This window comes from Camponotus vicinus, unplaced genomic scaffold (assembly GCF_025532165.1).
Source record: "Camponotus vicinus isolate PSW18456_S1 unplaced genomic scaffold, iyCamVici1.0 SCAF_7, whole genome shotgun sequence".
Classification (NCBI taxonomy): domain Eukaryota; kingdom Metazoa; phylum Arthropoda; class Insecta; order Hymenoptera; family Formicidae; genus Camponotus; species Camponotus vicinus.
In genome coordinates, this window is record NW_028141979.1 from 8,343,717 (window position 1) to 8,470,723 (window position 127,007).

A 127,007-nucleotide genomic window follows, 5' to 3' on the forward strand; every position below is an offset into this window, starting at 1 on the left:
TAGAAGAAAAAAGTATTTGTGAAGAAAAATGGAAAATAAAAAAACTCATTTTATCGTAAAATTTGACACTTACTATTCCATAAATTGATTCATGCTTGCAATAAATTAGAAGATAAACATTAAAAAAATAATATAATATTTAAAACTAATATTAATATAATATTTAAAAATAATATATTAATATTAATATTTAAAAATAATATATTAATAAAATTAATATAATATTTAAATATAATATTTTTATGAAAAGCCTTTGCAGTTGTAGAACCCGAAATTATATATATTATTGAATAATTTTGTCGAGCCAATAAGCATTAAAAGACAATCAACAAAGACATAACCACAAATAGAAAGTCTGTTCGTAAAGTTTGTTCTGTAATAAAATACTTCACGTGCAATATATTTGTAATATTAACATTTTACAAATTTTCTTTTGGCAATATTCTACGCGTGAAATATTAATGAAATTCATATAGATATAAGATAGGGTGTAAATAATTAAAATTATTATAAAATTTGAGTAATGTTTTTAGAGAAATTATTACAATAAGCTTCTACTTAAATACATTGGTAAATAAAAATTGGTAAATAATTATAAAATTTGAGTAATTAGAGAATTTGAGTTTTTAGAGAAATTATTACAAAAAGCTTCTACTTAAATACATTGGTAAATAAAAATTTTTATCTCTATTCTTCCGCATGAGAAAATCATAAAACAATAATAGAACAATAATAGAATAGTGGAATTTTACAGGAAACTCGTTGAACGAGCATGTAATGATCTGGAAGCCTTTCGCGTCGAGTGACATGACCTCGCGGCGTATACCGTTCTCCAAAAACACCCGGTAGATTTCTGCAAACCTAGCGCGGAGGCGCGAATAGAACTCGCACGCATACACGCGTCTATGCAACGTGCGTTCGTGGTGCGCGCGCAATTGGCGCGAGATAAACCGAGAGAAAGAGGGAAGAAAGAGAGAAGAGGATTGAGAAAAGACGAGCGGGAGAAGAAACGAGCGTGCACGCATGCATACTCGCGCGTGCACGCACGCACGCACGCAGACGCGCGCGAAGAGGCTGCGAAAACCGGCGTGCGAAAAGCGGCCAATCGCGAGCAAGGGTGGGAGTCGGTGGGGTCACCCACGTGGTCCGCGAGCGGCCAATCGGCGCGCCAATCGCCGGCGTATCTCGAGTCGGTTTCCCGCTCGGCGCGCTGCGTTTGTATTCGCGCGCGAGAGAGAAAGAGAAGGATAGAGAGAGATGGAAGCACAAGAGTGCACGCGTGAGCGACGAATTCGCGAATGAAAGAGAGAGAGAGAGAGAACGAGAGGGCTAGCTGGAAAGAGAGGAAGAGAGACGAGTTTGCATCGAGTCTCGATTCCTCTCCCCTTCCTCGTCTTCTGCGAGGCAAAGGGGTGAAAGAGGGGCACGATGTGCCGAACGAGAGAGCCCCTTAGAATCCCGTCGCGTTGCGGTCTAGCCAAAGAGAGGAGAGCCTGTAGAAGGAAGGTGCGTCGTTGTCGCCGAAAGAGAAAGAGAGAGAGAGACACAGAGGGGAGGGGGACAATTTCTTGGACACGCCGCGAGTCGCCGCGAGGAAGAGAGAGAGAGAGACGATCCTGGCGAACGCGCGCGTCCCTTAAAACTCGGAGCAATCGGGGCGAGCCATTTCTGCGAGGACACGCCGGCCGGTCTCCATCGTCGTCGTCGGTTTCTGCGATCGAGCTGCTGACGGACAGCCACCGGAAGCGCGTCAGATTCGCGCAACAGCGCCGCGTTTGCGAGGCAGACGAAAAACGAAAGAGAGAGAGAAAGAGAGAGAGAGAAAGAGAGAGAGAGAGAGACCGCACGCACAGTCGTCGCCTACCCGCGGATCGAGCGGCTCGCAGTCGGCCAGTCGAGGCGTGAGGAAGCTAGCAGCGGAAAACAAAAGAAGGTGCCACCAAGAGAGCCCAAGTCGAGGATCGATCTCGTCGTCGTCGCAAGTCATCCAAGAAGAACCTCGTGTGCTTCCTCGCCCCATTTATCTCCGCGTTTTTTGTGTGCGCGCGATCCGCGATCGATCTCGCCGTGTCCTGTGTCGTCCATCTGGGAGCCCCGTCGCCAGGATCCATCCGCCGCGATCCATCATCGCTCCTCGGCCGCGGATAGATAAACCTCGTCTCGTCCTGCGGGAAGGAAGAAGAAGGAAACAGCGGATCTCGCCCTCGCGATTCATAACCCGACCCCCGTCATCCCACTCATCATCATCATCATCATCGTCCTCCTCTCGCTCGCGTCCGCGCGCGCTCTCTCTCTCTTTCCCGCGCCGGGTCCACGTAGTCCAGACGGTGGCCCCCGTGTCTACGACGAGGTCAGTACTCGGAGCCGGGCGCACGCGCACCGTCGTCCATCCAGGCCCGTCATCGAGGCACCGATACGCACGTGACCGCGCTCGGTGGAAGCCGGCATCATAGCGTCGAGAAGCGATCAGCCAGCCACCATGTCCAAGCTCTACGTGGGCAATCTGCCGTCAGATTGCAACGAGAGCGCCCTGAGGCAGCTCTTCCAGGAGCACAGCCTGGCCTGCACCACGATCCTGGTGAAGCGCGGCGGCTACGCCTTCGTCGACTGCGCCGATCAGTCCACGGCCGATCGGGCGATCGACAAGCTGAACGGTGAGTCGTTGCTTATGAGCTGAATCAAGCCTCTTGATGCTTTTATAATGCTTTTTATCGTTGCTTTTCATCCCGACAACGACGACGACGACGACAAGGATGAAGAGAGGCGGGAGAAGAAGATCCTGGAGGAACGAGCGCTTGCTTCGCTGATCACTTGTATGCTAATAAAACGCTTTTAACGCTTTGCCACCTACGCTACTGCTCTCTCCCAAGCTTATGCCAGTTGTTGTTGAGCTTGCAAGAACCTTTCCCATAGATATAAGTAGCCAATGCGAGAATTGTAGACGGAGATAAAGATTCTAATCACATTCCTGAGGAATGTTTGCTTTAGATTATCCTTAATATTTTTTTATTATTATTTTCTCACTCTTATCTAATCATCTGCTGTTTATACAAGATCTTGTTATATCTAACAATCTTGCCTGATACTCGTCTGCTTTGCATTCGCGTTAAAATGTGACAGAGTGAATAATTGCATTGAAAATGAACCTTCATCTCCGAGCTTTGCTTAAACCGCTTCTTGCTAGATTGTAAGAACGTCGAGTGGACGTAAAGATTTGCGTACGGCATGTTTCTGAATCGCTAGAGCGAGTATTTTGTTGAGAAGCGACGAAATATCTCTCGAAAGATTCTCCTCGAAATGTCACGTTGCGTTTGTCACATCGATAGTTGACCGCCCGTTGTTTTTTTTTCCTTTCTCCTCTCGATAAACGCAAGCTTTGACGTGAAATTGGATGACGTTCGCGAGAGACGCCTCTTCCGGTTTGCATAAAATAATGACTCGATGGAACAACGAAACTGTCAAATTATCAATATTATCAATATTCAATATTATCAATTATCAATGTTATCAATTGTCAATATTATCTAAGATACCTCGTGTGTGTTTGAAATAATTCAGCTCTAGTTGTGATGATAAAAATATATTAATTTATTAGATAAAAAAGTATATTTAAATAATTGCAGAATTCTAGTTGCTCAGGTAAAAGTATTATAAAAATATTATATTAAATCATCCAAGTGTGATATAAATTATTCGGCGCATAAACAATTGAGAATGAAACATTGAAATGACACTTGACAGCTGTTTGTAAAAATAGCCTCTCATCGAATTGATTTTTATTAGCAATGCAAAATTTAATTCCCTCAGTGTTACAATTTTACAAAACACTTATATACAATATTTTCATCTCTATAATTTTCTATAAAAAAATTTATAATAATACAACAGACTTTATACACACACATATAAATGTATAAATGTAATTAATGCAAAATACTTGCAATTAAAATGGCTTACGCGTTCGATCATACTGATAATAATAAAATAAGATAAAATAAAATAGACAAATAATGTATTTATTCGATATTGTGTTTGAACTTTTTCAGTTTCGATTAAGTTGTCAGATTAAGAGAGACGCAAGTTGAATGAGAAATTAGGATGTCCCAAAATCGCGCAGATACGCGCATAATTAACGTTATATCTCGAGCCTTATCGCACTTCCTAGGCTCGAGAATTCGATTCAGTGTGCGAGTGAGATTACGATTATTTTGCGAGAATCTCCGATTTAGACTTTCGTCGAAAAAAAAACGGCCTCTTGTTCGGTGTTTACGATGAAATTCATTCTAACCTTGCCATGTGTATTTCGGGAAGGTCCACTATACATCGATAAAATACGCGACGATATCTTATCTCATTTCGAAACCTACCGGGAAATCAAATTGCAATTATCAGCGATAACATTGTTTCAAAAGTCGCTGGAAACACAAACGTTTCGAAAGAAAATGTACGATAACTGTGGAACATCCGGTGATTCAAGGATGCCAAAGACATGGAATAATCTCGTTATAAGATTACAGATATTTTTGGAAGAATTTTTTTCTTCTTTATGTATATTTTTTCTTCGGCTTTAACTTGGGGTCTAGTCGAGGTCTATTGAAAGGAGCGTCTCGCCGAGTTTCCCGGAAACGAGAGGCACTTCCGTTCGCTCGACTCGCGCGGAAAACTCATCCACGAGACGGAGGCGCTAAAAATGACGATAAAATGGCGCCAGCCTCGACAAGATCGCGTCTGTGTGCGATAAGCTGCTGATAATGACGCGAGTCGTGCCGTCGTCTCGATCGCCTCGATTACGAGGCTCTGGCTTCTTCCCGCCAAAACCAAGCACGCCGAATTTTCGAGGAATTTGACGCGGACGATAAAAAAGATGGTCCTTGCCAGGAGCAAAATACTCGAACGGACACCCGCCGACAAGTTTCTCTTCTCATAAATTTCTCACAAATTTCCAACAATTGCTCCTCAGCAGGCAATTTCCCTCCATCTGTCTTCTAACAATACTAGGATGCTAGTTGCATACCTAAAGAAAGAGATTTTGCTAAAAATATGCGAGCTTGAAAAAATCCTAACTTAAATCTTTGTCTTTGGGTCTTCGAAGTGTCTTGCTTTTTACTTCTGCGAATTTTCAAAAGAGATCAGGAGACACTGAAAGTGTAAGAACGAATTTTCAAATTGGTCAAGTCAACTTTTTGGAAAGAGACTTTAACTCTTGTCCAGCGAAGTGCTTCTCTACGCATATGACGCGCGCAAAAATCATCAGCCAAATGGAACTTAACTACGCGTGACGAGACGTTAGGCGGCTGAACGCGTTAATCGTTAGATTGTCGACAATAACATTAGTCGGGGCTGCTACTCTACCAATCTCGCATTCGTTTGAATCTTAAACACGACACGTATATCGTATAACTCGATATATAAAACGCTCGTCGAGAATCATTGAAGAAAAAAGAACCCAAAGTTCCAGCGAGAAACTCTTACACTCTTCTGCTTATCCGAAATATTATCGAGAAATCCATCCATAAAACGGTAAAAATAAATATAAGCAGAAGAAAGAGCAGATATTTCCCCCCTAAAGAATTTTTAATCTCAAAGAGAAAAAATTAAATAGACATCGTACAGCTCGCGCTTCATATTTCGTTAACTCGATAACCTAATTTCCTAACCTAACCTAATTTCTATCTAAAAACACTGCCGACTTATCCCGTCGATCGTGAGAATTTCGAGCCGACACCACGAGAGGAGTCACGCCCGCCGACTAGTAGTAATCGGTCTCCCGAAGAGAAGAAATGTGGTCAAGGTCGCGAATGGCGGCGAGCGCGCGCGCGCGCCCATTTGACGTATGAAGCTCCCGCCGTCCTCCCCCGCTCTCCCCTCCTCTCTGCCGCCTCCGCCGTCGCCGCCATCGTCGTCTTCTCCGAGGTTGAAATTTACATCGCGAATAGCCGCCGACCTCATCTCCTCCGCCTCGTCGCCGCCGAAAAATCGACTAGTCGCGACTACTCGTCACGTTCCGCGGCCATGCCTCTCTCTCTCTCTCTCTCTCTCTCTCTCTCTATCTATCTCTTTCTCTCTCTCTCTCTCTCTCTCTCGGCGGTATTCGGCTCGTAAATTCCATTGACGACTGTCCATAAACGTAAAACGTCGATGCACGCGCGTCTCACTCTTAAACTTCTTCGGACGCTCTCGAGATTCGATTCGGAAACACGTGCTTTTTCGAAACCAACACCTTGTATACTTGACGTAGGATCATAGGAAGAACGGGAGATTATTATTCTTCGATCAATTATAATTATTATTGCCCGACAAAATTTTGGATACGACATTTATTCGCGATTATGAAACGCTTTTATAATATCGTGGAATTTTTATTCAAGGATTCCTTTATATTTTTCTTAATTCCGGCAATAAAACGATCTTGAAGAGTAATTATTAGAATTTTAAAAATATTATATATGTATAATCTATTATATAATTATTATTATTAATATAGTTGTTTTATATTTTTTAAATTTAATTTTAATTTAATTTTATACTTTATATATTTTTTTAATTATAAGGATTATATATGACGTGGAAAGTTTTGTTTCGAAATTAAATTAAATATGTTTTATTAAGGTCTCTGATCCTCAAATTTCTTGTATTTTAATTATAATACCGTTAGGACTTTTGGTCCTTAAAATAAATATTTCTTGTCTTGATTACGATTAATATGACATTCATGATTAAATATGGCGTCTGCTGCGGTCTATTTTAAATTTAGCGCGTCGAGTTACATTTCAAGGGAAAAAAAATGTAGAGAAAATTTCCCCAGAGAAAGTCTCCTCTTAAAATGTCTCCCATATACGTAATTGTATTCTCTTGGCCGATATATCGAGCGAGCGCGAAAGGGCTGCTTAGAAGTGAGCTACAGGAAGGAGAGCCAGGACCCCGAGCCTCTCTCTCTCTCTCTCTCTCTCTCTCTCTCTCTCTCTCTGGAGCGAACGCTTCCTCTCCCCCTACGTTTCGTTAGCAATACGGTCGTTGCTTCTGCAGCGTAAGGGCCGATCCTCGGATACAATGCCGCGCGAGGAACGTTAGCGACGAGCCGAGGCTAGAACTAGTTTGGTGGGTTGTTGAGTTAGGTTTTAGAAGAGAACTCTGCCAAAGAGCCAAGAGCGCGCGGTTCGTCTAATCGGGCTTTAGGCGGCTCGCACTGTCTAGCGAACGAGCGAGCCCTGTGTTCGCATCGTTTTAGAGCAGTCGCCAGTACCGGAACAAAGTATCCAGCTACCTGGGATTCGTATTTTGTTAGTGCCCGCGTCATTCTATCGATATCTGGTATTTTATTCTAAAAAGATGCCGTAAAAAAATTAATTCTTTTCGGATTCTTTGAAGAATAATTATAATTATATGACATTAAAATAATGAGAACATTATTTTTATATCAGAATTTTTATATCAGATTCGTATTTAATCATCTAAGAAATTTTACGTTTAAATAAACATATTGAAAAATCTGATAGGTATTTTTAGATTTGTAGATTAGTAGATTTTCAATGATATAATTTACAAATTCCCACAATAGACTCATATTTAATCATATAAATATATTTAATCATATTAATCAAATTTATTTTGAGGACTAAAAATCTTAATAATAATATAATTAAGATACAACAACTTTGAGTCTCAAAAAGTCTAACACAACATATTTAATTTTGAAACAAAACTTTCAATATATCATATATAATAATTATAATTAAAAATGCAAAATAATCATATTAATATATTAGAAATAATTATTATATTATAAATAATTATATTAATTCTAATAAATTCTAAATTATATATATTCAAAATATCTTTTCTCTCAAAACTAATAATTATTCTTCAAAATTATTTATGATAAATTTTTATAGCAGTATATATAAATAAATTATTGCGCTTTTTGTATATATATATCTCGATATTGTTTATAATTTACTACTCGAAAATATTTAATATCTCAAGCAACGGAAATCCGTTATTCTTCCTTCGAATCTCTTTTTTCCTGCAACGTACGAAAACATTTTCGAGGATTTTCTCAAAAGATTTTTCCCAAATTGTACGCCGGCCGCAGGCCACGCCATAAAGCTATGTCGTGGCCTGCATGTGCGTGCACAGCATGCGTCTTCCTCTTTCACAGCCGGCGTTCGTGCACGCCATTCTGCTCAGCACGATCCCGAAGCCGAGCCGAAAGTCGGAGCCAGAGACGCCAACAGGAAGCTGCCACATTCTTCCATTCTCGCCGCCTCCTCTAGCACTTTCTTCTTTCCTTGTAGCACGCTGGCTTGCGCCGAATCGATCAACCGTTATCTTCTAAAACCCTCGAGATTTGTCATTTATCGGGAGTAGGCACGAGACTCAAAAATATTCAAAGCTCAAATAATCCCAAGGGTACTAGATAACTGTTTGTTCACAAGATAACTATTTATTCTAAATTTATTCGGAAATTTTTCTCCTTTGATCCTTGCGAGCAATAAAAGAAACCTTTTTTTTTGAGATTTTATAGTTGGTTTTAGATATTTCTCAAGAGAGGCAAAATTATCTTCTCTTTTAGGATTTTAGGTAAATATTTCTTAAGGGACCTTAAGCTTATTTCCAAATAATATATAATATTCTCCACTCTGTCATAAATATTTTTCTATTTAAATTCTTACATTGAATGTTTATTTAATATAATATGTTTATGAATGAACATATTATATTATATTTATTGGAAAAAATTATAAATTCAGTTTTAAACAATTTAAAAATTTCTATATCTGTAATTAAGCAAGAATATATATTATATAATACAATTAAATATAATTATATTTAATTGTATTATATAATATATATTCTTGCTTAATTACAGATATAGAAATTTTTAAATTGTTCAAAACTGAATTTATAATTAAATAATTTATATTAAATTTAATATATATAACATATAATTTAATATTTATATAATTATATACACCGTATATACACATAATAATTATAGTATAAAATACACATGCATATCTCTTTCTATTCCGATACTATGTAATGCGAGAATTTGCATCCACCGATGTAGAGCTAGAGCGAGCAGATGCTCCTAGGAATACATTATTCACATCCGAAACTGCCTGCGTGCTCGATATACTTCTTTTTTAAACGTCTTGAAGAGGCGTCCCATTTGCTCGAGATGTTTCACGTTTCCTTTTCTCTCTCCCGAAATACAGTTTAAACGGCCGTCCGATCACTTCAGACGTGCACGTTACAATTTTTTCACGCCCTTCTCATAAAAGTTGGAAGGTTAGAAAAAATATAATAAATATAAAGAGCGTTTGAAAGAAAATTATAAAAATTATTCCCTAAAAAAATATTCCGTAAAGTAAAAAAAAAGAATCTATTCGTTCGAACGAGTCGCTCATTTTCGCGCGTCTTTCTTCGAAGCTACGTCGATTGAGACGGATCGCGTCGCGCCGATCTGTTTGTACCCGTGTCCCGCGCTTAATTTTCGAAAAAAAAATTTCGCGCAAAAAGCCCCGCATGATTCCCGGTAACCCGGGTACTTTGTAATTCGACGCACCTCGAAAGCAGGAGGAAGGCTCGGCAAAAAAAGGTGCAATGACTCGGTATTATTTCTCTCGCACCTTTCCCTCTTGCCTCCCCCTCCCCCCGGACGTTGGTCCTCAAGTTGGTCCGAATAAACATGTCCGCGCGCGCAATTTCTTCCTTCTTTTTGCAATCGCTGCCCCGGCCCCGGCTTGATTTGTCGCGTGCCCGCCGCTCGGGGGGACCACCTGCCCCCGAAAAAAGTTACCTGTTAACAGTACACCAGGTAACCGACACTGATGGGACCTTACGATTCGCCTCTCCTCCTCGCACAGGCCCCGGGCGGCCGGGCAATTCTCGGGCCTGCCAATCCTCGATGCTCTTTCCGCGACATGAGCCGAGAAAGAGAGAGACGAGGACAGGAGAGGGAAAGAGAGACAGAGACGGAGGGAGAGAGAAAGCGTTAATTATTATAATGGTTTTCCAGCGGACGACGAACGCGATCATTATTATCAACCGTTATAATCCACCGCACCTGATTGATGCGTATCATTTATATTATATACCCGGAGAGGTATGAAAATTCCTCCTCAAGCTCGGCGCTTTTTTCAGCTCCGCCTAAATGCCACGTATTTAGATGATTAGCGTTAAAATATTCTCCTTTTTCTGCGTGATTTGATTTTTTTCTTCTCGAGAAATTCAATCTCCCTCCTCGTTTTATCTTCTTGAATGAACGAAATTCAAGCGAGGCGGATATTTTGCGACGATCGTCTCGGCTCTTTTAATTTCAGACGCTTCTCGGGTTCGCGAAAAACCTTACCTTGCTTATCGCGTTCCTCGAACAAGACTTTGCCCCGTGTCCATTATTTCTACAGCCATTCGCGTTTTCGTATCGAGGTCCGAAGCAACCGAGCTGTCATCTGGAACTGTCCCGCGATATCGACTGTAATATTAACTAATGCCAGTCAATTATATCACTGATGTTGAATAGAGCTGTCGTACTTGTTGCTCCTCGTGTGCGATCCCAAATGGCGATATATTTCTGTAAACTCTCTGAATCACGTTCTCGGCACGTCTTTATATCGTGCTCCGATATAATGCTCCGGAAACGCGTAATATATACGAAAGGCACTTCGAGATCGTTGAACGATATTAACTTTCCACGTCGAGGAATTTGTTGGAAAAGAAAGAGCGGTATTTTTTATTTAATTAAATTTTTTATTTAATTTTATTTAATTATTCAGCAGAGAGTTATACACTATAGCGTCTCGGAATTAAAGAAACGGAGCAGAATCGACGCGAGGAGGGTTTGAAAGAAACGCCGATGCGTTTGTGAAGAGGAAGGAAGTCGCTATCTTTAGCGCCACGAAGAGAGACCGCAGTAATATATGTGTGTCTCTCTCTCTCTCTCTTTCTTTCTCTGTCTTTACTCGTCTTCTTCTTCATGATTTTCTAGCAAATTACAAAGCGATTTTGCTTGACGAGAACCGCGCGGAAGCCGATAGAGAATTATTATCGATTATTATTGATTATTATTTAGCAGCGTCTTAAGTTTGTCTTCGGTTAAAGAAAGGTTTACGAGAAAATTGCAATAAATACGCTCGCTTTCTCTCTTCAGAAACTCGCGCTCCAGATGTTCGATCTCAACAGTTCGCTCTCTATTTGTCGCCCTCAACCTCCCGTTCTTATCGCATTTATTTTAGGAACTTGCTCGCGATTACTTTATGGAAATTTAGCTTTAACCTCGGAGTATCGCTTGTTGCGTTAAGCTCGAGCGACACGTTGCGTTTGCATAATCTAGATATGACTCGCACCGAAATAAATAAATATCTTCAGGATTTTCTCTTCCTTTTTATTATCTTAAAATTTGTCTCGTTTAATGCACACTTCCGACGTTCTAATCTCCTCTCGTTATCTTCAGAAGTAATTCTATTTATTTATTTTTTTTTTTACGTATCTTGTTATATTTTCTGCTTTTACCTCTTATCACATTTTTTATTTCTTGGAAAACTTTTTCTTAAAATATACATTTCTCTCGCGCTCTCTCTCTTTCTCTCTCTTTGGAAAGAGGACACATCTTTGTCTATCGTGACCTCCATCCAGCTCTGCTCGGAGAGACACGTGTTTGTTTTAGATACCCGGCCATTGACTTCTCGACAAACAGCGCGCCGGAATTTTCGACATAACGAAAGCGCCTCAAGTCGCTTCTCGTCTGCTCCGTGTGTTTCTATTCGTCATTTGTACGGTCCACATTTGTGGCGTCCGATTCCGCGAGTTTTAAGTAAGAGAAGAGACTTTTCAATGAAGCGAGTTTCATTGAACCTCGCCCTCCCAATCTGCTTTTTCGGTAACGCTCTGAATTTTATATACACGATATCAGTTGCTTGATATCAGTGAAATTAAACAGTATATTTATCAATCGAAAATAAATAATTTTAGAAAAAGGCATTTTATTTTAAATAAAAATTAGTTATTTGAAATAATTTATTAATTTAAATAATTTTAAAATTTATTAGTTATTTTAAATTAGTTATTTTATATAAAAATTAAATCAAAATTGACATAAGAACCACAATTTTGATTTAATTTTGATTTAAAATTCCTAAAGATAAAATAATCATTTTTAATTATCATAAAACAAAAAATATTAAATAAGAAAATATTTCAACATTTTGAATAATTTTTCTCAATAAAATTTATTATTATTATTATTTATTTATATATTATGAATGCGGAAGAAAGGATTCCTTTAGTGCAAAAAATAGTTTGTCATATTATCAGTAAATAAATAATTGAAAAATTCCTCGTAAAAGAATAAATTATTTCTAAAAATAGCTAGAATGTGCAATTTTACCCGATCCAATAAATCGAAGAAAACAAGGTGTCTTTGTATCAATTTAATCAGAAACAGATCTAAAAAAGTTTTCTATTTTTCATGGTTATTAACTATTTATTAATTTTATTATTATAGCACACATTATGTCATTTAATTATGTTTATACCATTTTTCTTATTCCCTCAATAATTCAATTGCACTATTTATTTTGGATACATAAATATAAGTAGCGTAAAAAATAATGTGTCAAATAGTCAATGTAAGAGAATTTTAAACATGAGCCGAGAATGTGTGAATTTCGTCCAAGTGTCGTCGCGAATTTCGAACGAGGTTTTGCGAAATTATTAAGAAATCGAGATAGCATTCCGGCCATTTCGAATGTCCCGTTAACTCTTAATTGCCGCTCATCGACGACAAAATCAGTCGATTAGCATTCAGAGTAGTCTCAATGAATTCGGAGCGAACAGATTTGTAAAATTGAGACTAGGAATCCAGCCAGCATTTTCTTTTTTTACCCTCCTCAAATAAATGTTTTCCTGCAAAATTTGAGATCTATTGTTTTTTTTTTAATTTAAAAATGTCGAGAGAAATTTCCGACACATTAGACTTTCTTCAAAGCGCTAAGAAAGACGAAGCGATCTTTGAGAAAATAAGTGTACAAAGAAAAAAAGAGATCTCGTTGCTTGATTGACCCTAATTGTGCAGACATCAGTTTGACAGAAATTTCATTTAAGATTTAATGGCCGCGGTATTGAAAGGCATTGAAAGACCGCGATAAATGATAAGACTTACGAGAAGGTTAAGGGCGAAGGAAAAAGAAGGAGAGAGAAAGAGAAAAAGGCGGAGAACCGGCCCACGTGCGCGTAATTGTCAGGTACACGCGGAGGAAACCCAAGTCTTTCGACAGGTGTCAATGAACCGGTCAACGACGTATCCATCGTCGAGGATAAGCGACGAAGAGGTGGCGATCGAGCCTCGAAGTGGAGGGGGAGAATGAAAAAGAAAAAAAAAAAGAAAAATACGAGCGAAGCTCGCGCGTTCGCACCTGCCTGTCGGTTGTACGAGCCGAACTTACGGTGATTTTGTAGCTCGCGAGCAGGCGAACGTGTCACCGAATACGCTTCCAAAAAGACCCAATTTTCTGCAAAAGAGAGAGAGAGAGAGAGAGAGAGAGAGAGAGAGAGAGAAAGAAAGAAAATTAAAACGTTCGAGGCTGAAATAGATAAAAAATGCAAAATATAAAAGAGACTTATAAGACTCTTTCTTCAAAGGGGAAAAAATAACGTAAAAGAATTGTAAACAAATTATGTATATAGAAATTAATTATAACAGAAATTAATTAGATAGAAAATTAAATATTTTAAATAAATCTTTTACATAAAATGTTGTGAAGAACACATTTATTAGTAATCTCTATAAAAACATATAATTATATAAATTATATAAATTATATATAAATTATTATAATATAAATTATTTAATAATAAAGCATATATATAAAAAAATATAATAAACTTATGACATATAAGAATATAAAGTATGAAAAAATTATATATTTAATAGATTTGCAAGAGAGAAATGCCGATCGATGTTTCAGTCGTCTATAACAGACGTTCATTCATATTGCAAAGGCTAAAGGGAAACTTGCATGCATAATCAAAGCTACGCTGGTCCTTCACGTGTATTTTGTGATTTCACGGAAAGAGGAAGAGGAGGAGAGTAAGAATTATCTCCCGTGACCGATTTGTATTCGGGAAAATTACGATTTCAGAAAATCTACGAGTCTCGAGCGTAAAATGGACCCTTCCCCACTGTGAACCGAGGAAATCGTAGTAATTAGACATGCTCGTTCTTTCCCAAAAATATATCTTATTCAAATAGAAAGGATATATAAAAGTCACAATAATTGCCGCATATTTTATTATAGTGCATAATTATTATACATGTAATATATTATTATATATAAATTATATTATTATAATATAACTTTATTATTATATTTGTATTATTATAATATAAACTTTATTATTATATTTATATTATTATAATATAAAATATATATAATATATAATTATATAATATATAATATATAAATCATGCTAATCTTATATTATATATAGCATTATTTCGGAGTGACTTGCGCATTTCTAAATGTCAAATCAAAAATACGCTTTTGTATAATATTATTTTCCTTTTTTTGCAATTTACTTGAAATATATAATTATTGATCGCAACAGGCTATAAATTTAGAATGCTAGAATAAATAATATATACGTATTGAAAATTCTCACAGAAGAAAAAAAAGAATGAAATAAATATTTCAAATATTTAGAATTATAAATGACATTTAATTGACACGTATATATTTTACATCCTTATTGATTCGTTCCTATTTCCGTTCACATACATTATTTCACGTTTATATCGCGTTTATATTAAATAGGAAATTTCATCTCGCTATTAATTTATTAATACGAGATTCTAAAAAAGAAAAAAAACCCTCTAAAAAAACCTTACAAAGGTAAAAAAATACGCCAAGTAAAAAATATACTACCTTGTATGCAACAAAATGTTTAATAAAGAAGTCCTTAAAAATAATTTACAGTAAATTTCCTCACAAAATCATTTTTTCAAAAACAAAACAAATAATTTTCCTAAAAAAATATTACAATATAAAATATCAAAATTAAATATGAAATCAATAATATTATTATTAGCCAAGTACTTAAGAGCAATTTGTAAATTTTGTAAATTTGACATAATATTTGACATGAAATCAATTTCTCCCTAAGAAATTAAAACGCATTTTATATTAATACGAGATTCTAAAAAGGGAAAATACAACGAGGACAATTTTCTTTAGCATGATTATGATATCGATGATGAAAGCAAAAACGATTTGAGTCTCGATCGTCTCGAATCGAACGTGAGTCACGTAGACTTTATCGAATCGTAACTCAATCCCCAGTTAACGATAAGAAAACGAGCACTTCGTGCCCTAAGAAACACACGAAAATAAGAATTATAGAGGGTTCGGGAAGAATAATCGACAAAAATCAAACGACACGATTTATGTAAATTTTTTTCGAATCATGCGTGATGTTTATATTATGTCCCGGTAATTTATTATATAATCGATACGATACGCTCGGTATATCGCCTCCGAAGGAATCTTAGATAAAATATTTGCGAAAGATAACGCGATTCCCAATTTTATAATCATTAAAACAACGATAACGAAGCGAATCTGAATAATAATAATCTCGAACTCGTATTAAAAAAATATAAATGAAAGCGTCAGCCACCATAATCATGGAAAATCATTGCGTAACCTCGTATCTCGCAGATAAGCGTTGAAAATTTCGCGGTATTCGTTACTCGCCTGATTCGAGATCGAAGATACGTAACTTGGCGTCGTCGTAATCCGCGATAAAGATCGAGGAATCGATTTATCTCGCGCTCACGAATCATCGCAGTATCGAGAGGCGATGCTGAGTGTGAGTGGGAAATTCCTCCATTCCTCTCTATCTCTCTCTCTCTCTCTCTCTCTCTCTCTCTCTCTCTCTCTCTCTCTCTCTCTCTCTCTTGGATGCGAGGGAGGAGGACGCCGTCGAGAAAAATTACATCGGCGCACCGCCATTAATCTCCGAACGAGCGGATATTATTTTAATTCTCAAGTCTCTCGGGCCTCAAGTCTCTTCCCAGAAACGCCGGCCTTTGTCCCAGCCGGCTGGCTAGAAAGAAAAGTGACCGAGTGATTTAATCTACGAACGAGCGCAGCGCGACCCTGGACCTCTCTCTCGCTCTGTGCGCTCTTCCTCCACTCCTCTCCTCTTCCCGTCTCGTCCCCTCGTCACGAGATTCGTTTTTGCTTGCCGAATTTGCGACGGTGGCCACCGCGTGTTCGCAGCCGCTTCTCGGGAAAAGTCGCGAGATACGAGAGCTTTCTCTCTGGGTTATTAAGGATCTTTCCAGGATGTACGCGATGTGTGTCGGGGAATATTGCTCGGTGATAAAGTTTAAATTTTTTTTTTTTATTAATCAACTTTTCTCCTTCATTCTTTACGCAGTTCGGCCGTGAAACGTATACGCGGTCCGGCCCGAATCTCTGAACTTTGTACGCCGTTCACAGATACGCATAATGGCCGTTATCTCTGCTCCTCCGCGCCAGTTTTCATCGACAAACGCGCTTTGAAAGTCGCGAGCGGATCTGGAGGAAAATAAAATAAATAATTTGATTCTAATTTTTAAATTATTTATAATAAAATAAATAATGTAATTCTAATTTTAAAATAATTTATAGTAAAATAAATAATGTAATTCTAATTTTAAAGTAATTTAAAATGAAATGAATAATTTTATTTCATTTTTAAAATAATTTAAAATATAACAAATTATTTAATTCTAAAAATGCGCATTAATTCCCGATATTTGATAAAAAATATTAAAATTATTATTTTCTTAATTATTCCACTGTCATTTGTGACAATAAATGTAGATGCAATTAATGGAATAATTAAGAAAATGATAATTTCAATATTTTTTTACTTTATTAAGAAATTGTTCTACTTTTGTGACACAAAAGAAATTTTATAAATATATATAAAATTTTTCTGAAAAAAATTATTTCTGTTCATAAAATTAGAGGCAAAAATGTAACACTTGAAATTATTACTCACTTTGAGTAAATACAATAAAACTCCAATATACGAACTTTAATATCCAAATAAAATCAAACGTTAAATTTTAATACGTGATATGTAACAACATGTGATAAAGTTTCTTTTTATTTCCTCGAAATGAAGAGCTAAAAATAGCATAAAGACGATTACGAGAATCTGGCACAAACGATGATTGGATTACGATCGACGGAACGTTTTGTTTTTATTTTTCTCGAATGCAATGCATTCTAGTTCCATCAAGGAGTAACGTGTCGTTTCCGATCAATGCAATTCGCAATATGGCAAGCATCGATGCAGTGTTCTTCGTGTTACGGCGTGATTTATCGCATGATGCAACACCGCTTTTAATTTCGTCGAAACTAATCGTTTACAAAAGTATCATCCTCGATTGTCGCACTTTGAATGATACTTTAGCATCATTCGATTAGAAAAGTGCATGGCGTAAAAAGTGACTTATATTAATCGGACTTTCCTTCCCTGTTTTAAGAGCAACTTTTCACGAGGGATACGCGACATCCAAACATTAAACATTCGGAAAAATTATTGTAATTTAAATATTGGATATTATTGTTCTTAGCTTCACATATTTTTGGTAAAAAAATTAAAACATATAATTTAAAATAAAATAAATAATTTAATTCGAATTTTAAAATAATTTATAATAAAATAAATAATGTAATTTTAATTTTAAAATAATTTAAAATAAAATGAATAATTTAATTTTAATTTTAAAATAATTTACAATAAAATAATAATGTAATTCCAATAATTTAATTTTAATTTTAAAATAATTTACAATAACATAATAGTGTAATTCCAATTTTAAAATAATTTAAAATAAAATGAATAATTTTATTTCATTTCTAAAATAATTTAAAATAAAACAAATTATTTAATTCTAATTTTTTTCTTCTTAAATATCAAAATAATTTTATGTACTTGGATCTTTCATTTAACGAATTATACAATTCTTAGGAATTTTTGTTAATAGCATCTTTTTTTAATTTCAGATATTTAATATCGATTATTATCCCTCTTATAATTCAAAAAAGCATAATTAAATATAACTGATTTTAACTGATTTTATATAACTGATTTTAATTGATTTTATATAACTGATTTTAACTGATTCAGCTTCATTGTAAACACTTAAAAAAAGGCATGAAGAGATCGGCCAAGGAAAAATCAGATTTTGTTTCCAATTTAAACGACATAATTAAGACAACGTCGAATCGTGCGCTAATAATTCAATACATTGAGCGTGAAACCGGAGTATCCGAAACATATAAGTTCGATAATGCTTTCGCTGCTCGTGTGAGCCGGATGCAGCTCGTTTTTGATCGATAGAACCAAGGACGACCCGTCGTCAGGTCGCACGTTTAGAACATCCTAAGTTCGCTTCGAGCGCGCTAGAGATTCGTTCAACTCTTTTTCTTCAACGACTAAATTCATTCGAGAATCTCCCAATTTTTTATGATCCTTTATTTACACGTATTTCCAAATTACGTGCTGTTGACCAATACAACATCAAGTAATTAATGAATTACCTCTTGATTCATATTCCATCCTATATCATAATCAGCGGATTGGAATATAAAAATTTATGTATTGCAATGAATCATATGTTATATATGTAATCTTGAATGAGATAAGAAAAAAATAAAAAACGTGGAGGGGTGCAACCCTACATGCTACGGAAGAGGAAGTAATTAGTCGAAAGCAGAATATAATTGGCTTAGTAGACCACAGCGTATCCATGTATTTCACGTTTCATATCAAACATATAAATGCCAGCTTACGTTTATTCGGATACAACTATTCTCGTCCCAACTAACGGACAGAAGGTTCCTAACATGAATAATGTAATTTTTAAAAAATGAGCGATTAAGTCACAAATTGAAAATATTAGGAGCAATCGAAAATAATATTTAAATATCTCGACAATTATTTTGACAGATTGTTGCGCTTCGAGTTAAACAGCCATAAAAATTCATTTAATGAGGTAACTGAAGACTTACACACATATGCGTATAATATACACACACATATATATACAGGGTGTCCCAGACTTAACAAATCAGCACATATATACAAGGTGTCCCAGACTTAACGAGTCAACCGTTAATGGTAGATTCCTGAGATCATTTGGAAACGAAAATCTTAATACCAAAATGATGAGGAAGATGTAGTGTCGGCGCTACAAAAGATTAAAGATTGCCAATCGGCGCGTTACGTTCTCCTGTTCAGCGACATAGCGCATCAAGAAGCTCGCGTAAGGCGCGATAATATCGATATCAATAGAAGGATCAATATAAAATAAAAAGTATGATTCTGCAGTGAGCGCGATTGTGTCTTCGATGCGATAATAGTCGGTAGTTTGAACATTTTTTATGAAGTCTTCCACAACATTTTGGTATTAGAATTTTCGTCTCCAAATGATCTCGGGAATCTGCTATTAACGGCTGATTCGTTAAATCTGGAACACCCTGTATATAAATATATAATTCATTAGTATTATATACAACGGAGTGGAGGATCGTTCCGGAGTAATTAGTCCTGCTGTCGAGGACGAAGCTTCTCGCGTTTGGCGCGCTTTCTCGCCGGATTCCCAGTCAGGACCTATCTTAACGTGCGTGGGCCCGGCTCGCTTCATTCGGCAAACTAACCTACCCGTCTAAGTAATCCATTGTGCTTCTCGTGCTCTCTTTGTGTGGCCGCTCTCACGCCGAGGGATCGGCCAAAGAGAGAAAGAGAGAGAGGGCGAGAGAGAGAGAGAGGGAGGAAGGAAAAGATAAAGAGTGAGAGAGAAGGCGCGAGGATGCGGGGGATAGAGAGGAAGAAGGCGGGATTGAAGAAACGAGAAAGAGGAGGCCACAAGGCCAACCGAGTCCTAAACGATTCCTGTTGCCTTACGTTTTTACCGCGACGAGATCAACGTCGGATTGACTAACTGGTACAGTTTTATTTAACCCGAGATCATTCGTCGAGAGGAGACACGAACTCGCGATATTCTCTTCTCAAACCCAAACTTCAACTTTTCGAAGCATAATAGATGATTAATTAATTTTAAGAAGTTAATTACAATTTTAACTCGAGCTTTTTTATCACCTTTTATACAATTTTAATTAAAATCCTTTTTATCAATATTTTTTAGTCATACAAATAGCAACATTTCAATTCTGCGACTCAGTTCTTTTTTTTTTAATTTAATAATGATAATGATAATCTAAAAAAAATAAATGTAATAATGATGATAATAATATATAATAATAAATAATTAAAAAAAAAAAAAATAATACACAAAAAATGAACAGATTTAAGAGCAAAATTATTCGCAAATAATGCCAATAAGAACTTGGGTAAAATAATGCAATAAATGCAGGCCATGTGTATCTTTTTTTTTTACCAAAATCTGCCATTGTAGCTCGTAGATGTTTCGACTGTATCTCTGATGACTTTTGTTGCACTAAAAGGGAAGAGCTTCACCGATATTCCTCACCGATAGCGACACATGGCCTCGGTAAGATATATTACCTGGAATCACGCGACCGCACAATCGTACAAAACCTCATCCTCGAATAATCCTCGTTTCGAATCGCGTCTCCGCGTCTCGATCTTAAAGGCTACCTTCGACTTAATTGCTCTATTCCTTCTCGCCGTCGTCTTTTTTTACATCAATTATCGCACCGACATGTCCGTCTGTCCCGTAGCTTTACGAGTGGTCAAACAATGCGTCGATTCTTCCAAATATCTCCTTTCAAGGCTTCACAAAGTGAAGATAACATTTGAAAAGGGAAAGGTACTTTTATGGTAGAAAGAATTGAAATGTAAAGATTTTTAGACGATAAATTCATGGTGCTTTTTTTTTAGAAACTATGGTTCGTTACAAGATAATTTAGGAAAACTTATTTAGGAACATTTTTGGAAAACTTCGAATAAAATAAACCTATAAAAACTGATAATTCGGAAATACTAATAACTAGGTATTTTATTGATGCGAATAAACAATATCAAGCGTAATATTGTCGAAAATAATTTTATGAAAATTGTATTGCAAGAATCGGAATTTTCGTGCAGAAATTATATTTATATAGTTTCATGTATTATAATAATATTTTTATTTCGAGAAATTTTGTATTTTCGAGAAAATATATTATATTATCTAAAAATCTGTCAGTGAATTCTATTTATGAATATTCAAAGCTTCTCTCTCATTTAAAAATATTCCCGATATAAGTATTTTAAGAAGATAATAGTTTAAGCAAATTTTTGCTTTTAAATATTTTAAATATTCACGCGTGTTTTATAAAAAGAAACCTCAAAATTATTTATATAAAATCTATTATTTATATAAAAGAATCTGTATAAAATCTATTATTATATAAGATCTAAAAAAATCTCATTTAAAATCTAAAAAAAAATCTCGTTTATTTAAAATATAAAATCTATTATTTATATAAAAAATCTTTATAAAATCTATATAAAATCTTACTTAAAATCTATTTTAATTTATGAAACATTTCTCAATATTAATCAGTTAATTCAGAATGATTATTTTTTTATTTGCAAGCACATCGAGACGTCTCGAGTGAGAAACAAATCACCTTAATAGAGCGAAAATCATATTAACGGCTATTTTTAGAAACGAGGAAAAATTTCAAAATTTCCTATCGTATCTTCGAAAGTAAATCGTCATTTCCGTTCTTCCCGCGTTTTCCCGATACAACGCCGTTCTTATCAATTCGAGACCTCAGAACTCTTCGTGTGAGTCACGGATCGCAAAAGGTGGATTTCCGTGAGACTGAGGAGGCAGCGAGCGGTAACCCAATAGTAATTTATGTACCTAACCGTGCCAACCGCCGTGTCCACGGCATCGGTATTCAACATCGACCTAAACAGAGAGAGAGAATGCGCAACAGGAACCTGTTCTCATTCCCATTCCCATTCTAGTTCCCGAGGCGCACAGCGCTACCCAAATATTTCATTACTTACCCGTGGCAGCCGATGTACTTTGGATTCTCTTCGCCTCTTTTTGCCTAAGATACCTTCTTGCCTCTTCCTCAACATTGTCGATATCGTGTTATCACGATGACGTCCGCGATTTGCGTGCAGCAAATATATATTGAATCGTAAAAATATTTAAATATTGAGGATATATCGCTATTTAATATCGAAAATTACTAAAAAAATTCTTTTCCTTTTTCAAGAAGGTAAAGCCAATTTGGAATAGGACTGGTGATTAGATTCGAAGGCTTCGATATTAAAATTTTTAAAGATCGAAATTTCAAAGTTTCGAAGCTTTGAAGGTTATATCACCGCGATAAATATACATTTATAAAATTATATGATAAAATCTGATAAAACGTTGTAATTACGTTGCTAAATTAAAAAATGTCTAAAAATGTTTTAATAATTTTTAATAATTTCTTAATAATTTTTTAATAACTTATTTTTTAAATAATTTTGTGCGTACATATATTAATTAATTTTCACTTTTATTTACAATATTTTCAACATTTCTTACATGAATTTGCAAGAATATATTTTTCGAAGCTGCGAAATTATCAAAAATAACAGCCCTAATTTTTTTATTTGGAAGTGAGATGAATGAAAAACGGGAAGTTAGTCACGTAGAGACGAGCGACTACCAGAAGCAGCTTCACGCCCCGTATCGCCATCAGACAAGATAGGAAACCGCTAACGTTGCACATCGGATGCCCCGTCAGTCGGGATTCACATCCGTCGACCGAGCAATATCTCTCTCTCTCTCTCTCTCCCTCGAGTATTAAGAATCGTTTGCCCTGAAAATAACCGACAAATAAGAAACGGTGCTTAATAGCTGTTATTTAATATCATGGTTACGTCGTGCCCCCTTGTTTGTCATTCTACACCCATGTTTTCGACTGTAGACATAACATTGTCATCCCCGGCGATGTTTTAGAAAAATGTCGCCTCGCGCATATTATTGACAGATTTGATAAATGGGTTCGATTTGGCGCGCGAAAAAAAAGTGACGGTAAAAATTGAGAAACTCTTTTTTATATTTCGAGAAATATTCATTTTCGACATTTAACTTCGTATATTTTTGAAAAAAACTTTTTTCATACGTGCACGTTTTTATAAATTATTTTCTTTTTATTTAAAAAAATAATCCAACATGACCGATCTCGCATTTGAAAAAAAAAAATCTAGCAAGTTCCAAAATTTTTAACAAGCCTCGAAAAATTTATCTTCGCGCATCTCCCGAGACAAGGTAGAACGCGTAAAAAAATCTAAAGCGTCAGGAACTTCGTTCCGTACTTCAGAGGGCTCGTTCGCTCGCAAGGTACGAGGGCGATAAGGAAGGTTGAAAAAAAAAGAGGAAAAGAAAGAGAAAACGAATGAATATATATTAGGTAGGTTGCGCGGCATTTCTACTACATCCGCATAGAGAGAAAGAGAGAGAGAGAGACAGAGCCCAAGTTCGCCGCTAGTTCATTCTAATCTAACCCAACCCTAACCGGCAAGAGGAGGACGAAAAAGAAGAAGAAGCGGGCTCACCTACCTGGCGGCCCCGCTCGTTGTAGGGAAAAAAAGGGCTGGCGGAGAAGCAGGAGGAGGGGAGGTATAGGGCAAGAGGGTGAAGGGAGGGCGCGCACTCTAAGGAGACCTTGAAGGCTGCTGGCCGGGTGCCCAGGTCTAGTGCTGACCCACTATAAAGGCACTTGCCATCCTCCTCATTCGTCAAGATGTGCCGCTAACAACCTCTCCCTCGGGAGTGGAGCGCCTGCTAACCTACTACTACCACTCTCCTGGCCCCCCCTTCTCTCTTTCTCTCTCTTCCTCTTTGTGCTCACCGCATTTGTACAATACATACACCGGCTCGCGAGGCTCGACTCCGAAACCCGCTTTCAGACCCCGGACCACGCGAGCTCTACGGGGGCCCCCGCGCCCCCCTTCTCGCTTTCCCCCTCGCCCTCCCTTCGCTCCTTCTTTCACTCGTCATCATCTTCTCGTATCCCCCGTGCTCGCTCGCTGCCTTCGCGATCTCGTTTTCACTCCCTCCTCGTCTCTCAGTATCCTTCCCCCGCTTCTCTCTCCCCGTCTTTTTTTCTTCTCTCTGCCCTTTTCCAAATACACTCTGCCTTCGTCACTCGCCCCTTCTCTATGTTCATAGTGTTTCTCATTCCTATCTTAGTCTCTTCAGCTGATACTCTCTTTCTTCATCTCGCTTTTTCCTCGCTTTTTCTCCCTCCTTCTCTCTTCTACTCTCTTGCACCTACTCTATTAACACGCGCGCAGGAAAAAAGAGGGAGAAAGAGAGAATGTATACATGTGTGTGTGTTTATGTACGCGTGTATTTTGGAGGGAGTAGTACCATCTAGCATAGCAACTGCTGTTTCTGCATTTCTTCGCAACGCGCCCCATACAAGATGCCGGTATATTTTAAGCGTATAACGGGTGTCCCGTTGCCCGAAACGAGGAGCGCCGGAGTTTTCCCGGAAGTTCGCGAAGATTGTTGAAAAAAATCCTCCGTACGCCTAATCAATTCACTCAGATATTGAAATATGCATCATAAGTTCTTCGGATCAAAACATTCGAAGAAATAAATTTACACACGAAATATATGTAAAAAAAATATTTACTATCTTTCCAGAAATTTTGATCAGGTAAAATGTCGTGTCATTAAAAGAATAATCAATATACTGAGTCGACACGCTATTTATATTTTTTTTTTTTTTTGAGAATTGAACTCTAGAAAAACTTAACAAGAGCTATACTAATAAATTTTAATAAATTTTTTTAATAATAATTTCACATATCTAATAATATATTTCATCTAGTAAATATCTTCAAGTGAAAAGTAACACAAGATCCAAGGAATATAATATCGCATTTAACATTGCAACATTCTTAATTTAGAGATTTGAATATCGACAACTCTATAAAACCTGTGATAAATAATCTATCAATGCTCTATCAATTACATGTGATTCAGGTGTGTCACCAATATTTTATTTCTCCTCCGTCAAAAGTAGAAATAAAAATTCCCATTTTATTATCCTCTCTATTATTATTGTAATTAGTGTTGTTATTATTGTCGCCGATCACTTTGTAGCATCGTCAAGCCCCGCGTTGGCCAGCTTTTATGATGACAAAGTTAACCCCGCCAGTGCAATCTCGTCCCATCTTCACGGCACGTGAAATCGGGCGTAAAATACGCGGCGTATTTAACGCGGCATAAGAATCGAATTAAAGCCTCGTCAGGAGATCCTGGTATCCTGGCTCTCTCTCTCTCTCTCTCTTTCTTTTTCTCTCGCCTACCTCCGAATTGGCTTTCGCATGAAACCTGTTGGCTACGCGGTCTCTCGAGCACACTCGTCTCTAGATAGGTACACTTACGAATATTATTACTGCTGGTCAAATCTGACGAGGGGAGAGACCTGACGCGAAACATACTAAGTAGCTATTTAGATGCTACTCCTCTTTTTCCTCCCGTCCATCCATCTCTCTTTATCTATCACGCTGACGAGAGGGAGAGGGACACGCGAACGCGCCATTTTTCTGCTACCTCATTCTCCTTGTTCCATTTCATATTCGTACTTTTGATTCATTCGCATTCCCAAGCCAGCTCGTCCAGCCGCGTTGTACGTATACATATTTCATTGCGTACATGTGGATGTGCATGTGTATTGAGCGCAGCAGCTAATAAACTCTAGTTCCACTCGATCCACGCTCTTGTACCGCAAAAAAAATCTAATCTTTATTTACAACTAGTAAAATTTCATTTCGAAAGGACAACGCGTTTAAAATTGGGATAGCTCATCTATTTACTTAAACCGGAATTTGTTAGTTTGTGATTAAAAAATACGTTTTATTAGATACAATCTAATAAAAAATCTAATGTCAAGTACTTGTAATTTTAAAAATATCTTTGTATATCTTACATATCGCTCTTATAGTCTGATCAATTAATCCTTACACTATATTGCTACTTTTGGCACCTTTAAAGTGCACAAAGGGATTATTTTTGTTCGAGTAAAAATATTCAAAAAAATTTGAAAAAATTCATACGCCTTCTTTGATCCTTTTAAATAAGTCTAGAGTAATAAATTTGCAAAATAATTTGCTCCAATATATTTTTTACAAATGTATGAAAAGCGAAATGCTCAGGTACATCGCTATCATTGATAGGATTAAAAAAGAATTCGGAGAATAAGGATTAATTAATTGCTTATAAACAAATCGTATTCGAAAAAGGGGAATCATACGAAGAATAAGGATTAATTAATTGCTTATAAACAAATCGTATTCGAAAAAGGGGAATTATACGAAGAATAAGGATTAATTAATTGCTTATAAACAAATCGTATTCGAAAAAGGGGAATTATAATTATGGATAATTAACGATGCAATTATACAATTAATCGATGCTACGAGGACGTGAATGCCAAGAGGGACGGGGGAAACGATCGGTTCGATTTTGACGAGACAATTGAAATCGCAAGAGGTCCAACATGCCTGACGTTCCTCAAGAGATCCCACTTAACGAGCGCTTACGAAGTCGAACGGCCGCTCGAATGCGCGAGAATGATTCGCGAATTCTATTCTGCTCGCGATTCGCGCGGCCAAGAACCGGTCATGAGAAATTAGATGGGCTTGACCGGTAAACGACACCTGGCACGTAAGAAACGAAAGGAAATACGTGTGCGCTCTCCCCCCCCTCTCTCTCTCTCTCTCTCTCTCTCTCTCTCTTTCTGCCTCTATTTCTCTGCCAACTATCTCTTCCCCGTCTCCATCTTTGTCGCGAGCGTCCAAAATGTCCGACGGTTCACATAACCTTTTGATCCTGATTAGAATATGAGTGAGGTCGTAGCCGGCGATATAGCTTTTCGGTCGGCTCGATTCTCCGGCGATTTTTGCGCCGTTAGGTATCGCACACGTGCGATACCGGAACCCGGAAGCGGCCGGCGCGGAACCGGTGCGGCGTCCGGCCAGCGTGCTTTTCCATGGGAAAAGCCTCCTCGTCCTCCGTCTTTCGTCTCCCCCGGGGTCAGAGGTCGCGGCTCAAACAGGTTGTACGCTGACCCAATGATCCAATTCTCTGCCGTTCGACTCGAGACACGCATGAGAAAATTGCGGCGAAAATATTTCCGCGGTCCCCATCTCCCGGAACCTTCATGCGCGACAAAAATGTAGTTGGAGAATTGAAAACAAGATGGGACATATCTTCATTGCGATATAATGAAGCAGCGTTGCATGGAAATTGAAAATCCAATCGTTATAAATTTAAATTAAAACAGAATTATTAGATAACAAGATTCAGAAAAAAACATTGTTTTCTGAATAGTCTTAGAGAGAATAAAAATAATATTATAATTAATATTATTAAAATAATATTAGAATTAATATTAATAAAAATTAATATTATAATAAAAAATAATATTAATATTATTAAGATAGGTATTGACAAGTTGACAAGTGTTTGCGAAGAAGAAATTACTTCGGAAAATTTTAATAATAAGATTATTCGTAATCTTTGCACACAATAAGAAGAATAAAATCACAGATATTATTATTAATATTCGCTGTGCGTGAGGAATTATTTCGTGCCATTCTATTCATACCATTACAAAGAAACTAAACCGTTAACCTTTCTCGATTTGGCTCCTAGTGCATGAATAGGCGAAAAGGTACACACTGCGTTACAATGTAACAAGGGTCCGGTCCGCGAGATTGGTATAATCGCTCTATTTATCGGTCACCGTGTTTGTTACTCGAATTTCCCGCACCACTTTAAAGGCGCGCCTAAAAACTTGATCCTTGGTTTTTTTTCGTTGCAGGATATACCTATCTCGGATCCTCGCTCGTCGTAGAACCGTCCGTAGCCAGTTCAGCGAAGAAACGGTAAGTCAGAAAAATTTCTTTCTTAAAAAAGCATGCGGAGAAAAAAGAGAAAGCATGGCTTTTGAGTGATATTATAATAGATTTGAACACAAAAGATACAAGATCTGATTTTTCAGGATATTTCCACAATTTTTTTTTGCAGAAAAAAAATAGAAAATAATAATCACATCGCATACAATTACTCTGCCGATTAAATTGAAATTAAATTAAAATTAAAATTAAGGCGATCGATAATATGAGCCGTTCACAGGTTGACTCCATTTCAAAAAATTCAAAAAATAAGCTTATCATATATTTCTATGGATATCACGAGAGGAATGAAAATTTCTTGTCTATTTCTTTATAAATTCGCGAATGAAAATTATTATGGTAGATTACTACTATTTTATTTTATTTCATCAATGCTTCTTGTTCGCTCCCCTCTCTCTCTCTCTCTCTTTTAAAAATCCGCTGATGGCACGAATTTGCGTGTGGCAACGAAAAATTTGGATCGCGTGCGCTTTGACGAGTGTGATACGTATCGTTGCTTGCACTCGGTCGAATTAATAAAGTCGCTAAATCGCCGGCCACTTAACTGATGACCGTAAATTTCGCGCGATTTTATTTCGGAATAATACTCGATCTCCTTGCGTTCTCGCTAATATGCATGCTCTCGCATTTGATTTAATTTCATTTATCTCTCTCTCTCTCTCTCTTTTTTCTTCCTTTTGCGCGCACGAAACTTCAAAAGGTTCGTTAACCCCGGGGCCTCGTCGCATCGGCCCGATCGCAAGAGAGATTCGGGCAGGCGCGCGTAATACCGCGCGTAACAAGGTGCATAATTGGCCGCACGCGAATAAATGCGAGAGAGTTTCGACTCTCGAGCGTGAGCGAACGTGCCCTGGCAAAAATCCCCGTGGATTAAATCGCCCGCAGTGGAACTCATTCCGCGCCGCGTGCGTCATCTTTGCTCGAGTCCGATCGGGAGACTCGCTCTCGTAGATTTGTTTCTTTTATTCGAAATTTTCTCGAAGAGAGAGAGAGAGAGAGAGAGAGAGAGAGAGGGATGGCGAGGAGAGAGAAAGATATATCAAATGTAACTGTGTCTTGCTTCCTTAGAGCCTTTTAATATCATTAGTGTCTAAATTGATTGTCGATCGGCAAGGATTGAAAAAAAGGAAAAGCCTTCTTTAACAAAGGCAAATATTTGGAGGAATTTTTAATGGAATTTTTTTCTGTTTTAATCAAATATATAAATTCCTATATAGATATAAGGAATTTGACAGTTAAAATACACGTTGCAAAAGTTTCCAAATAATTTTCCAAGTAATTATAAATATTTGGAAGATTATTTAGAGATTTTTGCAAAGTGTATTTTAATTGTCAAAATCATTATATTTATACAGGAATTTATATCTTTCAGCAAAATAGAAAAAATTCTATGTAATTAATATCTAATTTACTATTGAAATAGAGTTTAAAGATCTTTCGTCATCACATATTGAAGATTATGAACCCTCGAAGTTGATAATTTTTTAATCAAGCGATTAAAATCCATGTGTGTGCGCCAGCTTTTCCTAGCATTGTGTGCTCGTGTTATTATATTATGCATGAGAAAAAAAGAAAAATATATAAATATTATATAAATATTATATAAATATTATATAAATATTATATAAAAATATTATATAAATTGGAGCAATATTTATATACATTTCACTTGTTCTCTCTTTACATGCTCACGTATACACGGATCGATGGTACGTATCTTCTATTGTAAATAGCAGCAGGATTTCACGTGCATCGGGCTGATAACGTCGAGTAGTGATATCACATCGTCCATTATTATAAAACAGTTAGCGTTTTCATGTGTCATGAATGACGAGTTTTCACATTTTATGAGATAAATTGCTTGTTAATAGGTCAATAATTATCAATATAATCCGTTTGCGTTCTTTTCTATTGAATATCTTGTAGGATAATTTGTATCATTTTTATATATTTTATAAAATTTATAATATATAGTATATAATATGTCAATAATATAATTGAAAACATATAATAAAATTTACTATATTTAATATATAATTTATATACAAACATATTTATAATTAATTTATAAATATGAAATTAAAGCACTATATATCTAGATTTTAGGATTTAAAAAATTTGGATATAACTGCTGTGAACGCAAAAATCCATAATATTATTTTTTTTTCAATCCGATTAAACTCTGTATAATTCATTTCCCCTAAATTATCGAGAGGCAACTTTATTAAACTATCTAAATAAAAAAAAATTTTCCACTTACTTATACCTCTTTTTTCTTCACACAAGAGTAGAACGACACTCGTAAAAATTTCTCGAGAAAATCTGCAAAATAACGCTGCAGAAACGCTCCTTCCCTCTCGATAAATAAATAAAGACACCGGAAGGAATATTAACCCAAATACTCGAGAGGCGCGACACGTTTTTGCTTTGGCCAAGTTTGGGAGCCTCTGCAGCAGCCTCTTTCCCGAGACGGCGGGCGATTCGGGAATAAGAAAAAAAAAAAAAAAAAATGTGGCACCTGCCTCCGCAGGCTGCGCTCTCTCGCTCGTGCCACAACTGCAATCTGTTATTTCACCATCCTCTCCTCTCTCTTTCCGTTTCTCTCTCGATCCCGTTTCTCTCTCTTCATCCCTTGCGCGCCGCCAGCCTCCTCCCCCTCCCCCTCCCCCTCCCCCCGTCCGGCTTAAAACGGTCTTATCGATGCCTCGGAAACGTGCCGTCGCATGAGGCGAGGATTCGGCCAGATTCAATATACCCGACTGAAGATAATGCCAATTAAAGAAAGGAAACCAAGCGCGGATGATGAATAGCCGAACGTAATGGACAATGTGTGTATCTAGCTCTGTCAGGGGGGGGGGAACGTTACACCTTTTCTCATGTATTTATTAATGGGAACGAGAGAGATTATTCCTTTTGTACCTTCTGTCTGAAAGAAAGCGAAGGATATATTTATCTTTGCAATTAAAAATATTTTAAGTTAATTATATTGTTGGATTTTAATGTAGATTACTAGGCTTAGGCTCTTGACGTGGTATTCGAGCAGAAAAGATAATCATTATTTTCCTTTCGTCAATCAAAAAGTGACAGGAGCGATTAAAAATTATCTTAAAACGCGAGTGCAATATTTTATCTTACATTTACATGTCAGGTTACTTCTACCTCTAGTAAGGATCAATGTTTCCTGTTATCTGGATAGAAATATGCAGTGATCATCTATATAAAAATAATTGCTTCGTTTTGTTTTTAAACTTAAATTATTAAAATATATATTGTTATCTTAAATAAAAAGAGAAGTGCCATTTTTGTCAAGTTATCTTTTTTTGTTAAAATTTATTTATTGATGTAAATTAAACTACTTGAACATTATTTAATAAAATAATATTTAACTAATTTAATTTATTATTAATTTAATAAAATAATGTTCAACTAGTTTAACTTATTATTAACTTAATAAAATAATATTCACCTAATTTAAAATTTAGATCGATATACTTTTACGGTTTTAAATGTCACATTTATATACAAAATATTAAATTTTTAAAAATATCCGTTTCTTAAATATTTAAATTCTTAAAAATCCGATTCTTAAACATCCGTTATTTTGCTTTAACAGGATCTATCTATTTGCAAGGATAGTAAATATATGTATTAATCGCGATAGATGGACCATGGACAGAAATCGTCTGCGAAACGAACGTTTAAAAAATTCTAGCTTTTAGGAAATTCTACCTTTAAAAAAAACTTAATATATAAATATAATTAAATACAAACTTAATAAAAATCTAATCAAATAAATATAAATGTATGCGAGCATGTGTATCGCTTGAAAAATTATTCCCTCTGGATATCTAAATAAAACGTCTTAATAATGTCACTTTTCACCCAGATAAATTTGAGGCGGAACCCCACATCGCGCTTTTATCCAAGATATATTTACATGCATTTAATCTCATCCGCATCTAGATGACTTCGAGATTATCCGAGAGCGGAACACCGGCTCTATAACGACTATAGATGCGCACGAGTGTAAATTAAAGGAGCATCGCGTCCCGTCTCGAGGATCTCGGCCGCCTCGAATCTCAATATGAAAAGCGGAGATAACGCAACGATCTTCTGCACGATCGCTCGCTTTCGGGAGAATCGCATGTTTATACCTACCTACCTACCCACCGGCGCCGTGAGAGATCGTTGCCCGAGAATGGAGCTTCCTCGCGAGAGGAAGATGCGAAAGTGTATATGTGTGTGTGCGTGTGTGTGTGTGTGTGTATGTGTGTATAAGTAGTAGCGGCAGTTTATTATATACTCCCTATAATGAAAAAGGGGAAACGGGGGGAAAGGGGGGGAGAGGGAAACGGGTATCACTTCCGAGTCGTCTTGCGCGCGTAAGGAACCGCCGAGGAACACGCGGCTTCCAGCGGCGAGGCTCGCACGCTTTTCGTTCCTCCGATGTTTAGGAGCCGATGCATGGCTAAACATTCATTTCCATATAAGCCGATATGTTTCAAATGTAAAGCGACATTCGCGCGCGCGCGCGAAAGGAACGGGGCGGCGAGGGGGAGGGGGAGGGGTAGGGCCCGCGAACTGGTACAAGCGGGGAAACTAGTTTGAGCCCGCGGGTTGTCTCCCGTCGACCCTCCTCGGGGCCCCGAGACCCTCGACAATGCCCTCCATGGGATCCACCATGCTCCCGATTCCACTTTAACTGGCTCCGGCCTGCCATACACACACATACGTACACCGGTCTCCTCTTTCCCTCTCTCTCTCCTCTTCTACGCCCGTAAGTAGCCCCCGCGAGTGTGAGAACCGATCGGACTGCCTGAAGCTCGCGGACCTTCAACCCCTTCGCGCGCTGAATTTAATCGAGTACGATCGGATTTATTTATTCGTGTCTTATTCCTGCGTTAGATTCTTAATTGCCTCGATAAATTATAATAAGAGATAAATATGTATCGCGAGAATATCGTAGACGTGCCCCGTCCCTCTTTCATGGCGCGTAATCACGCGAATATTGAATTGATCGAGTAACGAACGATCGTGTTATTCTTCATTATTTTAGTCTCGTTATACTTTAGTATCAATTAAAATTTTAAATGGCTTACTTAAGAGAATTATTATAGCGTTTGATTAATTCTAGTATTTTATTCTAGTATTTAAATTAATATTTTTGCAATTATTACATCCAATCGGGGGTGAAAGATTAAATCGTGATAAAATTAAATAAAATTCAAATCGTCAAATTAAGCATCTTTTTTCAATCATCAAATTATTAGATTCCAAATCAAATTTAATATAATTATATATTCAATTTAATATAATTTATACTGGGATCAATTTGGTTGATCGATATTCGCTCGATAAAATAATTCGAAAATAATTCGTTTCTCCTCGACATTTCGATCCTCAAAATTCTCGCGTCAACACGAGACGGTTTCTCCGAAATTCGTGCGCTTGCGGCCTGTCGACACATGCGTATCGTGCGCATTGACAACCGCACGTTACGATTCCTCATGTCATCGGCACGTGGTGCCAATCGTTTCACGTATCATTCGCGCATATGTCGAACGAATTGTCTGTCTCGCGAAACCGCAAGACTCGCCGCGAACAGGCACGCTCGATGCCTTGCGGCGCATCCACAATGCAAGCACGTGCAATGTGCATTTATCACGTGCGCGTTCACGTCATTCCATTCACCGCGTCAGACAGTGGCCGACCGAATGACAGCTTGGAAATACTGACGAAACTATCAGTCGACACTGGACGAATTCACTTTTATCTCTCTCTTCTTATTAATTAAATCTCACTTTTATCAGAATTACCGCATTTTTGTTTAGCTTATTTTTGTTGCTTTTACAGGAAATATTGTAGATCGTTGGTTTATGTGTAAGATATCCCAAAATCGTTGAACGTTCTTTTAACAGCAGATTTTCTAGCCAATTTGAAATTAATTTTTTCCTATCATGTTTCTTTGCAATAATAAAAAAAAAATAAATAAATAGGCTTCGAAATTATTAGAATTATTCTAAAATAAATTTCATCTGAAATTAATTGAATAGTATATTCTTTTTCTAAGTAAAAAAAAATGCCCGGTGATTTCGAAACACTCTGTACAGCGCTAGAGAAAATTATACACACACATACGTATGTATATATACAGGGTGTCCCAGACTTAACGAATCAGCCGTTAATAGCAGATTCCTGAGATAATTTGGAGACGAAAATCTTAATACCAAAATGTTGAGAAAGACGTAGTTTCGGCGCTACAAAAGATTAAAGATTATTTTTGCTCGTAATGTCAAAATTATTAATCCCCATTCACATGTGTCGATAATTCATCTTGAACAAGTGGCAAGTTCACCCCAAAGAACATTGCACCGAGCGCTTTAAAGGAGTCATTCGAGCATGTACCGGTCGTTACATAGAGGTACGATTGTGAAAGCACGCTTGCGGCGCCGCTTGCATTTCCGCATAACATCGGACGGGGTGCGGACGTGCGCGCGCGCGCACTCGACTGCACTTTTCTCATTTGCATGACAAGGCCGCGCTGCACCTCGCGACGTATGAGGTCGGCAGGTTGTACGATATGCGTACATATGCATACGTACATACGCCAGAGGGGGGAGATGAGGAAAGGGGAGTAGCCGGGCCCCCTGCAGCCGCGGCCGGTGCAGTCGGGTAAGTCCCCGAATGCACTTTGCTCGTTGACGTCGCCTGCAACTGCAACTGCGACATCGTTCGAATGGACTCGTGCCTGTAAATTCGATCGTGAGCACGTGAAATAAAAAGAGCGCGAGGAAGTGGAGGAGGAGGGAGAGCACGAGACGACACCTCTCGCCCTCTTTACGATGCATCTCGGTCGATTTCTCTCCTCTTCCTTCGCCCTTTTCCTCCCTCCTCTCCCTCCCCCGCCCCTCCATGTCTCTCCCTCTTTCCCGAGGAGTGAATCGTTGCACTCGGCGCGTGCCGACCTCGTGCCCCCTCCCGCCTGCTGTACCCCCTCCCTCGCCTCGTGCATTTAATTCCGCCGCTTCTCTCTCCTCGTCTCTCTTCACCCCTTTCGACTCACCCCATCTCCTCGCCCGTCGATTCTAAATGCATCCTACATGCACTTGTTGCGCCCAACGAACGCACCCGGCTCTCTCGCTAATCTTTCCTCCTTTATCATCGCAAGTTTCTCGATCACTTCGGCATCTCTAACCTCATCCGCCGATATTGCTACTGTTTTCAATTATTTCTCATCGCGTTTATTTATTTATCTTTCTTTTATCTTGAGAAATTTAATAAAATTGTTTCTTCTTTTTTTATGTAATGTATCGTGCTGCGAGAGGATATTGATGATATTGTCAAAATCGCAGTCACATATAAAAAAAAAACATTTAAAAAGAACATTTTTTTAGCTTTGGGAAATAAAGTAATTTTTTAAAAAAATTTATAGGCTATTATATTTATTAGAATAAACATAGATATATACAATTTATTGTTTTAGATTATATGCTAAAAAATCTATCTATATGACCTTACATAAGTTAGATGTGTATTTATCTAAATGCAATTTTTTTATTGCATTTTTAAAGATATATTTTACATGTTTTTCTATAAGAAAATAACGACCAGACAAATTTATTACCTACTTGTATCTATCTATAATACACAGTTACGCATACTTTCATATTATTAATGTATTAATTATTATTATTAATTGAAATATTAAAAGTTTTAAAAATGTTTCTTTAATTCCTTATTTTTAATTTTTTCACATATGACACTTAGCAATTAAGCAAATAATTCGGGGATATAACTGAAATCATGAGAATACGTTATAGACTGTAATTAATCTATGAAATAATTTAAATATATGTGATAATAAATATAAATAAATGAATTTATCTATAAAAAATGAATTTATTTATATATTTATACATATAAAATTAATGAGATCAGTCTGTCCTTTTTAGCAGATTATTTGCGTACAAAAATCCTTACAAGAAACCATCTCTAAATTTTAGAAACTTTTCCGCGAAATTTTCCGATGAAGCTTAGCAACAATAACGAAATTTGCATTCGTAGATTCTTCCCTCTACTATAGAACCTCTACTATAAAAGTGTCTTCCCTTGTATGTATTATTTATTATTATTAATTGAAATATTAAAAGTTTTAAAAATGTTTCTTTCTTATTTTTCTTATTTTTAATTTTTTCACATATGACACTTAGCAACTAAGCAAATAATTCGGGAGTACAACTGAAATCATGAGAATACGTTATAGACTATAACTAATCTATGAAATAATTTAAATATATGTGATAATAAATAAATAAATGAATTTATTTATAATAAATGAATTTATTTATAACAAATGAATTTATTTATAATAAATGAATTTATTTATATATTTATACAAATATATTTATACATATAAAATTAATGAAATCACACACTCTGTCCTCTTTAGCAGATTATTTGCGTACAAAAATCCTTACAAGAAACCATCTCTGAATTTTAGAAACTTTTCCGCGAGATTTTCCGATGAAGCTTAGCAATAATAACGAAATTTGCATTCGTAGATTCTTCCCTCTACCGTAGAACAATAAAAGCGTCTTCCCTTGTCTCTCTTTCTCTCTCAAGGCGCAACAGATTCGCGCAAAGTGCAACGGCGATGCGATAAAATGATAGGCACGCCCGGTAGGATATTTCCTTCCGACATGTTTGCTCAGAATATATCTTCCAACGAGCCTCGAGGGACGTCGGAGAGGTTCCCTTCCGACGAGAGGAGGAGTCCTCCCGATGCAGGAGGATAGAGCACCCTGTTCCGAGAGAGGTGCAGCTGCGTCCACGTGCGCTTTTTTTTCGCCACGTCAGCGACAACATCCGTGACGTTTAACGAATCGCCAATTACGCGCGTAATTAGTCAGGATTTCGATTTTCGGATTGATGGATCCGAAGGAGGATACGCGTGCAAACGACACGCATGCGATGCTCGATTTATGCTAACGACGACAAACCTCGGAGGATATCGCGCGTTATCTTTATCTACATCGGGAATATTGAATTACATTAGCCGTTGCTTTTAACGGCATATTTTATAGCCACCTCGTAATTGCTTTTTGTCTCGGTCAGATATCGTGTCAGTGATACTCTCTCGACAAATAAGCGCTTTAAATATAATTCGGAGCACCTGTGGAATCCGTGTTTGCTCAGTTGCGGCGAAATTTGTTTACCTCGGTCCTTCTCTCTCTTTCTTTCGATACTTATTTTTTTTATAAAGATGATACTGGAGCACCTTTTATCGCTAAACGTATTTTTTTTTACTTGAGAAACACTCGGGTATTATTATTAAAAATTAATTAACGATACGGCGATGGTAGCGAAGTCGCAAGAGAGCGCGAAATGAAAGTCTGAAGTCTACGTGGGGGCGTCTTTAAGCCTTATAACGCGTCTTTAAGCCTTATCCCGGCAGTTTCGATCGGAATTACCGATTGGATGCTGCGGGGCACAATGTAATTTGCGCTCTTAAGTAACACGGCGAAAACGCGATTACCGTCACTGAGACCCAAGTGAAGCGAAGCCTGAAGATTTGCGCTCAAGTCTCGTCCCTTAATGATTCTTTTGCCCTGCAGTAACGAGCCTGGGCGAGTCTGCAATTTTGCATTAATAGCCGGAATAAGGTGTAAACGAGGCGCATCGTTCGCGCCGACTCATTGAATCCAATGCAAATGTATTACTTGTGAGAAAGAGGGCAAAAAAATTTTCTGTCGAATTTAATAGATTTCGGGCAAAATATATAAAATCATGTCAAAGTATAAATACAATTTTATTAAATTAAATCGAATAAAAAAGTGTCATATTATATGAAATATTACTAAATTAAAATCTCGAGATATTTGTATAACATCACTATTATGCAAATATATTACTTGTGAGAGAAAGAAGATAAAAAAAAATTTCTGTCGAATTTAATAGATTTCGGGCAAAATATATAAAATCATGTCAAAGTATAAATACAATTTTATTAAATTAAATTGAATAAAAAAAAGTGTCATATTATATGAAATATTACTAAATTAAAATCTCGAGATATTTGTATAACATCACTATTGTGCAAATATATTACTTGTGAAAGAAAGAAGATAAAAAAAAATTTCTGTCGGATTTAATAGATTTCGGGCAAAATATATAAAATCACGTCAAAATAGAAATTTTACAATTTTATTAACTTAAGTTATCAAAAAAATGTCATATCATGTGAAATATATTATTAAATTAAAATCTGAAAATATATTTGTGTCACATCATATATTAAATATTGCATTACAAAGTAATTTTTTTATTTTGTAAATTTGCCATTTTTAAAGAAATTTAATAAATTACATATAAAATAAAATTATATCAATTATTATTTCAAAAATCTTGGAGTTTTATTAAATTATATTATCAAAAAAATTACTATATATAAATATAATTAGATATTGTTAAAGTTAAAATTAAAACATCAAAATATTCGTATAATATCGCAAAAAATCTAATTATTATATTATCAGATAATTTTCGTGTAAAGTTTATTATCTTCGTTAAATTTGCTCCAGCCTGAAACAATATTAAATCCAATAAAACTTTAATGAACAATAAAAAAAGGAAATAAAATGTGGCAAATAAGAGCGAAAGCATCGCGTAAAAAGATTCTTCGTAAGATTAGAAGTCAAATTTTTCACGAAATTAAAAATCATTTTCAAATCAAAAAAAAAAATCGTTTGATCTGAAAATATTGCGAGCAGATGAATTTCCTCTTTCTTTTTCTTTAAACCTTGATTCGCCGCAGGCTTGTATGCGCCAGGCGTCTTACGCTTTAAATCTCTTTTGTTTGGAAATACCTGGGCGATGACCACGCGCAATTCCCTTTATTAATAATTAATAACAGCGCGTACCCCCTCTCCGAGAGAAAGAGAGAGAGAGAGAGAGGGAAGAGCCGCGAAGGACGGCGAAAATCTTAATTACAGATTCGCCGCGTTGCATAATGCGCTGCACGTCGTGACGTCGGCTGTTTTTTTCTCCCGTCTTATCTTACCGAGAAGAAGCGGAGGCGGTTACCCTCCGCTTATCGATCTCTTATCGGGGCCCCGGATCGGGCCCCGTGTCCGGTCACGGGTGGACGCCGGATTTCATGGATACGCGTGGTCCGCAGGTGTAAAAGGGCCCCGGCTTAATTATTCCGAAATAAAGGCACGCTGACGTGCAATAATTGTCACGCGTCGCCCCCTCACCCCTTCCTACCCCTTCTTCCTTAAGCCGCCTTTCGTCAGATGCCCTCGCGAATCCCGATTGTTCCGCTTTGACGCGATCGTAAAATCGTGTCGATGATGCGATCTCCTCGAATTTAAATCCCGCCGTGGAATATCGAAGAATGTCACGTTATTACGATAATTACACCGGATGTAATATTTTTACGTCGAAACTATGTTACACTCCCGAACGCTCTTAATCTAAAAGAGATCTGGAGCTTCTGTAAATTATTTACGCGGCATTAAAAAACTTATTTACTTACAAATATCGTCGTACTCTTGATCGAAATAAATTCTTAATTATTTTCTAATTACGTCTGCCATTTTCTAATTATTTTCCAATTAATAAAATAATCGAGTTTACAAGTTTCGCATTTATAACGGTAATTTTTTCAATGAAATTTACGAATCTTTACATGATTTGCGACTCTCTCACAATTTCACTTAATGAAATATTTATGTAAAGTAGAGAAAAAAAAATAGCGACAATTTCTCATTCATACATACATGTAAAATCATTCTTATATTTATCTTTATATCTCAAAAATCATCAGAGACGATTAAAAATTACTCTGTATCTCTCTTAATGTCTATGAAACCAAGAAAATCTGTTTATGCAAATTTTAATATAGGTATAACTCTGTCCGGACCATCATTACCTTTAAAGGTGACCGCTTTAATCGCGACCATAAGTACTCGTATTCGCGCGAGCGAAAGCGAAAACTCGCGCGAGATCAAACAGGATTCCCTCTTCCCTGGCGCGTGCTCGAGGGCGATTTTAACGGTGATACCTCTTAATTGCCGTGACCGGCGTAAAGGGACCGTCCGGACGACGGAGGAGGCCCCGGGAGTATCACGGAAGAGACGACAACGCGACGCGACGGCGGTTGCACCTGGTCGAGCGACCTGGCCGAGAGAGAGATCCGTATCTCGAGAACCGACGTGGTTATTATTAATTCTCTCGTTTTTTAATTCCATCCCTCCTCCCGCCCCCTCTTTCTTTCCCTCTCTCTCTCTCTCTCTCTCTCTCTCTCTCGTCATCGTCGTCGCGATTAATATGCACGTCGCGAGAGGTTTGGTTAATTGAAGAAGCGAGCGAGGGCTTTTTTCTCCTTTCCTATCGCGAAATTCAGCCTGACTCGGCAACTTCTGTCCTCGCGGCTCATCGGTTCCATATTTATTTAGCTGAATTATATCGCTACGTATATTATGTACATTATATTACACATATTTGGCGGAAACGCACCTCGCAGGATTGAGGGGAGGAAAGTCGTTGTTTACGATAAACTCACTCGTGAATTATTAATAATAATATAATTAACAATTATTATATTTACAATTATTAATTAATGCTATAATTTTCTACCCTTGCTTCATATTTATCTGTTCATGCATCTGCTCGTAATTTAAAATAAGTATTTTTGACCAATTATTATTTAAAGCGATTATTCTCTAATTCGAATAAAAATCTGTAAAAATTAATGCTACATAAATACTATATAATACTATATAAATGTTATATAAATGTTATATAAAATGTTATATAAATGTTATATAAATGCTATATTAAAATTAATGCTATATTAATATTAACTAATTAATGCTATATTTATATAAACATATGTAGTATATTTATGATTATTCATATTTTTAATTGCTATTCGTATAAATGTTACGTTTTCCTCGCAATTTAAAGGGTATCTATGCGTGAAGCAGTGAGAAAAATATCGCGGAAAATGCGACTAGCCTCATCCTTCAGCTCTAACCTCATCCCTCATCCTTTTGTATCCTACAGAATGTCTTTTCCTGCTTGCAGGAATAGCGGCACCGCCCTACCAGAATCTCCAGTCGACCAGGTCGGCAACAGATGGAGGTGAGTGATTTCTCTTCCCTTTCTCTCCCGCTCGACTTATCTTTCTTCCTCCACCTTTCCTCGCCTCTCGTCACATTTGTGTAGAAAAAAAATGCGAAAACAATTCAACACGTAGAAAATAACAACGATTATATCGCTGGAACGATGATAACAAGCGTTCCTTTTGGGACAAAATTAACTGTCAAAGTAAAAAGAATGTACGTTATTCAATAGCCTTAAAGAGATTAATAACTTAAAGGCGAGCGGTTCTTATAATTAATTTTAAGAGTACGGATTAATTTCAATTAAACCGCGCTTTAAGGCAGATTTTCAATTGACGACTCATGTGAAAAAATATTTTCTTAATCTAAAATATTAAAAAATTGTGGGAGAACGTAAAGTGTTCGTTTGAAAATTTTCACCAAGTGCAAAGCAATAATATTAAGTATTAATCAAGCGAAATAAACCGACTCGAATCAAATACGAGAAGTCGCATTGAAAAGTAGGACTGAGCCTCGAGGTTTGCTAGAATGGCCTGAATGAAGGTGCCTTCCCTGAGAAGCCATCCTTCGGTCCTATCTCCCAGTGCGAAAATTCTCCAAGGGTGCGTGGTAGCTATTGATTCCGGAGGCTGTTGCCGCTCTTACGCATCCTCTCTCTTCCTCCTCCCACCCCCTTTCTTCCCCCTGCTACAAGCATCTCTCTCGTTGCCTCCTCTCCTCGTCGTGTCTCTCCCTCGTCCTTCTAACAGCTCTGTCTCTTCCGTCTCCCGCGCTGTTTCTCTTCCGCGAACCTGAAGTGTCCAGGTCGCTTCTACCCCGAAGGGGTTAAAACTACCCGCACAATTTCCGCGTTCCAATTATTAAAGTACGCTATCGCAAAATCACTATTCTGGAGACGGCGTCAAATCCTACCGGAAATTCAATCACCGAGCTTGAGTGGGATTAATTCCGAAAGCGGAACCATATCGAGAATTTTGCATTCACGATGTCAAGATGAAAGCAATATGATTCGCTAAATAAGCGTTATCAATATTTGGCATTATAATATTAAATCGTGTGCACGTGAAAAGCAATTGACCGTCGAAACCTTGCCTCAAACCTTTAAGGAAAATTTTAGAGGAACTTTCTACAATACTTTTTACATACATTCCAGCGCAGCAGGGTCGAAATTGACTGTCGAAATGCCTCAAACCTTTAGAGAAAATTTTAAAGAAACTTTTTAGAATATTTTTTACATACATTCCAGTGCAGCAGGGTCTCTTCACAAAAGATACTCTAAAGATTGACATTCCTATAGTTTGAAAGCAATCAGTGTAAAAAAAAATTCTTGAAAATTTGAAAACCTTCTTAAACTCCAACGTACTTATTTAACAAATTATTTGCACCGTTAATGAGAATAATTACACGAAATAATAAATGCATTTGTAAAAAGATCACACTTGTCGAGCTTTTCATTAAAGCTTAATAAAAGATTTCCACAAAATGGATCCCTGCAATTTCTTGATGTCCTTGATTACTTCGCTCGAAAAACAATTATCTATCATCACATCATATTTTTCCGAAAAAAAATGACTAAATGAATGCAATCGAATATTTTAAAATCCGAGAGAAATAAGGAAAATAATTGAACGAAGGACGCGCACGCGTTTCCCTTTCGTTTATATCGGCCGGACGATCGGCCTTGAGCGGTCCTATCGAAATCGAAGAGTCCTGCCGAAGGCCAGCCGGGAGTCCATTAATTTTTATGCGCCCGGAAACCATTTGCCGATCCCACGCGCACTTGGGCCACATGATAGCGGCATTTACGAACCATGTAACTATTAATTATCCTTAAACGTTACCTGAACCTACCCCAACCGCGTTCAAATTACCACCGGGGAACAAAGGAGCCGATGATGCATTTCCCGGTAAGCGACGCCAAAGAGAAACTTCACTCGCGACGTCATCCACGTGTCCGCTCTCTCAATCTTATTCCCTCCGATTTCGCGCAAACGATCGACGCAATTTGCATTATATGATTAAATGTGATTACATTTAATATCACACGGAGAGGGGATTTTCGTGGTACAATTTTCTAAAGTGAAGCTAAAACGGAAAGAAGTTCCGCAAAAACGGCGGAAGACACTTATTTTCTGGGAAGGGAGCCGTCGTAGATTCACGCTCGACCGAGAGGATAATCGATTGGCCGTTCAACGGAATTAGTCGATCGGGACAAGGTGATCGATAATATACGGTACAGACGTATATACGCTCGCCGACACGTTGATACAGAGACTCATGGAACAAGGGAGAGAAAGGATGCTAAGAATATATCCTCGTTTTGCGTTTCTCCGTTTCCCTTCTTTAAACAAAATCTCGGAGAGACTCGGATCCGATTCATCTTCTGATGGAACGCACATAATAATATCGATAAAATATTGTCCAGTGTTATATTTATTGTATAGGTTAATGCAATTTGAAAGACAAAAGATTAATAATGAAAAGATAAATTAAAGATAAAATATTTTTTAAAATATGAAAGAGGAAGATTATATCTGTCTTTTTAATGCAAATCAAATTTTAGCTGTCAAATTATTTTATACAATTATTATAAATAATTTTAAGAAATGTCCGATTACATTGTATAAAATAATTAATACAAAATTACACAATAAGTAATAGAAATATTACACATTTCTCTACAATTACATTTTATTATATATATTTATTATGTAATTTATATTTAGTATTTATATGAAATATTTTTTGCATATATGTAAAGAGTTAAAGGAGTTTTGTTTCAATTAAAATTAAATATATTGTTAAGATTCTTAATTCTTGATTCTCTAAAGAAATTTGTCATGTTCATCAACATGAAATATTAATAGGAGATGAAAGTTTAATTAAAAACTTATTAAAAAAAGTTAAGATATTTTTATTCATAAATTAAATTATATATAATTAATTTTTCGTAAAGATAAAGATTTTGTAGAACAAACTTTAATAATGGAGAAAAGCGAAAAAAGTAAATAGAATATTGATGGAATTGTTATATTGTTTGAAGGATATTCATATAAATTTAAAATATTACTAAATATTAATTTATTAAAATGAAGAATACAATTGTTTTCTTGAAATTTATATCTATAAATAAATAAGTTTGAAAAATTAAATTTTTTAAAGTAAATAGTAAATAAAGATATATTAAGAAAAAATAATGTATGAATCAAGTATGATTAATTTATCATTTCAAGTATGATTAATAAGATGACCGAGTCAAGTGGAATCTACTGTAGGAAAGTTTCAAATTGAATCACTAAGAACTCAGATATTAGATATTTTTCTCTTTATTATATTTAATCAAACTTAAAGATTTTTCACGACACTGAATATGAATCTAATGTCAAAATCGACGAAATTAATAAAAAAATATAATTTTATTAATCGTTAAATTAAATTTACCATGTTCAATTTATCAATTTTGATGAAACATCAAATTCAACGACTTGTAAAAGAAGTTTTAAATTTGAATAAATATGATTGAAAAATATTTGAAAAATTCTCAATAGCTTACTAATGATTTTCTCTCAATAGAATCCATATTCATAATTATCTTAATTATAATTAATAATAAATTCATTGAAAATTTTGATAAGAGATATTTAATTTCGAGCGCAACAAAATTTTTTTTACATATCAATAATACGTATCATAGCTCTACAACACTCTATAAAATATAATTAAAATAGCAAGCCTTTTTTGCAGTTTTGTCCGCAAATTTATGGTAGAGCAATTTTGAAAACTGGAATTGCATCTGGCGTAAAAAAAATTCGAAAATTCTCTTTTTTGTGTTTCTTTTTCTTGAACTGCATATTAAGAGAAAAGAAAACAATATTGTCAAAAGTTACGATTTATATTGCACCCGTTTTTGCTGGACCATCTCGCTGCAATAAAGACTTGCAAATCTACGACGCACTTTTTCCACGACGTGGTCTCATTATCGCGAGAAGGAGACGGAAGGTATTCGAAGAGATTAAGCATAGGAAGTAACAAAATACGCTCGTTTCGGGCGCGTCACGCGCTACTGTGAATGATAAATCTACTTCAAGGATAACACCCTCGTCATTGGCGGAGATAATGACCGGCGGATCGGCAGGAACGACAGGAATAGTGCAGCCATATACCTGCGGGCGCGCGAACAAAAGAGAGGACCGAGAATCCGTCCTTTCCTCTACCTGGACGAACAAAGAGAGACCCCGTAACGGAATCAACCCTCGGCGACCCTTCCACGGTAATCCCGGTTCTCGCCGAGAGCCGATTTCGAAACCGTGCGCCGATCTACCATCTCTGGGTCGCCCGACTGTAGTTTGCCGCTAACAGCAGTTTCGGCATTAATGAGTCGAACATCCATTTCGTGGAGAACAATGGATGACAGTGCTTCACGAGTCACCCGGTATAGGACCGCGCGACACGACCCCCTGCCGGTTTGATCGGCCAAGAACCCTTCAGCGCGGCCGACGATCAAAGAAGCGCAATATTATGTGTTCCCCGAGTAGATTCGGCAAATCAAAATTCAAATTGCTCCGACGGAAAGGGAGGTCGTCGATTCGGGCGAGAAGGAGAAACGATGAAGCAGGAGCTTCGATTTTCGAAAAAGCGTTGAACCGGTCGGAGGACTGATGTCGTAACTTGTGGACGCTCTAAAATTGCTTCAAAATGATAAAAATGCAACGCAATAATTCATTTCAATTTATTCATTTTCAAAAAAGGGAACTTTACGACCCTTCGAAGAGGAAAAATAAAATTCTTTTATATTTCAAGTTTCGAATCACTCGTGATTCTTGAAGAGGACAAAAGTTTCCCCTGTTCTTAGAAAACTTTCAAGTCGAATTTTCGACATTTATCACGAACACGAATTGCGACAATTCATGTTCGACGAACAATCGAGAAACTTTTACCCCCAAAAACCGTGTCGAAGACTGTCGTTTGACGGACGCGATAAGCGATCGTTGAATGAGCGGTTGACGTTTTATTGTTGAGAGCGACTCTTAATGGCATAGTACGATGTATGCCTAATCTTAGTACCTACCAGTGTCCACCGAGCGGCGCCTCCGCTCACGGTCAATGACGCGGTCTTTTGGCATCTACGCATTATCCGGCATGACGCGTATCGACCCCGATTACTCTCCGACAGACCCATATCGCCTCGTCCTTGGCGCCAAAAGACGCGTGCGACGCGAGAATTTACATACAAAATTCCCAACGAAATTAAAAGCAAACTTCATCAGGTAAACAGGAAAAAATCGATAAAATTCAAATTTTAAATAACTTAAAATAAAAGACACTTGAAATACAAATCCTCGAAAAATTCCAATGTATCCTCGCGAAACACTCCCCGCCTCCTTTAACAAAAAAAAACAAATAGTCGAAAGAGAAAATTCGAGAAGAGAGAAATATACGAAAATATACCCGCGCTTTTCCGCGGAGAGAACCCTCGAGAAAGTGTATCCTTCCTTCGCGCACGCGTCGTAAGCCGCCTCCTCAACGCGAGCCGCGCGCATGCGCGGTGGAGGCGCGCGGAGTGGGGGATCCCCGGCGCTTGGTGGGGGAACCGGCGCGGCGAGTGGTGAGGGTAGACTGGGCGCGGCCTACGACGGCATCGCGCGCACAGCGCGTGTTATAAAAATAATATCAGTGTACCTAGCGCGCCTTCTCGCTGAGATATCCTCGATAGCCGATATCGCTGCTCTGGACGTGCGGACCTTCGCCTCCCCCATCCCCTGGCCCCCTCGTTGCACGCGCGATACATCGGAAAGAGCAGAGCCTCCGCCGATCGAAGCGATTCGCGATCGAATCTAGTTTTCGGACGAGAGGTTAGGGGGGTATATCCTCAAGTAACGACGCCACGGCGCCATTGACAGCGCGGACACCTGAGCCGGATGTCAGACACCGGAATAACGATGTCACTCGTATCGGTGTAACTGGTGGTACCGCGAGTTTGACAGGCTGTCCATCTCCCCCTCTCTCTCCCTCCCCGCGATTGATCCACGTGTTAGGAGGCATAGGAACGCGCCTGTATGTGTGCTCGCCGATAAAGCCCGTCGATTCCAACGACGACGAGGACGTCCATCATAGCCGAGTCCGGTGATTAGACAACGCGTACTCGGAATCGTTCCGGAATCGTCCCGGCGAGCGAGCCAATCGCGTTCGGGCCGGTCTACTCCGCTCGGTTGGTAAAAAAGCCGCGAGCTGCTCCGATACGTCGAGGGGAATTCCTACGTCGCGGCCCGGAGCGTTGGGAGAAAGGGAGAGAGGAAGAGAGAGAGACGGAGGGAGAAAGAGCGATATACGGATAGGGAGGGAGGGTAGCCACCTAGAGAGAGAAAGACGCAGGAAGCGGACGCGCGGAGAAAGGAGACGGAGGGAGAGGCAGATAGAGAAGCCCGAAGGGTAGGGGAGGGGAGGCGACTCGCTAGAAAGCTAGGTATCGGGAGGCGACGGGGAAAGCTAGAGCTCTTCACCACCCGCACGAGTTTCCCTTCGACAGTCGTCCGAAGCGACACGCGGCGTCTTTTCTTCCTTCTCCGAGTGCGAGTGGACTAGTCGTAGCCAGTAGACGGTTGTAGCTCGTCGTCATAGTCTATCCCTCGTCGTCGATTTGCTTTGGAAAATCGTCATCACCTCGTGACGTGTAATCGTTGGTGTCGTCATAGAAGGAGGGAGCGGCGTGCTCGAAGGAGGGAGCAAAACGCGGGACGGAAGAGAACCAAAGAGAGAAGAGAAAGAGAGAGAGAGAGTGCGAGGAAGTGCGTGCGTCGTAATAGACGAGAGAGAGAGAGAGAGAGGAGAGTCTTGAGACGTCTTGAGAGATCTCGTCTGCAACATTCCGGGATATCGTTGGGTCGCCTCGACATTGATGAACGTGTCGCTCCGGGACGAGGGCGAGAAAGTGTACCCCTTTTTACCGCTCGTCTTCCCTCCTCCTCTCTCCGCCCCGGTGATGCGAGAGCTCAGCCAGTGTTTTTAGTGCCAGTGTTTAAAGTCTACCTCAAGAGAGTCGGCGGCTTGCGATAAAGCAGTTTAAGAAGAATTATTTAACGGAGAGAGAGAGAGAGAGAGAGAAAGAGAGAGAAATTAATACGTATATATATATTTATATAAATTAAATATATATATTAGAAGAAGAGAGAGAGAGAAGAGGAGCTACAGAGTGAGCCTTTACGTTTTGTGCGCGAGTTCTACCTACAAGAGAGCAAAGTTATTAACGTAAACATGTCTCTGGATAAGTTCGCGGAAGGCGGGATGCTGCAGAAGGAGATGGAGCGTCTGGAGATCGAGGAGAAGAACGGCGATAGTCAAAGGTAAAGACAAAAAAAAATTACTAAGCGTTATCTCTCTCTTACATCCAATATATCTCACGGATTATTGAGCTATTTACTCTATAGAATTATCGTCGATATGTTTCTCCGCGTGTCAGAAAGTATCTTAAATGTCAAAAAGTTCAACGATAAATTCGATTTCAAAAATTAAATGCGGAATTTGAAGTTATACGTTGATGACTGAATTTTTTGCACATTAGAAAAATATTATTAAAGGAGATGATTGAAAAAATATATTGTTTTCTCGTTTCACGAAAATTTGTATAAGGGTAAAATAAAAAATAAACGAGAGAACGCGCTTTAGAGAACTGATAAGGTTCGATGAAGAGAGAGAGAGAAAGAATGGAACAGAGAGAGAAATGATTAGTTTGATGCAATATTATTTTCCCGAACTCAATATTTTCGATCCGACTCCTCGATACGATTTAGACACATCGCAAAATAAATATCAACAACTTGGAGAACTTGTGAGAAGTAGGCAACAACAAACGATGTGCGAGCGAGGTCATTCAAAAGTAATCGACTCTCGTTTGTAAGCGACTCGATATAATTTCGCGCGCGATTTATTTCATTATTATTTAATGTACATATATTTATAATTTTATATTTATAAAATTTATATTTATATTTATAAAATATTTGGCTGGAGTCGCAAATTTCAGCGGGGATCTCGAGAGAGAAACGCGAGGCTCCCTTAATAACGCGGGAAGCCTCGATTGGCCTGAAGTGAGCGCGAGAAGGATTACATTCCGTATCTCCGCGATCGATCGAGGCTAGATATCTCCAATTTGTCGATTGCGTCACGCGCGATTGTTTGCGAATTCAAATTTTTTTCCTTTTTTTTTTAAGCCGTCTGCGATTATGTAATAAATACAGCGCGCGAGCGAGCGATTTCCGGATGTCGTTTACTTCCGCTCTCGGCGCATCTCAAGCCTCCAATCCTCCTTTAGCACTTTTTATAAAAGAACGTGTATGATATTTTTAAGTTTAAAAATACACAGCAAATGATTCTCGTGTTTACTTGATTGCATCGACAGAATGATTTATATCGAACAAATCTGCGCGAAACAAGATGTATTCCTCCGATAAATTATTTTTCAATAAATAGCTGATATTTTTCTAGCGTGTACAAAAAATTCAAAATATTATCGGCGTATAATTTCTCTATATATTTTCAAATTTTATATTTAATTTTTTACTGAATTTATTAACATTAATATTAATTTTTTTATACTAAACTTATTAATATTAATATTAATTTTTTTACTGAATTTATTAATATTAATATTAATGTAAATTTTTTGAATTATTGAATTTTTAAAATTTTCAATATTATTTAATTTTTTTAAATCATCAATATTAATATTAATTTTTTGAATTTTGTAAATTTGTAGATTGCGTCATTTTTACATTGTTGATATATGACTGTTGGATGAGAAAGGGATCGATGAAGAATCGATTAAAATTCGTCTCGAATTTACCTGACTCTTTACGCGTCGCGTGTCAAATATAATGGCAGTCGGCGATGTAAGAAGCGATATTGCGATTCCGTCTCGATCGAGCGACACCTAATCTCACGGCCAGCGAGAATTACATACGCAGAGTCAACAACCTCCTCGATAAATATCGCCGATAACGTAAATCAAATTACGCACGCACGCGTGCGCGCGCGCGCGCGCAGGCGCGTCGTTCCTGCTCATTACGCACAATTCGCATGTGCGTTACGCGACGGCGATTGCGCGCTCTCTCTCGTCTCACCGATCTCTCAGCTTGGAAAAATAACGAGAGATCGCGTCCAGATGTCGTTATCAAGCAATGGCGTCGGACGAATGATTAAAAATCGTCGAGGAATTTTCGTGAGAGAATGATAAGACGTTAATTAAGGAAACATGTCCGGATAGCGTTGATTGAAATAAGTCCTTCCTCGGTTATTAGTAACTTTGACGAAGGGTTGGGTCAGGGGCCGAAAATTTCGGTTAGGTCTTTGGACAAGTTGCAGTGACTCATCGCGTTCAGTCACCGAATATTAAGCGGTCATTCGTAGTCCATTTACGAGAATTTGTACGAATGTGTCACTTGGTTCGATAAGATTACAAGACGGTTCGATCGTTGATTTCTATTCGGGAAGAGATCCCTCAAGAATGTCCCCTAAAGTCTTGCCGACACTGTAACAACGCGATAGTGCTTTTCGTTCGCTCGATTTTTGTCATAACGAAAAGGTTAATAGCTTCCAATAGAGAGTGGCCAATGTCGTTCCATCACTCGGAGATAAGAGATTGAATGCCTCGTACGATGATCTTTTCTTCATAATCACAGGCAAGGATTGATTGCGAATATGTTTCTTATTTTTTCGTCACATCGTATTTTCTAACATATCTCTCGAAATAAATAACATATAAAAAAAAATTAAAACCGCTACAACGCAACTGACAAATGCGCCGAGATAAAGTAGTAATTTGATTTTTATTTTTTATCTTTGTTTCATTATTGTTTTTTTGTACATTATTTTAATATTATTTTTATTTTATTTATTTTTATTTTATTTATATTATTTATTTTATTCTTTTAATATTATTTATTTTATTTATATTATTTTTTGATATTATTTATTTCAAATTTAAGTGCTTATAATTATAATTTGACGTGCAAAGAAAGAAATCAAATTGAGATTTCGTTATCAAGATATTTGATTAGAGACTTTATGTAATTAATTTAAATATAATTAGCTTTTTGATATTTTTTGAATAGAGAAATTTGATCGTGAAAATTTCTAAGGACACGATCGATGAAAAGGAGACAATTCTAATTCTGATCCTTGACGAGAGCCAGTTTCCTCGTTGCCTAAAGTCGGCCCTGATCTCAATGTTGCGCGTGGCATGATTTCATGGTCGTTCCTGAAACGGTGTCGCCATCGGCATTGATGGACGTCACACGGATGGGAAACTCTTTTCGACATAGAATTTATCGTGTACGCACAATATTTACTCATCAGAATTCTTTGATCGTGGAAAAATCGAACAGACACCGACCGAAAAATTGTGTAAAAGTAAATTGAGAAGAGTTAACTCTGCGCCTGACGCTTTGAAATATCCTTTCGAGAAGAAATTTGTCGAGAGAAACGCGGAAGCGTTACGTGTATCTCTTTATTTTATGATTCTTTTCGCTTAAAAAATTCCATTTTCGAAGAAGGAAATAAAGAATTTTAAATTAAAATAACTAAAAGAAATTTAGTAAAAGAATTTTAAATTTAATGTCACGCAAAAATTACTCTCCTCACAAACTTTGAACTTTGAAATCTTCTACGATAATTTTTAAGAATTTTTAAATATATTCAGTATATAAAATAAATAGATTTTTGTATGCTTTTTATAGGATAAGAAAGTATCAAGATAAAAAGGATCAAAATTTTGTTACGGCAAGAAAATATTGAAACCTCTTTACATATGTGCAATTCGATCTCGTCGTATTTGCGATGGTAAAAATGTACCGAAAATGGCGGCGACGGTGCGAGGGTGACATATCGCGTACGTGACTTCAAGAATGACACCCCGTAAAACAAAAAACGCAGCGTGACTCATTCGAGAAGGTGGGATAATAGAGAGCAAGGTCCGGGCAAGACTTTCTCCCGCTATAAATATAACGGAGTACACTCACGCATTTACATTTATGTGTCGTATCCTAAAATCGTCGACCTTAATTTTAGTAACGCTTATTCCGTTGGCCAATTTAGAGAATCAATTTTTACACTGAAGAAAAAAAATTGCGAACTTGACTGAATATTTTCAACTAATTATTATTTTTTTAATTGAAATGAATTTAAGTATTTAAGTGTCATGGATTTAATATGTCATATTTAATTTAAATGCTTAAATATTTCATTTAAAAAATAATAATTAATTGAAAATATTTAGTCAGGTTTACAATTTTTTATTTTCAGTGTGTACCTCGTAAAAAATATTACTAAATCGTATCGATTAAAAATAAGGAATGTATTTTTTAAATTTATGAAGAGAAGAAATTCGCTAATTTTATTATCTAAAATTCCATCTATTAACCGTGAAAAATGTAAGCCATTGGAATGGGACTGTTTTTATATAAAGTATAATGAAAAGTGAAGCTTAAAAATTCATAAAGTTAAGAGAAATAAAAGAGAAGATGCATATGTAACGATGAATCCTGGCGACGCCCACGCGTCAGGTACACGTTTGTGGATGCATTAAGGGATCAGAAATAGTGCAGCGCAGCGCGTACCCTGCAAAGCCGCTTAAAAATAACACGGGAAAATAGTACCATATACGTACGGTTCGTTATGTGCGACAAAGTCGGCACCGGAAACCGGCGATAAATAAATGGGCGGCAAAAGCGAGGGCGAGAGAAACGTATTAGCGCTCTCTATCCGGAAAAACAGGGCTCAGCGTCAGTTTTCATAAGGAATACGCGTCGAAAATATCGAAAATATAAAAGATAAAATTAATATGTAAATCGGTTGGAAAATAAAGTGTCAAATGACAGCTTGAAAAATGATTATTACAACGAAATTCGCAAGAAAACTAGTTAGCATCTTCGCGAGGAAATTTCACGAATCCCATGAAAAAAAGACCGTCGCGATGATTGAAAAAAATAATAAAGTGTGAAAAATAATCGCGATAAAAAAATCGAGGGAGAGAGAAAAGCAGCTCGATGTGATTCTGGCAAAGTCGGAGCGATCGAGGCTGTGAAAGATTCGTCTTTTGAGATTTACTCGTCACATGTGGACGAGGGAAATTCGCTTCCCGCGTAACCGATGGAGAAAATGGAGCGCTAACCTGACGTGGCGCGAAATTTGTCTCGGCTGCTGCGTAATATTTTTCTAAGCATGCCTGCTTACGTAATTTTCCATTACGTAAACGCGTGACGACACTCGCGCACACAATTATACGTCGAGAATTCTTTCATTTCACAAGAAAGCGCGCGCGCGCGTGCGATTAAACTCGCGATTCGCGTTCTTTCAGATCGAGAAAAATAATCATATGGTCAAATATATCGCAGCGAGGGGGGAGTTCAAACAAATTCGACGTGTTACGATTCCGTATTCATTTGCCGACGATAGCTAGTGATGCGCCGATGACATTACGATAAATAAATACGGGTGTAAAAATAGAAAGGGTATTTCGCGATGATAAGATGTATAAAATTAGATATATATAATTAAGATAGACATTTAAAAAATTTATTAATTTAAATCGACTAGGTTATTTTTTTTTCAAAGGATCAAAAAAATTTTAATTAAATTAACACAATATACGTAAATGGTCCAAATGATAAATCAATAATAATATTAAGGAAGGCTTATTTAAGACCAAGAAAAGCGCAGATGGTATTACGTGATATACAGGGTGTTCTAAAAAGGTATGTCAAAAATTTAAGGAGATATTCCTCACACCTGAAGGATGAAAAAATGGACATAGGTGGATTATATGGACATAGGTGCGGAAATGCTTATTTCAGGAGTTATGTTGAAAATACTGTTAGCTGTATTACTTACACAAGGAAAAATTTAGGATTAATTATTGTAGACGACAATCGTTTAATTAGGCTTATTTACATTTGGTTTTAATGTGACCTTGAGTATGTTACAATAAATGTTGAAAATGTTCACCATTTTCCTGAATACAAGCAGTGACACGTCGACGCATCGATTCACGGACACCTTCAAAAATGCCACCAGTGCGTGATATTCAAGATCTTCGTGACCGTATCACTGCAGGTTACGAGACAATCCGCTGTATGCCAGGCATTTTTGAACGTGTGCGTGGGACACGTTCAGGAAAATGGTGAACATTTTCAACATTTATTGTAACATACTCAAGGTCACATTAAAACCAAATGTAAATAAGTCTAATTAAACGATTGTCGTCTACAATAATTAATCCTAAATTTTTCCTTGTGTAAGTAATACAGCTAACAGTATTTTCAACATAACTCCTGAAATAAGCATTTCCGCACCTATGTCCATATAACATTTTTTCATCCTTCAGGTGTGAGGAATATCTCTTTAAATTTTTGACATACCTTTTTAGAACACCCTGTATAAATCTATAATTAATATAAATTGCGTGATATATAAATCTATAATTTTTTATTTTTTTTTAATTTATTAATTTAAGTCGATCTACAAAATTTTATCATATATGAAAAATATGGAATATGAAGAAAAGAAGTTATTTCCGCTTTCTTTCGTGCACCTTTCGCATTAAGGTAGGAGAAATTTGCGAAGAATCAAGTCAGATTTGATTGATTTCATTAAATGCGGAAAATTAAAGGAGTGTCTGTATTTTTTTTCCATCTTTCCCGTCAATTATATAAATTAGTCACAAAGTCATACGATGTGGTGCGCTTCCAGCCAAAACTTTCCACATGAAGCGACCCCGCTCTCGTCTCCTCTCGTCTCCTTCACTTCTAAATCTCCTAATAGCGATCGTCATCATCGCCTCGCACGCATACTACGTACTGCGTGCCAGTATTACCGCTCTCTTTGTATCAAACAAACGAAACATGGCTCCGGGCATGGATCGTAATCAACGCTAAATGCGCATCGAAAATGATAGATTTTCGCAAGAAAAAAATAAAAATTCCTGCTAAAATAAGTGTCTAATTGAATAGGAAAAAAAGTTAATTATCTGTTCTAATTTTACGAAATATTATAACGCAAAGAAGAGAGTAAAAATGTGAGAAATGGCGGAATCATCACGAGACGAAACCTTAATAAAGCAAACGCAACGCGGTCGAAATTCGCGAGTTTTGATTCGAAGCCGTCGAAAATTTAGAAAAATATTCTACATTTTTTATCAGATTCGAACGCGTTATATTCTCGATCTTAAAAAAAAAAAAATTAAAAAATGTATGAAATGAGATTCAATGTTTCTTCGGCGAGGCTGCCATTTTCTTTGAAAAAAAAATATATAAAAATACAGCGGGTGAGTCGCACGATACGACTTGGAGCGTGCGATCGCGGCGCCATGTATCTCATTTTATAACGACAAACAATTCACGACGAATAACTATAATAAACTTAAGTGGCGGAGAAGAGCCGGGACCGCGAATTCGTGGCACGAGAGAGAGAGAGAGAGAGAGAGAGAGAGAGAGAGAGAGAGAGAGAGAGACGCTGCGTAGCGGAACAAAACGTGCGTGACTTAAAATTTGAAACTGACAGCGTGCGTGTGTCCGGACGTATGCGAGACGGTTCGACGTGTGTTCGTAAAATAACAATTCGCGAATAATAATAACGCAAATGGCGAAGAACCCGCGCGGGGGAGAATTCCGAGAAATTGAAACGATCCCACCCAACACAAAATATTGCAGCAACATGAAATATTGCTGCAATGTTGTAATATTGCTGCAATGTTGTAATATTGCTGTAATATTGCTGCAACATTGCTGCAATGTTGTAATATTGCTGCAATATTGCTGCAATATTCTGTATTTGCTGGGAATCTAAGGCCGAGGGGCCTTCTTGCTGTATTTTGGCAACGAGGTAACTACGTTCGAGCTGCCATTTTCTGTTAACGCAGCGCGAGGATAGAGCTGACAGTCAATTTATAGCATCTCTTAATCACGAAAAAGAGAGGGAGAGGGAACCCATACAGCACAAAAACCATTGTTGTTACATTGCAGCAATATTGCAGCAACATTGTAATATTGCTGCAATGTAACAACAATGTTCTGTGCTGTATGGGAATAAGATGCGCGATAGATGAAGCTAAGGATGCTTAGAGCGCGAAGAATGACAGATTGGAAAGAGAAGAGGTCATATTTTAGTGGAATATTTTGTTATTAATTTTCGTCGATATTATACGATATATACGGTGATGAGATACGATGGAATACGTGTCACGTGTCACGCGTGTCGGCCAGATAGAGCGTCTCTACGTGGCGTTGTTCGTGGCTCTATCTTCCAGTGAAAACGCGCATCGCTCCTTTTTTCGCGTCGGTAACACAGATATCTACGAGAAAAAGAGAAAGAAAGAGAGAACGCATGCATTGTCATCGCGGGAAATCCTTTTTCCACGTGTCCCAGCGATTCAGAACGACCGAAGATATTTGATTGACTCTTCTTCCTTAACATTAAAGTCCAGTCACGTTCAGAGAATCCATTTTGCATAAGATACTAAAATCTGTGTCTAATAATGCATATAGAGTATCGTTCGAATATTGCAAAATTCAGTAGAAGAAATAAAAGTTTTTTTAAATTTTCAGTTTTCGAACGCTAAGCGTCTCGGTTATTCCAAGGCTTAAATGAAAAAATTCTGTCAACGTAAAATCTACTCTTGATTAAGAAAAATCAATCTAGAAAAATATCTGCTATTTATCCATTTGAAGCTTTTATGCACATTTACCAAAGAATAAGAACAATTTCAAATCCTTATAATAAAGAAGATAAGTACATTAAATTAATAGAGGATATTTAGAAGATATTCGAAACTTTCATGCACACCAAAATAATTTCAAATCCTTACAATAAAAAAATAAGCAATACTAAATTAATGTAGGATCGTTAAAAGAAATGAGAAAAACAGTTTAATTGTGAACAATTTAATGTTTTTTTACAGTTTACGATCTTTTTACAATTTAAAAAAAAATAGAAAAACGGAAAGAAACCCGCTGCGTTTTTCCTTTTGTACATTTTATCGCGGAAAAGATAAAAAAACATGCTGACTTCATATGCCTAATGTTTGAAAGAAAAGAACCGTTTTCTTTCCTCGCTCAAATTTTTCCGTTGCTGCCTGTATCGAGAAAACGACATTTTTTTTTGTCCGCCTGTCAATCCCGACACAACCGCCGTCAAAGTTTCTCTTGGGAAATCTTGTCGGATAAAGAAGCCAGGTAGATTTTTAGGCATGTTTTATTTAATGGTCCTTTAAGCGCTACGGGCGAGTTTCTAGGAAGGTCCTTTTGCCGGCTTCTATTTTTTTATCTGACCTATTCTTTTTTGCCTGACCATTGAAATCGAAAATATCTAATCTGTAAAATATCTTTGTGCAAATACGAGGAACAAAGAGAAACTACCTATCTTTCTTACGAGCATTTCCATTAGGATTGTGTTAAAACTTTTTTCCCATCTTGTCTCAGATTTTTGAGCGAATTTTTTAGAAAAATGCGGTGAGTCGTTAAGAATAAACATTCCTTTTTTATATCTGTTTCCTGCGATAGACATTTTTTCTTTTTTTACTTTTTCCTTTATCCTACGTTATTTTTCCACAAAGCCTTTTCAAATCTTGCCGAGACTGATAATATTTCATGTTAAGCTTTATGTGAAGTTAGTTATATCCTTTTTTACTGACCGTTAAAGATTGACCGTATAAGATTGAAAGGAAAATGTCAAGATTTTCATGTCAGCAGGGATCTAGCTTTAGAGATAATTTGAAAAATATGGGTTTTTTCTTCGGAATTTTACTGACAATATCAGAAGAAATTTTGATAAATATTAATTTTTTTTTTATGTTTGAGTCCCTTTTCGAGAGAAATATCTTGAGAGCGTAAAAATGGCGCCAACACTCAAGATGGCAACCGCCATTTGCAAACCGGCTTCCGATGCTCACCGATTAGTGTACAAGTTGATATCCGAGTTACAGCACCAAGTCTTATTCCGCGGCTTATCTGCGAATAATAAATCAAAATAATAAAATCAATAAAACAATAATAAGAATTTTCCAATTAATCCAAATTTTCAACAAGCGCGAGTTATTTTTATATGTATTTTTTTTCTTTTTCACTATATCCTCTTGTAAACGAATAAGTAAATGGCTCAAAAATTAAAATATTATAAGCGTGTTGCATAAATTATATCGTAAGTCACATGATATTATGATGAAAATTTTATTTTACGGATATTATTTTATAACAGATTTGCATTGCAATATTAATTTATTTTGTAACATATTACGTAATTATATACAACAGAGAAAATATTCTACGGTAGAAATTACATAAAAAATACATTTCTTTTTGCAACATTTATATAATCGAAATATAATGTGACATTAAAATATTTATTATTATAAAAATTATGAATTGTGCATTTGTTTTATCATTATTGATTATGCATATTTGTTTGTGCATCAACAAATTTAAATATTAAAGTAATGAAAATATTTTTTTGTAAAATATAAGACTTATATGTAATATTTTATTGATTAGGAAAATAATTATGTTAGCATAATCTGTAGCTACATAAATTATGTTGTAATTTTTACTATTTTCTCTGCATGAACGTGATAATTTAAATATGTATTTTTTTATTATATATTACAACATACATATATAATATAATATAATATATTACAATTAATATAATATAATAAATATTATAATATAATACATTATACATTAAAATTAATATATATATATTAATTATATTATATAATAATTTTATTAATTATAATTATATTAATATATATTAATTACAAAATAAAACGCGTATATTTTTTCATAAATTCTAAAATCTAATAATAAATAAATTAATTAAATTTCGCAGTTACCGAAATAAATTAGGGAAAAATATCGTGAAAAAAGTGAGAATAAAAATAACACACTAATAAATATATTATTAAATAATATTAAAAAGAGTGATAGGAATCGCCGAAGAAATTCTCTTAGTTTCTTGCACGTTGCGAGTCGCGCCGCTAAAAAGTGCATCGGGACGTTTCAAGCGCGCGATATTAAAGCTCGCGCGATAGTCGCGGAATTTTCTCTAGTCAGCTCGATCGCGAAGTTCCTTGCACTCTCTTTGTCGCTCCCGACGATCAATGCACCCGCGGTCGATTTCGTTTCCACCTTGTGGCCGAGGAGGATAGACGAGACGCTCGCCGAGTAGTCTTTCGTCTCCCGTGTCCCTCGTAAGGATGCGTTCCCAGAAATGCAACGGAGCCGCGCTGGTTTCTCTGTAACATTGATTAATGTGTCTTATCAGAACCTCGTAAGCACACTGTAACATCTACTTGGCCTTCTCGCTCCTCTCGCGAAATTTCATCTCCATCTTCTTTCTCGAGAATAAAAATTGTAATCGCACAGCCCGCGATTACAATTTATCTTTCTTTTTTTTGGGACACTGAGAAGACACATGACAGTCTCATCCAGTTTGAGTGTTTTGCAGATCATAATAATAAATTTGTATAAATTTATTATTTGTATAAATTTATTATTGTTATTATTTATTTGAGAGTTATAGTTTTGGCAAAAAATTGAAATGTATAAATAATCGAAAATAATTTTTACTCATAAGCAAGAGATATATATGATAGTCTTGTCTATCGCATGCATAAATTATCAATTTTAGTTTAGTATATTTTTAAAATCTCTCTCTGTACACTTAAAAATATAAAGAGAATATTACTTTTAATTCCGAAATTATAACTCAAGTAAATTTACGCAAATTTATTATTGATCTGTGAACATTCCTATCAAATGTAACAAATAAATTATGCAAACGGGATATAAATCGAATTTAAAAAACATACGATTGCACTTGATACAAATTATTATTCTTTATCGAAAAACAATCATTTATATAAGAGAAACTTGTATTCGTATAATGACATTGATTCGCTGACGAAAAGCAAAAATATCTACCACTATATTCGCGTGTTTTTTTAAGAGATATATTTCTCTATCTCGTTAATCCTGTGTTTGACCATAATTTCGCGCGCAAACAAAAGAATCCTTAAGAGAAACAAAAATGATATAGAAAAGAAAGTCATGTAGAACAAAAGCATGATTTTAATCACTCTCTCGCGTTATGACATTGGAAAAAAATTAATTAAATTGTCATATGATTGCGTACTGATTACCGTGCTCTTTCTCTTCTTTCCAATGACTACGTGTAATGGCTTGTAAACGAGGGGGGTCTTTCCGGTCGGTCGTGAACTAACCGAGGTCACGCGAGCTTACGTAAAAAGGCACGTATCTGGTTTTCGCGATCGAGCCAAGCCGAAGGCTATTATTTATTCAACAGCCTCGTCCCACTTTGAGCTTTCCGTCGAGCCTTCAAGTCCGCGACGTCAGGACTGAAGAAGGACTACAAATAAAATGCGAGAGAGAAAATTCAGATGAAGGGAAGGTTTTCGGGCGCCTTAAAAATGCTCTTTGAAATTTATTATACTTTTTACGTTTCTTCTCTTTTGCTCTCTTCGTTAAAATTTTGCTCGTTTTATTAATATCGTAACGAGATGCTCATCAATTTACTATTTGGATTAGGAATTAATATATGGGATGTTTTATATCGATAATTTATTTGTTATTTATCACGCAAGGTTGACGGACTTTTGACACTATTTTAAATATTTTTTGCAATATTATTTATAAATATTTGCGAAACGTTAACATATTAAAATTAAATTAAAATATCAAAATATTAAAATTAATAAAAATATTAAAATATTAAAATTAATAAAAATATTAAAATATTAAAATTAATTAATTAAGATATGAAAATTAAATTAAGATTTATAACACAGTCGAGGGTCTTGCTGCTTTCTTTGCTTGTTGCAAATTTTAATATGCAATTTTTTGTAAAAAAAAATTGGTTCGAACAAAGATTATCGAGTCGTCTGAATTAATATAAATCCTCGCATTACGCCAACAATTATCGCGCTCGCGTTGCAACTTGATAATTAAACTCTCGCGGCGCGTTTCTGCATTCGTCGCGTTTACATTCTCGAGATGTATCGCGCGTGTAAAACCCCGGGCGGAAATGATCTAAACGAAACGCGAAGCGAGAGAAAACAGAGAGACGCGAAACGATCGAAACGCAAGAGGGGGAGGGCGGAGGGAGAGGGGAAAAAACAAAAGAAAAAGAGGACGGTCGGTGGTATTCCGGAGGGGTGGCGAGTGCGTGGGATCGGGGGAGGGGAGGGGGAGGGGGGCTCGCGCGGGTCCTAACAAAATTTTAATTAAATTTTCATAATCTGGAGACGACGCTGTCTCGAGCATTGTATGTGTAACGCGGCCGGGAACTTAAGCCTTTGTCGCACTTTTCGTTTCTCGCCCCCTCTCCCCCTCCCCCTCCCCCTCTCACCCTTTCGCTTCTTCCTCTCTTTTTTCATCGCGAGATGAATGCAACGCGCGACGGCGGCAGCGCGTTGCATTTAATTAATTCCCCCCCCCCCCGATGACTCTCTCTCTCTCTCTCTCTCTCTCTCTCTCTCGTCCCTGTTTATTTTCTATTTTTTTTTTTACCCGCGCGGTTAAACAGCCGCCTAAATTCGATTAAAAACTAGAATCGACGCGCCGCAACGGGACAGCCGCTTCCTGGCGTCCTTAAGGCACGCATCGCAGCCGGGATTACCTTGATGAACGATAAACGACGGGCATATTTTTGATCAGGAGAGGATGAGCGAGCAACTCATCTAGTGGATATTTTAAAAATTGCGTCTCGTCGAAGCAACCGATATTTTGCGCATTTTAAATAAAATTTATTAATGAAAATTTGACAGTAAAAATTAATAATATGGCGTGGCAAGAATAGAAATATTAGGTATTGGCAGATCGAACTTTAAATGAAAAAAATTTGGAAAATTAATAGTATCGATATAGAAGATATTATTATTGATGTTATCGCGTGTTAACATCGAATCAGAATTAATGTGGATGTTGAGCAACGATTCTAAAAATAATACGAGGGAAAAAGGAAACATTCAGAGCAAAAGTGAAGCCAATCTGTAATTTACAAGATTCACTTTAAAGAATTTCGACGAATTTATTTACTTATTATTTATCTTCTTATGTATATTTTTAATGCTAATGGATAGTGTTTAATTCGCTTTCGATATCAAATGAATATGTTATAATTCAACAAGGCATGTCTTGGATTTTTGCCGAATTTTATAGGACTAGAGGAAATTCTGAATTTATATTACGCCAGAAAATATAAAGGAAATTTTCAATTTTTTTTTATTTTTCAAATCAAATCAACAATATTCTTTTCTACCTTTATTGTATTTCCTTTATATTTTCTAGCGTATTATAAATTATTAATATAAAAATTAATAGAAATTATTAATATAAAAATTAATATAAATTATTAATATAAATTATTAATATAAAAATTAATAGAAATTATTAATATAAAAATTAATATAAATTATTAATATAAATTATTAATATAAATATTACTATACAAATAATTAATACAATTTATTAACATAAAAAATAAAATATATAGAGAAGATATATTTAAAAAAAGAGAGATTATTGTGCACAAATAAAATCTCTCGCTTCCTATCTTTTTCCCGCGCTTGCGAATTCCAGTCGCGGCTTATCCTGCCACGTGCTTCCTGGTTGACAGCTACACGAAGGAATTTTCAAGACCTCTCCTTTCGCCGTCCTAAAAGCAAAGGGCCTGGGCGCGGTGCTCTCTTCCAAGTACACGAGTCTCCGAAAGAAGAGCCGTACGGTTAAATTTGCGCAAAGTACACCGGCGATGCCGCGACCCACAGGCGTGTGTGCTTCGCCCACGCACCTTCCCAAAGTATTGATTACTTTCCGCCTGTGGGAAGGTAGGGACGCGAATGAAGGGTAGGAGAAGAGGAGCAGAGGAGAAGGATGAGATGGCGGAGGAGACAGAAGGGAAGTGATGCGCACTTTCTCTTTCTCGCAACATCTTCCATTCCTCCCCTTCCCCCTCTCCTCCACCCCCCTCCCCACATACGCTCGGTCTTGTTCTCTTACACAATTCTATTCTCGTCGTCATTATTTCTATATTTAAATTTAGACGTTTTATGATCGTTTTGTGCAAGTACACGTAACTTCCGTTAATCCAGTATCAGATCGCTACAGGAAATCAAACTTGGAAGCAACTTAATTGTATGGCATAATTAAGTGCTAATTTATTGCTAATTTGTTGCGCTAATTCCGAATTTATTACTCCACCAATTAGTATTTTTCTTTTAGTGTTTATTCTTTGTATTTTATAGTATATATTATTAGTATTATTATTATTATTTATTAGTATTTATTAGTATTATTTATTAGTATTATTAGTATTATTTTTTAATATATATTATTAGTATTATTAGTATTTATTTATTAGTATTTGTATATATTTTACAGAACATACATAAAATACAATCGGGAAAAATTAGTTTGATCCCAATTTTATAGTATAATCAATTATTATATAGCATTCTTATCACAGATATAAGAAATACTTTGAATATGGTTCTTCGAATATAGCTCACACGTAGTTTTAACTAAATTTAATATTTTATTGTTTAACATTTATTTATATAAAGTCACTTTTATTAATTACAAAGCTGTATTATTATTAGTAGTAAAAATATATAATATACAATATTTTTTTATTTTATTTTTTAGACATTATTATTATTATTATATTTTCATTATTTTATTAGTGTGTTTTTTTATTAAAATTGTTAAAATTATCAGTTAAAATTATCAGTTTTCTTATTTTGCACATATTTTCTTAATTACATTTTCATATAGAGAGTTATTTTTTTACATGTAATAATATTTTATATAATATAATTCTTTATATAATAATATTTTTATATTTTGCTATTTTTCATAATCATTTAAATTTCTTTTTCTAATTTCATTAACATTTTATATAAAAAATTGCAAATTTGTTTTCTAATAATTCACAGAAAAGGTATCTTATGGATTAAAAGTAACTCTTATTTATTTATATTTCTCTTTTTCTCTCTCTCTCTTACATTCATATATACTTTCTTTTATTATGTTGGTTTTTTCATCGACCGACGCTATGTATACATTCGTTCTTACTCCCTCGTCCTTTTATTTCTTCAGCTAAAGCCAAGGTGGTCATCTATCGCGAAACGTGATTCTTCTATCTCGACTTAAGGCCTGCTGGAAAATTTCAACGACCATCTCGTTTTCTTCGTTAAATATTCGGGGCAGAATTATCAGTTAAATGAGTCACTCAGATGAAAAGAAAGTTGGATTTGTTCTTGTGGTACACGACATCTCTTTCGAGAGACAATTTAACGTTGATTGCCTTGAGAAACTAATCTCTCACAAAGCAATTTTTCAACAATATTTAAAATCAAAGATTGGTCACACATTTTAAATCGAAACGTAAAATTAATGTATTTCGCAAGCACAGAAAAATGAAATTACGCGTCAATAACATTGATGTATCATTGTAAAAAATCAAGGAACTTCTCAATTATTATACAGATGACGAAAAAACTTGGAGACTCAGAAGTTTTACTTAATAAAAATAATTTTACTTTTAATTCACGAAATATACATGTGTATATTTATGATAATAACAAAAATGATAACGAAATTTTGCTTTTTTTTCACACAAAATAGACAGCAATTGTGACAATCTTTTACTATAAGCAAGATATTTTCCTCTATACTTATCTGATCAAAACACAAACTGGAGGCTATATCGCGATCTTGTAATAAATAGCTTGAAATGCTTCACAGAAGAATTTTTAAAATTATTCCATCTTTAATCATTTCATCTTTAATTATTCTATTATTTAATTATTCTATATTAATTATTCTTATTATATATTATCTTTAATTATTCTATTATTTAATTATTATATTTTTCAATTGGATTTTTCTTTTCGGTTTAACATTAGAATTTTACATATAAAGAGTCTAATTTACATTTTCGATGTAGGTTGCGATAAATTTCGAAGAGGATTTCTCTTCGCGCCGACGAAATTGCATCGCGTAAAATACTTGCGTTATTTCCGATAACGACCCCGATTCATTATTAACCCGATCGTGCCAGATTCAGTATCTGTGTCATCGACTGCCATTCATCATTTAAGCAGCGCAAAATCGGGAAACGCAAATCGCGAAATCGGCAAATATTGCCGCGAGTATCTTTAGCGACGTCGCTTGACCCGCGATATATAAGAGGATTCCACGGTGGTCGATCGACGTTTCTACTTGTGACCCAGATCTTTAGAGAATTGATTCTGTCAAATTACACGTGTTTAAATTTACGCTAAGCTCGAATGCGAAATTCGAGAGAAATTCGTCGACGAGCGAAAACTTTGGTCTTTATCGGTGCGTATTTTGACGCTGGCAAAAATAGTTAATATTCGAGACCTTAAATAAAGCGGCTCGTTTATCAATTCTTAATTAATGCCGTAAGAAAAGAACAGTTTTTCGAGGATTTCGAAGATAGTGACCCGGTCATGTAGCTTCGACCGAGCCGCATCGATTATCTCATCGGTACATGTGTCAACCCTCTTTCGAATACGTGAAAATTAACCCCTCTTTGTCTCGATAAAAACAAGAGGCAACTTTCCTTTCCCCATCATTTTTATTGTTATTCGTATTTTCATCAATTTTCCACGTATAACTTTTCTATTGTTTTATTATTCTTATGTCATTCTATATTTTTATAATATAATAATATTATAATATTTAATGATATGTAATATTTTTATATATAATATTTTTATAATATAATAATATAATAATATTATAAAATATTTATAAAATATTTATAAAATATTTATAAAATATTTATAATATTATAAAAAATATATAAAATATTATAAAATATTTATATCCTGATATTTTTACAATATATATTTATATATATTGCCCTACACATTTTTATAATATTATCGCCCTAAAACGCGATAAAAGTATTTTTATTTAATTAAATTACAGTCGAATAAAAATATTTAAAAGCATAAATTAATCTGAAAACAACAACGTTAAAGTATACTTTTCGACAAGTAGCTTTCGCGACGAAAGGAGCAGTTTTATTCGGACAAATTAAGTGAATCTTAGCTCGTCTGTCGATTCGATCGCGTTGCGCGTAACTTCGAGATCGAAGCCGATTAACGGAAGATTGCGGGGGCGGAATGTCCGATCGATTGCCGCGAGCGATAGCTCGACGGTGGTCGGGCCGTTCCCGAAAATAGAGCCGCGAAAGCAGGCGAGCGGAATGGCACGCGAAATGACGGGCCCATCTTCGTTATCAGCGCGCGCCCCGTCAATTTTCGTAGGCGCGAATCGGCCGACTGCTGTGTGTGCAATCACTTTAGGCGGTAGGAGAACTTTCCGAGTCTCGCCGAATCGATCCGCGTTCGTTCGGTCGTTTCCCTGGCGAGAGAAACCACCCTGGCGGATTTCGACGACGGCGGATTCGATGCACGCGCGTGCCTCCGAATCGGCGCATCTTAAAGCGCGATGAGACCAAAAGATGGGGGCGGCCGAGCTCTCGGGAAGAGAGAGAGATCTCAGGGTTGCCTTGAGAGAGAAAAAAAAAAGATTGTGTTACTACGAAAAAATATCGATTTCGAACTTTTGGAGAAATATTTATTTTTCTTTCTCTCCCTTAGTTTAGTAAAATATCGCAATTATATATATTTTACTGAATTAAAAAATTTTTTCCTCTCAAAATTATATAAATTCCAAGTTTTGCGCACGATGCATTCTAACAATACATAATATGAGATCTATCATCCAGAAAAAAATCATATAACATTTGTATAATATATAATATTTATGTAAAATATATATTATATAAATATATATTTTATAGTAATATTTTATAGTATATTTTATAGTATAATTAATATATATACTATTTATATAAAATATTTATATAATATTTTTAAAAATCTTCAAATAATTTTTATTTTATTATTTTATTATTTTCTCTGTTGTATGCATGACAAAATTTAATCTTTTGAGTTTTCAAAATATGAAACTCCTTAAAAACTGCCCATTTTTATATTTGATATTTATCGCATGACATCACCGTAATATAAACGCCGTACGATTTAATTTCAGAATTATATCACGCTAAGAGAAATGGTAAATAGATATATCATACGATTAATAACGAATGCAAATCTAGTAATGATGGAGAATTGTACATGTCGAATTAATAAATAATATATTAATTATTCGAACACGCGGAATATGTGTTGAGTTTTTAATCAGCGCGCGGCATCAAGTTCTGCGTAAATTATTAATGGTTAAACAACTGTTTGATTTCGCAGACTTGAATTCCCTATAAGTATTGTAATCGACAATGGAAACTTAAATAATTGCAGATACAATTAAAACTTCATTTTCACCGAGTTTTCCACATACATATTATTATATTACATAAATTTTAATTATATAAAATAATATTATTATACATAAATTATAAATTATATAAAAATTAATTAAATTATAATTAAATTATAAATTATATGAAAAATTTGTCGATAGAAATTTATAATTTGTATTTTTTTGTTTGTTGCAGGTAAGCATCTTTCGACGATTACAATCTTTATAAAGAGAAAACAGGCTGCTCGAATGCCGAAACAGAAATAATGGTACAACTTTCTTCAGGAAGCGAATAAGTATTTATGAATAATTTATGAAACACATGCGTAGACAATAGACGTTATGGTAAATTTCTTATTCCATTTTTATTTCAGAAATTTTTTTTAAAATAGCATTTATATAATATCTTAAAAATTTCTTTATATCTTTGATTTTATATTTCTTTAACAATATAAAAGATCATCGTTGCTAATCTTTTAAATTTTATCAGATAAATTTTTAATTAATATTTATAACAATTGGCTGATTATTGTTTGATTAAATAGTTATTTAAATCAGTTTCTACATCACAATAAATATATCATAATATATAATTTAATTTTCTAAATCAATATTGAAAGCTTTATGCTTTTTTCATTTTTTCGTTGGCTTCTGCCAGAGATTAAAATATGATGACGATAAGATGAATGAATGAAAACTTAATTGCTGCGCGAATTAAAATATTGTTTCTGTATTTAAAAATCATTCTATCGTATCTGAAAGTAATATCTAATTAATAAAATTTGATATCAAGATTTTTGAGAATAAGAATCCCAAAGTGAGAATGGAGGGAAATTTTTATTCTCTTGATAAATAAAGAGACTTCAATAAATACAAATGAATATTAAAAATTAATTAATATTATCAAACATAAGACTAATTCACACGATGATTTATACAATCAGTCATACAATTATCAAATATATTAATTAAAAATATAGTTAACAAAATATTCCTCGGTAGAGACCGCTCACTCGTCACTTTGTCTCGAAAATGTGCTGCTGCCCAGGCAAACCTATCCGTGCATAACTATTGCTCTCCGTCATTCCGAGCCCTTTGGCCTTTTGGCCGTCGTTTCGGCGAGACTGCCAGCTGCAAAGAACTCTATTCCGGGAACGGGCCAAGAAACGGGACGCGAATTCATTAATCGATCCCGAGACGTCTCGGCCGCGTCGTTTCAGGACTAGCCGCGTCCTAGGACGACGCCGCCGCTTCCCACCTGTCGCACGCGCGTGCCGGCTCCTTTAGATAGGTCAAACAGGACGAATCCGCGAATTTCGTGCGAGACCTAACGTCTAGTGCATCGCTAGGCAAATGTCGGGGCTCTCAGAAGCGTCCAGGGACAAGAGTTATGAGCTCGCGGTCGTCCTGATGACGACGAAATTATCCACCGGCTTTTTGCGTCGGGAGATCAATTTCTAGACTAATCCTGCGGTTACATTATAAGCGAACGATGATCGCAGGAATTGTGTATTCACGCGATCGTTTTATTCCTTTATAGGCTGCGAGTTTAATATATCTTAATATTTAAATATGATTCTAAATATGATAATATTTAGATATGATATATAAATATGTTTAAATATGATTTGTTAGATTTCTGTCATAAAATGCAACGTAATTGTTCGCGTTATAAATCGGGCAAAAATTATTGTCTTAAAAATAACGATAAGAATTTTATCCCAATTTTTAAGCTATATATATTATTATTACAATTGATTTTCAACCATTAAGGAAATTATATTTATAAACTTACATTAATATTGTGTAATAATAAATAATTAAAGAACATTATTTTAGTATAGATAAAAGAGTAAGTGCCAATAATAAGGCTGCCAATATCGTTTTTCGGTTTATGCTAATTCAATATTATCAGTGATTTTATTTTGTGGAGAGAATAAATCTTCAGATAACAAATTTAATCAATAATGAATTTAAAGTATTTTTCTTAAATCGAAGAAAATATTTCCAAAGAAACAATGCATATTTTAATATATTGGTCTATTCTACCATTTTCAATTTTTTTTCTCATATGATAATTTTACAATTATTTTATTATAATTTACATTAAAGTGTTTATCACAATGAACTTTATCATCATGAAATAATACTTTTAAATATCTATGAAAATTTTTTATATATAAAGAGATTTAAAAATATTAACTTTTGCGCGCTCAGTTACGCAAAATAGGTCACTAAAAAATTAGATTACGGAATTTTATTTGCACTTGGCGTTTACTTTAATAATTCAAGACAAGTTCACAGTATGATGTTTAGAAAATTGGGAAATTATTAAAGAAAAAAGTTATATATATAATATAAAAAAATTATGTATATAAAATATAAAATTATATATATTATAATTTCTTATTTATCTGACAAGTAACAACATTTATTAGCGAGAATTGGACTATTTTACTTCGCAGATTATCTTCCATTAATTATAACGACGCGTGATTCGATTATTGATAAAATTGAACGAGTTTGAAGAAACCTAAAAATTGTTATAAAACATGAGAATTCTTTGTAAGATAAAAATCGACACACACACACATACATGACACGCACGCGGGAGCAGAAAAGAAATCAGAACGTGATCCGGCCGGGATAACGAATCCAGCGCGCTCGATCCCCGGGCTCGTACGATGGCCTTGAAATTTCCCTCTCACTATCATCCCGGCCGCCTCGCCATCCCCCTCAACGCCCCGTTTGAAGAACGAGGGAGGAAAGAATCGCGAAACTGCGCGAGCGAGCGAGAGAAACGCTGGAAGGCGGCCCGGAGTTGCCCTCCTCGCGATAAGTTTGCGCAGAGAGCGAGAGTGCGTCAAGAGGGTGGAAAGGGAGAGTGAGAGGACGGGAAAAAGGGTGGATGAGCAGCGACGAGAATACGAAAGAGAAAGGGCGCCGCTCTAGGCGGATGAGAGGTGGAGGCAGGGGACGCTGGGGAGATGACGGTGGTCAAAGGGCGAGGAACGGGGGCGGGAGGCCGATGGTGGGGTCAGCGAAGGGGGAGTCGGAAAAGGGGTGGAAAGGAGCAGGAGGAACGTATCCCAGCGGAGTCGTCGCCACGGCTCCTGGAAAAAGGAGTAGGGAGAAGACACGAGGGAGGGTCACCTAGAAGGGCGACGAGACAGAGAGAGAAAGAGAGAGAGAGAGAGAAAGGGAGAGGGCTCGCCACGCGCGCTCAGGGATGGAGGGTCGTTCATCCCCGGGTCAAGGTTACCCACCTCCATTTCTTCCTCCCCCTCGCGGGCCGTGCGATTTACCACCGGCTTCGACCGGTGCCATCCCCTTCCACCCCCTCCTCGCCCCGTCCCTCTTTTCTCTTCTCCTCCCTCGCCTCTCCCGAGTCCGCTTTATTTTCCTATCCTCAGTACTCGCTACCGCTGCTGCTACTACTACTACTACTACTACTGCTGCTGCTGCTGCTGCTACAACCACCATCGATCCTTGTATTCCCTTCTCCTTCGTGGCACCTACGCGAGATCGCTTCCGGGGCCCCCTCGTAAATCCTTCGGAGGGAACTGAAGAGTACTTGTTTCTTTCGAACGGGAATCGAGTCGGACTCGAGTGTCATACTAATCCGCGAGGTTGCGGAATTTTTTCGAGCAAATACAAGTGTTACAATTTCCAGTCACGCAAGGGGAATCTTCACGATTCGATATTGTTCGAAGTCAAATCGGAATATAAATAGGATGATCGTTGAATTTAATATCGAAGTGAAGTAAGAAAAATTAAGAATAGGGGAAACACTTTTTTTCCCATGCCTCTTCTCGCAGCTTCTAATAATTAATTATAATGAATCGCAGATTGTAAGAACTTAAATTTCTCTTTATCTTTGGTTATTTCACCAGTAAAAAATAGCAGAACATAAATGCGAAAATAATAAGAACAGAAGAAAACAAAATCTGAATCCCTGAAAAATTTGGAAGGCGATGAACTCATAGGGGGTAGACAAAATACACTATATTGAAGCTGTATTAAAGGCAAATGGGGGCCCAATATTTTGTTAATAAGCAAATATAATATTTATTTTTCAGGTGTTCACATTATTTTGTCTATCCCCTGTAAATTCTTATCAATTTTCTTCGGTTCTCCTTTCTTTTATGCGACTTGTTACGCGACACTAGGCGTGTCCGATATCGGGACGATTTGCATAGTGAAATCAATGCGTGGCGAACGACCACCAGGGACGCTTCCGCGTGTAACACGTGTCTGGAGAACGAAACACTTGCACTAGACGGACCTCCCAGGAACTTCGTACTTGATGACAATACCCGATAAAGCGCGGCCGCGAAAGATTTCTCATCGAAAATACCATGAAACGAGGTCAACTTGCTCGCTATTAAATTCTTTAGCAATAAAAAAATTAATGTATTTAATTATTAATAATATTTTAATTAATTTTATGTTATTATTAATTTATATTTCTCTAAATTTTTTTTAAGTTATTAATAATTTATTTTAAATTAGTGATAAATAATAAGATTATAATAAGAAAAGGTGGTACTGATACCACAAAAATCTCAGGCACATAATTATTTAAGTGGCAAAATCACGTGCTCTCTTTGACGCCGCGAATCTCACCGTAACTTTCTCGCGGAGAAAAAATTGTATGTGTCGACCGCATGTGTGTACGCACATCCGTATGCAGTCGCATAAATTTCTGTAGTGTATTTTTATGCATATTATACACATACATACATATATACAATCAAAATCAATAAAAGAATTTTTTTGAATTAATTGAATTAATTTGAATAAAGTTGAAATTTAATCTTTTCATTATGATTTCATTATGAATAAAGTTGAAATTTAATCTTTTCATTATGTATCAAAATATAAAAGAGGTATCTAATATATAAAAATTATATATATATAATTATATTAGAAAAAAAAATATAATTATATTAAAAATATATTTCATTTATATTCATTGAAATTAAATTTAAATTTTATCAATTCAAAAAAGTATTTCAATGAGCTCAATTTATATGCATGTGTACGTACAATAAGGCAACTGTTCAGTTTATTTAATCCTTTTTATATATAATTTAATTTAATTTTGACATCAGCTATAAAAAAAATTTCAAGCACATAATTATTTAAATGGCTCATATTTTGCAGAAGAAAGTCAGAAAAATTAATCGACGTACTAAAAATATAAAAGAACGAGTCTGAGATCGGGGATCGTTTTATTTTAGCAAAATTTCTGTCTTCTGTGACAATGTCGTCTCTCTCTTTCCCCGCGCTCATGTCAATTCGAGTTCTGTGTTCCCTTCGACGTAATACATAATTCGCAAATTTCGGGGAAGAGAAACAGCCCTTCGCGGCGTTGCCCCGTAAACTCTCACCCTTCTCCTTTATTTATCGCCCGCCGTATGTATACCGACGTTTCCCCCTCATCCTGAGAGTTAAGAATGCATGCACTTTGCGTTTATCTGCATCCGCGGAGCGCTTAAAGATACGAAAGCATTCCGTTAATTACGACCTTCCGATCTCTGCGTCGCGTCTGAAAATTGAATTCGAACAAATCTTGAATCGTGTAATGGAGTATGTGTTTTCTCGCTAAAAAAGATATTGAAAGCACATAAAATAATATTTCGTCTATGTGCAATGTTAAAAAATACAATAGGCTAATTAGATCATAAATAAAGATATGGAAAATAAAAATATGATTTTTAAAAGATAATTTAATATTAATATAAATATATTTATGTTTTAATAAGTGAATATATTTAAGAGGAATCTTAAAAAAAATTAGGTTCCAACAGTATTCAACTTAATATTTCATAAACCTTTTTAATTCATAATTTTTTTTACAAGATTGGAATTATTGTTCTCTTTTCACATAACATTTTTATTAAGATTTACAAAGATAATAAATGTTGTAATTCTCTAGTGTCTGGAATAAGGATTAAAAAAAATATATTACGATGTATTCATTTCTGAAAGAAATCAAAATTAACTATGCCATAGTTTCTGTCATTAAAGAAAATAATCTTAATATCGTTTTTATTCAAATTTATATACAAGTTAAGTCCAAGTTTTTTATTTTCTTGTTATATTTAAATGTTTGTAAATTTTTATTAAAAAGCCATTCAAGAGTTATGTTAGGCAGTATTAAAATTAGAATTTTGGATTAATTTTTTAAATAAAAATATCAAAATTAAAAACATTTTAAAATTAAATTTTCAATTTAATAAAATCTTTAAATTAAAAAATTAAAATTGAAACATCGCAATCCTTAACTAAAACAGACGCTACTTTTTTTCAATCCACAGTGCGCGTCTTTAATACAATGACACGTGTGCGTGTAAAAAGTACAATTCAAGAAACGATTGTTATAAATAAAAATGAAAGATGAAACGCATATATAAAGGGCTGCGCATTACCGTATTTCGCGTTTTTTTTTTTTCAAACTTTCCGGCGAATGACACAGTCGAATTTAAGAGGACGATCGCGAAATATTCGGCGATGGGGGATGAGGGACAAAGGAAAGGAGAGGAAGGAAGGAGCGGAAGGATGCTGCGCATCCCTTGCAATGTATGCAACTCGCGATGTTTATGCGAAGAATAAAGCCGGTCTCCTTCTCTCTCCCTTCTGGAAAATAAGGGAAGCCGATGGGAAGCGAGGGGGTGCACTCGCTTATTGCCTTAAATTGCTAATTGGGCTCAGGACCGACGCTGCCTTTCCACGTTGTGCAGTCTCTCTGTCTCTTTCTCTCTCTCTCTTTTCTTGAATCTCCCTTTTTCGCCATCTACTTTCCCTTTCGACTCCCGTATATCTGCTTCCTCTCCGTCGCCCTTCTTCATTCTCCCCAACTTCGACTTCCTATTGTCGCCAGGACCCTCCGAAGAGGGTGCTGCGGCTACTCGTTGCGTAAGGTTCCGATGGAATTTCAGCGATGCACAATTCTGTGACAAATTCGACGTCGACTTTTCTCCGGTTTGAATACAAAAAAAAGAAACCCCGGGGATTATTAATATCGATGATTCAGGATTATTAACATCGAGGGCTAATTATGACGAAATTATTAATACAATCTAACTTATTACACAAGAGCTAAATTAAAATAGAAAAATACAAATGAATAAATTTGCAAGATAAAATTCATGATATATCTATATAAGACAAACATCAATGAATTTAATTCTAAAACATTGTATTATGTAAATATACAATAAATAAAATTCTGCGAGCGACGTTTTATGCATATATTATTCCATAAAACGTTGCATCTACGCTCTTAATATCTTCGATAAATATTATACTCATGAATATACAGGGTGTCCCAGACTTAACGAATCAGCCGTTAATGGTAGATTCCTCACATCATTTGGAAACGAAAATCTTAATACCAAAATGTCGAGGAAGATATAGTTTCGGCGCTACAAAAGATTAAAAATTACCAATCGGCGCGTTACGTTCTCCTGTGCTCAGGGACAGCGCATCAAGGGGTCCGCGTACAGCGCAATAATATCGATATCGATAGAGGGATCAATATAAAATAAAAAATAGGATTCTGCAGTGAACGCGATTATCTCTTCGATGCGACAGTAGTCAGTAGTTTGAACATTTTTATGAAGTCTTCCACATTTTGGTATTAGAATTTTCGTCTCCAAATGATCTCAGGGATCTGCTATTAACGGCTGATTCGTTAAGCCTGGGACACCCTGTACATCTATTTCGAGCGAGAGCAATTTTTAATACAGCAACGATGTGTATAATTAATACGGCAACGACGTGTAATAATTAATTAAAGCGGCGATATCGGATCGAGAAGGAATGCGAAAGTTTCGGAAGTCGCGCGTGAAAGTCCACGTCCTGTCTGCGGTATATACGTATAATGCGAAGAAATTAGGGGTATCATGGGGCTTCGTCGAGTCCACCTGCTGGCACCCGGATGTGCTCGCGTTGCGAATTACGCGTTGCGTTTTTATGCGACGCGTTATCTTCGCGCGTTCCTGCTCACCTCACCTCACCTCACCTTACCTCACGCGAGCATTAAATCGCTGACGAGGCGTGCGCATCGAAAATTAGCATCGCGATTCGAACTAATAAAGCCGTGTCGACCAGCTGCGAGAAGGCCATGAATATTTACGACATTTAGATTTGTTTGTCGTAAGGCAAATCGAACGAGCGCCTTTTTTTCGCGCAATCGGCATCGAGACTGTCAAATTTCAGACGTAGCAGCTGACTCGACCCCCCCCTCTTTTCGTAGAAAACGGGATCTATGTAATTTACTGAAATAATAGTTTCGATAGTACACTATTATCACGATCGTTTCAAGCTGATATCATTTTACGATTGATCGTAAATAAATTGCTTCCTGTCGATACGCGTCTTGCTCGATAAATTTCCTTCGGGGAGAAAATGCGACTGGATCTATGCTTTTTCGAAATGCTTGTCAACGTTTCTTTATTTTCAAATCTTCGCAAAAAACCCTTAATCGAGAAGTAAAGTGCGCTCGCTTTCGAGTTAAGGACACGTTGTATGAAGGTATCTTATCGTGGATAAAAAAAAAAAATAACACGGTCTGGGTCGCATATCGATCGTAAATAGCTCGCGGAGGATTTCCGCGATCATGGGTGGCGCGTGCCACGTGGCAGCTGCCTCCAACAGCTGTTCGAAAATGCGTCGCGAGGTGCATTGCTTTCTCGCGCACGCTGCTGATTTTTAATGTTCGCGTGTTCGTAAAAAAAAGGAAAAAAAGAAAGAAGGCATTCCAGCCCGCGAAAATGCACCTCTTATCGATGCATCGCCACGTGTCGATCCTCGAGCTGCGATATCAATCAGTCACGCGCACGCTTGCAATTATACACGGTGGCGGAATCGCCTTCTCGACGTAAACGCATCTTTTCCCTCTTGTCACGCATTTTTGGGCGAAATCAAAGCAAGAGAACAATAAAAATTATCTAATATTAAAATATTAGTATGAAAATTAATATAAAAATTAGTATAAGAATTAATATCAAAATTAGTATAAGAATTAATATCAAAATTACTATAAAAATTAATATCAAAATTAGTATAAAAATTAGTATAAAAATTAATGTAAAAATTAGTATAAAAATTAGTATGAAAATTAATGTAACAATTAATACAAAAATCAATGTCGGAATAAATATTGAATACAATACAAAGATAATTAACACACTTTTCACCGAGATATTTTTAATTTAAGTTTATTATCTCTTTTCTGTTGATTATAAATCACAAATATAAAATTGATATTTATTCGTATAAATTTGATTTCTATTTTGCAAGGAATGTAATCAATTAAATATATGAATCGCAAATTCATGCGAAACAATCGCATTCGAAAATAATTATCACTGTCGTAAATATGTAAAAAATTATTTTGTACGAACCGATAAGAAGCAATCGTCGTAAAGTTTGCTTGTGGGATGGAAATGAATGTTTGCGGAGGAGCGTTTTTTGCAAAAAGAAAAAAAAGAGAGAGAACGTTTGGAACAAATACGGCGGCATCTTTTCGGCGGCAATTTAAACTCTCTCAGACTTTTTCGAAAAATCCCTCGCCGTCATTCAGGAATGTCGAGATCGTTCGAGTGCTTTTACGGGAGTAAAATGTGAGCACATAATGACAGCTTCTCCGTCTTTAACCGAAGACAAACAGCGCGAAGCGCTGAGTCTGACTTTCGGTCGCTCAAAATAATCCAGAACGAGGTATTAACCCTTTGTATTTGTTCTTTAATTAAATCTGATTCTTGTATAATAAATAATAAATAATAAATAATAATCGAAAAGGAAAGAAAATCTCATCAAACCTAACGAGAGAAATAAACAATTGTCGGTGTAGAAATTCGAAAAGAAGAGGGGAAAGTCCTCTGTTAAAAGGCACACGCGATACTATAAATTTAAACCGCTCTAATTGAGATTAATCGCAAATCTAATTAGCTTTCCATCAATAAAGAATAAAACGCGACACACGCGGGATGTCGAATATCGATTAGGTCCAGCGGTCGCGATTGCAAAAGGACCGTGAGCGATGTATTATTTTCTCGAAAAACCCGTGTTTCTTTCAATTACGCTTGCCAATGTAATGTCATAAACAAAAATCAATCGCAACATAATGTTATCGTTGGTATCAAAGTTAAACGCAATTAACAGAAAAATTTCTGCTCTGCGCAAAAAATTATCGTCTGTCATATATTAATATATATACACATTTATTTATTTATTTATTTAGTATTTAACAATTTTTATTATTTATTTTTTTATTATTTATTTATTATTTAGTATTTTACAATATTCATTTATTTAGTATATAACATATATATATATTTAAAAAATATAATAAAAAAAATATGTATATATTGTATAAAAAAATATATATATATTGAAGAATGTAATATAACAAAATATATATATATATATATATATATATATATATATATATATATATAATATTACATTTTTCAATAATTATGTTAAATTCAATATTAAATATTATAAATATAAATTATGTTAAATTCAATATTAAATATTATAAATATAAATTATATTAAATTCAATATTAAATATTATAAATATAAATATATAAATATAAATTGCTGAGGGTGATAAATTTTATATACATATATTAAATATTATATTAAATTAAATGAGAAAAAGATTTTTTTTTTGTATCTTGACAGGAGATTACGAAGGCATGCAAGACCTGCGTCCCTGGGAGAAATTCATGTTGGCGCCCGTGTGCGCCAACGTTCTCTTATCTTTTTTCATGTTTTAACGTCGAAACGCGCCGCCGCCGCCGGCGCCGGCGGCGGCGGCGGCTCGGCCATTTTCGTGCGCGCTCGGGTGTCTTCGTGCGCTCCTCGGCCGACAGGCGGCGCTCTAGTCGACCGGTCGTTCGGATGGCCGCAGTACGCGGCGAGACGCGAGCCAGTCTGCCGTAGGTTTTTTCAGCGATAGCGAGTATCGCGGGTGCGCGCTCGATTCTACTTATTTACTTCGCGACTCTCGACGCGTCGTCGTCGTTGTCATCGTCATCGTCGTCGAGACGGAAGAGGCGATCGAGAAGATCGACGGCGATCTGGATGCGGGCGATCTCTCAGGTGGTAGGTTTCTTTTTGACGGAAGTGTGTACATTCGCGCGTACACGTGGTGCTAATACGTGGTGATGACAAGGATATGCGCGGCGAGAGCCGGGATATATACGGGGCGAGGCGGGCAGGAGAGAGGAGGGAAATTGCTCTCTCCCTCTCTCTCTCTCTCCCTCCCTCTCTCTCTCTCTCTCTCTCTCTCTTTTTCTCTCTTTCTTTCTCCTTCTTTCTCCTCGAATGACGCGTTTTTCCACATCGACGAGCGACGACGTGGCGCCGACGCAATTTCCGCGGCGTTTTCTCGCGATCGACGATCCCGCGCGTTTGATTGGCCGCGCGCGCGCGCGCGCGGGCGCGTGTTCGTAGTTTTCCGCGCAAACAATTCGCGGAAGACAGGCTCTCGCGAGAGTCCGCGAGGGACCTTTGCTCGCGCCCAAGCGTCGCGCCTGATGACATTTCTTCGCGATGACAAATTCTAGCGAGTGTCATTCGAGATTTTTGTTAGAAATTTCTGACAATTTGACTATTATTGCGATATTATTGCTGTAGAATAGAAACCTTCGAATTTCGATTTTCCGCGCGAAGATACTTGAAAATTATAACTCGTCGCGATTGAGGAATTTAGGAATTTATCTCTGGAAGAATTGTAAACGTCAATCTACAGAAGCTTGAATTACAGGCATAATTAATTTGTAACGAAAGAACGCAAGCTGATTTCGCTTTTTGCGTAAAAAAAACTGAACAGCTTGAAGTTGTTATCAGTTCGTCTTAATCGATCGAGGTTAGGTAGTCGACCATTGACTAATTTCACATCGCAAGATCTCTCATCGTCGTGAAGGTACAAGAATTAGAATTAATAATTGACAATTGATTAGTCAAGATTTCAATTTCTAACATTAATTGTTCGGCGCATCTTGCATCCTGTTACGTCATCTAGGGCGAAAAAAAATTGTATATTTACGTGTATCCTTGCACCCAATTGTGGATAAGTACATAGGGTCGTTTCGATCCTCAAAGTGCATCGAGCAGAGCCTGTACGAGATTCTTCTATCGAGTTCTCCTCGCGTGACTCCGATCGAGACTTACGTTCAATTTCGTGCCAAGAGGGAGAGAGGGAGAGGGAGAGAGAAAGAGAGAGAGAGACAGAAAGAGATGGAGAACGGTTTCTCTGACTCACTGTGTCTCGTCGACGCACTCGCAGTTTGCCAACGTCATTAACACGCGCGCGTCATTAACCCGCCATCATGAGCCCCAAGGATCATAAATGATTTCAAGTGAAAAGAAAGACGAGACGCGTCCCTTTTCCTGCATAAAACTTACCCGATCTTCTAAGATTTACGCCTTGTGCTTTGTATCAACTGACTTGTTATCTGAGATCTTTGAGCGAGAAGGCAAGAGTCCACTTTTGATATAGTAATTATAAATATCAAACAAAGGAGATCTGAAATAAGTAATATATATTACTGGAGAATGAATCCTTAATCGTATTGTTATTTTTGGCACCTTTTAAAGCGTTCAGGGGAGTCATTTTTGTCTGATTTTTATTTTTTAAAGAGTAAAAATATTTTTTAAAATGTCTGGAAAATATCATACACCTTCTCTGACCCTTCTAGATAAGGGCTAGAATGATAAATTTGCTCTAATATATTTTTATTGCAAATATATGAAGCGAGATGCTTAAAACATATGCTATGAGAAGAGTCAAAAATGACCCTGGAATAAGGATTGAAAGGTTGCTTTAAGATTTGTTTTAAGAATCTTCTTTTTATTTTTACAAAAAGTAATTTTACAAGTAAACCTACTGTCTCTTCACATATATATTTATACATATTCATTTATATTTTTCATTTGATCTGTTTTTGTTCTAGTTTTTCGTGCCATTTCAATTTGCAATTCTGCAAACGTGAATGCAAATTTAACATATATATGTTAGATTTACATAGTAATTCTTTCAGTGAGATAGAACACTTAAAAATTATTAAACGATACGTGCAGCGGGAGCTCTCTTTGTCGGTTAATTTGACAGATGCCAAGGCGCAAAATCGGCTGTCATCGCGCGAACTCCTTTCATCGCTCTGACGTTTCGCCACGTTTAGATTCTTCATTCTCACGGATCAACCCCGACTTGTTTCGCGTTAACATTTCGCGAGCTCTTCTCGGGAACGCGGCGCGAAACACGTGGTGCGCAGCTTTTTGTTTGCCAACTGACTCAGTACACGAGTGGGTGGCAGAAAAGGGAGAAAGAGAGAGAGAAATATCAAAGTTCGCATGGATAGAATCATTTTTCGATGTGCACATCGAGCTAACGAGCAGGGAGACGAAGTAGAAGGTCTACCATCCGTCAGAAGCCGACGACAGCGAACCTCTCGTTGATATCTTGGCGCATCTTCTTGTTGTGAACGAAACCGTAAGTTTTCATATCTATGATTTAAAGATTTTTAAAGTTCTCTGGATGTAAATCTGGCTCTAGGAAAAATCGCAAAGTCTGGTATCGCTTGTCCTGACCATTTGGTATATTAAAAAAAAATTATTATATCAAAAGAATTTATTATATTAAAATAATTTATTATATTAAATTATTTATTATATTAATATAATTTATTATATTAAAAGAAAATGTATTACAAAATATAGTTGTACTGTAAGAGTATAGTTTTAATGATAGTTTTGAAATTTAAATTGAATAAAAAGATTATATTTAATTATATATTTTATTGCGTTTAAGAAAAATCATATAAATGTATAAATATTATAAAAATCATTCGAACGTGTCTTTGCATTCTATATTTTTGATCTTTGATTTTGATACAATAAAATTGGACTAGACTAAATTCCGTTAAACTTTGATATGCACTTATCTTTTCTTGATCACTTATAATCGACGAATATTTTAATTAGTTTTTCATTTTAGAAATATTAAGAATATTTAAATGCACACATGCATGATAAAAAATACCATCGAAAATTTTATCTCTTTAACTATTAAAAGTTCTTAAATTAAAAGCTCTTTAATTATTAAAAATTCAAAATGATAATTACACAAATATATTTACATAAGTACTAAAGAGAAACTACTCTATCAGATTGCATCATATTTTTTCAATATTATTTCAAACATTTCTTGAGCAAATAAATAGGACGGCGTAATATTATTGAAAAAAAAATACTTCGTTTTTATTATCGCCATTTATATTATGTAATTTACCAGAGATCATCATGGGAAATAATTGTTGAGCCTTAAGAATCCTCGATACTGGTTTATTATGTAAACAAACGTGAAAAAGCGAATGCATCGATTAAGATCTTCTGATGAATAAACTAACTAAACATTTTTTATTAAATTCATATGAATTCTGATAAAATGCAGTATTTAATTACCGCAAGACAATCGATTTCGGAGACCTATAGTGACTTTAATATCTTTCCTCTTTATCAAATTTCCATAGTTTTTATCTAGCAAGCGCTCGACGAGCATTAGTGTCTCGTTAATTAAATCTCGAGTCATTGGAAAAATTCGCTGAAATTTATTAAATTTTATTTCACTAAATTGATAAGTATCAAATACAAATATGCATATAAATAAACGGAGGATCTCACGAATAATGCACTAATGCGAGCATCGTCCTTCACATTTCTAAATAAATAAATTGCCATATGAAACAAGAGGGACATGTGTCCCTCTTACGTCAATCTTGAAGCGATCCTTCGATTTTTCTTACCCTTTCTCGCGGTCCCGCGCTTTTAATTGGGCCTAACCGGAAACCCCGTAGACTGCGCAGCCGCATCCGATAATGTTATGCAAAAAAAAAGAGTTATGCAAGGCTCGCCGGTCGACGCCGATGCATTCGATGCCGCTATCTTCGAGGAGATATCGGCGTATCCGGGATTTAGGTCGACGTCGCAACCGCAACTCGTAATCGCGACTCATTCACACCCGGACGGGACGATGTCCTGCATTTAGCTCGAGACTTCGACCCGCCATTCTGTGCTGGCGAACGCTTAAGGAAAATTAGATTGATCGATAGAAAGGCACGAGCCACTTCCACGATATTACATCCATTTAACGGAGCCTTTAAGAGGAGAAAATTTTATATTTTTAATCATTTTTTTATTTAAATTTTATTTTAAAATAAATTTTATTTGATTTTATTTTAATTTTATTTTAACTCTTACTTGTTTTTAAATTTTATCATTTTTAATTTAATCATCTTTAATTTAAATTAAATAATTATCCTATAATAATTGCTGTAATTTGTATACAAATATTATCTTTATTAAATTATATTTTATTTAATTATTTTATTTTATTTTATATATTAATTATATGAACTCATTTAATTATTAAATTATTTTAAATATATTATATATTTGTATTAAATTTTTTTTATTTATGAAGTAATAAATATTAAAAATAAATATTGTATAATTGGCTGTAGCTTGAGAAATATGAGTTAATCGTGAAGCGTGCGAATTATTTATAATAGTGGAAATAATGCTGATGAGTATAAGCCGTATGTCTCTTATATGACGGATTGAGAAATAAATAAAGCTTTTATATATGCGGATTGCAATCCGGGCTTGTTACCCGTGACACGTATAACGATCCGTTGAACTCGATGACACATATCGACCGGCCCTGCCACCAGCTTTTCCATTGACAAATGATTTCGTAAGACACTTGTTGCTTCTATCGAAATGTCGGCCCAACAGAAAAATAATTTTATAAGTATCTAAGAAGGATTTTATATTTATAATTATATATTTATTATATTTAAGAAGGATCATAAACATATATGTATAATATATTTAAACGTGGCTTCGTTTTCTTTGAGTTTATGATTTTTTTATACGATAAATTCTCATGTATAATTCATCGAAAAAATTCCTTCTTCCTTATTATTATTGTATTTTTTCGTCTATTATTTTTTTTAAACTGGCTAAACTTTATTGGCAAATCTTTTCTTCGTGAATTAAAAGAAATAATTTATTCAATTCTTTTAATATTTAATTTTAAATATTTAATTCTTTTAATTTTAATTAATTAAATAGAGAAATTTAAATTGAAGAGAAAATTTAATTTAATTATATTTAATTTAAATAGAGAAAATAATCTTTCCGAATTTATTACGACACAATACAACGAGAAAGTACCAGTGATATATTTGATAATACATAGATGTTTGTGCAATAAAGCGAAATAAAGTTGAAACGAGAGTTTTTTATTTTATAATATCATACTTTTGCATTTAATTAATGCATTATATATTCCGATTTATTCACGATTAATTACAAAAATATGCGCAAGGACACGTTTATATGGCGTTTATGCGCGAACTACGACATCTCTTGATCATCGTGATTACGATCATTGTAGATAATTAACACGACACAAGGAGAAGTCGCTCGAGAGGTCTTGCACGAGTCATTGACGGCGTCGACTCTATCATCTCTATCGCGTCGCGGATGATTCAGCATAACTCAGATTGTGAGAAACGGCATAATCATCACGCCATTCGATATACATATATCTAACCAACCGATGCAGATTATATTTGCAAGTGCACGTTTAGCGACGGCGTTCTAACGTACGCTGTTGCAATCGCATTCGCTATTAAAACATTTTTTTTAAAGGAATTATGTATATTTTACAATCAATTAATTTCTGATTATTATGATATTTTTTTTTCAGCAATAAATGAGTTGAGACATATCTGAAACATCTTGCCCATGTAAGATTTATCGATAATTTATCAAAAAAGATCTCGAATTCGGTAGCGAACCGGTTCTTGGATTTCGAGAAATGTCGTGAAAAATCAGCGCAGTTGGTTGAAAAAGCTCGTTTTGACCAATTAGTGTATCTGTTCAAAAATACATCCGCCAAAAGTGTATATTTCCAAACGGAATTGTTAATTGTAGCGGAATTGAATGAACTTTTTTATTAACGACAAAATTTTAAACGGAGATTCTAACAGATCTTTTCCTGCTTCTTGTCTTATTTTTTATTTTCAGCTAAAGAAATTTCTTAGAAATTTGAAAAAAACCTCCAAAAAAAAATTAAATGAAACAAACTTTTATTATCGCATCATTTTTCACATCATGCGACATTTTTAATAAAATGAGCAAATATCGAGGATTATCAACCTTAATCCTCTCGGACCTGACGCACAAAATAACGCATGTGCTTTTAAATAATAAATTTTTATTAATTTAATTAATTATTTAATTAATTAATTATTTTTATGTACTTTTTAATTATTTATAAATTCAATTTTACATACATAAAATTTGAGGTCTGTTTTTCTTAGGGGGTGCACATATTTTTTGATTATCCTTATGTTATTATCTCGCTCCAATTTCGCACATATGTATTTTTTCCCTGCAATTTTACACATACATCTTTTGTCGATTTTACAAAATGATTATGTGTAAAAAGCATTGAACCTGTGCATTTTTTTAGAGCCATATTCGGACTGTTAAGTCAAGAGAAACATTCATTTCAAATAATTGGAAAATAAATAAAACTTCCTTTACATATTCTTTATGTATTTTTTTACACGTGTTATTTACCAATAATTTTTTTAGCTGACGACGAGTCGCTCGAAAGTCGTTAACTTGCCTCGCTTCTACCTCGCTCCACGATATTACAACGAATGCGTTATCCCTCTGATAAGGTGAATCTTTCGTAATGATTACGTCATCGTCGTGACGCGACATGGCCCGCGTAGCTTCGTGAACGGATTGACGGATACGTCTCCTCGGTATTTATTCATCGCGCCTGCTTCTTTTTATTTATCGCTCGGCTTCCACGAATCATTCCGGAAATCGTCGTCACATTGCTAATGTTATTCGGAAATGCGCACGCGGTGCATCTCTTTAAGTATTCTGATAATAACGTGCATCGTCGAATCTTTGTTTGTGAGACTGTCTCGTGTTATTCGTCGAAATTAATGAGGAAAAAAAAAATAGATGATATTAATGGAAAATAATAAGGAAATAAAAAATTAATAAGGAAAAAATTAATAAATAATATAATTAATATACAATATAATATAACATTAAAACTGTAGCTGGTCTTGATTTTATTTCTTATGTTATTTTTATTACTGGAGATGTTAAAATTTATTATACATGAATAAAAGTGAGAAATGTTGGCGATTTTAATTACACGATCTCGATAGTAACAATAATCTCTTAATAGAATAAATTACAAATTTTTAGCGACGAGGAAAAAGGAATTTAAATCATGCTTTCCTTTCAATAACGTTTTAACGTAAGATTTAATAATCTTCGATATCTGAACATTTTATTTTGAAAATAAACTGCCATATGTAGAAAATATGCGATAATAAAAATTTGTTTCATTTAATTTTTTTAGGAAATTTGCTCAAATTTCTATGAATTTTTCTTAGCTGAAAATAAAAAAGTGAAACGAGAAACAGGAAGAAATCTATTAAATTCCGCTTTTAAAATCTCGTTATTAATAAAAGTTCATTTAATTTCGCTATAATTAACAATTCCATTATGAAAATATTATTACCTCAATTTATTTTTTCGTTCATATTTTATATATAAATAAAAAGGCGAATTTTTTTATACAAATATATATTTATATTATATAAATATATATTTATAATATGTTTATATTAATATAATATAATATTTATATTAATCAATATAATATATTAATATATATGTAATAAATTTTTTATGTAAATATATTTTATATATGAATAAAATGGAGGATTTTTTTTTTAACGAAGAGTGTGTATCCCATATCGCGAAAGAAATTCAGTGGCTCGTTATTCCGATGGTTTGACATCGCGTCTCGCGTTGTCAGTAATCAAGATCCAGTGTCGGGCAGCGGCCACGTAAATTAGCACGCGTATGCGCCCTTAGGTCCTCGCTATCGCGAATATAAATGCAACATCGTAAACATTCGAGGAGGGGGGAGATATACCACCGCGATGTGTGGTATGCACGCATGTTTTTGATACGCGTCTAATCGCCGTGACATAATTGGCGTAGCATGACATGATCTCGTAATATAATCGATGCTCTTCTCGGGAAGAGCCGCCGCGGCTCGTTTGAGAACGCGCCTTAATATGATCTATCCGCGCGTGATCCTTCAGAGGATAATTTTTCCGGCACGAAGAGAAAGATCCCCATCGTCTTGTACACAATACCACCCTGTAGAACCTCGCATTATTGACTGATAATTTTTTTTATCGTTATTTATTTTTTAATTATAATTTATTATTTATTATTATTTTTATTATTTTATAATTTAATTATTTATTTTTTTAATTATATTTATCTATTAATTGTGTCGCGCCCTTTCCTTCGTCAGGACAAAAAAAATGTCTCATCGAGTTATCTTAAAAAAAATGAATACTTTAAAAATTCGATCTGAATAGAACGACTAGATTTATAATTTTAATATTTAATAGAAAATGTTTGTGAAACATGTCGATGAATTGAAACATAAATGTTCGCGCATCAGTGAAGGAGAGGACGTCTGGGGAAGGATTGGTGTCCTAAAATTGGAAAAATCTAGGTCAGATAGAAGCGAACGAGGAGGTCCAATTCAATTCGCTTCGATTCGACTCGCGGAACTCGCGACAGCTCGATATTATTGAGCTCAAATAAGCGCGCGCTTTTGTTCCCACCACGAGGCCGCGTTAAAAATAAAGGCGAGACCGTTTAACGATGGTCTTTTCACATCGGGGCTGGTCGATGGCACACATAATACGACCGCAAACTGGGATTCGGGCGATTTTTTTCCCCTACCAGAATAAATGAAGCGGTCATTTCGAGCATTTTGGCTACTTTTATTCGCAAAAAATATGATGCATTTATGAAACTGACGTTTATTACGCAGAGAACATTTATTTGTTGCTGGAAAATAAATTCATGGCTTTCTAACGTGTGTTTTTGCGTAGCAGGACTGCTTCAAATTCAATGAGATGGACGTATGTGCTTTATAATTATTCGCGAAAAATTAATTAATTTATAGAACAGGTTAACGTGCAGTGTATTTAATGAAAACTGCGTATGATATTTAATTTTTTTGTAATTTTCCAACAAAATGTTCAAGCAATCCTGGCAACAGTTATTTTAATTATAACTTTTAATTATCAGTCATTCTTTCTCTCTCTCTCTTTTTTCTCTTTTAGAGATTTATAATCTTTCATTTATGAGTATAAATATCGTTTGCGGCGACTACATAAATCGATGTAATTTAGCTTCGCTAATTAACATATTTGTATCGTGTAAGCCATCAGCAAATAAAATAATGGCAATACGGTAGATAAAATACGGTGCAAAAACTATTATTTTATCGTATCACTATAATTTCATTAATTTCCTTCTTTCACATGATTCTCGACAGGATAAGACGCTCGGGAAAATGTCATCGATGAGTTCGATCGAGAGATCGTATCTCGCTCTCTCGCATATATACAAATAATGAAAAAGGATGAGAGAGACAGAGAGAGAGAGAGAGAGAGAAAAAAAAACGAAATTTATCAGCGTTGAAATGGTGCTTTGCACGATTAAAATACACACAGAGTACTCTGTAACTGATTGGTACAAAAAAGTTGATGATTTTGCATAAAGAAATATAAGTCAAAAATATAGAATAAAATTGTGTCATGCATGGCTTTATTTTCGATAAAAGTTGGAAAATCAATAACATACATGGAAAAAATTTTACAATACAAATATTGTGTAAAAAGTACATTTTCATGCACAACATGTTGTGTAGATGACATTAGGATGTTTACAGCTGTAAAAAAATATAAACTTAAATGTCAATTTACGCATTTGTTTCGTGCATCGAAAAATATTTAAATAATTAAATATTATGTTCTCTCTTTTTGTAAAATATATAAAACGTATATAATATCATTGAGTGAAAATATCATGATTTCTCTTACACAAGTTAATATGATTCATAATTAAAATATAAAAATACTTGAAATAACTCTTTCTCCCGTGCATTGCATTGTTTTAAGCTTCAATGATTTCCCAAAAAAATAATCTTGCATATCATTGAATTAATTTTGCGGCAGTGGGTTTATTAAGATATAAGAATGCACTTCGAAAAACTAAATTTTATCTAGATACTTTTGTCCAGACATATTTTCTTTTTCTTTTGATTTTTTACATTATTAAATTTATGGTAACTTTTTATATGATTTCAAATCATTTTACTAAATTATATTTTTTATATTAATAGTTTCTATTAATTTATATTATATTTTTATATTTTTATATTAATAGTTTCTATTAATAGTTTCTATTCTAGTAATAGTTTCTATTAATTTATTACTATTATAATAATTACTATTCCAGTAATAGTTTCTATTAATTTTTATATTAATAGTTATATTAATGATATATTTTTATATTTATTATATTAATAGTTTCTGAATTTGAAATAAATTTACAAAAATATGACACAAGAGTCTCACTCGAGATCATTCAAGCTTAAACAAGTATAGATAAATTATCTTTCAAAATGCAGTGGCAATTTTCTCGAACGTACTTGTAGGAAAGCTAAATAAAATGTCATTTCCATTCTCTTCACCCACGCATGTAAGGAAGATTCGCGTAAACTCCGAGATGACAGGAAGCCCTTGGAGTATCGCGGCGTTCGCGCTGAATGAACGTAAGGCCATCCGTTAGTAATTCCGACGCTGAGTCACCGTTTCCAATAAAATACGCCCACCGTCATCGCCCGGTGCATTTGGAATGACGTCGGTCGCTGACACCGCGATCACGTGACGCGTGAAGTCATTTTGACATTTCAAGTGGCACATGTCTGACGTGACGTGTCTTTCGAATCGTGCGTTTCCAATCGGCGACATTTCGGGAAAATCCTGATCTCCTCGCAGCGAATAATAAAATTCTGATGTAACTTTCCGAGAAAAGTCGACGAGAAATTGATTAGGCGTGCTTTATCACTCGCTCTCCTCTCCGTCGATCCTTGTGGATACGGCTTAATGCTGCCGTGATCCGTCAACGAGATGAGAAGCCTCATCCGTCCATGATTGATTGGCTAGATAATAAATGGTTTGTATTGATATTCCGTAATCGTTATCTCCTGGCACAAGATACCGTTGCACATTGTTACTTCCTAGAGAGAAAAATTATCTCTCTCTCATTCTTTTTATTTATCTACTCTTATCTATTTTCTTCCTCGATTTATACAGGATGTCCCAGACTTGACGAATCAGTCGTTAATAGCAGATTGAGATCATTCGGAGACGAAAATTCTAATACCAAAATGTTGAGGGAGACTTCATAAAAATGTTCAAACTACTGACTGCTGTCGCATCGAAGAGATAATCGCGCTCACTGCAGAATTCTATTTTTTATTTTATATTGATCCCTCTATCGATATCGATATTATCGCGCTGTACGCGGGCCCCTTAATGCGCTATGTCCCTGAGCAGGAGAACGTAACGCGCTGATTGGTAATCTTTAATTTTTTGTAGCGCCGAAACTATATCTTCCTCAACATTTTGGTATTAAGATTTTCGTTTCCAAATGATCTCAGGAATCTACCATTAACGGCTGATTGGTTAAGTCTGGGACACCCTGTATACGATACAAGCGCGTACAACTGCGTATTTCTGGATGAAAATACGTTAAACTCTACTTATAGCTGGCGGAAGAGAGTCTATGAACGCGCTTTAGATATACATATAATATCTATTTTTATCTTCACGTTGCTCCGATATCTCGTCATTCTACAAAATGCATTGTCTGGTTCATGTGCATCAAGTCGGACGCCACGTGCATATTTCCTTTCTTCCTTCCTCCCACTCGAGGATTAAATTAAAATAAATTAAATTATTGCGCCTCATTAATAAGTAATTATGATAACGAGAATGCGATATGCAGCGATGCTCGTGTATAAACACTCTTAGATGTTGGCAATTATTCGCAAACGTTGCAACTTTTGCTTCTAAACGATACGATTCCGCCGACATTGCCATTTTATCTTTTAAATTCCTTTTTTAAATTGCTTTTTTCAATCCGCTATCTTCATTTTCTTTATTTTCTTTTCATGTAATGCGTCGCGATCGTGTTACAATGTACTCAATATGCATCCATTCTAGACGCTTTATTTGTAAACTTCCGCCCCGATTTCCTGATGCATTTATTGCCTCCATCATTTTCATATTTACATGACATTTTTTTTCTTAGCGAGTAAAAAATAAATTATTTCTTGTTGAACATTTTGATACGATGTAACAATATGATTTGAAATGTAAAGTTTATTTTTTGGAAACATATGTTGCGAGAAAAAATTAATAAGAGGAAAAATTAATAACAGAATACTTTAAATTAAATTAGACGTTAAAGAATAGATCCACCAAGAGATATCGAAATCATCAACAATGATGTTTCAGAAAATATTACAAATATAATATTTTATTGTCTGTTTTGCTTCTTCTTGAACGCACACGTTCATAAATTTGATACATTACATGAACAACTTCTAAATTATTTCTCTCTTTAATGACTGAAAATCGCTTATCAAATTTACATCAATGAATTTTCGCGTCATAATCCACTATCAAAATTCTCGACTGAGTCAACATTTTATAGCGGGCATTCTTTTCTCTTTCCCATAAATTTCCATTATTATACATAAATCGGAATTTAAAACGGAAATAATTAAATATTTCATACAACGTTGCGAATAATATATCCTCCGCCCTCTAAATTTTATAATTCTCTAGATATTGCACATGTATGATATACGTAAGTTTCGCAATATTGCGTCATTGCGTTCCTGCAAAGATAATTCGGAATAATTTTTATTACGCTTTAGCATTAAAAGTCAGATGTGCAGCTCATTATTCTTATTAAATTCAATTCCTTATACATAAAAATCAATAATTAGCACTAGGAATATATAAAAATCGAAATGCTTTGGTTTTTGGAAAAATGAAGATAAAAATACAATTTTTACGATATTAAAATACAAAATTTTTCATTCATTTTTTTTTATCCTATAAATTCTATCGATTACAGTCTGAAACAAAAGTATATCTCGTCTTTCCTCCTCTTAAATTTATTTAATATTTAATTGCTATTGGTACATGATTTTAAAAAATTAAATTATTTTTTGTGTTATTAATAACTTTTCATACATTTTTATGCATATATCAATAATAACATGATGTAGTACATGAATTAAAATTTACCTTCTACAGGAGATATGTGAAAAAATAAACTCCACTATAAATCTGTTTAATAATTAATTCTTAGCTATTCTTAAGTTATTTGTTCATAATGTTTCATCTATGGTAGATCAAATGGTTAGGTAATATAATTCCCATCATTTTGTTCTCTCTCTCCGAAGCCTTCTATTTAATTTCCGCCTTTGTATCGAGATTCTCCTGAATAACGGTCTCGCACTCGGCGAATCGCGAAAACATCCGCTTTGGACGAAGACGTTGATTCATCAAGACGAGAAAGCCGCGTTGAAAGAAAATGACGATGAAGCGTGCGCGAAAATAAACGGCTACCGAATAAACTTTAAGGTTGATTGCCCTTTTTCGAAAATTTTCTAATATTTGTGGATTTATTGGAATCATTTTATTATTATTATTTTATTATTATTAATAAAATAATAATTATTTGATCTAAAAAATTATTAGGTTTAAAATAATAATTATTCGATTGCTTAAGATATTTAAATAAATTAAAAATTAGATTGAAATAAAAAATAAATGGCTATTAAACTGAATAAACTTTAAGGTTGAATCCCTTGCCCATGAAAATTTTCTGATATTTATGGATTTATTGGAATAATTTTATTATTATTATTATTTTATTATTATTAATAAGATAATAATTATTTGATCTAAAAAATTATTGGGTTTAAAATAATAATTATTCGATTGCTTAAGATATTTAAATAAATTAAAAATTAGATTGAAATAAAAAATAAATGGCTATTAAACCGAATAAACTTTAAGGTTGAATCCCTTGCCCATGAAAATTTTCTAATATTTGTAGATTTATTGGAATCATTTTATTATTATTATTTTATTATTATTAATAAAATAATAATTATTTGATCTAAAAAATTATTGGGTTTAAAATAATAATTATTCGATTGCTTAAGATATTTAAATAAATTAAAAATTAGATTGAAATCGAAAATACAAGAGAAGAATGCGTAATTTTTTTCCAGTTCTAGTCTTCGACAAAAATGTGAATGTCTTAACTGTCACATTTGCTCTATAAACGACTGAGAAATTTTCTCGGAAGGAGAATCAACACTTCCTCTTGGTAAAACGTATAAAAGGACAGAATGCGGTGTCTAAGCAAGATAATTTGAGATTCAGCTTCATGTGTAGTCTGAGAATTTTCGTCTCTCTGACGACGAGATTCTCGAGATTCTCCCCTTCTCCTCCTCCCTGCGAGAATTATTACCCGCTCATGTGCTTTCAACAATATCCTTGATTCGACGTCCAGTCGATTTCCCGAGGTATGAACTCTTCTTCGTGCGTCTTGTCACAAAAAAAGAAAATTCACAGCTGACTCGGTTGGCCGCAATACACGCCGTAGAAATAGAGCGTGAGTGACTCTAGCTGCCAATGTCAATATTAGCAACCCCTATTGCGCGTCAACATGGTACCTATCTATCTTATCCATAGATAGCGCAACGACACCGGTTTCCATGTATCGCTTATCACTTTGGATAAAATTCACAGTTCCCTCGGGACACGTGTGCACGTCTTGTTCGTTTTACCTTGATATAATTTGGTATCTTTTATCATATCTCATTTTTTTTCTTTTCGTCTATTCTTCCCATAGACTTCTTACGAAACACATTGAACACGAAAGCATCAAATTCACGTGTACCTCGAATTTACTTTGAACTTCTTCCTTTCTATTTTTACACGCCTAATCGTTTATTATCTTTTGAAGAAACATCATCTTATCTCGAAACGCTGTTTGCAACATATGTTACGTTATGCTTTTATGTTTGATTGTGTATACAATAATAATTTATCTCTAACTTTCTATAATTTATAAATTTTTATTATAATCAAGATATATATTAAATAAATCCTTGAAGTCAGTCTTAATGTAGATGAATGAATAAATGTAGAAACAGATGTTTGGGCTGCCACAGCCATAGATAATCAATAGAAAAAGAAATTCGAGTCCTCCTAATAATTAAAGTAATTAAAACAATTGATTTATAAATTTCAACAATTAATTTATAAATTAAAATTTCTACATTTTTATTTTATTAAATTTCAAAACTTCCATGCATAAACATTATTCTATCATATTAATAACATCATTCGATTATAAAATACAGTAACCATCACAGAATTAAAAGAAATATAATTTTGAAAAATATCTATAAAATTATCAAACATTAAGAAATTAATTCTAATCCATCTCTTTTAAATAAAATTCTAATTAAATAACTATTGAAATTATTGAAAAAAATAAATGAAAAACCACAAATCGATCGAATAAATATTTCCCTATCTATATAAATGATTTAATATAATTATTGATGAAATAAATAGAACAATCCTGTTGAATAAACGTGAAATAATAATATAATAAATGGCTTTTTCCATTCAATATATTCCACCGTGAGATTGTTGGATACAATATAAGATTTTGTCCCTGCATAAAAAAAAGAAATCGCACTTATTGTCAGGCAGAGCACTGCGGCTGGCGCCATGCGCACGTGCGTGCGTCACGCACACGCAGGCGTAACTGGAAAGCGGCGCACGTGCCACGCGGTCGCGCAGGTACGTATCTACCTACCTTGACGTCGAATCGCACAACGACCGTGCCCTCCCGCCCCCTTTTTCGCCTAACTTCCTCCCGTACACATACATATACATGCGAGCGAGCCTTAAGGTCCGTTCAAATGGAAGGATTTCTCGACGTGTCGCTGACTGTAGAACCGGCTGATTCGGCTCGTATCGCGTTTGCAGGACAAGATTAGTGAAAAAGAAAAATACGTTTTCATCAAGGATGATTAATCGTTGATCAAATTTTTTTTTCATTACGAAATTTTGATCTATCGATATGTATTTTATGTTTACTGATAGAATTTTGAGACATTTTGACTTTATGTTTTTAACATGTTTTTCTATTTTTGCTTGTCTTCCCTAAAATGTTTATTTATTTATTTTATGTTTTTGTTTTATATTTATTTTACATATTTTACATTTTATATTTTTTTTATATTTTTATATTTTATTTTATTTTACATTTTATATTGATTATCAATCTCACATATTGAAGCTTCAGGTTTTGGATCGATAGAATTTAGCAGCAATTCTATTAAAATTAAGGAGACAAAATTATGCATGACAATCATCACGATTTATAGAAATATTTATATGTATATAAGAGAGTGTATTTTTTTATTTATATTACAATATAATTATATAACTTTTAGCATCAGAATTATTCGAAGAACTATTATGATAGTAAATTTAAATTTAAATTTGATATAAAAATATTGGTAGCTTATTTAAATTTATTATTCATATAAATAAATTAATACATTCACAATATTCACAATAATAAAAATTAAAATCGATCTTCTATTTAAATGTCACATAATCCGTGACTCATGGATACGATAAAGAGGACGATCGAGAGATAACAGCACTATAGCGACACACGGACCAAATCAAACACTTTATTTCACGTATCCTGATCGAACCTAAATCGTGACTGATTTCTCGGTGTGACTGATAAGATACATCTTCTCCAGCAATATTTACGTTGACGATACTCGAAATACACATGGCTTGACGTATCGACAGTGGATAAGATACGGAATTCGTTGACATCATCTTCCTCCCCCGGAAATAGAAACATTCTAGGAAAATAAAGGATAAGAGATGAAGATGTATCTTTGATATTTCACGTCGTTTTCAGTCTGCGTTTCGATGACAATGATAGAGAAAGCTAGGAACTCCCTAGATTTTGATACTTGTGAACGTCCTTGTTAGCTCGCACACGCATTTTTTTTTCGCGACCGTATATATGTGTGTGTGTGTAAAGTCATGCCGCTGGCACTTTCCCTTTTCAAGATCGATTTTGACGCTGTGCGTCCCGACGGCGCAAGTCGACGACGTCGGCGGTTCCTCGAGCAGGGCTGTATTTATAAACGTCATCGCCCTCTAGGTTTCCTTGACTTACGAGAAAACCTCGCGAATCAAGAAATTTTAATTTTGATGAAACTTTATACTTAATAAATGGATGAATTTAGAAATTTTCAGTTGCTGCTCAAAAACGATTCTAAGGGGTGAAACCACTCCTCATATGTAGAGCGACCTTTTCCGACTTATCTCGAAAATTATTCGCGAAAAAATAGAAAAAATTGTTCGAGAAATTAAAATTTTATTTTTGAGAAATCTGCAAAAAATTATTTTTCCAAAATTTTATTGACGTGGTTAAATAGAAGTGTTTTAATCGTGAAATTTTTATATAAAACATTTTTCGATATCTCGAATAATTTTCAAAGACATATCGAGAAAAGTAAAAAATCTGCAAATTTACACATATGAGGGATGGTTTTATCCCTTGGAATCGTTTTTAGGCAGCAACTGAAAATTTCGAAATTCATCTATTTACTCCTCTCCCCCTACAAGTGTGTAAAATTTCATCAAAATCAGAATTTCCGGATTCGCGAGGTTTTCTTATTAATTCTAAGAAATTGATGAATGATGTATTATACAATCTTTTATATAATAATCTTAATAAATTCGGGATGACGCGTTTAATTATTTAATCAATATCATTAAAATATTTTGAAATAGAGTATCAAAATTGTGTGTCTTTATTAAAGCCTTATTAAAAGTATATCTATCGAAGAAAGTTGAAACGAAAAGTAAAAGTGAGAAAATTTATTCATTCGAAGGGGCACAATTTGGATGATCTGTTGACCTTGTTCCTCACGAAGATCCTTAGTGACTTTAGGAATTATTATGCCTTAAAGTATGAAATAATTTCTTGCACATCTGCCAGTACTTTTCGTGAGAAATGATATTTATAATCGAACACATATCACACACAAAGTATCAGATAAATAATTATCAGAAATATTGCAGCCTCAAAAATGGAAAAATTTAAATGGTTCACCCTTTATATCGCATTCTCTATAAAGTGTGTTTTTTAAACGCATTTTTCTTTAATATTATTATTAATTCATATATTATTAATTTATCAGTGAAGAAATAATGTGAATAGATATGAAGATATTAAGATATAAAGATCTTTTAATTGAACGCGGCATAAAAAATTCATGTTATTTTCCCGCGATAGAGATTTGCATCCTCGTCTTTTTTTTTTGTATCACCCGACGACCCACGAAATTTTCGGTCAATCCATCCGCGCTCTCGATCGGTTCATTCCGCACCCGTCTCGCTCTATCGACTCGTTAACCCGCAAAAAAAAACGCGGGAACGGGGAGGGAGGGAGGGGGGAGGCGACGAGAGCGAAACGGACGGAAGAAAAAGTGTCCGAAAAAAGTGTCTTAGGCCGGGACATCAAAAGCTCTTCCACGGGGGTGACCCGCCGCGATCCACTCCTGTCCGCAAAGGCCCTCTCTTCCCCTCCCCTTCTTTCCCTCTCTCGCCCCCTCCCTCCTTCCTCCCCCCTTCCGCCTCCCTTATCCGGGCTTGCCTCGCGAAAATCCGCCGCCTTTCGTTAAAGGTGACCCGACGAAATCATGCCGACGAGTCACACGTGCGTGCAAAAGGGTTGAACGGACGGGAAAGGGGAGAGGGAAGGGGAGAGAGGGGGTGGAGGGGGAAGTCCGGTGGTGGGCGGTTGGGTGGCGGCAACCACGAGGTAGACGAGGTGCACGTTTACACGCACTCCTCGCGCCATATATCGCCGGATACCGCCGAAAATCCCCCAAAGGGAAGTACGCGAAACAAAGGCCATCCTCCCCCACCCTTTCCCCTCCCCGTCTCCTCCGCATTGTTGTTCGCGCCTGTCGCGTCCCTCCCGTGTACCTCTTCTTCGCGTGCACTCGCGCGTTTAGCGCATCTTTGTCTTTTCCATCCATCTCCCTTCCCTCTTCGCCCCCTTCCCCGCGTCCACGTCTTTTTTATTCTTAATTTTGTGAAGGTGCGCTTATTATTATTATTATTGTTGTTGTTTCTCGTGTATATTTTTATTAATTGCGCATATTTTTTGAAAGCATATCCAAGTGATAACATGCACTAAAAGATTAGTATCTTAGATCCTTATCTCAAGCAGCAGGATTTAAAAGTATTATTCGTGAGATAATAATTAAAAGAGAGAGAGAAACGTTGAGTGTGTATAATTTTGTTTCAATTAATATGTGGAGAAAATATATATATATATATTATTTCCCAAAAATTTTCTAATTTTAGAGGAAAAAAGAAAAGTTTTTATTTATTAATTCGTATTTAATTATAATTATAATTAAAGGACTAATTAAATATTTTGTATCGATTTTTTTTTAATAATATGTGAAGACAATATATATTATTTCCAAAACTTTTTTTTCTAAATTTTTTGATTAGAGGAAAGGAGAGAAAAATTCTTATTTATTAACTTTTATTTAATTATAATTATATAATTAAAGGATAATTAAATATTTTGTATTGTATTATATTTTTTTTCTTATCTGTATTAATAATATCAGATCGCATATAATTTGTTTTGGCGTTTCATGATTAGAGATGTCGGACATTTTCGTTTTTAGCGAATTTTTACGATGTACAAAAAGCTTGACAATTTAATTATGAAAAAACTTGAAAAAAAAAAGATAATAAACAGAGATAACGCTGCGCCTTTAATCGATTGTACGGAAAAATTCATGCAAATCATTTTGAAAAATTATATCAAGATAAGTAGCGCGAAATGGGGTGAAGGTTTTTTCTCGCGCAAAAGCACGGTTTTAATTTTCGAACTTTAACAAGTGGGGGTTAAGGGCGCCAAGCGTTCCTTCTATCCTCGCGCGAAAAAAAATGTAGGTCGCCCCGTCGTTTCGCGAAAGCGAAACTGTGTCCTCCGATAGGTCCTGGGTCTCCCGGGTCTCCCGGGTCGTTCGCCGCGGGTCTTTCTCAAGGTTGTTTGCGCTGCTTCGAAAGCTCGCCGCAGCTCTCGCGATGGCAACCTCCCGATGGGCGATGAGTGGGTCGGCCTACTAAAAAATCGATACGTACGAAAGTGAGAGTCGTTCCCTCGGTCGTTCCACCCTCCTTTTTGTTCCTCGCGCTCCCTCTTCTTACTTGCCGTTTGGTTCATTCATGTCGTCGTCGTCGTTGGTGGCCTTCGATGCGCCCGATGCCTAGACGTGCAGCAATTTACGCTCGTGCAGTCCTGAACAAAGTTAATCTGATGCCCGTAAAACGCACACACACGCGTAAAGTGATGGATTTAAAGGGATTTCAGGACTCTTTCGCGCATGCGACCTGGTCTGTAAAGGACATGCAGGATTTCAAAAAAAAAAAAAAATAATTTTATGACACTTTATTATGGTTTTTGTCAGTTTTTCATTATAAGATGCACGATAAATGGTGTGTAGGAGTTTTTAATGAAATAACAGATTTTTTTTCTGTCTAATATTATACGAGATTTTTTTTATAAATATATGTATAAATAGAAACGCTCTGGTATAAAGAAAGATTTGATAAAGGGCTCCATAAAGTCTAGAAATTCTTAATTCAATCAATTCAGTCAATTTTTTTATTATATTTTATTACAATTCTTTTATTATATTTTTATTAATTCAGTCAGTTTTTCATTATAAGGTGCACGATACATGATGTGTAGGAATTTTTGATAAATTAAAAGATTTTTTTCTATCGAATATTATACGAGGTTTTTTTATCATAAATAAAAACGCTCTCATATAAAGAAAAATTTGATAAAGGACTCCATAAACTCTCTAGAAATCCTTAACGAAATATATTAGTTGATACAATGTATTCGTATTTAGAGAAACAATGTATATAAAATCCATCAATCTTCCAAAAAACATTGTTACAAGAAATGATTTGATTTTTAGAAAATTAAAATAAATTAAATTTGTTAATAAATTATTTTACTAACACATATTTTCTAACTAGAGTTATTTAATTTCACTTATTTTACTTTCTATTTTCGTATTTTTTTCGATTCTTCTTTTGAATATATATGATGTGTACGAGCTTTTGATCAATTAAAAGATTTTTTTCACTCTAGTATTACCTTTTTGCGAGCATAAATATATAAATAGAAATACTCTTTCATATTCAGGAAGATTTAATAAATAGCAAATAAATTAAATAAACTAGAAAAAAACTCTTAACGAGAAGCGTTCTTGTTATAATATATTTGTATAAATTAAAAATAATCCATCAATCTATCAAAAAACATTGTTTTGAAAAATTACTTGATTTCTGAAAAATGTTATTTAAATTCACTAATAGAAATATATATATATATATAATTATTTTATCTAAATTAATAATAGTTATTTAATTTCCTTTTACTTCGCTCATATTTTTTTCTCGAATATTTATAGTAACTTAATATAAATATAACTTAAATATATAATTATATTTAATATAATTATATAAAATTTATATTAAATGTAATTTACAATAAATAAAATTATATATCTAATTACATTTAATATAATTATATTTAATTTACATTAAATATAATTATATTTGATTTATATTAAATACAAAATTATATAAACATGTATTAAATAAATACAATACATTAACATATTTTGTGCTTCCAATAGCAACACGCTGCTAATCGACGAGTATATCATGTCAGGTTGTAAGACAACAACATAACGGCCTAATGTAAACAAACCGACTTCTCGGTAGGTTACAACTCGGCACTTTCAGAGTTTATTCGACGATTATCGCGCCGGAATCTCGCTCCTCGTCGGGGAAGCGTGTAATTCTGTCAGAGTCTTACATGGCCGCGCTCTTCCTTCGTTTGCAGTCTCTACTCGGTCCAGATAGCAAAATGGATACAACATGGATACAAGATGAATACGTCCACCAGATACACCCGCACGACTTGCAGTAGTACTGAGATATCTTTCATTCCTTATCGCGTAACCAGTGTACAACTAACGATTATGCGGAGAGATATCGGATTAATATCTCACGGATCCATTGATATATATACGTGTTACTTTACTATTTTGATATCGATTGCTTTACTACGTGTTTGTGTGGCATCCGTTGGTGCGAAATAATTGCTTCGGTCTTGATTCCAAGTGTTATTTTCCTGTGATTTCAGCAGCAGCGGCGTCGCCAAAGTCCTGGTGAGCAACCTCCCGGCCCACGCCCGAATAGAAGATCTCGAAGGATTGTTCTCCAATTACGGCCAGGTACAGAACATCGAGAAGCTGTCGTCGCGGGACTCAAACACGCAGACCTTACTCGTCAGCTATGAGACGCAGGAACAAGTACAGCAGTAAGTGATAGCAGAAGATATCTCTTTCTTTCTTGCCTCTTGCGTTTTGCAAAAAATCGCTCGCTCGAGAAGATATCTCTTTCTTTCTTTCCTCTTGCATTTTTGCAAGAGATCGCTCTTAATATTGTCTTGTTTCAAATTTCGAAACAAGATCAAGATAAGATTTTTAATTAATTAATCAAAATAATAGACTGAGATTGTCAAGATTGCAGAATTACACTGTATTATATAATTGAATTTATTTAATTATTGAATGAAATTCTTTAAATTCGTATAATATATATAAATATATATTTATTATATATGAATTCATGTCAATCATCGTGATACGGACTCGGGATTCGATGCTTTTATCATAGAAAAAATTGCGAGTATACATGGTAAAAAGATAAAATGTTAATTATAACATTTTTCACATGTCCCAGAAAATCCATTTTCAATTTTAAATTAAAATAACTCATTCTTCGTCGTATGTTACTTATTGACAAATTAAAAATGTTAAATAATTGACACAATACTTTACATTTATTTTTGTTACTGTGACTTTAAGTGTAATGTAAAAATAACATACAAATTAATTAAAAATTACATGAAAAAATAGTTACAATAACTCGTAAGAAATGTTGAGGATATTAACATATAATAGTAATTGTTTTAACTTAAATTATTTGTAATAGAAACATTTGATTTTAGTAAATTTAATTATTTTTGTATGTTAAAGTTCAAGATTATTTGAAGATTTACTTTAACTTTTTTTAGAATGTTAAACTGACTTTGAGACATGTTGATTGTTTAAAATGATTATGTTAAAAATACTCAAAATAATATTCCATTTCTAAGAGACATGTACAAAGTGTCAAGTTATGAAGTTGACATAAATGTAACGCATGAAAACGTTATAAAAAATAATAACATATAAGTTGTATGTTAATTTTACATTAAAGTACTAATCAAAACGCGGTAACACAAGAAAATTTTAGCATATGGGCACACAATTTTTTACTGTGTAAATATCAATACTTATAAGTAATATTTCTTTTTCGTAAAATACCACTACTATAGGAAAAAAATATTTAGAAATATTAGAAATATTTATTATTTTAAATATTTAAAAATATTAAAAATAAAAATTGATATTTTTTTAGCATGAATACATGAAATATTTGATTCGATTATTTATATGGGTTTCATAAAATATTCTTAAGATGTAAGTCATGAATGATCAGGTACCTGACCTGACGGAGGGTTAAAATTAGGGTCGCACGAGATACTAAATCTTAATATTGTCTTGTGTCAAATTTAGAAACAAGATCAAGATAAGATTTTTAATTAATTAATCAAAATAGTAGACTAAGATTGTCAAGATTGCAGAATTACACTATATTATATAATTGAATTTATTTAATTATTGAATGAAATTCTTTAAATTCGTATAATATATATATAATATATATGTTTATTATATATTATATAGTATTTTGGAAAGCTAAATAATTGTGTAAAATTTTAATTATTTCTTAATATAAATGTTTTCAATTATTAAATAAAATTCTTTAAATTCGTATAATATATATATAGTGTAATTCTTTCTTATCTCTAATTTACAAATATACATATTTTAGCTTTTTTAAAAATCAATAATCTTGATGATTGAAGTTCAATAATGATGATGACAATTTTAGTCTTGGTATTATTTGATTAACTAATTAAAATACTGCATATATATATATATATATATATATATATATATATATATATATATACTATTAATATTAATATATTTAACATACATATATGTATAATCTTCTTCTCTCTTTTTAAGATAATATAAATTATCCTAAATTATATTATGTTATAAAAATTATATTAAATATTATTTTAAACAATTTCAGAAATAGATAAAAATTAAATTAATAAACTCGAGACAAGACAATACAAGACGACATTTTTATTATATTTCTAAAAAGATTCACTCAAGACCAAGACAAGGCTAAAGTTTTCGAAAATTTCCAATACAATATTTTTACAAATATCCTCTTATCTCGAATCTTGTGCAACCCTAGTTAACTTGCAAGTAAACTTGATTGATTCCTTGTAATCTCTCTCTCGACAATTTTGTTAAATAATAATAATTTCTTTTTTTTCTGTTATTTAACAATTTCCTTGTTCTCGCAGCGCTGTGAACCAGTTGAATGGCTACGAGTACGACGGCAATCCGCTGAAAGTGGAGATGTCCTCGGCGGAGGGTCGACGAAGGGGCCGCAGCCAGCGTAGCGGCGGCGTCGCCTTCTCCGGGTTGCCGGGTTCCGGTCGTCAGACCGACTTCCCGCTACGCATCCTTGTCCAGTCGGACATGGTGGGCGCGATCATTGGCCGGCAGGGCTCGACGATACGGCAGATCACTCAGGTGTCCCGTGCCAGGGTCGACGTGCACCGCAAGGACAACGTCGGCTCCCTGGAGAAGGCCATCACCATCTACGGCAATCCCGAGAATTGCACGAACGCCTGCAAGAAGATTCTGGATGTCATGCAGCAGGAGGCAGCGTCTACGAATAAGGGGTACGACGACGTCGCGAGTCGCGTTGATACTCCCAAAATGGAACCGTAATAAAATCGTCGTGTGATCGTCGAACCGGTCGAACAATATAAGTTAATCTTAGATGGATTCCCTTTGCGTATATATTTTTTTTATCTGGATGATGTATCACAAGTGTATTCGAATTTTGTCACTTTTGTTTTAATTACATTTACGATAAGTGCGATCCTTGCGTAATTTATGTTGCTCGACTGAAGTAATGTCTCTTTGTGCACGAACGAATCGTTGATGTTGATATTATTGTCTGTCGACAGGGAGATCACCCTCAAGATCCTCGCGCATAATAATCTCATCGGTCGAATTATCGGGAAGGGCGGTAACACGATTAAAAGAATTATGCAGGACACCGATTCCAAGATCACCGTCAGCAGTATCAACGATATCAATAGCTTTAATCTCGAGCGCATCATTACTGTTAAGGGAACGATCGAGAACATGAGCAAGGCCGAGTCCATGATCTCCAGCAAACTGCGCCAGAGTTACGAGAATGATCTGCAAGCTATGGCTGTGAGTCTTATTGCCTTCGCGCTTCTTCGATCCTAAATGTCATGTATCAGTATTTTAAATTTTTTCAAAGAATATATTAAAGACGTTAAGAATCTCTGATTTGTTTCATACGTGGAATATGAAAAATTGAAAAGTTTAGAGTGGAAAATCTTTCTTCAAACTTTTGCTTAAATGTACTTTGTTGTGCCCTTGATCTCTCGTAAAGATTGCTCGGCGCGAAATGAGTCGTTGCGTAATGTAATAAAGTTATTGATCGATGTGTTTAGCCGCAAAGCATGATGTTCCCCGGTCTTCATCCGATGGCCATGATGTCCACCGCCGGAATGGGCTACAGCTCCCGCGGACCCGGCCTCTATGGCTCGGGACCCGCCCCGTATCCCTACCAGAGCAGCCTACCTACTCAACAGGGCGTCCCCGCTAGCGACACTCAGGAGACGACCTTTCTATACATTCCCAACAATAGCGTCGGCGCCATCATCGGCACCAAGGGCTCCCACATTCGTAATATCATCAGGTTCTCTGGAGCCAGCGTCAAGATCGCGCCTCTCGAACAGGACAAGCCGGCCGAGCAGCAAACCGAAAGAAAGGTCACTATCATCGGCTCCCCGGAATCTCAGTGGAAGGTAAACATCATCGTCATCTCTTGATGATGGCTTTTTGCATCTTATGATTCTTTAATTTTGCATCTCGCAATTTTTTTTGTAATGATAAAGTTTAAATAGAGATAACATTTCGTAGAAATATATCCTGGATTTGTAATGATTGATAAGAATCTATTGTAATCGCTATGAACGTTTTAGTGTTCGTATAACTTCGATGCCATATTGGCAGATAGGAATAATGTCAGACTAGCGTTACAAAGGGTCGCGAGTTCAAATCCCAGCATGATACTTAAAAAATATCCTTTAGTTACCCTGCTGAATTTTGGGTAGATGTTGTCTTCTATGCATCAACTTGAATCAGCAGGAATATCGAAGACAAGGGCCCCGTACCGATCTCGTCGAACCCAATGCGAGGATCGGTTCCGTTTGACCCTCCAACATTTTTTTCACTCTTTCATTATTTTCCCCATCTTTTCTTCTTTTTTTTACATTTAGTTTCTTACGATCTACTGATCCTTAAGACAAAAATTTTAATTTATCTTTATCTTGATTGCATCATTGAAATTGAATTGCGATTTCAGGCCCAGTACTTGATCTTTGAGAAGATGCGGGAGGAAGGCTATGTCGCAGGCACTGAAGACGTTAGACTGACCATTGAGATCCTCGTGCCCAGCACCCAGGTCGGTCGTATCATCGGCAAAGGCGGTCAAAACGTTAGAGAGCTGCAACGCGTGACCGGTAGCGTCATTAAACTGTCGGAACAACAAGCTACTCCTCCTTCAGCCGAAGAAGAGACCACCGTCCATATCATTGGCCCATTCTTCTCCGTTCAGGTAAAATAAATGCGCCTCTTTAAAGTAATTTTATGCATAAATGTATACTCAAATATACAAATTTTATTGATAAAATTATTTATTAACTCAATATAAATTGAGATAAAATTATAAAAACAATTTTTTTACTTGAATAATTTATTTCGCAGTCGGCCCAGAGAAGAATCCGCGCTATGGTCCTGCAATCGGGCACCCCTGGAGGAACCAGCGGAGCTGGCTCGCGTGCCGGTCGCGGTAGCAGCCAGGAAGGCGCGTCCCGTTCCAAGAGAGACGGCAGCGCTACCTCTCAGGGCGGTGCGACGTCGCAGCCCCAGCAATCGAGCGGTTCACCATCTAGCCAGCAGCAGCAGCCGCCACAATCGCCGCAAAGCCAGTAACGTCGATGACATCCACATTGACGCGGACCGACGCCTATCCGTTTTATTCGCCGGAGTGGCCTCGTCGTCGCTTTGACATTCTCTCTCGTCGAGAGGCCGAGCTTAACACGACCACCTCCTCCTCTCGCGAGGCACGAAATCCTCCCCGGCGGGGGAGGGCTTTGAACGAGAGTGCGCGACGCGCAGATTGTGACGGGAAGACGCGTTGAGACAACGTTCTGAGAGTTAACTCGACATCAGCCACGATCGATTCGCGAGCTCCGACCCTGCGAATTAATTCCCGAGAATTTCGGCTTTTTGCGAGCGTGATCCGGGAGTTATAATATAAGACAAGTTGACCAAAATTCTCCGGGAATTAATTCGTAGCGTCTGGCGAGCTCGGCGGAGAGTTAATTCTGAGAATTCGCGAGCAAGGATTCCAATTTCGAAGAATCCAAGACCCGATGTAAATGTAACTGTCAGTCAACGAGGCTCTCCGTTCGGTTTGACACGCGCGTCTATCGTGATCGACCTCGACTTTAATCGTGAACGAATGATGTTATCTTCCGCGTCCTGGACGTCTCGTCGCCAATGGAAACGCAAATGTTGCAAACGAAATCGATCGCATTGGCTGGAAATCGCGATTCTCCAGTCGCGCGACTCCGACGCAAAATCTGAAAGGATAACGAAGGATCGAGCGAGGACACACGAGGGACGTACTCGCTGCGACCGAACGGAAGAACGCCAAAGCGTACTAATCTAAGCTGGCTCTGTCCAGCCAGATACACTGCCGGTACTTGATCACTCTCGTTGACGAAGAGATTACCGTGTCGTTTTCCCCTTCGCTCTACGCGTCGCGTCCACATCCTGCGACAACGACAAAGCGACACGTGTGACCGCGCACGACCCGATTTCGCAGCGCTATAACGAAACCACCGCCGCCGATGAAATAGGATACGATGATTTGAGAGAACAAACTGATAAGGCATTAAAAAAAAAAATAAAAAAGGAGAAAAACACACAACCTTATTACCTCATTGCATTACGGTTAAAGATTTAATACGATAGAGGAAAGTGAAACGTGCGGGAGAAAGGATAATCCGATTAATCTAAAAAAAAAAAGAAGTCTATCTAATATTAAAGTTATTAATAATATACAGAGAGAGAAGTTAAGTGACAATTACATATTACGTTATACCTGTTATTACATACTACTACTGCAACTATTACTATTATTATTACATACTACTATTATCGCTATATACTATTTACTTACTTCTTAACTAGAACTACAGGAGGAAAGCGGTTTTTCTTAAAAACAACAACAGAAGGAAACAAAAACGCAAACTAGATACACAGTTTTTTATATATCACAATCCAGAGACGTTAAATTGAAATAATATGGGACTTAAAAGTAACATAGAGACCGTGAACACCGTGGGACAGCGACTCGTTCCCGGTCGTCGACATAAAATAAGTCAGGATGCCTCAGGAGGAGAAAAGAAACAGTAAAGTGACTCCTACGCCCCCATCCCGCCCCTCCTCGCACCACGTAATACCAAAGAAGAAGCGACTATGAGTTTTTTCGTATTAGTGAAGTGAAATGCGTCGTGTACGCTCTATTCACCTCAAGTTCCTCAAGAGCCGCGAGAGTGAGAGAGAGAAAGAGAAAGAGAGAGAGAGAGAGAGAGAGAGGGGTCAGATATATGAAGATGGGAGGAGAGATCGACGAGCAGTCATCAAGATGTCGAGAACAGCGCCGACGAGATATCGAGTCGCTTGGCACGGATGATTGATGGCGATGAAAACTGAAAAAAAGAAAAATCGAAAACATGGAACTAGAGAGAGAGAGGTAGTAAGAGAGGAAGCAAAAGTCCTAGCGTATGGTACGATACGAACTGGCCGTATTTGTGCCGTATTTTTAAAGAGTGTTACTGAAGAACGTTTCTCCAGCACAAGGAGAGATTGAGAAGAAAGCGACCGTCGGTACGCACGCGAACAACAGCAAGAGAGATGGAGAGAAAGAAAGAGAGAGAGAGAGAGAGCGAAGGAGGGGAGACAAAAAGAATAACCGATACAACTTCAGGGATTTTTACTTTTATCATGAATGTAATAATGTGTGAGTGTGCGTGTGTTAATAATAATTATTCGATAAGTAATTGATTACTGATTAGGAGTTAGACGGCGAGGAGAAAGACGTAAAGAAAATTAAATTTAGGCTTAACGCGAAAGAGAATTAAGAGGGGTAATCGAGACTTAAGAGAGTAAAAGAGGGGCAGGAGAGTCTAGTATCGGCGTTTTCTTCGCCGATGCTAGTCTCACGTGCCGCCCACGTTATAGATGGTGGTCGTCGATATGAGACGAAGCCTTCGCGCGGCGTCCTGATGAGCTTCGCAATTTTTGCTGAAATTGTGAAACGCCAGAGGACGAGAATCGCGAAGCGCGACGATTTCATATCGATATCGTGACTCGCAGCGTGTACACTTGTCCATTATTATTCCGCTACGTACGCAGGGCTGAGAGAGAGAGATTCCCTTTTTGAAGGTAACCTGTGAATAAATATTCGGAAGGATGTGAAATGTGATATTTCATGTCGACGTCAAAGATTGACAATGTTCTTCCACGGGAAATAACGTAGCGGAGTATCGATGGATGCACGTCGCGGTCACTGTATGTTTCGAGTTTTGAGGAGATTCCGAAGAGACGTGAAGAGAAAGAGAGAGAGAGAGAGAGATTCGGACGGATCGATAGGGAGATCAAGGCGGAAAGTGCGAGATGAAGAACGCTATGAAATCAAATAAATTCGAGGAAACCGCCTCTCTACAGAGCGGTCGTGTACTCAGCATGACCAAGAAAAATTCAACAAACACAAATGGACTAACCAATTATGTAATAACCAATCATGGCCCGCAGTCTCGCGTTGTTCAAGCTCGACGTGTCGTTATTGATTCGCGAATGAAATCTGGCGCGTGTCACTTATTCTCTCTTTATAATTATTATCATTCGATTATCCATGTGTCATCTCGCTCTGACTTGTTCGGACTTATTCGGACTTGTTCGAACTTGTTTGGACTTGTTCGAACTTGCTCGGACTTATTCGAACTTGCTCGGACTTATTCGAACTTGTTTGAACTGTTTGACAATTCGAGACTCGTATCTTCTCCATCGATCGAGCTTAACGGCGCGAGATTGAAGCGGCACCGGCCACATGGAACTCCACAGGGTGTGCCCATTGGGTCTGCTGGATCCTCCACGGACCCAGCCGGTTTACAAATCTCGACTTTCGGTATGCGCTTAGTACAAAGATACACGAGTTTAAGGATGGATAAGACTAATCGAGTTTTAAGAGAGACGCAGGGTACGGGAGATATAATAGAGAGGTGTAATATCGTGTTTAACCGCGTTTTTTTTTTTTTTTATATCTCTTTCGAGGAAAGCTGAGGATGTGAAATTTCGATGATGCGCGCGCGCGTGAATATTATAATAAGATCGAAACTTTTGCAGCGGAAAGCGAAGGCGTGCATTTGACTCGTAGTGTCTTCGATCCTAAACAAAGTCTAATTTCATCGGAGTGTTTAATTTTGAATACAGTTCGATTTTTTTGTATATCTTTCGGGAAATAGCTTCTCGTAAGCTAAATTAATGGACGCTAATTATGGATTAATTTCTATATAAATAATAAAACATATATATGACTTTTTTTTCCTTTCAAAAATGGAATTTTTTTGAAGAAAAATCGATTATACCTTGTTTAAATTCAACTTATGTTTATGAAAGTAAATCTAGAATGAAAGGGGGAGCATATTTGTCTCATTTTTCGACCTCGAGTTTGAGAGAAATAAAAATCGATCGAATCAAGATTAAAATTAAATTGTAGCTACAAAAATGGAGCTCATCAAAAATCGGCTCGATGATTAAACGAGGATCGAGATGAAGCTACGAGAATGCCAGTCTTCCTTTTCTCCGCTACATCGCGCTCCGATGGATGTGCTTAAGCACAAACGCACACGAATAAAGGGGAAAATAGATAGGATAGAATGAGAAGGTAGAATGAAAGAGGGAAACACGAGTCTAAGAATGTAGGTTTATTTTTGATACATTGTTGGGGAGGTTCTAAGCGAATCTTTCTTTCTCAATATTAATTTTTTTTTGTTAGATGTTTTTAACAACTTAATAAATTTTAACGATATTAAGGATATGAGAAACCAGCGAGAGAGATTCTTTTTTTTAACGTAAGATTAAGAGCGTGAGAGAGAGGAAAAAGGCAGAGTAATTCTCATGGGAGAACGCGTATAAATTATAACGTTATAGAGGGAGGGTATTAATTAATCGAGGGACGAATCAGGAGGACGCGTTGCGCAGCTTTTTGCGCTGCGCTCGCTCGCTCGCTTTTGGGAGGGGTGGGTGGGTGGGAGGGAGGGGGGAGATTGCGCAAGGGAGATTTTTTAGTCGGGTATAAATTTGTATATTATATTTAATAATATATTTCGAAGAAGCGGCGATCGCGGATCCGCTTGGCGAGATCTGTTCCCGGGGAACCTCGCAGTTTTATGCGAGGAACCTCGGTCATTGTACTCGATAATGACGAGTATCGCCCGCAGATCCGCATTCCGCAGTTATTTATCAAGCGTAAATATTTAAATGATGAGATATAGAGGGGGAAATAGTGAGAGAAAGAGAGAGAGAGATTTGTATTAAAGCTTGTAAAGAAAAAAAAAATTGCGAAGAAAGTGCCAAGAAACAAGAGAGAACACGCTCGCGTAAAACCAAAATAAATACAATACAGAGCAATAGATTGAACAGAAATGGAGAACAATCGGGAAAAAAACGACAAAACGCAAGAAAGGAATAAATAGCCATATATATATACAGAGTTATAAAAGCACAAAGAGATACAGCAAAAAAAATGGAACGAGCCCTCCGTTTATTCTCACGATCGATGACATCATTTACGCTACTTCGATAATTCATTTATCTTTTTTAGTTTTTTTTTTTACTTTTTTCCCTCTTTTGGCCCGCACTTCAAAATTTCGTGAGTCGATGAGGAGAGAATAGCCCGGTCAACGCAGAAGAGAGAAGAAGCAGGACACGCAAAAAGCGAGACACGTGAATCGCCCCTATTTCAGAAATCGCCCTTCGTCACCAGTGAGAGGACCCTGGCCAAAGGGGCCTCGTCGAGCTGGCCTTTGACGGGGGGATTATCACCCAACCCGCCCTCTTTTGGAATATCTCTTTCTAAATTGAGCAAATGAGAGAAGCTTTCATTCCGACAGGGAAAACGCGACGCGTTTGTCTTTCTTTTTTTTCTTCTTAACGTTTTTGAACGCCGAGGAATCAGCCGAACTCTTCTATCTTTCGTTTCCTGCGAATAATACATTTATTATTCTCTAAATAAGGCGTGTACAATTTTTATTCTTTTTCTTTTTAAATTTCTAATGTTTTGTTCAACGAATATTAATCTTCGAACATCTCTACGTCCATGTTTTACACAAATATCAATCTAAAAAAACAAACATAACATTCTAGATATTTGGATCACAGAAATCAGAATAAAAGATTAAAATTAAAAAAAAAAGAAATGACACTTATATTTAAAGGACAATAAATATATTGTTTGATCAGGAGACAAGAATTCATTGCTCGACCGATTCCTGGATATTCAAGACGTTAAAAAGAGAAATAGAAGAAATAAAGGGAGGAAAAGGACAACCCGCTCGCAAGCTCGAGAGGAAGAAAGAGAATGTACAAATCAAACAAAATAACAAACGATGATTGAAAGAGAGAGATAGAGAGAATAGATGAAATTATTAATATAATAATGATAACTTAAAGAGAAGAGAGAGAAGATTTTTTTAACGTTATAAATTATTAATCGCGCAGGGCGCGCGATTTAGAGGCGAGGAATATAACTTAATCTACTGATAGGAATATCGACAAACAAATGTACAAAATCGATTTATTGCTAAATGTTAGTATTCTAGAGTATTTTACCGTCGAAGAATCGCGTGAAAAGCAAAGATTATACTAGGCTCGGCTAAGATTGTACATCCTGGCAGATTAAGCTAAAGATTAAAAAAAAATTCAAAGCCATTCCGCCGAGAAGAAAACTATATAAAAAAAATTGGAAGAATCAATCGATTAATATGGAAAATAAGAAGACACTTCAGCCATCATTCCAGCCTCGGAAACTATTTCACTCTTCTTTTGAACGTCATCTGAAAGATTGTCAACATATATTCAACGACTCTCGCGCATACAACTTTACCGCTTTTTTTCTCATCACATTCACAATCTTCGAGACCGACAAATCGGTATTTATCGCCAAACCTTCTTCAGCTTGGTTGCATCGAACTCGGATAACTATGATTAGATTTCCTTCTCTTCGCAGTTTTTAATGATGTAAGAAAACGAACCAGGAACAATTGATTGTACATTTTTGTTTCCTCGAAAGAGGACACAAATTCTTTCACTGTTACACTGTTATCAGCCAATTGGAACGCAAGACAATCTGAAAAAATACGATCGAAATCGGCCAGGTTGATCGAATTCGTGCAACCAAGCTTCAGTAGCTGCTGATCAGAAGACTCACCGAATGAGATTCGCGTGACGATGGACGAGTAGACAACATAAATACGCGCACAATATTTCAATCACGAAATCACGAATGAAATCGCAGGGAAAAGAAAGTACACGGAACATGGCAGAACGTGCCTGGGAACAAAAGAAAAAGAAAGAAAGCGTCTAACGCGTAACAACTACGCGATTCGCATCGTACATGGGACTTTCCACGAAGAGACTCACGACGAAGGAGAAAGAAAGGGTAAGACAGAGAGAAAGATGGATCGAGAGAGCGCAAGATCTGTCGTTTTTAATTGATCAAACAATCGCAGAACCGCAGTCGTGAACGCAGCATTAATCGCGGATGTCCATCACGGGACGTCCGATCATCAGACAAGAACGACGCAAAACGCAGGGTTCTTTCGAGAGAAGATTAGAGACCTTTTCCCCACCTCGACGAGATAAATTCCGAAGAGCAACAAAGTTAAACACGATTACTCAGCGCGACTGTCGACGATGAACGCGATGAAATCGTAAAGTCGACCTCGCGCAGGCAGAATCCTTGAAGAAGAGATCGATAATTTGTGAATTGTCGACCTTGTCGATGCTCGTCGAGCTCGCGTGGAAGCGTCTCTAGCGGAAGAAACACCCTGCGTGTAATATATACACGCAAACATATAAGCACGCAGTATAACTACCGCTACATCGGAAATAGGGAAGGGGAGAGAAATGGAGATCCAGATCGTTTCTCGACCGACTACTGTCGCGCATTACCGACGACAATATGTATACATGCATGTGCACTCCGGTAGAAATCCGGACGATCGTTCATCGATCCGCCGCAGAACCGCGATCACGATCGCGAGCAACACATAAATTGGGGCTGAATGACAATTCGCGTCCAGGGTCGCGCGACCGCGACCCGTTCGGAACTCAAACAGGTTGCAGGATATACTTCTCTTAATTAATAATAACGATTAATGAGTAATAATATAGCGATAAGAAATGATTTAATGTTAGATACGCGACGCGCGCGCTCTTCGAGCACGAGGATCGCGTTCGCGTCATAATTCTTTTTTTTTTCTTTGGGGGGGAGGGAGGAAAAACAGTATGACGGAAATATGTAAAGTGGTAGTAGATCCCGACCAGAAGTGGTAAAATATTTTGGGCTTTAGTATTAGGATTTTGATTTGTGGAGCAAGTACATAGATGTGCGAGTAAATCGGAGTAAATGTAGGATAGTGTTGGGCCGCCGGAAAAATTTCAAGGGGTGGGAAAGGAAGAGAGAGCAGTTGCAGTTGCTTCTTCCGGATTTGTTTCGCCGAGAGAACGAGATCGAATCGCAAGGATTAGGTTCCTCAGGTTGATCTTGGCGATCTTTCCCGGAAACTGCAACGACATCGATTGACCTCGCAAGTCTCTGGATAAATTGCAGATGGAGGACTCATGATGATATTAGAGGTTCTCGATAGTCCAACACAGTTGTCAATGGTAGCCAGCCTAGCTCTAAGATAAATCTCTGATTATTAACAATGAAAAATATATGCATGATATCCCAAACATATGTTTGGGATATCATACATATGTTACCCCAAACTTTTGGGTTGGCGATCAACTCAGAGATTCGATGAATAAGATCGCTTTGTTCGAGACGAACTGTAACGAAAGCTCGATCTCTTTTTATCCAGATACTTTGTACGCAACCGCTTGAGAGAAACGATGAAACAGGTGACTTTTGGGACCGGGAACATGGCGGCAATCGAGGGCCTTATTATACACACTTGGGCATTGTTATTACTGTGACAGGTTGATATCGCTAAATACAGATAATATAGCTCTTTTTAGGCGCGCATGATGATACGCCTCCGGATGATAGGGACAGGATGAGAGGAACAGAGAGAGAGAAAGGCGTTTATCGACATAAGGTGATCTAAGTTAGGATTGTTAGGGAAGAGACGGCGTGAAAAAGCGGAGAAAGAGATAATAGGACGACGACGGTGGAGGTCCCGGAAGGGACCTCCGGTGTATTATCTATTATTATCCTATTGTTGCCAATAATGGGCATTATGAAACAGAGCCGCGCGGAATATAACTTATTCTCTACACTGCATTTACCCTTTCCCCGAGATACGTCCCGAGAAATATACCTATGTATACATAGTTAACGCAGCGCATATACACACTATACATCTGTTGTACATAGATATATATTATATATATATGTAAAGCTTAAACTTAATTAACACACGAGAGGCGGATGATTAGTCGACGTGCCAGATTATATGTGCAACCCGTAATAAAATAGCCGTTCGTCGAATGAAGCGGGCGAATGAAGCGAGTGAGTGAGCGAAAGAGAGAGCGAGAGAGATGAAGCGAGAGTGAAAGTATATACGTGTGCATGTGTGAGAGAGATGGAAGGGAGAAAAACCGAGCGACAACTTTTGTACGACAGTTTTCCGCGCAGGTGCACCCCGTCTCACTTTACTACCCAACTTTTGCGACTGATTATACACGCTAAGGAGCGATATCACGTCCGTGGAGAGCGGATCGCGCGGTAGGAAAGTGTCGAGGAATAGACGAGGACAAGGTGTTGATCCTCGTTATATTTTTTTTTTTGCTCAGTCATTCGATTTTTGTACTTTAGCGTTATCGCTGAGAAAAAGAACAATTTTTCTTCCACGGAAAAGATTTAGAATAGAGGAACGAATCGAGTTCCACCGCGCGATCCAAGGTTCGATTCAAGGTGCGATCTCTGTCGATCGTCCCTCCGCGATAATAACTATCTCAAGGCTGTCCATACACTGCCAACCCTGAGACGGGGTGACCGATCGGACGCTGGACAGAACATATGTCGAGAGACGAGATTAGTAATACTAAAACCCAAAATAGCCGTTTCTTCGAGAAAGAGAGAGAGAGAGAGAGAGAGAGAGAGAGAGCAAGCGAGAAAGGCGCGTACACGGAGAAGAGAAACAAAGTCCATATATATAGTATATATATATAAAAAGCGAATTTTTCTTTTTGCACACTCCGTGATTGCGCGCGAGGGATGGATTAGAGGAGAGAAGGAATTATTCACGTAATGCCATCGCTACCTCATAAGTTTTAAAAGAATTCTATGAAATTAAGGACGAAAAAAAGGATAAAAAAATGCTGCCAGGCGTACAAAAAAAGAGAGAGAGAGAAAGAAGAGAAAAGAATAATTGTTCGCGTTTTCCTTCCATGTTTTTAATCTTGATTTTTTTTTTTCTTGATTTCTTACTCTTCTTTTGTTTATTCACTTGTTGCACCAAGCGAAAAAAAAAAAAAATTAAAAAGACAACGTCTTAGGATTATGGCTCGAGCGATCGGCGGAAGGAAATTGTGTATATCCTTGGGGGGGCACGCGATTCGAGGGAGGGAGAACAGGACTCTCGCGTTTCTCGCGTCACGTGTTCCGTCGTTTGATTTGATTTGATTATCCCCCGCGGTTGAATTTCTCACATTCGTGCGTAAGATGTGTGCTTGTTGGTTTTTTTTTGTTCCTGCGGTTCGTATAAAATGCCGGTGCTGTTGATCCGTTCGCGATTACAACTGCAAACAATAACCCACACACAGAACACACACGCAGCATAAAGTACGACACGTACGTCGATCTTTCGAACTCCACCCGGGAAGGTAAACTACGTTTCGCACCTGAAGAGAAACTTGAAGAAAAACAGCACTAGACCGCCGATAATCGCTCAGACACCGCTCTTAGCCCGGCAGTGGTATATTCATATAACACACACATATATAATCACTCGACACACACACACACACACACACACACACACACACACACACATACATACACGCATTTGTCTTAGGTGCTCTTTTTTAATATAATAAGGCGATTATATATATAAATATATACATATATTAATGCATATCGAGATCATGTTCCCATTATTTTCAACAATAAATAGTACCGAATAGTTTGATTATTCCTCCGATCGTTATTTCTTTGCATACGTGTGTATCTGCGCAAAAAACTCTGTATTCGTTTGAAGAAGAAAGAAAATCTCTTGATCGAGAAGTGCATACATCAAGTATAAAATGCGTTACGAGAAAAATTTATAGACTAGATTAAGTTATATACAGAAACACATGCGGAAATGTTATTTGATAATAAAATAACGAATCAATAAAAAAAAAAACACACACACATACGAGTTGTACTGTAATTTTCGAGTACGATACGTGGAATCGGGAGAATCCCCGGGGAGGCGAAGAGGGATGAAAGTTTCCGGCCAGGTTACCACTGCCGGGTTGATCGGTCCGTTTCTTGCGATATATCGAGTCGCATCAACCCTCCCCGGCCAATAATATATCTGCTCGTCAACAGGAAGTCGAGACGCACGTTGTGTACATATGTACATGTATGTACATAAAAAAATCAACGCTCTGTACATATAAGTTGCCGCGAGTCGCGAGGATCCTTGCGAGAGGTCCACGTGACCTTTTGCGACCCTTGGTACGATTTCGATCCATGAGGAGGTTTGACATTAATCACATTATACGGGACCACTAAGTCGAAATCAAAAGTGCAGGAGTTCTATCGCGTCTCATTAATTGAAAAAAGAGATATATGTTAATAATTGAAAAAAATATATAATTCAATATATATAATATAATTCACCTCATTCTTGACCTATCGCTTTTGCATCACGTCTGACGTTTATCTGTGAGTCTTTTGAAATCTTAAATTCGAAATCGCAAACGATTCGTTCATCGACTTCGCGAATCGGATGATTGGAATTTTTTGGTAGTGAGCGACTATAATTTCCGACACTTGCACAATTTTACTTGAAGCCCTCGCGTCACGATCGATGAAATTTAAGAGACGTAGCGTAGATAATTCGCAGATTCCGAGATGTAAAACTTTGCAGGATCTTCTCGACTCGCGGCACAAATCGCTTCGTTCGTTTTCTCGTTCGTCCTGCAATGCATAAATTAAATATATTATATACATATATAGAAAAAGAGAGAGAGAGAAAGCAAATCGCGAAGAGAGAAACGATAGAACAGCTACAGCTACAGCCCTCTTGGAGATTGGAAAAAAAACGAGAGGATGAAATAAAACGAATATCAATCGATAGGACGATCCTCGAGAAGGAGTAAAAAAATCCGAATTCTTAAATATTGTACTCGGCAACGAAGTCTATTTTACTGATTAAATTATGATAGTTATGAGGAGATAATCAAAGCAACACTATCTTATCCCGAATAGCAAAAAAGTGCATTGCAATTGAAAGAGAAGAATAAAAATGAAATTGAGACTTTCGAGATAATCAAAATAGCATCGATCTTTACCTTAAATATTCGATGGACCAGGAAAGGAAAGAAGATCTCGCTTTAACAGATAAATTAAATTAAATATTCTGAGATAATCAAAGTGAGAAAGTGGAGGAGATGAGGCCAAAATGAATCTCAAATTCGGAAAAGAGGATTATCTATCAGGGATTAGATTAAGAACTCCAACATAATCAAAAAGAAGAAAAATACATTGATGCAAAGCGAGGATCGTCATCGGACATCGCGAAGAATTTCGATGACGATCGAGTCGCGAGTTCGCAAACTGCCATAATGAAGATAATTACTAAATTAATCGCATGTAGATCGAAGCGGTTGCCGCAAAAGAGAGAGCAGGGCTATAGCGAGAAGCTGAAGAATGCAGAATGAAGCGAAACGAACGGAGTGGATGCGCAGAATTGGATGATAAAAAACTCACCAACAAGAATGCAGCTTTCTCCCAAAGGATAAAGGATAAAAGAGGGAAATTCACGCAACATATATGTATATATTATATATCTGAAAAAGAGCGGACATAAAAAGTAGGTTCGATCCAGCAACAACGCTAGGACGACCAAAGAACCTCGTTTAGCGCACTAGAAGGGATGCAACACATACCGAGATATGTCCATGTTACAAAAAAAAATATACACTCGCATATTATATATAAATATAAATATATATATACTTTTATATATGTATCTCTACTCTTTAATATACGTACATATTATTATTATTATATACGCACGAGATACACCGATAGGAAGAGGAAACAAGGGAAATACACACACACGTACACACCCCCATGATATAATGATGACGCCACGCGCATAAATAGTAATAGTAATTAATCGACGATAATAGTGAACGTGGCGATGTCGCGCTGTCATTATAATTAAATACACGAGGAAAAAGAGAAACGAGAATAACTATCGCACAATAGTGAGAGGGAGGAACACTCTTAGAAACACTGTATTTACAAACGGAAGAAAGAGAGAAAGAGAGAGAAAAAAAGAGAGGACAGAGAGAAAGAGTTGATGATAAATACATCTCGAGATAATATGATTGATCATAAGCGAAAAGAAGAGATGGAGCAGCTCATCCATCTTCCTTCGACAGATATCGATATTTTCAAATCGGAACCAGTCCTGGAACGCGACAAAAAAAAAACATTCCCCATACACATTACTTTTCCTCTCGCGAGGCGAAGGATATTTTGTCAATTTCGGGCTCCGAAGTATCGATATCCCAAGCATCGCGTGTAAGGATCGAGATTGTCGGCGACTTTCGCGTTTGCAATCGCTTCGTTAGATGTATCCTCTTTTTTTTCGTTCTTTTTTTTCGATTTTCCGGCGGGATCTATCATCATGAAATTGAAAAAACCGAGGCAGCGACCGACGAGAGAGAGAGAGAGAGAGGGGGGGATAGATCGAGTCTCCCGCGATTATACGAATATATAATTTCGCCGTAATTAATTCTCATTCTTCTTGTCTATCTTTTTTTAGTTTATTTTAATCGCTAATACTATTCTATCTTTAGATGAAAAAGTTCTATATGATTGCTGCTACTATTACTACTAGTGCTACTAGCCACTATATATTTTTGTGTGTTGGACGATTTCTTTGATTTTCTGATTTTTGTGTAGCGAAGTTTTGAAAGAAGCGCGAAACGATAGTTTCTTTAAATTGATTCCATTAATTTTTTTCGGATTAATTTTCCTTTAAGCGTTTTGCACTGTATGCGAGGTGATTTTCAATTGACTGAAATACTCGGAATGATCATTGAAAATTTTAAATTGTAGTGAACTCTTCTTGCGTAACAAATCATTGAGTAATTTAGGGCGACATAATTATCCTTTATTATTAATTTCTTTTTTTGTGCTTTAAAATAATTTGTAAAAGAATTCTAAAATATTCGTGAATACTTATAAGAGACGAATGAGAGAGAGATAGAGAAAGAATATAGAGGAAAGAGAGAGAATACTTTCTTCTCTCTCCCCCGAATGAGAGGAACGCGCGTTTCTTCTTTTAAAGAGTATCCTTTCCGCAAATTAAATTCGCGAAAATTTTGTGCGTCGTCAGGACGCAAGTTTTCAGCTGTTAATGTGTTTTTTTTTTCTCTTTTCACATAATCCTTTTGATTTTTTTCCACTCCACGTTCGATCGCCTTTTCCTAATCGCCAAATTCGCATAGCATCTACTTATCACTGACGTATGCCGTCAATACACACACGTGTACAAGTACAATTCAACATCATACACATGGCGCATAAAACTTTTCGATCGAAGGGAAAAAAAAAGAGAAGATGTAGTGTTTTTAGTGGATAATGTTTACTGCATACTACATATTCTATATGAATAATCCTTAAGTACACAAATGCATAGGAAGTAAAGAAAAAAAAAACGTATATAGACGTATCATAAGCAGAGAAAAAAATATATATAGCGAGCGGCTTTCCTCCAGATGCAAAATTCAATTTTCTCTTACATCTATATAATAAGAGATACGATTATTCTCGCTAAATTACTCTCGAGATACCAGCTGATTGTCAAATCTTTTAAATTTCTATCATCTCATTCCTAGAGAAGCTAAAAGCATTCTTTTGTATTAGAATCATTTCCACTTCAAAATTTCATTCTTTCGATAAGGCACATTTTATTTTATTTTATATCATGCTGTATAAAAGTTGATAGATTTGAAGACATGTGTGTGTGATTTTTTGTTTTGTAAAAAGATTGATTTAATAATAAAAAAAAGCTGCAACGAGAGAATCAAAATTTTCGACTTGAGACTTGTTAATCGAGGAAAAATCGAGGAAATTCTTTTTCGGAGCTCAAGAATATACGTGGAAATCATTCTTTTCGGAATCCAAGGATACCGGTTCTGGAGGGTGAGCAGTCGCTAAAGTATTTTCGAGTTACGGATTTAATAGGCACACACAGTGAGGAATTGCCCTGTATTACTGATAGCAAAGAGAAAGACGTCGAAGCGAGAGTCAGAAACGTATATATGTGTCCACAGGACGAGGGTGAAGCGGAGAATTCGACTTATATTTCGCGACAAAAGTATGTTCCTTACCGTGAAAATACCCTCGATCATGCAAGCATCTAAAACTGATGATGAAGAAAGAAAGAAAGAGCAAGTTTCTTGGTGAAGATAATGAGAAGATCTTGTTTAAATATCTTCTTTAATATCTTCAACGTTTAAATATCTTCTTTAACATCTTCTTGGTGAAGATAATGAGAAGATCGTGTTTAGGTATCTTCAACGTTTAAATATCTTCTTTAATATCTTCAACGTTTAAATATCTTCTTTAACATCTTCTTGGTGAAGATAATTAGAAGATCGCGTTTAAATATCTTCTTTAATATCTTCAACGTTTAAATATCTTCTTTGACATTTTCTTGATGAAGATAATGAGAAGATCGCGTTTAAATATCTTCAACGTTTAAATATCTTCTTTAATATCTTCAACGTTTAAATATCTTCTTTAACATCTTGATGAATATAATGAGAAGATCGTCTTTGGATATCTTTAACGTTTAAATATCTTTTTTAATATCTTCAACGTTTAAATATCTTCTTTAACATCTTCTTGGTGAAGATAATGAGAAGATCGTGTTTAAATATCTTCTTCAATATCTTTAACGTTTAAATATCTTCTTTAATATCTTTAACGAGAAGCTTCCTCTTCCAGTTTAGATGCAGGCTCATTGTATCTCATATATACCCATGATATCGAGAAAGAGAAAACATAAGAATGACCGATTCTCTCCACCTGTAATAAGTATTTAAAGGTTTATTAACGAGCCAGATTTTTTCTTACCATAGAAAAATTTATATTATATACATCGAGATATATATATATATATATATATACACACACAAAATACATATATATATATCTACATCATACGCTATAATATATATATATTTTTTTTCAGTTTTTCTTTTGCTTTAGCTATACAATACGTAACAGAGATAATAGGGTATATGAGAGAGATTTTAGAGTGCGTGTATGTGAATATATGTGCGTATGTGTATGTCTGAAGGAGAAAATGAGAGGAAGAAAGAAAGATGAGAAGGGGAGTTACGGAAACCGGATGGCATTAAAACGTACCTATATTACATGTTAATTAACTACAATTAATATTTGCAGTCCGCAAAGCCAAGTCTTTCTACGCACCACTTTGTTTTCATTACGACCGATAAATATCACACGCAGAAAACTTCCCTACACACATGTTATATACAAATCATATATGTGCAATAGTTGTTACAATAGATCAACGGGGAATAAAAATGAGAAAAAGCACCTACACGCAAACTACCTCGCAAATTCTGAAGCTGATAAACGAGCGAATGATAAGTCGTCTGGCATGATATGGCGTAGAATTTTGCTCTCGAGAAAGCGAGATTTGTTTCTTAACAGAATTAAGATTTTCGACGTAAGGATAAAAAAAAATGTTACAACGATGTTTGAAATCGTAAGTGTAATTAATCGAATTGTAATTCCATAAGTCAATCGTAAAACGACAACCTCGCATATTTTTATGTAAACACTTTTAATACTTTTATTATAATAATTTTCTACACATGTATTACCGTTCAAAGAATTTTTTCCCCTTGTTAAGAATCTTTCTAACGATAAATCTTTTTGTTTAAGAATTTTTATAATATTAATAAAGTAGCAGGAAGGATGATTAATTAATTCCGACTCGATAATTATCCTCGGCGATATTCTGCGCTTTATCATCTCCGGATTTTATCAGTAATATATACGCGATTTGTGTGAGACGCGCGACGTTTATGCCGATTGACGCAGGTAGAAACCAACCCCCTCCTACCCCCTCCCCCAGCATCATCCCCTCATACAATAGAGAATAGATGTAACGAATGTAACGACGACGATAAAAACGAGGTAATAGATTATTGCTTTGTCGGGGAGGGACGGGGCATCCACTCGGGAACTCGATGCAGCTCCTCTTTTTTTTTTTTTCTTCTTCCCTCGACGCATCGACGTCCCGCGGATGCTCTCCTTCGCGAGTGTATATATTATGGAATCGTCGAGAGGAAGAATTACGGATGTATCCTTCTCGAGGCTCTCCGACGTCCTCGATCGTCGGAGTTCGTATCCCCTCCGCTCCTTCGAATTTCACCTTTATTGCGAGAAATATTTCCGAGACCGAAGGGGTTGCGTCCCGAGAAGGAGTTAAACGAAAGTACAAGGGATGCAAACATCCCTTAACTAATATCAATGCTAATCAAAATAAAGAGAGACATCACTGCCAAATGCTTTGCACTTATTTCGGGCGCAGCGATTTCGATCCCTCGGAAATTTGCTCGATTTTTTTTTTTTTTTTTTTTTTTTTAGAGAGAAGGATACGAGAAGCCCTTTTTTCTTGTGAAGAGAAGAGGACGGGACTTTTTTTTTCTTTTTATTTCTAGAGAAATGGAGGTTTGCGATATGATATTCTGGATTTTTTGCGGAGAAGGGGGACGTAATATTGCTGATGAATTGCGATCGAGATCGAAGGAGGGTATCGGGTAATTCGTAACGACGATCGTCCGAACCGACAACCTGTTATATCTCGCTGTTTACCGATTCGCTCGGGAATTCCGGGTTCGCGGATAGACAAGGATAGACGAGGATGAGACGATGTCCCGAAATTTCGGGCTCATTGAAATTCGTTTGCGCCCTCCCGGAATTCCGGCCTTCGGTTCACGGCTATTTGTTATTTACGCCGAAATCTGTTAGTTTTTTTGTTCTTATTCATATTAGTGTGTTGAAATGGAGAACGGGAATGGTACGCGGTGCAGTTGCATTGTTCTTTTTACCTCATTTCTTTTTTTTACGGAAAGGAAAAACAGGAAAAGAAGAGAGAGAAAGCGAGAGAGAGAGAGAGAGAGATTCAGCAATGCACGAATGTTACGCACGTCTTTTTCTTTTTGTAAACTTTTGTAACGCGCCTGTGAGAACCTCGGACGATCCCGTGTCCAAGCATGTAATCTGTCACGCGGATATTTGTCAGAAAATTCAGAGGGAACGCTGTCAAAATTGCACAGCACGAACTGTCTCGGCTGGACCACATCAGGCTGAAAGATATGACACTACGATAAATTCTAATGATGAGATTAATCACACTCGGTATATTTGTAACAATTAAAATAGTCATCTGTCAGTGACTTTTGCAAATTGAAGAGGGTCAACAAATGTCACGTTGATCCCATTATGTGTGATTACTCCATAATTGATATCAATGGGATCGTGGAACGAGGCGAAGCACAGCGCGAAATATTAAAAAGAAGAACAATTCCTCACGTAAGCAAAAAAAAAAGAAAAAAAAAAGATTGTGGTTATTATAGAAAAAATAGAGAGAGAGAGAGTGAGAATGAGAGAGTGTGTGTAAGGGATGAACGAGAAAATAACGGGCATACGCAGGTGAATCAGGATTAATCGCAAATCATTAACTCTGTGTAACTCTAATAAAAAAATCTATTTGAATGTAAGCGCGTTAAAAAAATGCTATTAAGGAGAACAGTATATATAAATATATATATGTATATGATAAAAAAGAGCAACCGCGCGCGGGCGGGTCAGGTAAAAGGAAGCAGATAATTTCGCGAGTGGAGAGAGAGAGAGACCTCTTCCCTCTCCACTTGTTTCTTTATTTGTTTGTTTGTGACAAAGGTAATCTATTTAGACGCTAGAAACGATGGGAGAGACGTTCGAGCAAAACGGCCGAGCGAAGGAGAAGTACATTTGAATGATAAATTAGATAACATTGCGACAATTTTAGATGCTCGATGAAGGGAACGTTGAACGAGAGAGATTTTGATTTTCGAGGAAAAACACCAAACTTTCCAAGGATCTTCAATTTTTATACCTGATGAATTTTTTATACGAAAACTCTTGAACTTTTGGAATATTTTGGATAATAGAAATCGTAGTATACTTTACAAAGGTCTTGTAATATTTAAGAAATATATACATATTATCGCGAAAGAAATATCTCGCGAGCGATTTATACAAATATATATTTATACAAGCCGTGCGTACTTTCCTCGCGTCGAGAATCGCGATGAAAAAGTCTCCCTCGAAGCTCCCATCGTTCGGCTCTCGATCGGATATTTTCGTTTTCTTCTTCCAACTACCGCTTGCTATCAGTAACCTTAATTGTCCGAGAATGTTTACACACACGAACGAGAGAATTCGGCAGATACCGAGATGTAATGCGAGTGAAAAAGAGAGAGTGAGAGAGAGAGAGAGAGAGAGCGAGCCTCGAAATCCTTTTGTCACAAAACGCTCCCGTCAAAGGGAATCACATCCCCATCCGAAAATCCTTCCATCCGACAGGACACACATACAAACCACGTATATATTTATGATACGAAGACTCCCCTCATAAAATAGAAAAATCCTTATTCCGTATTTTCCGAAAAATTCTAATTTCCCACCATCTTCACCCCCTTGTTTCCCCCCCCTCCCCTTTGAATTTTCACGCGCAACGATTTATATATCGGACACTATTACATGTACTCACAACCATTTCTCTCGGAATCATTTTCTTCTCCCACTTCGCGCCGACAATTGGACGATTTCGTATTTTCGGATACACATAGCGAGCAGTTTGTTTCTTTCGGAAACGTATGTAATCACGAGGACGAGGAAGTAATAAGAAATCGATGTGTAATGAGTTTATGTGTAACGTTCAATTGAGAATTGTATGTAATTGTATATATATAAGTACAATGCAGTTCGTGAGTTAAGATACATTCTCCTTTTTCTACCATGAGAAAAATAAATTATTCTAGTTAATAAAAGAGGATTTGTATTTTTTCGTATCGTTCCTTCGCCATCGTTTCCATTATTATTGATGTTAATTACTTGTAATGCGTTAATTTCGAGCATGTTAATCATTTTCGCTTATTTCTTTGAACATGATATTTATAGATTTATAGATTTATTTTTTAACAATTTATAGAAAAAAAGGTTCTAAAAGTTGCCGAAAATTTGTTTGCATAGAAACCTTATAATAAAAATGACATTTTTATTACTGTGGTTTGATTTTTTTATGTCTTGATTTATGACGGATTTAAATCTCTTCTTAAAAATAATGGAATATTGTACATTTTTTTCTAACACAAGATACAAATTTTCTACTTTATCGATTCTTTTTCTCCATCGTACAAATTCTTATCGAAAACATTATTATCAACTGTATAAATTAATTACTTGTTATATAAGTTTATTTTCAAAAAAAAATTTAAATTTATATCTCTTTTTTAAGAATTTATTCTAAATTAAATATCACGAAGAGAATAATTTTTCAAAAACAATGTCAATTATTCACTGATCGACGATTAGATAATTTTTTGATCGTTCCTGTATAAAAGATGAACAATTTACAGAGATGATCGATCGACAAAAGTAACGCCGGCGTTGATCTTTCGCTCGAGATATGATACAACGAGGTTGAAATAAATGAAATCAGTCAAGAATAATTACACGAATATGGATTTCCGATCACTTTAATACATATTACATCCAGTTCGACGACGCGTAATATTAAAGAGACGGAGATGCCAGATGGGACAGAGTTGTTTGCATCTAAAATAAATAACATTATACATATTGTATATACATGAGTGTCTAATTAAGGTGCATAAATATTACATTGCGCAAAGCCCGCAATTATACATAACGTTACATACACAGATAAGCAATCGAGTTAATATTCAAACTCGATAATACTCGAATTGATGTCTCGACCGAGCTTTGCTTACGTCTATTTTATCGACGATATTCCATTCTTTGTATTGTATACATATTTTACCGACTCGAATACAATTATTCGTTATTAGGCTAATTGTAAGATTTCAACGAGAATTGTCTTCTTGTTAATTATTTAGTCTTTCACTTATAATTATCATTTTAATTGGATCTAAAATATTCTAAACGTAATCACAATTTCGATCCTAAGTGATTGTTCCTTTCTAGAGATAATATTAACTGTATAAATAAATTAATAGACATATATATTAATTATAATTAAAATTATTATCTCAGAAAGGAGCAAAAAATCTACAATCGGACTAGATTCAATATCTTAATCTAAATCGATCGCGTAAAATGTCGTTCTGCGAC

The 127,007-nt window shown here is 36.0% G+C and overlaps 1 protein-coding gene across 12 annotated transcripts; it reads left to right on the plus strand.

The window, feature by feature from the left end:
• Nucleotides 1-1,525: 1,525 nt before the first annotated feature.
• On the plus strand, nt 1,526-109,408 carry Imp (IGF-II mRNA-binding protein). 12 transcript variants are annotated; one of them, XM_083105043.1, is made up of 9 exons: nt 1,526-2,654; nt 27,876-27,939; nt 41,059-41,115; nt 100,921-101,097; nt 103,273-103,701; nt 103,948-104,200; nt 104,467-104,823; nt 105,384-105,635; nt 105,785-109,408. In XM_083105043.1, exons 1-9 carry the CDS (start codon nt 2,480-2,482, stop codon nt 106,010-106,012), a joined length of 1,992 nt encoding a protein of 663 aa, XP_082961169.1. In that variant the 5' UTR covers nt 1,526-2,479; the 3' UTR covers nt 106,013-109,408. The 12 variants fall into 12 exon arrangements, with proteins under 12 accessions (XP_082961169.1, XP_082961170.1, XP_082961172.1 ...); XM_083105044.1 differs by having other exon boundaries at nt 100,924-101,097; XM_083105045.1 differs by having other exon boundaries at nt 1,529-2,654; nt 103,273-103,656.
• Nucleotides 109,409-127,007: the final 17,599 nt, after the last annotated feature.

Excerpts from the sequence above, each read along its gene's own strand:
- Imp (XM_083105043.1), top strand. The coding sequence starts at position 2,480 with ATGTCCAAGCTCTACGTGGGCAATCTGCCGTCAGATTGCAACGAGAGC. Across the intron at positions 41,116-100,920 it reads CAGGTCGGCAACAGATGGAG|CAGCAGCGGCGTCGCCAAAG; the intron begins GTGAGTGATTTC and ends CTGTGATTTCAG. Across the intron at positions 103,702-103,947 it reads GATACTCCCAAAATGGAACC|GGAGATCACCCTCAAGATCC; the intron begins GTAATAAAATCG and ends GTCTGTCGACAG.